The sequence below is a fragment of the Aquarana catesbeiana genome, linkage group LG10, assembly GCF_042186555.1.
Source record: "Aquarana catesbeiana isolate 2022-GZ linkage group LG10, ASM4218655v1, whole genome shotgun sequence".
In the NCBI taxonomy this organism is placed as follows: Eukaryota; Metazoa; Chordata; class Amphibia; order Anura; family Ranidae; genus Aquarana; species Aquarana catesbeiana.
In genome coordinates, this window is record NC_133333.1 from 53,520,441 (window position 1) to 53,644,037 (window position 123,597).

The 123,597-nt window shown below is 44.9% G+C and overlaps 1 protein-coding gene across 1 annotated transcript; it reads left to right on the forward strand.

The window, feature by feature from the left end:
* Positions 1 to 53,232: 53,232 nt before the first annotated feature.
* Positions 53,233 to 121,597, forward strand: BCL2L12 (BCL2 like 12). Its single transcript, XM_073602189.1, has 7 exons — positions 53,233 to 53,388; positions 72,220 to 72,403; positions 74,479 to 75,110; positions 82,718 to 82,867; positions 94,604 to 94,713; positions 115,489 to 115,758; positions 121,115 to 121,597. Exons 2-7 carry the CDS (start codon positions 72,231 to 72,233, stop codon positions 121,160 to 121,162), a joined length of 1,383 nt encoding a protein of 460 aa, XP_073458290.1. The 5' UTR covers positions 53,233 to 53,388; positions 72,220 to 72,230; the 3' UTR covers positions 121,163 to 121,597.
* The last annotated feature ends 2,000 nt before the right edge of the window (positions 121,598 to 123,597 follow it).

Here is a 123,597-nt window from a genome sequence, read left to right on the forward strand (position 1 = left end):
CTCAAAATTTTTGGGGGGGCACAAAACAAACTGAAAAATTCTGAAAAAGAAACCCCACCAATTGCAGCCTTACTGTGCCATCAATCGCAGCCACTGTGCCATCAATCGCAGCCACTGTGCCATTAATTGCCGCCACTGTGCCATCAAACGCAGCCACGGTGCCCCATAAAATGCAGCCACTGTGCCCATCAATTGCCGCCACTGTGTCCATCGATTGCTGCCACTGTGCCACTGCCATCAAACGCATCCACTGTGCCATCAAATGCAACCGCTGTGCCCATCAATTGCCGCCACTGTGCCCATCAATTGCTCTCACTGTGCCCATCAATTGCCTCCACTGTGCCCATCAATTGCCGCCACTGCGCCCATCAATTGCTCCCACTGTGCCTGATCAAACGCAGCCACTGTGCCATATCAAATGCTGCCAGTGTGCCCCCCGCCGGCCTGCCGTATGCACTTACCTGTCTCGGTGGGACAGCTCCTCAATGTCTTCTCCCGTCCTCTCTTCCCGTTCTCTGCTATGATTGGACGCCTGGTGTCCAATCACTGCGCCTGTCGTTTCAGCCAATCGAGTGACGGGTAATAGATCCGAGCATCTGATTGGCGGAGAGGCGGTTTAGTGTTAGGAAAGTGAATATTCATTTGCTGTTCAACACAGCTGACTGACCTGCGAGCGCCCAGCATGGCGCTTGCAGGTCACCTTTTTTGATGCCTATTAGAGCCTATGGTTCTAATCAGGTGCTTCAAAACCACCCCCCACTGCTGTAATTCAGGCGCCCTGCACCTGAAAAGGGTCTTGGCGCCTGAATAGGGGGTGGCAGCGGTGGCCATAGATAAATAGATTCATGCAATGCATGAATCCATCTATTGGTGCTAGAGGGACGTGGCAGGAGTGAGGGACCAGTGCCTGTGCGCCCTTAATGCACGGGTTGCCACTGAGTTAGTATGTGTTGCTTTTGGCAAATGATCAAAAGGGCAAGAATCTTTTTTTTACTGTACCGGTATCATAAAGAGCTAACCATAGGCCTATAAGGGTACATATATTCTGTCTGGAGCTGTGTATACCAGATAGATTCCATGTAAATATCCTGGCTCACCTTAATAGGGTAAGGAGGAGTAGGAAGTGCAATAAGGCAAATTCTGGCACTTTCTTACTTCAGGGGAAAGCAGGGGCTGATCCAGGGTCTAGTTTCGGGAGGGGCACTGCCAAAAAATAAGGTGTTGCTTACAGAACTGTATTTAACATGTCATACAGTGTACAGAGGTCAGTAGTATGTAGGGCAGTGTAGAGAGGTCAGTAATATGTAGGACAGTGTACAGAGGAAAGTAGTATGTAGGGCAGTGAAAGAGGTAGGTAGTATGTAGGATAGTGTACAGAGGTAAGTAGTATGTAGGGCAGTGTACAGAGGTCAGTAGTGTGTAGGGCAGTGTACAGAGGTCAGTAGTATGTAGAGCAGTGTACAGAGGTCAGTAGTGTGTAGGGCAGTGTACAGAGGTCAGTAGTATGTAGAGCAGTGTACAGAGGTCAGTAGTATGTAGAGCAGTGTACAGAGGTCAGTAGTATGTAGAGCAGTGTACAGAGGTCAGTAGTATGTAGGGCAGTGTGCAGAGGTCAGTAGTATGTAGGGCAGTGTACAGAGGTCAGTAATATGTAGGACAGTGTACAGAGGTAAGTAGTATGTAGGGCAGTGAAAGAGGTAGGTAGTATGTAGGATAGTGTACAGAGGTAAGTAGTATGTAGGGCAGTGTACAGAGGTCAGTAGTATGTAGGGCAGTGTACAGAGGTCAGTAGTATGTAGAGCAGTGTACAGAGGTCAGTAGTATGTAGGGCAGTGTGCAGAGGTCAGTAGTATGTAGGGCAGTGTGCAGAGGTCAGTAGTATGTAGGGCAGTGTGCAGAGGTCAGTAGTATGTAGGGCAGTGTGCAGAGGTCAGTAGTATGTAGGGCAGTGTACAGAGGTCAGTAGTGTGTAGGGCAGTGTACAGAGGTCAGTAGTGTGCAGGGCAGTGTACAGAGGTCAGTAGTATGTAGAGCAGTGTACAGAGGTCAGTAGTATGTAGGGCAGTGTAGAGAGGTCAGTAATATGTTGGACAGTGTACAGAGGTAAGTAGTATGTAGGACAGTGAAAGAGGTAGGTAGTATGTAGGATAGTGTACAGAGGTAAGTAGTATGTAGGGCAGTGTACAGAGGTCAGTAGTATGTAGGGCAGTGTACAGAGGTCAGTAGTATGTAGAGCAGTGTACAGAGGTCAGTAGTATGTAGGGCAGTGTTCAGAGGTCCGTAGTATGTAGAGCAGTGTACAGAGGTCCGTAGTATGTAGAGCAGTATACAGAGGTCCGTAGTATGTAGGGCAGTGTGCAGAGGTCAGTAGTATGTAGGGCAGTGTGCAGAGGTCAGTAGTATGTAGGGCAGTGTGCAGAGGTCAGTAGCATGTAGGGCAGTGTACAGAGGTCAGTAGTATGTAGGGCAGTGTACAGAGGTCAGTAGTGTGCAGGGCAGTGTACAGAGGTCAGTAGTATGTAGAGCAGTGTACAGAGGTCAGTAGTATGTAGGGCAGTGTAGAGAGGTCAGTAATATGTTGGACAGTGTACAGAGGTAAGTAGTATGTAGGGCAGTGAAAGAGGTAGGTAGTATGTAGGATAGTGTACAGAGGTAAGTAGTATGTAGGGCAGTGTACAGAGGTCAGTAGTATGTAGGGCAGTGTACAGAGGTCAGTAGTATGTAGAGCAGTGTACAGAGGTAAGTAGTATGTAGGGCAGTGAAAGAGGTAGGTAGTATGTAGGATAGTGTACAGAGGTAAGTAGTATGTAAGGCAGTGTACAGAGGTCAGTAGTATGTAGGGCAGTGTACAGAGGTCAGTAGTGTGCAGGGCAGTGTACAGAGGTCAGTAGTATGTAGAGCAGTGTACAGAGGTCAGTAGTATGTAGGGCAGTGTGCAGAGGTCAGTAGTATGTAGGGCAGTGTGCAGAGGTCAGTAGCATGTAGGGCAGTGTACAGAGGTCAGTAGTATGTAGGGCAGTGTACAGAGGTCAGTAGTATGTAGGGCAGTGTACAGAGTTCAGTAGTATGTAGGGCAGTGTACAGAGTTCAGTAGTATGTAGAGCAGTGTACAGAGGTCAGTAGTATGTAGAGCAGTGTACAGAGGTCAGTAATATGTAGAGCAGTGTACAGAGGTCAGTAGTATGTACAGCAGTGTACAGAGGTCAGTAATGTGTAGGGCAGTGTACAGAGGTCAGTAGGATATATTGTAATGTACAGAGGTCAGTAGTATGTAGAGCAGTGTACAGAGGTCAGTAATGTGTAGGGCAGTGTACAGAGGTCAGTAGGCTGTACTGCAACGTACAGAGGTCAGTAGGAGACTAATAGTAAGTAGGGCAGTGTACAGATGTCAGTAAGATGTAGGGTAGCGTACAGAGGTCAGCAGGATGTAGGACAGTGTACAGGGTTTAGTAGTAAGTATGGCAGTGTACAGAGGTCAGTAGTATGTAGGGTGGGGTACAGTGGTCCGTAGTATTTAGGGCAGTGTACAAAGGTCAGTAGTATTTAGGGCAGTGTACAGAGGTCAGCAGTATGTAGGGTAGTGTACAGTGGTCAGTAGTTTGTAGGGTGATGTAGAGAGGTCAATAGTATGTAGGCCAGTGTACAGAGGTCAGTAGTATGTAGGACAGTGTACAGAAGTCAGTAATATGTAGGGCAGTGTACAGTGGGTCAGTAGTTTGTAGGGCGGTGTAGAGAGGTCAGTAGGATGTAGGGAGGTGTGAAGGGAACAGTAGGGCAGAAAACATGGGGGTCAGACTCAGCAGGGCAGAGGACAGGACAGAGGATAGGGGGTAAGTAGGGCGGAGGACAGAGGGCAACAGGACATTGTACAGGGGTCAGTGGGATGAAGAGCAGTGTACAGAGGTCATTAGAATGTAGGACAGTGTACAGAGATCAGTAGAGCAAAGGACTAGGAGTCATCGGGGGGGTCAGAAGGGCGCACACCAGGGGGCCGGGAGGGCACACACCAGGGGAGGGTCAGAAGGGCACACACCAGGGGGGTCAAGAGGGCACACACCAGGGAGGTCAGGAGAGCACAGTACGGGGTTGGTTGGAAGGGCACACACTGGGGGAGGTTGGAAGGGCACACACCGGGGTGTCGGAAGGGCACACACAAGGGAGGGGTTGGGAGGGCACACACTGGGGGGGGTCAGGGGGACACACACACTGGTGAGGGTCAGGGGGGCACACACAGGGGGAGTCAGCAAGGCACACACTGGGGGGTCGGGAGGGCACACCCCAGGGGAGTCAGGAGGGCACACCAGGGTGGTCAGGAGGGCACACACCAAGGAGGTCAGAAGGGCACAGTACAGGGTTGGGAGGGCACACACTGGGGGGGTTGGAAGGGCACACACCGGGGTGTCGGAAGGGCACACACAAGGGAGGGGTTGGGAGGGCACACACTGGGGGGGTGGTCCGGAGGACACACACACGAGGGGGTCGGGGGGGCACACACAGGTGGAGTCAGGAAGGCAGACACTGGGGGGTCGTGAGGGCACACCCCGGGCGGGTCGAGAGGGCACACATGGGGGGGTCGGGAGGGCATACACTGGGGGGGTTGGGAGGGCATACACTGGGGGGGTTGGGAGGGCACACACCAGGGGGCAGTCACAATGCTTTAATGAGCCCAATTTATTACTGAGCTACATGAAAAGGAGATGCAATCCCATTTGTCAGCTAGCAGCACCTCTATGCTATGCTGCAATAACTCAGCAGACTTAGCATAGAGGTGCCTGTAAACTAATCCACAATGTACTGCTACCTGAGCTTACCTCCAGGAACATTCACTCAGCTCCCTCTGCTGAGTTGCTCACACCTCCCTCTTCCAGGTGGGCCTGATCTCAGAGGTCAGGCACATTCCCATCCCGCCCACTCAAGCATCAGAAGCCAGGAGGCTCCCGCCCACTCAAGCAGCAGCCTGCAGGAGAGTGGCTGGAAAACTACTGGGGGAGGTACAGGGGCAGAGAGTCCAGTCCGATGTGTCTGGCCCGTAATTCCTCTTGCTGAGGATGGTTGTGAGTTGTCCCGACAGTGGCTCTAATTTCCCGGGGCGTGCTCGGAGTCGGTAATATTTTCTCTGATCCGTCCTTGGGGGAAAGAACACTCAGAGAAGATTTTCAGGGGCAATTGCCCCCCCCCCCCCCCAGATCCGCCCCTGGGGGAAAAAACTGACTGATCTCTCTGCCTGAAATTACTGGGGCAGCGGATGTCTGGTTTTGCATAAATGTCACTGTCATCACATTGGGTTGAACATGGCCAGATCAGGTCATCATGTTAGGTAAAGTACAAACAAATGGCCACTGCTCCCACCTATAACTAGCCTTTGCAGCAAGGAGCACATGGAAGGGCGACGCATGTCAAACAAAACCAAAGAAAATACCCAGCTCTACTTACCGACCAGTCTGCAACCAACTGAACTATTCTGTCTAACAATATACATGAAAAACAGGGGTTTAGTTTGCACATACATGCGTAAGCTGCAGATACTCTTGACGGCACCCCGGTATTATCTGCAGTCCTAACTCTAAATTTTGAGAGCCTCCACAGTGGAAGCACATGCATTATAATGGATGGGCAGAGGACAGGTGAGCCTGGAGGGAGCCCACCCCTCCTTAAAGGCACAGGGGCGCACTGGACACCCAGCATATAGCCCAATGGCAGCAAAGGTATCCAGTGTGTCCCCTCACCAGTTTTCCAACAGTACAAACAAATGGCCACTGCCCCACCTATAACTGGCTCTCTCCAAGCCAGAGTAGAATAAAACTCCTACAAGCTTTAACCAGACACTGATGGAAGTTATAAGAGTGCTGTATACTTTGATGAGAAAAGGTGTTTAGCAGTTTATGATTACTAAAATAATTGCATTTCTATGTTCTGTGTACTCTGGGATACCAAATGTAGTGAATGCAGGGCCCTGGGTTTAGTAACACTTTATCTAAATGGCAGACCTGGTGTAAACTGCCTTTGCCTGAAGTGGGGAGGGTTGGTCTGGCTAGAATGATCTGGAACACACCAATATTGATACTGCAGAGAATTTTTGGACTAATTAACTCCCTCACCAGAGACTTCATATGGAAAAAAGTTAGACCAATGCTTCAGTTGCCCAAATCAGAGGGAGGGTTAGTGGCTCCTAATGAAAAACAGTGGAACTTATGTCAGGACGGGGAACTTTGCATCAGAGACTGATGTAAGGGGCTTTATGTAATACAGTGAATCCGGAAAGTATTCACAGCGCTTCACTTTTTCCACATTTTGTTATCTTACAGCCTTATTCCAAAATAGATTAAATTCATTATTTTCCTCAAAATTCTACAAACAATACCCCACAATGACAACGTGAAAGAAGTTTGTTTGAAATCTTTGCAAATGTATTCAAAATAAAAAAACAAAAAATTACATGTACATAAGTATTCACAGCCTTTTCTCAATACTTTATCGAAGCACCTTTGGCACCAATTACAGCCTCAAGTCTTTTTGAGTATGATGCTACAAGCTTGGCACAACTATTTTTGGGCAGTTTCTCTCATTCTTCTTTGCAGGACCTCTCAAGCTCCATCAGGTTGGATGGGGAGCGTCGGTACACAGCCATTTTCAGATTTCTCCAGAGATGTTCAGTCGGGTTCAAGTCTGGGCTCTGGCTGGCAACTCAAGGACATTCAGAGCCCATTCACACAGGGGCAACATGACTTCCAGCGCGACTTTGGGAGGCAACTTGGACACGACTTGAGTATGAATCACAGCACGACTTGGGGCAACTTACAACACAACTTGAAGTCGCCTCCAGGACAGGGAACTTTACAAGTGGCCAATCAGAGCTTATCAGCTGTGTGTGAGAAGGAGGGGGCTGGCTGTTTAGTGGAGGAAATTACTTTCTGCTTCCTGTAAAGTTGCCTCAGTATGAACAGTGATCAGACTTGGAGGCAACTTCCATTGAAATCAATGGGTACAAGTTGCCTTCAAGTCGGATTGAAGTAGTACAGGAACCTTTTCTGAAGTTGGAGCGACTGCAGTAGTGTGCATTAAGACGGATCCATTCACTTACATTGATTTTTTCATGTAGCGCGACTTGAGGCGACTGGGGGGAATTGGAGCGACTTGAAGTCGGATCCAAAGTTGCCCCTGTGTGAATGGGCTCTCAGAGTTGTCCTGTAGCCACTCCTTTGTTATCTTGGCTGTGTGCCTAGGGTCGTTGTCCTGTTGGAAGACGAACCTTTGCCCCAGTCCAAGGTCCAAAGTGCTCTGGAGCAGGTTTTCATCAAGGATGTCTCTGTACATTGCTGCATTCATCTTTCCCTCGATCCTGATTAGTCTCCCAGTTCCTGCCAGTGAAAAACATTCCACAACATGATGCTGCCACCACCATGCCTCACTATAGGGATGGTATTGGCCAGGTAAAAAGCAGTGCCTGGTTTCCTCCAGCCATGACGCTTGCCATTCAGGCCAAAGAGTTACATTTTTGTTTCATCAGACCAGAGAATTTTGTTTTTCGTGGTCTGAGAGTCCCTCAGGTACCTTTTGACAAACTTCAGGCAGAGCTATCATGTGCCTTTTACTGAGGAGTGGCTTCCGTCTGGCCACTCTACCATACAGGCCTGATTGGTGGAGTGCTGCAGAGATGCTTGTTCTTCTGGAAGGTTCTCCTCTCTCCACAGAGAAATGCTGGAGCTCTATCAGAGTGACCGTCTGGTTCTTGGTCACCTCCCTGACTAAATTTTTCTATACCCTCCCCCAGATCTGTGCCTTGAGACAATTCCTTGGACTTCTTGGCTTGGTTTGTGCTCTAACATGCACTGTTAACTGTGGGACCTTATATAGATAGGTGTGTGCCTTTCCAAATCATGTCCAATCAACTGAATTTACCACAGGTGGTCTCCAATCAAGTTGTAGAAACATCTCAAGGATGATCAGTGGAAACAGGATGCACCTGAGCTCAATTTTAAGTGTCATGGCAAAGGCTGTGAATACTTATATACATGTGATTTTTTTCGTTTTTTATTTTTAATAAATTTGCAAATATTTTAAACCAAAAAAACTATACTTATCTTTTAACCACTTCAATACAGGGCACTTCCTCCCCCCTTCTTCCCAAGCCAATTTTCAGCTTTTAGTTCTGTCGCTTTTTAAATAACAATTGCGCGGTTATGCTACACTGTACCCAAACAAAATTTTTTATCATTTTGTTCCCAGAAAGAGAGTTTTCTTTTGGTGGCATTTGATCTCCTCTGGGGTTTTTATTTTTTGCTGAACAAATAAAAAAAAAAAAAAAATTGTGCGCATGCGCGGGACTTTCGGGAAGACACACTGAACGAGAGCTCCGTCCCAGCCGAGCCTTCCGCGGTCCCCAGACGCAGATACCGTTAGCGGAACCCCTCCTGCTTGATACCCCCTGGTAGAGGAGAGTCGTGGGTACACTTTTATATGCAGAGCCACACTCAAAAGCCAGCGGTCAGTCGGCAACTTACCTTCGGCCTGCCCGCCCCCACTGCTTCCAAGATGGCGGCCGCGGCCTCCTCTCACGGAGACACAGGAGAAGAAGACTCCATCGCAGACATCCCTGCAGATGATCAGCTTGTCACCCCTACATCGGAGTCCTCTGTGAGTACTAAATCAACTAAGACTGCATACCCCGCCAGCACAGATTCCCTCTTCCACAGATCCCTGTCTGAAATGCTTCATATCCCCACAATGCATGCTTCCACCCATTCCCCAGCCACACAGCGGGCTTAACTCTCCCCACCAGACAGACATGGCCCAGCTCCTGAACTGTTTCTCAGATATGCTAGCTGCAGGCCTGGCCCAGAATGCCACGCAAATTACCACGTCTATAAAGGCCGATTTGCAGAGCTTGGGGGCACGCATAGATGTGATCGAGCAAGCAGTAGACCACACAGTAGCGCGCACCAACCAGAACACTGATTGCATTCAATTGCTGCAGGATGAACTTGATATCGCGCTAGGGAAGATCGACGATTTAGAAAATCGTAACCGGAGATGTAACTTCCGCATAAGAGGCATCCCCGAGGCTGTAACTAATGTTCACGACACAGTGAAGCTTTTCATGAAAGAACTTATTCCAGACATCTCTAACCATAAATTAGAGATTGACAGGGCCCACAGAGCGCTGCAACCACCCAGACAGGATGGTCTCCCGAGGCATATAGTGGTTAAACCCCACTATTACGAGACCAAAGAGGAAATTATGAAAAGATCTCGGAATCTGGATAATTTATCCTTCCAAGGAAACAAGATTCAAGTTTTTGCAGACATTTCCAAGACCACAATTCTAAAGAGGAGAGCATTAAAACCTCTTCTTGAAATCCTCTCACAGAGATCAATTAAGTATCGCTGGTCCTTCCCTTTTCGTCTTCTGTTTCAACACAAAGATAGATCATATGGCTTCTCTTCATTCCAAGAGGGTGAACATTTATTCCTAAGACTAGGATTTATCTCCCAAGAAGTTTCCCCACAGGAACCCCCGTCCAAGCCAAGTTCCTCTAAGAGGCCTCCGCCATGCAGCCCCATCACTCCTATTTGGAACAAACAGCAAACGAAGCGACACCGTGACTCCATTCCGCCCAGATGACTTTCTCTCTGCTCGGCCCTACAAGGGTTGTGTTGATATCTTTTCCCCTCCAGGATCTTCCCCTTAATTGAGGGGTAACTGTGTACATTGTGTACACCCTATTTGAATCTTCATATCCACCCATGAGAACAGCAGTATTTCTCCGAACTCTCTTCACTTAGCTCCTCTCTGCGAAGATAACAGGAAATAGCTCTGAGTTGTCTGACATTTCTTTATTTTGGGAATAGACTACCCTGTCTTCATGATGGACCGCCCCAGTTGTTCTACTGGGTCCTGGTGGCCCCAGGGCATAGACTCATGCCCCAGCCCACTATCCCCTCCTTCCACTCCATTTCCCTCTCCCTGCCTTTCCTTTCCCTCCCCGATTACTTGTAGGATAATACCTATTGTATGTCTTGTTTAAGTATTTTTATGCAATGTAGTGATTTGCTCTTGTTTTTCTTAGAGGGAATCTTCAAGTTTTTATTTAAGTTTCCTTTTATTTGGGTATATATATAGGATAATTCAATCTCCACATTTCTGAGGTTCCACATCACCCCTATGGTTGGGGACCCGGCGGCCCGGCTGAGCTAGCATTGCCACTCCTTCTGTTGTGTTCAAGGGGGACTTTCCCTCTGGTCACATCAGACATACAACCTCGGCTGAGGTTGTTCTTGTTTTCCTGAGACCCCCTTTTTCCTCGGGTCTTGGATTTGAACTGAACTTTTTAGTCCAGTTCCTCTTTTTACTAGGCACTTACGCCTGGTCTTTTTTGAATTTAGTAGTTGCATTCATTAATTATTCTCCTTCTCTCTCCTTATATTCTTCTCATTCCCCTCTTCCCTTTTTCTTTTTCTTTCCCCCTTCATTTATTTCAGGGACGTGCACAGGGGACCATCATTTTCCAGAATCTTCCGCTGCGGCTGCGAGCTCCCCCTCCCAGACTCTGAATCGCATCAATTAGGACCCGGGTAGGTTTGCACCATATGCACCAGTTATACTCCTCTTGTGACTATGGCTGATTCTCCTCCTATACAGAGGGCTCTCAAGATTGCCTCTCATAACACCCAAGGGCTCAACTCCCCCGTCAAAAGGCGCAAAGCCTTTTAAAGCTATAACTCTAGAGGAATAGATATTGTTCTTCTCCAAGAAACCCATTTTCCCTCAAATTACTCTCCTTCTTTTCTACACAATATATACCCCACTTTTTTCCTTGCAAACGCTGGCGAGAAAAAACGGGGGGTAGCCATCCTAATTTCTAAACAGACCCCATTTTCACACACCTTGACTATTAAGGATAATGATGGGAGATATATATTAGTCAAAGGTTCAATTGAAGTTAACCTCTACACCATCATCTCCTATTATGCACCTAACAAGGGCCAAGATAAGTTTTTCTCCTCCTTACTTGCCACACTCTCACCCCACTTTGAGGGTAGGGTGATTATGGGTGGGGACTCCAACATCACGTTTGACCAGATTCTCGATAAATCGGACCAGGGGATCCCTCACCTTAAAAAAAACCCCAAACAGAGTCTCCAGATTGCCAGACTTTTCCACTCAGTAGGCCTTATTGATACATGGAGGGAACTCAATCCCTCAAGAAGAGACTATACACACTGCTCAGCTCCCCACAAGACTTATGCTAGAATTGACCATGTTTTCATGTCAAACTCTGATATACACACTGCTAATCATGCCTCTATCCAAGATGTTCCGTGGTCTGATCATTACCTAGTAACCTTAAAATTATCTAACTCGTTGTCTCCCCCTGGCTCTCGTCTTTGGCGACTAAATGAAAAAATCTTATCTAACCCTGTCCACCGTACCATATTGGAGAAGGATATTAAAGAGTATTTCTTGATTAATGACACTGAGGACATCTCTCCTAGTACTCTCTGGAACGCTCACAAAGCGGTAATTAGAGGGAAACTGATCCAATTTTCTACCAAATTAAAGCGAGAACGGCAAGCAGATATCCTGAAGCTAGAGAAAGAGTTCAAAGATCTCAGTATATCTCATAAAAATAATCCCAATCCCACCACTCTCTCTAAACTTGACACTATTAGACTGGCCCTTAACTCAGCCTTGACCTCCAATGCAGATAAGCATCTGCATTGGATTAGTGGCAGTTTCTATTTGCGCGCGAACAAATTAGGCCCCAAGTTAGCGGCCAAACTTACCCCGAAACATAGGTCTTTTGCCCTACCCAAAATAAAATCTCAGTCAGGTTCACTCACCCAAAATCCCGGTAAAATTCTAACAACATTTCAATCATTTTATGCCAACCTGTATTCTGACAATTGTCCAATTTCTCAACAGAAATTAGACGCATTTCTCGAGAAAATCCTACTACCCAAAATCTCTTAATCTTATCGCTCCATCTTAGAATCCCCATTTCAAGAAACCGAGATCCGAGCAGTCATAAAAGATCTCAGAAAAGATTCTGCCCCAGGCCCAGATGGATTTTCAAATTATTACTACAAAACCTTTACAGATACTCTTTCTCCGTATCTGGTTCGTCTCTTCAACTCCTTAAGCAAATCCTCCCCTCTAGACCCTGATGCCAATTTAGCCTTCATCTCTGTTATTCCCAAACCGGTAAAGACCCCAGTGAAGTGAGCAACTACAGTCCTATTTCTTTAATTAATAATGACTTAAAAATTATGACGAAAATATTATCGAACAGACTCGCTTCTTTTATAGGTTCTTATATACATAAGGACCAAGTGGGGTTCATACCGGGGAGACAGGGTCCGGACCAGATACGGAGAGCAATAAATGCAGTTTCCCTAATGAAGTCTGGGTGGGATGGGGGCCCCCCTCTGGAGGGCTTCCTCCTCTCCATTGATCTCCAAAAAGCGTTTGGCACGGTGGCTTGGCCCTACCTTTTCACGATTCTACGTAAATGGGGTTTTGGCCCAAACTTCATTAATATTTTGGAAACCCTATATCACCAACCTAAAGCACAAGTTAGAATACAAGGACACCTCTCCGACAAATTTCCTATACAGAAGGGAACGAGGCAGGGATGTCCCCTTTCCCCCCTTCTTTTCGCGATGGCTATCGAATCTTTAGCCATCGCGATAAGACAACATCCGGACATTTATGGAGTCCGTTGCGGACAATCTATTCACAAATGCGCTTTATTTGCGGATGATGTCCTCCTGTTCATCACATCCCCCTTAATTTCTACCCCCAACATAATTCAACTTTTACACAACTTTGAACTCGCTTCCGGACTTAAGGTTAACGTCTCCAAATCAGTCGCTCTCAATGTATCCACCCCCCAAGACATTGTTAATAACCTAAGAAATAAATTTCCATTTTCATGGAATTCAACCTCCATCCCTTATCTCGGCATCAACCTCACGTCTAGTATTGACCTAATGTTTAAACATAACTTTCTTCCTATGTTCAAAAAGTTCACTGACGATCTGACTCAGTGGTCGCTTTATAATCTCTCTTGGTTAGGCAAAGTGAACGCGGTCAAAATGACGCTACTACCTAGGATTTTATATCTTTTCCGTTCCCTACCCATTCCGGTCCCCAAATCGCACGTTCAACGCTTACAATCAGCCATTACTCGCTTTATTTGGGACAAAAAGGGTCACAGGTTTTCTAAAGAGGTGCTTTTTAGACCCAGAAAGAAGGGAGGCCTTGGGGTACCTAACTTGTGGTGGTACTATCAGGCAGCGCAGTTGAGCCAATTTTCCACAATTTACATGAAGGGATTTAAACCAGACTGGGTGAACATGGAACGAGAGGCAGCCCCTAATTTTACTTTAGATTTTTTACTTTGGAATATCCCCAAAAAACGCCCCCCCTATACTAGCTCCCACTTTGTCTCATTCAATGAAGTTATGTGACTCCCTCCATAAACTAAAACCCCTAATATCTACTTGGCACCCTCTTGCACATATTTTCAGGAACCCCAACTTCCCCCCCTGGCTTAGACATCCGAGCCTTCAAATGGTGGCTAGACAAAGGCCTCTACAGAATTGGACAATTCTTTAACTCTAATGGTCCCCTCACTTTAGCATACTGTACTTCTAAACTTGAAAAATTTAGGTTTTTTCAACTATCACATTTTTTGAACCGGTTATGGAAGAGTGGTGAGAACCATCTTTCAGTAACGCCCTATGAACAATGGTGCGCTTCGACCTTAGACACAAGAGGAGGCATCTCTCTCATTTATTCATCGCTAGCGGAGCCCACAGAGAAAGCGGCGTACATGATGAGCTGGGAGCGGGACCTTGACTTCAGCTGGGAACTAGACGAACTAGACGCTTCAAAGGTATTGTGAACACTTCTCTAATTGAAGCTGGTCTGAAAATTCTTACACGCTGGTATCTGGTACCGTCACGACTGGCCAAATTGCAAACGTCACCTCTTTGTTTTAGAGGTTGCAATCATACAGGCACGCTTTTACACATACTATGGGAATGCCCTAAAATCAGAATGTTTTGGAACAGGATATTCTCCCTCATCCGCAGAACATGTGGTTGTGCACTGAAACAAGATCCAACTATTGCTTTACTTAATGGCCCCATCCCCAAAATGCCCAAGCATACCCAGAAGTTGATTCGGTTTATTCTTTTGGGAGCCAAAATGACTATCACCCGGTCCTGGAAGTCTCCGAAAGTGTCCATTCGGTTAGCTAAACAAAAAATTTCTTGGATTATGTCGCAAGAAAAGATATCCAATACTATTCTGGATACCCTAGACAAATTCAAGATTATTTGGGAACCTTGGGCCACCCTCATTGGACATCCCCTATATGTGTGATCGATAGTTCATGAGTGCGGTTCCTCCTTGGACGGCCTCCAGTCTCCCTCTCATGGTGGTCTCCTGTGCACTTCCTTCCCCTTATCCTTTATGGTTAGCTACTCTCTTCGTCCTCCCCCACTTCTTCTTTCCCTCTCTCCTTCTTTCTTTCCTCCTTTCACCCTCCAGCATTTTCTCTTTTCAATATTGTCTCCTCTGGCTCTCGGTATTCTCTATTAATTATGTTTTAAGCCTAAGGGTTGTTCTCAGGGTAGATCCCCGGACACTGTTTTCCCCTGGTCCTTAGGCATAATATGTTCCAGTCCTGGTCAACTGGCTACGGTTCAATCTGCCTTAAGAGTTCAATCCACCAGGTCGCTTCTTTGACTAATTGTTGCTTGTTTAAGTAGGATATTACTGTAGTATTCAACTATCACATAGACACTAACCCCCTTTTCTACGTTTCTTTTTTTTTTGCCTCTTTTTTCTAAGCATTTTATCACATTGGGTAGTGATGCGGGCCTGGAGATTCCCAGTTCACCAGAACAGTTAGGTCCCAGACGGGGCTCTGGTGACGAGAATTCCTGAGTCCATAGCGACTGGTTACTTTATTTTTTTTTTTAAGAAAAGGGCCTATGACGAATTGCTGTAGTCATTCTTTGTAATTGCTGTACAAATACTACACCATGTACACGTTGAGCGTTTTGCTCCTTTTTTTCTTACTGTTTGATGTATTTTCTTGATATTTCAATAAACATTATTTTAAAAGAAAAAAAAAAAACTAAAATTTTGAAAAAAAAAAAAAAAAAAAGTCTTAGGTCCTGTTATAAAATGTTGTAAATAAGTACGTTTTCGCCTTCACTAATGGGCAATGATGAGGCTGCACTGACAGGCACTGATAAGGCAGCACTTATGGGCACTGATGAGGTGGCAATGATGATGGGCACTGATATGCGGCACTGATGGGCACTGATAGGCGGCACTGATGGGCACTCATAGATGGCACTGATATGCAGCACTGATGGGCACCCATAGGTGGCACTGATGGGCACCCATAGGTGGCACTGATGGGCACTCATAGGCGGCTCATATGGGCACTCATAGGTGGCACTGATAGGTGGCACTGATGGGCATGGATGGGCACTGATAGGTGGCACTGATGGACACTGATAGATGGCATTGATGGGCATCACTGATATGGAGGCTCTGGCAGGCATTGCTGGTGGGCACTGATTGTCATCCCTGGTGGCCATGGGTGGTATACCTGGTGGTCATCAGTGGTGGGCATCCTCGGTGGTCCTGGTGACATCCCTGGTGGTCCTGGGTGGGCATCCTCGGGGGGGCTGCGCTGATTGGTTATAACCAATCAGCGCAGACCCCTCCTGTCAGGAGAGCCGCCGATCGGCTCTCCTCTACTCACGTCTGCAAGACGTGTGTGAGGAAAACCCGATACATAGTTGGGTTGAAAAAAGACATAAGTCCATCTAGTTCAACCATAAAAATTTTTTAAAAAATAAAATAAAAAATATACAATCCCATATACACAATCCTATACCCACAATTGATCTAGAGGAAGGCGAAAACACGACTTTTCCTGTTTACATCGTGATCAGCTGTGATTGGACACGCGGTAAAGAGCCGCCGCCAGAGGCTCTTTACCGAGATCAGTGTTGCGGTGTGTCCGACTGACACATGGCACCACCCGAGGGCGTGTGCCAGCTTGTTATCCTGATCACGTCATATGACGTCCGTTCAGGATAACACAACCACTTTGCGCACGTCATATTGCTATATGGCGGGCGGGAAGTGGTTAAATGATGCAGAAAATTTTCTGTACCCTTCCCCAGATCTGTGCCTCGATACAATTCTGTCTCTGAGGTCTACAGACAATTTCTTGGACTTCATGGCTTGGTTTGTGCTCTGACATGCACTGTTAACTGTGGGACCTTATATAGACAGGTGTGTGCCTTTCCAAATCATGTCCAATCAACAAAATTTACCACAGGAGGACTCCAATCAAGTTGTAGAAACATCACAAGGGTGATTGGTGGAAACGGGATGCACCTGAGCTCAATATTGAGTGTCATGGCAAAGGCTGTGAATACTTATGTACATGTAATTTTTTTTTTTAATAAATTTGCAAAGATTTCAAACAAACTTCTTTCACCTTGTCGTTATGGGGTATTGTTTGTAGAATTTTGAGGAAAAAATAAAAAAATACATTTAATCCATTTTGTAATAAGGCTGTAACATAACAAAATGTGGAAAAAGGGAAACGCTGTGAATACTTTCCGGATGCCCTGTATATTGGTAATCTTTAAAAACTGAAACCTGGTGGTTGAGTTCTGCAAACACTTCAGTGAGATAAAAACCAATGATGAGAGGTGGTTGATATTGGCTTTGTATTTTACTCCAAAAGGTCTAAGATCTGGTTTCACTAAGGTTCACAAGCATGTGATTGTAAGCTTCGAGGGCTAGTCCACATAGCATAATTTGGGGGGGCCCTGATGGAGACACGTGTGTGGGGGCCCTAATGGGGACACGTGTGGAGGGACCCTGATATGGACACATGTGGGGGATCCCTGATATGGACTCATGTGTGGAGGGCCCTGATGGGAACATGTGTGGGGGCCCCTGATGGGGACATATGTGTGGGGGCCCCTGATGGGGACACATGTGTGGGAGGGCCCTGATGGGACACATGTGTGGGGGTGCCATGATATGGATGTGTGTGGGGGAACACATGTGCAGGGGGGGGGGTTCAGATGGCAACACAAATGTGGGGGGGCTCTGATGCAGAAACCAATTTGTGGGAGACTCTGATGGGTGATGGAAACACAAAATGTGCTGGGAGACTGATAGGGACAATGATTTATGGGAAAACTCTGATTAGGACTAACTCTCCTGCCTCTTAAATTGTATTCAATTCTGCTGCTGTGTATTCATGTATAAATAACAGATGTTTTTTGACCCACGAATGTGTGTAAAATATACGATGTGGCCCTTGAAGTGAATAGTTTGAAGACCTCTATTCTGCAAGATCACATAGAACCTCCAGGGCTGCCCTGTCAATGGCATCCTCTGTTGTAGAAACCTGAAAACTCTCATGCATATCTACTGTATCTGTGGGTGGGACCAATTGGTTGGTACACAAGGTGGAGAAAAATGCACACCGAGACCAAGTAGAGTGGCACAGTTATTATTTGGTTAAGTGGAAGTAACAAATAACAGGTGAAGAACAGCAGCAATGTATTGGCCTAATAGTCTCAAGCAAGTTGATAACAGCGACTCACTGACACAGGCGTCACAGGTACATAAACTCTCAGCAATGTGATTGGCACAACGGAATAGTCCCATCTGGTATGAACTTATTTTTGTATGGGAAATGTCAGCTGGTAAGGATTTTCCTAAGATTATCTTTTTTGACTGCTCCTTTGTTGTTCTTTTTTGAAATTTTAGTGAACATACAGTATTATAATAGCCATATGTCATTGTTCTTGTTATATGAACATTTACTTTAGATGGTATGTTAAAATAAAATCTTTGTGAGCCAAACACCTGTTTTCAGGGGAATGTCATTACAGTTCCTCAAGAATTACATCCTTTCTAATACAAGTGCAGTGATATCCCCGAAGGAGACACTGGATTTATTTGGGTCCTCCTCCCTGCCTATTAATGACTCTGCAGAGAAAAGATCACCCTGGAAAGGCTTCCCAAACATTTATCACCTCCCCAGCCACCTTCTGGATGTCTCCTTCCAGGGATTGACCAAGGCTTGTTAAATATTTATTCAGGACATTTGACTCTCCCCACACTATATTCTGAAAACGACTTCCAGAAGCAGATAGAAGAGATCAAATACCCGGCTTTGGAAGCCCTGACCAGACAAAAAATAATAGATCACTGCTACAGTGAAGCCAAAAACTAAATTTAGCCCAACAACCTAACTAGAGGAGGGTGCTACAGATGTTTGGGTTTGAAAAAAAGGAACAAAGACTGTACCCTGTGTAGCACCCTCTACTTTAGGTAGGTGCTAGATTTAGTTTTTTTGTAGAGCAGGTACATTTAAGCAGGCCTAGCTGGAAGCTAGGCCTGTTTGTTTTGATCTGTGGGCTGGGAGTGGCCTAAAGTAGGCTGGTGACTCACAGGCAGCAATCACTTCTTGGTTACCTCCCTCTGTCCTCCAGAAGATTCTGGAAGCAGAGGAGGGGGAAGAGAGGTGGAGTTGTCTGAGGTGTTTCAGGGAGCCCTGACCAATCCCCAACTAGGACTGGCAGGGGGCAGGCCTCTTTTAAATACCCAGGGTCAGCCCAGCTGGGGAGGAGTTGTTCGGGTGGAAGAACTGGAGATGGAGTGTTAGGCTGTCGGGGCCTTGGAGGGAGCCCCCCAGTCTGGCGGGCGGTGATCTTGGGCCAGGGGCTCGGAGCTGTGAAGGAACCAGCGGGGAATACTACCGGCAAGTCTCCAGGAGGGATCCATTCTGCTAATGCTGGACATCTTGAACTTTTGCTCCAAACACCTGCTAAAGACAGTAAAGTAAGCCTGAGAATGTCTACTGTTGCCCAGGGTGCTCGGAAGCAGCCTGTGGGTGCATACGGGCGGGACTATGTTATATCAGTTCTCTACAGGGAGGCATTGGCTACCATCTTTATTGTTGCTATCGGCAACCACTGGACAATTCAGCTATCATCTATCTTCAGTTGCTTGGGCACGGTCAGTGCCAGGCCACATGCCTTGAGAAGTCCTGCTAGCATCAGCATGCCTGCAAACTTCACTTTGTCTAACAAGGGGTTACAGCAGCATGCCCAGGGAGGAATGTTCTTATCAGTTCTATTAGCGCCAGCTCGTCTGGAAGCAAGGGGGCAGTGCCACGCCCTGGAGGAGACCAAAAGTTTCCTGCTAGTAGCAGACACCAAGAGGCAGAGGAAGATGGTGGAGGGTGGTCGGCTGTTACCCACATTACAGTGGTTGCTTGAAATGCAGGAGCAGGCGCTCGTGGACACTGGATGCCGAATTCCGATGGCGGAGGTCACTGCTTGGGCCCGGTGCGGTCATTGTGGGGAGCCACTCACCCGACTGGGACCCGTTCAGCAGGAGCCGCAGTATTACAGTGTGTACCTGCTATCAGGACTCTGTACACTAAAGCCGCAGAAGACTTGACAGGCTGGAGAGGGCCAAAGATCACCCCCTAAAGGCGGGGCATTGTAGCCTAGCGATTCCTCCGTGAACACTGAGGACATCAGCGGGAGAGAGACTTCCATGGCCTGGCCAGGGACCTGGCACCTGTGAATATTACAGCGCAGGAGCCAGAGGCAACCCCTGAAAAGCCGGCCAGCTCTAAGCCCCAAGCCCTTTTAGTCCGGAGGGAGCCGTTAGCAATTACAGGTGAGTTGGATGAGGAGGGTGAGGGCCGGGTCGTTGATTGGGGTTCCCCCAGAGTGCAGGCCTAGTCTGGGTTCCTTGAGAGGTTGGTGGAGTGGTTGTCCCCTGAGGAAGATACTGACGAGGAGTGGGAGACCAGGGAAACTCACGTCCCTGAAAGTGGGGATTGATCAGAGCCAGCAGTGGAACCTGAACATTCAGCAGGAACTCTGATCAGCAGTATGCAGTTGTTTGAATCCAGGCCTTCCACCACCCAGAACAGGGCGCTCAATTATCGGCAGTGGGTCATTCGGACCATGAATACCTGCATCCTGCCAGGGAAGGGGAATCCTAGGGAGCTGCCTAAATTCTCCAGATTCCAGCAGGAGATACAAAGGAGAGTGGCCTGTATTTCCCCTGTGTTCCTCCCCAGACTATGGAAGTCTTCGAGAACTCCCAGGGTGGATGGGAGTATGACCTAGTCTGGGACTATCTTCATGTCCCCAAGCGGGTGCCAGTTGGTGTGGCTTGGACCGGTTTCCTGGAGACCTGAGAGAAATGGAAGCTTGGTCGGCTATCTATAAGGATTGAGTGCTTGTGTTCAAGGCGGGTGTTTGTTTTGATCTGTGGGCTGGGAATGGCCTAGAGTAGGCTGGTGACTCATAGGCAGCAATCACTTCTTAGTTACCTCCCTCTGGCCTCCAGAAGATTCTGGAAGCAGAGGAGGTGAAGAGAGGTGGAGTTGTCTGAGGTGTTTCAGGGAGCCCTAGGCACTAGGATTGGCAGGGGGGCAGGCCTCTTTGAAATACCCAGGGTCAGCCCAGCTGGGGAGGATTTGTTCGGGTGGAAGAAGTGGAGATAGAGTGTTAGGCTGTCAGGGCCATGGAGGGAGCTCCCCAGTCTGGGGGGGTGACCTTAGGCCAGAGGCTCAGATCCGTGAAAGAACCCCGCACAACCCAAGGGGTGCCCTGATCAGGAGCAGGAGAGGACAGCGGGGAACCCTTTCGGGCAAGTCTCCAGGAGGGATCCATCAGGTGTCGGTGAGTGACAGGCACAGTCAGGAGAGCTGGGAGAGACATGCCGGAGAGGACTGGGAAGCAGTCAGGGATGGATGCAGAGCCAGCGGGAGAGACTGTGATGTTACTGGCAGAGAAGTCGGGCAGCTGCAGCCAGGAGGGTTATCAGAGCCTGCACAGGACTGACTGGGATCAGTAGTCAACCTTACTACAGCTAGCAGTAAAGACTTTCCTTTCACCATTGGTTGCCACACCAAAGGGGCCCACAATCCCTGTCAGCAAATGGCAGTTTCTAATGTCTGAATGTGTTGGAGTTGGGCCTACCATGTGCTAGCTGTGCCAGGAACCAAGTATTGTACAGGAGAGAGAGAAACAGTCTGCAAATAAACATTGTGCTGGAGGAGGCTGGAGCTCTAGAAGATGTAAATAGAGGTTCCGATTGATTATTCTATTGATTTCTGCTATTGATTCTGGGCATCCCATGATTCCCTTTTACCCCATCCAAGTTTAATCCCTCAATAAATAACAAAAACAAAGCTGATGGACTGTTCATTGTCTGGAAAATGACTGGAAGTAAATGTCAGGCTGTGCAGGGTGACAGGTGGTACTACTACATTCTGCAGCCCCTACGGGGGTACCCCTACAGCTTATTTCTCTACCCTACTGGGTTCAGGCAATAAAAGCTTAAAAAGGACACCCCTAGATGTAGCCAGTGTTTCTATCTATCTATCTATCTATCTATCTATCTATCTATCTATCTATCTATCTATCTATCTATCTATCTATCTATCTAGCTATCTAATCGTATCTTACTTTACTTTATTATTATTTTTTTCTTTTATCTTATCTTTTATTTTATCTAATCTAGCCTAGTTTAATATTATAAATCCCATCCTCAGATTTATATCATTTGAATTGGTTATAATATTTTGTGATCTTTTTATTTTGTGTTTTCATAACTTGTATGAACATCAGAACACAAGGAAGGAAAAATTGTAAAAAAAAAAAAAAATTGTGCCCAGCAAATATGATACAGATTCAAACAAATTTGAGTATATCACAATCACATTTACATACTATCTGAGAAATCTTTTCCCAGTGTATTACTCATCACTTCTTTCCTCTCACGCTTATGCACAAAGTGTTATTCCCATTCTATCAGTGTTACGTTATTATCCAGGGTTTGACAGGGCCATAAATGAATAATAAGTCTAACTCAACTGATAACTGTTACTGACAAATGTTGCAATCATCTTGTACCTGACTGACAAAAATTGAATATTTATACCAGAAAGCAATTTGATCCCACTTTTTGTATGTTCATGTCTACAGTATACCTATATGGTTTATCCACAGAACAGGATTGGGGTATATGTAGAATTCACTGAGCCCTTTTTATTTGTCACACACACAACACTTTTGTGAATCCAAGTATCCCTTGAATATGTGTCCTTAAAGCAGAACGTCAGCCAAAAATTTTAAGTTAAAATTATTAGCCCTTGAGAAGATCAAATAACAAAAAGAGCTGTTGCTGCAATATTCACATGCAAGCCAGAGATTTCCTCTCCAGTACCTTTTTCCACCATTAGATATCCTCAGTCTGATGGCCAGAATTATTTAAATCACTTTTTCTGGGACCAGGTCAACCCGGATCTGTCCCAGCCTGTGACTGGACAGTGAAAAGAGAAGCAGCACAGTGACCAGTTCATCTCTCTGTCACTCTACTTTAGCTTCCTATCAGCATGCTTCTTGTCAGCACATGGACCGATTGGTTCCTTCTCACTCTCACATTCCAGCTTTGTTGTAAAAAAAACTACAAGAGGCTGAAACCAGCTCAAATTCAGGTACTTATACTTCTTGCATTTAAAAAATACATAGATGTATTAGGGCCAGTTCACATACAGTGCTGTGACCGGTGTTTTCCACACTGAAAGAACGCCAGTCACTGCTAGGACACATAGAAAACAATTTTTCCATGAGCCCTTTCACACTGCAACTTAGCCTGGAGCTGCGCTGCAGTGAGGTGCGATGAAAGACAGACATGCTGCATTTTATCGCAGTACAGAGGATGGGATTGCATCCCACTGTACAGCAGTGCAGCACATCATGCTGCTCTACAGTGACATGGATTCAAAGAAGACCCGGTCAGCCTGACCCTGCAACTGACAACAAGAAATTTCTTGTCAGCACACATTTTATACATAGGCCCCAAATGGTTTCGTATTTTGTAACCTACCAACAGGGGGAAACGGCCCATACACATTTAGGGGGCCCGGACCGCAACCAACAAGATGTTGTTGCTGCTGACCAAGCACTTGCCCTGGGCGGAACATTATTATATGGGGGGGCGCACTTGAGCTCCCGCACCGTACAGGCTTAGGAGCTTCCCTGCCTTATCTGTGTAGCACCCTGATGTTTAGGCAGGGCTGCTAACAAATTTAGTTGCCAGGCGATAGCTGCCTTGGCCAATTGTTAGGAGATTAATTGATTTCCCCCTATTTCTGTAATTGCTGCACTTCTCTCTTTTGTCACTAGGTGGCATTATAGCAGGTGACATTGGATAGGAGAAGGGCATAGCAAGGACAGATTATGAATGAATGGGGTGTCTCAGCCAATGGGCAGGGATTTTCTTTGGTCCCTTGGCCTGCTGGGAGCGCCTGTTTATTTGGGTGGAGTCAGGTGATCAGGGTTCTGTGCCACCTGGACGGCTGTCTGGGTGGACGTGTATTATTGCCCTGGGCTGCTAGGCCAGAAGCCTGAAGCCTATCCCGGGGACATCTGGCTGCTAGGCTGTCTGAGGCCTATCCAGAAGCAGGAGAGCAGCGTAGGGTTGGGACTGTGGACTTGTAGTCTAACCAGAAGTAGCGGTTCTGCCGGCCGGGGAACCGGCTGTGGTCGGAGGTAGAGGGGAAGCTGTCGCCACTAAGGGACCATTCACCTTGCTACCGGTGACCACTGTGAGTGAGCTGAGGACAGTACCAAAGCAGACTTCTCACCAGCCAGGGACGGTGAAGAAGTGGGAAAACCTCAGCAAGTGCCAAGTCAGGGACCCAGTGGGACAGCAGAGGTGAGGCTTGAGGAGCATCAGTGAGTGCCAAGCCAGGGACCTAGTGATGCTTGAAGAGTAGCTGTGAGTGCCAAGCCAGCGACCAAGCAGGGAAGCAGGGGTGATGCTTGAGGAAGATACTGATTACTAAAAGTGGAGGAACTCAAGGGATTCAGTGGCTAGTGGATCCGAAGTCTAGTGAAAGACTGGGAGTTTGTTGAGTAAAGATCCATAGTGAGTGACTGTGGAGTAAAGAGAACTGTTTGTGTTGCCAATAGTTGAGTACAACTATCATTAGTATCTGCTACAAGATTGTTGCCATAGGAGACAGCGGCCCTACCTATACAGAAGTGGTGTCCGGCTGAAGGCCTTCACCTGTATAGCTGGTATAGAAGTCTCAGAGTCTGCCAACTATCATTGCATCTACCTAAGGGTGTACCTAAGGGTATCCTGGCCCTAACCCTCTCTCCCACAGTTCTGTTCAAGAGACAATAAATCTCTTTGCATTCAAAAGGTGTCCAGCGGCCACCATTTCATCTTGCATTACACCCACCATGCCTGTTAACCCACTCTACACAGAAGGATGTCAGCTGTCCCTAACTCTGGAGGTCACCATTAGGCCTCAGGGGACCTGGGACTTTGCTACATCTGGATCAGCATAAGGCAGCTGACTGCAATCCTTCTAGCTCGGGTCTCTCTTTACTGGAGGGGGGTGGGTAGGGAGGTCTGTGTTTGGGTCCCCCCGGATCACCCCCTTGCAGTCCTACTAGTGGGGGTCTCCTTCTCCTGTAGGGGGGTGGGCAGGGGGACTTTGTATTGGGTCTCCTTTTACTGGAGTAGGGTGGGCAAGGGGGTATGTGTGGTGGTCCTCTCTGATCACCCCCTGCAGTCCTAGCTGAGGGTCTCCTTTTACTGGTAAAGGGTGGGCGGGGGGGTATGTGTGGGGGTCCCCTCTGATCACCCCCCCGGCAATCCTCCTAGCTGGGCGATCTCCTTTTTACTGGGGAAGGGTGAGCGAGGGGATATGTATGGGGGTCTAGCTGGGGGGTCTCCTTTTTCTGGACAGGGGTGGGCAGAGGGGTCTGGGTTGGGGTCCCCTCTGTTCACTCCCCTGCAGTCCATTTAGCTGGGAGTCTCCTTTAACTGCGGGGGGGGGGGTTCCTGTATTCCAGAATGGGGGTCTCTCTATATTTGTCTGTATTCCTGGATGGATGGGAGGAGGTCTTTCCTAATCATCCCCATGCACTTCTCCTGTTCAGGGGTCTTCTTCACCTGAGGGGGTCATCCCCCCATCACCTCGCTTCACTCCTTGGTGATGGGGGATGTATAAATATAGAGAGGGGGGTCAGGGGGTCTTATGTAGAGGTAAGTAGGTTTCCGGGGGTCTTATATAGAGGTTGGTAGTTTTCAGGGGGTCTTATATAGAGGTAGGTAGGTCCCAGAGGGTCTTACAGTGCATCCGGAAAGTATTCACAGCGCTTCATTTTTTCCACATTTTGTTATGGTACAGCCTTATTCCAAAATGAATTAAATGCATTATTTTCCTTAAAATTCTACAAACAATACCCCATAGTGACAACGTGAAAGAAGTTTGTTTGAAATCTTTGCAAACTCTATTAAAAATAAAAAATGAAAAAAATCCCATGTACATAAATATTCACAGCCTTTGCTCAATACTTTGTTGAAACGCCTTTGGCACCAATTACAGCCTCAAGTCTTTTTGAGTATGATGCTACAAGCTTGGCACACATATTTTTGGGCAGATTCTCCCATTCTTCTTTGCAGGACCTCACAAGCTCTGTCAGGTTGGATGGGGAGTGTCGGTGCACAGCCATTTTCGGATCTCTTCAGAGATGTTATCTTGGCTTTGTTATCTTGGCTGTGTGCTTGGGGTCATTGTTCTGTTGGAACATGAATTTTCACCCCAGTCTGAGGTCCAGAGCGCTCTGGAGCAGATTTTCATAAAGGATGTCTCTGTACATTGCTGCATTCATCTTTCCCTCGATCCTGACTAGTCTCTAAGTTCCTGCCACTGAAAAACATCCCCACAGCATGATGCTTCACTATAGGGATAGTATTGGCCAGGTGATGAGCAGTGCCTGGTTTCCTCCAGATCTGACGCTTGTCATTCAGGCCAAAGAGTTCAATCTTTGTTTCATCAGACCAGAGAATTTTGCTTCTCATGGTCTGAGAGTCCTTCAGATGCCTTTTGGCAAACTCCAGGCAGGCCAGTGTTGCCAACCGCCCGTTAATTTACGGGCAGCCCGTAAATTTCACCCCATTTTCGGGGCGCCCATGAACGTCTGTTACGGGCAGCCGGTGCCCGTAAAAAAGATGGCTGCGGGCCGGCCATGCAACTGCGCATGCGCCGTCCTGAAGCCCGCAGGACTCAGGAAAGATCGTACAAGCTCGGCTGGCCGGCGCATGGGCAGTAATGTAATGACGCCGCCTGGCGCCATATTTAAACAGAAGCCGACGCTTCTCGGCGGTTCAGCAGGGGGGAGCAGAATGGTGCAGAGGAGCCATGTTACCGGGCCCAGCCACAGGAGGACATTACGGGGGGGGGGTGAAGCCGGCCCAGTAGAGGACTGGTGACTGGAGAGATGAAAGGGTCGCAGTGAGTGACAGAAGGCGGACACTGTCACTGACTGATGTGGAGAGTGAGACAGGTATTAGTATCTGAAGGGGGACAGTGGAAGAAACTACCATGCCCGGCCCCGCAGCCTCTGACCATCCCCTGCCCACAGCCTCTGACCATCCCCTGCCCACAGCCTCTGACCATTCCCTGCCCACAGCCTCTGACCATCCCCTGCCCACAGCCTTTGACCATCCCCTGACCACAGCCTCTGACCATCCCCTGACCACAGCCTCTGACCATCCCCTGCCCACAGCCTCCGACCATCCCCTGCCCACAGCCTCTGACCATCCCCTGCCCAGTGCCCACAGCCTCTGACCATCCCCTGCCCACAGCCTCTGACCATCTCCTGCCCACAGGCTCTGACCATTTCCTGCCCACAGGCTCTGACCATCTCCTGCCCGCAGCCTCTGACCATCTCCTGCCCGCAGCCTCTGACCATCTCCTGTCTGCAGCCTCTGACCATCTCCTGTCTGCAGCCTCTGACCATCTCCTGTCCGCAGCCTCTGACCATCTCCTGTCTGCAGCCTCTGACCATCTCCTGTCCGCAGCCTCTGACCATCTCCTGTCCGCAGCCTCTTACCATCTCCTGTCCGCAGCCTATGACCATTTCCTACATCATGTCTGCAGTCTCTGAGGGGGAGTTGGGAAAGGAGTCAAGAGTGGGAGCGCCGCTGGGATCATGGGGTCACGGGAAAAGTCAGACGTGTGTGGACTGTGGAGAGGAGACCATAGGAAAACCAGAGCCGCCAAGCTGGAGCCATCTGACTGAGCCCTGGAAGATGCACCTGAGAGGAGGTCAGTGACAGCACCGCCAGGCCAGTCTGGGGGGGTTGCTGATGCAAGGGGGAGTGAATACAATAATGTAAGGGGCACTGATATAAAGGTTTCCCCCTAAATTAGTAACTCCCCTTACCTTAGTGTATTCACTCTGCGGAAGGTGGTCTCTGGTCACCAGAGTGCCCCCCATATCAGAGTTCCTGGCATTCCCCCTTTACATCAAAGTCTGCAGGATTGCCCCTTACAGTGCAAAGGGGAACTCAATCTGCGGACCCTGATGTAATTGGGAACTCTGATGTAAAGGGAACACAGTGGACTATGATATAAGGTGGTCTCTGGTCACCAGAGCCTCCCCTTACATCAGAGTTCCCCCTTAGATCATGATCTGCAGCGTTTCCCTTTACATAAGAGTTCCCTTTCACTGCAAGGGGGACCCCTGCAGACTCTGATGTAAGGAGGGAACCCAGTGCTAGCTTGGTTATAGTAACCTGACCTTCATGTCAATGGAGAAATATGTTTTTTGACTTTTGTTTAACTTAAACACATTGCTAATAGCACTAGCTATATGTTTATAGTTCGAAAATGTATCCTTGCACTGTTTAGCACTGAAAAAAATAATTTTAGGTACTTTTTTGCAGCGCCAGTAAAAAATGTGGATCTGCCAGTAATTTTCATGATTTTTGCCAGTAAAAAAGTGGTGCCGTTTGTAAATTTTGGCACCCTGCCAGTAAATTTCACTTCAGAGGGTTGGCAACATTGAGGCAGGCTATCATGTGCCTTTTACTGAGGAGTGGCTTCCGTCTGGCCACTCTACCATATAGGCATGATTGGTGGAATGCTGCAGAGATGGTTGTTCTTCTGGAAGGTTCTCCTCTCTTCACAGAGAAATGCTGAAGCTCTGTCAGAGTGACCATCAGGTTCTTGATCACCTCCCTGATTAAGAACCTTCTCCCCCGATCGCTCAGTTTAGCTGGGTGGCCTGCTCTAGGAAGAGTCCTGGTGGTTCCAAACTTCTTCCATTTAAGGATGATGTTGGTCACTGCTCATTGGGACGTTCAATGTTGCAGAAATTTTTCTGAACCCTTCCCCAAATCTGTACCTTGACACAATCCTGTCTCAAAGGTCTACAGACAATTCCTTGGACATCTTGGTTTGTGCTCTGACATGCACTGTTAACTGTGGGACCTTATATAGACAGGTGTGTGCCTTTCCAAATCATGTCCAATCAACTGAATTTACCACAGGTGGTCTCCAATCAAGTTGTAGAAACATCTCAAGGATGATCAGTGGAAACAGGATGCACCTGAGCTCAATTTTGAGTGTCATGGCAAAGGCTGTGAATACTTATGTACATGTGATTTTTTTCGTTTTTTAATTTTAATACATTTGCAAAGATTTTACACAATTTTTTTTTCACTTTGTCATTATGGGGTATTGTTTATAGAATTTTGAGGAAAATAATGAATTTAATCAATTTTGGAATAAGGCTGTAACACAACAAAATGTGGAAAAAGTGAAGCGCTGTAAATACTTTATGGATGCACTATATATAGAGATAGGTGTCCAGGGGTCTTACATAGAGGTAAGTGGGTGTCAAGGGGTCTTATATAGAGATAGGTAGGTGCCAGGGGTCTAAAATAGAGGTAGGTAGGTGTCAGAGGGTCTTATATAGAGGTAGGTAGGTGTCCAGAGGTCTTATCTTATATAATCACACACATAGGTTGGACTTGATGGACTTGTGTCTTTTTTTCGACCTCAACTACTATGTAACTATGTTATACAGAGGTAAGTGGGTGTGAGGGGGTCTTATATAGAGGTAGATGGCAGGTTTTTTTTTTATTACAGAGGTAGGTGTCTGGGGGTCTTACATCCTATACTTCCCTTTTTTCCCCTTTTTCTTTTGTCCTCAGTGCTGAGAGATCTAGGCAGTAACTTATCCATCTTGCCATACCATCAGGGAGGCGTGTGATTGGCCCCAAATTTATTCTGCAACAGAACAATGACCCCAAACATACAGTCAAAGCCAAAGTAAAGTCTTCCTCTTTATTCGTACCTATAGTAAGGCTTACCTGTAGGTACTGTAAATATCTCCAAAACTTGCACCGTTTAGGAGATATTTACTATATACCAGGGATGGTCTCGATGCTCGAGTCGAGCGTAAGTTCATCTTGAACATTGGGTGTTCGACCGTTCAGCGAATACCGAACGTTACGGGGCGTTTGCGGCAAATTCGAGCGCCGCGGAACGCCTCATAATACACTGCTAAACAAATGAAAAAAGAACGAAAATTTTGAAAAAAAATTTAAGTTTTTCTTCATTTCTTTTAAAAAAATTTGGCAAATAAGTAATTTTGCTTCTTCACTGATGTGCACTGATGAGACTACACAGATAGGCACTGATGAGGCTGCAATGATGGGCAACGATGAGACTTCACTGATGAGGCAGCACTGATAAGCTACACTGATGGGCCATGATGGGCACTGATAAGGCGGCACTGATGGGCACTGATAGGTGGGCACTGATTAGCAGTGTAAGCAAAGTACTGACAGCCTTGCTGGGTATCGTCTCTCCTTTCCTCACACAGACACAGCATGTGAGGAAAGGGCTGCCGGTAACTGACACAGCTGATCACATGGTAAAGGGCCGCTGTGATTGGCCTTTTACTGCGATCAGTTGTGTCCAAAGAACATATTGGTTATGGAGTGTGTTGCAGTAGTAACTATACTGTCAAGCGAATTACTCTCTTCTGACCAACTTGTTCAGGAACCGGAGATCGGGTGTACTGGAGGTCCAACGCCTGCCCAAGGCAACCACCCCTCATTGGTGATTGAGACCCGGAGGACATCATCCGGCTGGATATCCTGGATAACCACCCCCTTATGCCTCATAGATGCACTGCTATACGGCAGATGCGTCCTACAGATCTGGTAAGGGTACCCATCTTTTCTTCTTGAAGATTTGTGTGTTTTGATATCTGTGGCCGCCTTCCTATTCGAGTGTCCATAGTCTCCCCAGGATGTATGGTACCTCCCTCGTTTTGGAGAAGACTTCCACTTACCTCACCATTTATGGACTTTTGCTTTTGTCACATCTCTTATAGACATTACTTTGTCCATTTATAGCACGCCACTGCTTATATACACTTTTGATGCATGTCACTTATTTTTAGGTTTATACTATTTTATATTCTTGCATGTAGGTTTAGCGCTGCACTTATTTTTTTTTCATTTTGGGAACTTGGTTTGTTGTGTGCTAGCAGCTGTAGTTTTTTTAGTTTTTTTCAGTTTGTCTCACTGGATAGCGCAGCATTGTTTGTTCATTATTTCCCCTTGTTTGTGTCAGTGGGAGGAAAAGTGCCAGATAAAAGCAAAGGGCTGTGTCTAGCCCACAGGCTGCAGTTTAGACCACTGGATTAGGTAATCAGTTTAGGGGAGGTTTCAAACTGTTTAACATTATGCTCATGGTACACTATGTACAAAAACTTCAGGAAGGAAACAAAAACAAATGTGGAGTTGTTGGCCACACTAAGGTTTCATTTTTACTCTGAAAATGAAACAAAACTTGAATGTCTGCAATCGGCAACAACATCAACCAATATTAATTCCCCTTTTCTTGAATTTTTTTCCATAGGCCTCTTACAGATAGCTGCCTGAATTGACTCTCATTGGTCAAAACATGCAACTGCCCAATATCCTTTGCATTTCAAAAATTTGTAGCTGATATAATTGTATTTTAGGGCTAATTCATTAAAGCAGAAACCTTCTAGTATTTTCCTTCCCATGTATTATTTGCTATTTTTAAGTCTGAAAATTAGGTATAAAAAAAATCTAAAAAGTCTAATGCCCCGTACACACGGTCGGATTTTCCGACTGAAAATGTGTGATAGGACCTTGTCGGAAATTCCGACCGTGTGTAGGCTCCATCACACATTTTCCATCGAATTTTCCGACACACAAAGTTTGAGAGCAGGATATAAAATTTTCCGACAACAAAATCCGTTGTCGGAAATTCCAATCGTGTGTACACAAATCCGACGGACAAAGTGCCACACATGCTCAGAATAAATAAAGAGATGAAAGCTATTGGCCATTGCCCCGTTTATAGTCCCGACGTACATGTTTTACGTCACCGCGCTCAGAACAATCGGATTTTCCGACAACTTTGTGTGACCGTGTGTATGCAAGACAAGTTTGAGACAACATCCGTCGGAAAAAATCCTAGGATTTTGTTGTCGGAATGTCCGAACAAAGACCGTGTGTACGGGGCATTAAATGTAAAGGTCTTTTCACATGGGTGCCTTGCTTTCTGATCAGCAGTGGATCTGTTTGCTGATTGGAGCAGAACGGGGCAAATGACAGGTCCGTGTCCGCTCAGTTTATGCAGAGTGGACATAGACAGACCCTGCTCTGCTCTATGGGGGGCCGGGTGTAAACAGATTCCACTGTCTCTGATCTGGCCTGCCCACACTGATAGGTTTGCAGTTCCTCCGTTTTTTTTAAACCGGCCTGATTGGTCCCAGAGGTAGGTGGGTGAAAACAGCTGGTTCATAGGAATGCATGGACCATCCGATCAGGTCCGCTGAAAAACTGACAGGCAGACTTGATCGGATCGCCCGAGTGAAAGGGCCCCAATGCATTAGTTAAGTTAAAAAAGTTTTTTTTTTTTTAATTTTGTTGAACAAAACATACAAAAATTTAAAAAAGTAGAAAAGTCCGGGTTTAAAAAAAAATGAGGTAAAGAAGTTAAAAGGGGGTAAAACAGAGACAGCTTTTATTTATAATAATAAAAAAAAATACTGTGAGCACTACTGTAAATAAAGAAATAATGTGGAAATTCTAATACTGCAACAATGTATTTATGAATGAAGTTTGTTTGCGGGAGGAGCCACCGTGGGTGCTTTGGAAACACGGCGATGGAATCAGCTGCCAAATTAAAAGCTGGTTCTATAATTATGCAGAACATAAAGGCATGGGACAGCCTTGTTTGCTATTCAAAGTACTGTCTAACTGGTTTCGAACAGCCTAAAGCCTAGTACACACTATCAGTTTTTACACACTACCAGCCCCAGGTGGATGAATGGAAAAAAACTGAAGGGCTTAGGAGGAGATCCGGTACTAACAATCTGATGTTAGTACAGTTAACTCCCCGCTGAGCTATTGTGTTCTAACAGGGGGTGCCCCCCTCCAGAACACACACCGATCAGCAGACATATTTTGGTCATGCCCCTTCAACAGAAGCCGGACTGGCTGCCGTACATATGGGCCAAATGTCTTCCAGTTTCTATTGAACCGGTCGGGGCTTTACTTTCAATAAAGCAGGCAATGAGGGGGGCTAATATACAAAAAGCACAGTTAAATCTACTGGTGTTATTTTATACTAACAACGTACAAAAGAGAACAGGGAGGTGGGACTTTAAATGAAGTACGTGGAGGGTCAAGTGTTGTGTGGCATTATAATTAACATATCTATAATATATGTAAAGGAGTAGGACATTTGTCTCATAATTCATATTCAATATAAAATTGATATACTACACATATAATTGACATATCTATAATATATGTCAAGGAGTAGGACATTTGTCTCATAATTCATATTCGATATGTCAATTATATGTGTAGTATATCAATTTTATATCTATAATATATGTCAAGGAGTAGGACATTTGTCTCATAATGCATATTCGATAGAAAATGAATTAAATACCTGCATGGAGTAAGATCATGAAAAACTTTATTTCATACAGCAATACATAAATAATCCAAAAAATGAATGGCACATGATACATATAGAAAAGCCCAAAATTGGATAGCACATGATTAGAATATAGTCAGATACATAATGCATGAACAGAATCCAGACTCTGGCTTTTCTCTTCACACATGCACTTCATTTTTCAGAGCGTGTCTCTGTACGATATCACCAGCCCCAAATTGTTTTTTGTGATCACACATGCTTACTCACACATCACAGCCTGATGCATGACCGTCCCTTGGAGGGTTGCCTGTTGGGCAGGCTGTCGCTTAACATATCATCCCAGCTCCCGGAGGAGATGTGCCCCGTGTGGGGATATTCATGACCCTCAATGCCGTACCAATTGCACATGGATGCCCTAGATACCTTGCACGTGTACACGCTTTCTCCTGATGAGTGACATTAAGTCACGAAACGCGTTGAGCTAACAGATGTCATGTTCAAATTGCATACTTTATCCTACCATGTCATTGTGGTTTCTTTTCATCTGTTTCTGGGAAACTGGGGGAAAGAAGTCCCTGACCCTTGCGGCTTGGCACACATGTTTTTCAATGCATGGGGGTGTCATTAGGAATCAATGGCACCCCTACTCGTATGCTAAAGAGCTACATGTTTCTTTTTGTGTTGGGAAAGGGCATGATTTTAGGCATGTTCCCAACACACATAGAGGTGAACCAAGTGTAGCAGGGAACTGGCTATCTTACCTGCAGTATCAAAAGACACTCTGCAATATTGTTGCAATGAGACTGTTTCCCTCTAGTGCCAGCTAAGACTCTGTGTCATCACATCCTCAACACCCATGGTTGAGACAAAGGATCTTCCATTCTATTACTAGTGTAGGGAAAAAAAAAAAAAAAAAGGGAGGAGCGGCGTGCTGACGTCACCACATACCACGCTGATCCCGGAAGTGATGGGCAGCATACTGAAGCCGGCCGGCTTATGTTTTTAACCAAGTCCTTGATTTACAACATAACTGTAAGTGCAATTCTTTTTACCTATTAAACTTTTTAAAAACGTATTACGCTATGGAAGCCTCTTTTATATATCCTTTCATGAGTGCCCATCCACTTCTTAGAAGATTCCCGGTGGGGAGAACCATTAGGAGCCGTCCATATTAAAGACCCGAGGCTGGGGTAGAAAGCCACATGCCTGCATGATCTCCTGTAATAAGAGATCTTAGGAGCTGGTAAGGGGCAGCATTTTTATCGGTGGAGGAACCCTTCTGTCACCACGTTCTTCTGGGTGTTATGGTTGTATAATTTACACCGCATGGATGCTTGTCATACCAACATTTGAAGGACTGTTCTGCCAGTGAACTTTCTTCCTTTATATCTTTGAACGGACTGAACATATTCATTTATCCATGTTTTTCATTTTTTTGACGTTTTTTATATTTATCACTGTATGTCACGTTAGGGTCGGTTCACACTGGGGCGACTTGGGATCCGACTTGTACGCCCTCAAGTCGCCCCAAGTCGCCCCAAGTCGCTTTGCATTTAGATTATCATGGTAGGCAATGGGAGCATCTTAATTGACACTACTGAAGTCGCTCCGACTTCAGAAAAGGTTCCTGTACTACTTCTATCCGACTTGTAGGCGACTTGTACCCATTCAACTCAATGTAAGTCGCCTGCAAGTCGGATCTCTCAAGCGACTTTGCAGAGAAAACCCCTCCCTCCCCCCTCCCTCCCAGAGAGGTGATTGGCCACAGGCGAAGTCGCCTGTCATGGAGGCGACTTCAAGTCGCCTCGTAATTTGCCGAAGTCGCGCTGAAGTCGCGCTGAAGTCGCGCTGAAGCCGCGGTACAAAGTCGCGCTAAAGTCGTGTTGCCCATGTGTGAACCGACCCTAATAGTGGGTGCATAATTATTTTATTTAGATGTAATTGAATTATTTTTCTGCACATTTATCATCTAATTTTCAAAGCACAGCTATTTTTTTGTCTTTTGTATTATCTAGTGTGTGTGTCTCACATTTTTAGTTGCGGCTTTTTGTAATTGATTGTCTATACACTGTATATTCCCGTATACTTGTTCTATGGGGATAGCGCAGTAATTACACGTATTTCAAGTTCCTTTACAACCTCCTTCCCCATCTGCATTGCTGTTTCGCTCGAGCGCCAGCTACAGTGCAGAATACAGACTATACCTGCCTACACGCCCAATGGAAGCAGAAATCTGGCAGCTGCACATAGAGGACTATTCCCAGTGCTGGAATGTGTAACAGGTGAATGTGATCCAAAATCCATACACTAATATAAAGACCAATGCTAGGTTCACGCCAGTACAGTGCGATTTAGCGCATGCATTTTTTGCCCATTCTTGCTCGTTGCGTGTATGGCAGCCCATTCATTTCAGTGGGCTGCCCTACCTATAGGAAACTGGGGGAAAGAAGTCCATGACCCTTGCGGTTTGGCACACATGTTTTTCAATGCATGGGGGTGTCATTAGGAATCAATGGCACCCCTACTCGTATGCTAAAGAGCTACATGTTTCTTTTTGTGTTGGAAAAGGGCATGATTTTCGGCATGTTCCCAACACACATAGAGGTGAACCAAGTGTAGCAGGGAACTGGCTATCTTACCTGCAGTATCAAAAGACACTCTGCAACATTGTTGCAATGAGACTGTTTCCGTCTACTGCCAGCTAAGCCTCTGTGTCATCACATCCTGTCGGCAGAGTGTTTACCATCGGGAAGCAAAGCATAAGGGGAATTGTAGTTCCAGGACTCAGGTTTGACATTCATATTTAACTGTATGGAACTACAAAAGACCAGCATGCTCTGAGGGCTGGAAAGAAAAGACTCCATTTTGATTTCCTGAGGAGAATTCAGACAGCACGAGGCGGAGGAAGAGATCAGAAGTAAGGGAGAGGTACTACCGCCTAGGTGATTTCATTGCATGATTTAGGCCCTGGCCACCAGTTGGGACATCCAGCCTGAGAGAGGGGGATCCCAGGTGTATATCCAGGCGCACCTGCACTAACGGTGAATCGTTCCAGTGTGAGGTGACCAGTCGGGTCACCAGGAAAGCCTGTTTGTTCCAGGATGTTCGTTTGGGGCTTGACCACAAGATTGGGTGAAGGGGCTTTTGCCCATTTGCAGGAAACAGGGACACTACACCACAGAAGAAGTTAAATGAATATACAGACATCATTGCTGTTAGCCATCTTGCTGACACTTGTAGTGCCACAAGGCTAAAAGGAAAAAGTCATCCATTTCCAGGGACACTGTATACAGACACCATTGTTCTTTCACCTTGCTGAGAAAGATCCTGTCTTCTTCACTTGATAATCAGGGCAAGTTGTGTTGTTTGGTCCTGCTATTCAGGAGTTTAAGTGCACCAACGAAAGTGGCTAGCCGAAGACACAAAGTTTTATCTTTTCTTCAAAAGCACGGAAGCTACTAGTGCCACACGGACCCGCACACACATATTCAGAGCTCTGTATATGCAGTGGGTGTGTGGGGCAGTTTATCTAGGAAGTTGGGCCATTACATGCTGATTTGAATAAATTGTTTAACCACTTGAGCCCCGGACCATTATGCTGCCTAAGGACCAGAGGTCTTTTTCCAATTTGGCACTGCGTCGCTTTAACTGCTAATTGCGCGGTCATGCAATGCTGTACCCAAACGAAATTTGCGTCCTTTTCTTCCCACAAATAGAGCTTTCTTTTGATGGTATTTGATCACCTCTGCCGTTTTTATTTTTTGCGCTATAAACGGAAAAAGACCGAAAATTTTGAAAAAAAATGATATTTTCTACTTTTTGTTATAAAAAAAATCCAATAAACTCAATTTTAGTCATACATTTAGGCCAAAATTTATTCGGCCACATGTCTTTGGTAAAAAAAAAGTTAATAAGCGTATATTTATTGGTTTGAGCAAAAGTTATAGCGTCTACAAACTAGGGTACATTTTCTGGAATTTACACAGCTTTTAGTTTATGACTGCCTATGTCATTTCATGAGGTGCTAAAATGGCAGGGCAGTACAAAACCCCCCCAAATGACCCCATTTTGGAAAGTAGACACCCCAAGGAAATTGCTGAGAGGCATGTAGAACCCATTGAATATTTATTTTTTTTGTCCCAAGTGATTGAATAATGACAAAAAAAAAAAAAAAAAAAAATATTTACAAAAAGTTGTCACTAAATGATATATTGCTCACACAGGCCATGGGCCTATGTGGAATTGCACCCCAAAATACATTCAGCTGCTTCTCCTGAGTATGGGGATACCACATGTGTGGGACTTTTTGGGAGCCTAGCCACGTACGGGGCCCCGAAAACCAATCACCGCCTTCAGGATTTCTAAGGGCATAAATTTTTGATTTCATTCCTCACTACCTATCACAGTTTTGAAGGCCATAAAATGCCCAGATGGCACAAAACCCCCCCAAATGACCCCATTTTGGAAAGTAGACACTCCAAGCTATTTGCTGAGAGGCATGTTGAGTCCATGGAATACTTTCTTTTTTGACACAAGTTGCGGGAAAGTGACGATTTTTTTTTTTTTTGCACAAAGTTGTCACTAAATGATATATTTCTCACACAGGCCATGGGCATATGTGGAATTGCACCCCAAAATACATTTAGCTGCTTCTCCTGAGTATGGGGATACCACATGTGTGGGACTTTTTGGGAGCCTAGCCGCATACGGGGCCCCGAAAACCAAGCACCGCCTTCAGGATTTCTAAGGGCATAATGTTGTGATTTGACTCCTCACTACCTATCACAGTTTTGAAGGGCATAAAATGCCAAGATGGCACAAAACCCCCCCAAATGACCCCATTTTGGAAAGTAGACACCCCAAACTATTTGCTGAGAGGCATGTTGAGTCCATGGAATATTTTATATTTTGACACAAGTTGCGGGAAAGTAACACTTTTTTTTTTTTTTTTTTTTTTTTTGCACAAAGTTGTCACTAAATGATATATTGCTCAAACATGCCATGGGCATATGTGGAATTACACCCCAAAATACATTCTGCTGCTTCTCCTGAGTATGGGGATACCACATGTTTAGGACTTTTTGGGAGCCTAGCCGCGTACGGGGCCCCGAAAACCAATCACCGCCTTCAGGATTTCTAAGGGCATAAATTTTTGATTTCATTCCTCACTACCTATCACAGTTTTGAAGGCCATAAAATGCCCAGATGGCACAAAACCCCCCCAAATGACCCCATTTTGGAAAGTAGACACTCCAAGCTATTTGCTGAGAGGCATGTTGAGTCCATGGAATACTTTCTTTTTTGACACAAGTTGCGGGAAAGTGACAATTTTTTTTTTTTTTGCACAAAGTTGTCACTAAATGATATATTTCTCACACAGGCCATGGGCATATGTGGAATTGCACCCCAAAATACATTTAGCTGCTTCTCCTGAGTATGGGGATACCACATGTGTGGGACTTTTTGGGAGCCTAGCCGCATACGGGGCCCCGAAAACCAAGCACCACCTTCAGGATTTCCAAGGGCATAATGTTGTGATTTGACTCCTCACTACCTATCACAGTTTTGAAGGCCATAAAATGCCAAGATGGCACAAAACCCCCCCAAATGACCCCATTTTGGAAAGTAGACACCCCAAACTATTTGCTGAGAGGCATGTTGAGTCCATGGAATATTTTATTTTTTGACACAAGTTGCGGGAAAGTGACAATTTTTTTTTTTTTTTTTTTTTTTTTTGCACAAAGTTGTCACTAAATGATATATTGCTCAAACATGCCATGGGCATATGTGGAATTACACCCCAAAATATATTCTGCTGCTTCTCCTGAGTATGGGGATACCACATGTGTGGGACTTTTTGGGAGCCTAGCCGCATACGGGGCCCCGAAAACCAAGCACCGGCTTCAGGATTTCTAAGGGCGTTAAGTTGTGATTCCACTCCTCACTGCCTATCACAGTTTTGAAGGCCATAAAATGCCAAGATGGCAAAAACCCCCCCCAAATGACCCCATTTTGGAAAGTAGACACCCCAAGCTATTTGCTGAGAGGCATGGTGAGTATCTTGCAGCTCTCATTTGTTTTTGAAAATGAAGAAAGACAAGAAAAATGTATTTTTTTTTTCTTTTTTCAATTTTCGAAAGTTTGTGACAAAAAGTGAGGTCTGCAAAATACTCACTATACCTCTCAGCAAATAGCTTGGGGTGTCTATTTTCCAAAATGGGGTCATTTGGGGGGGGGTTGTGCCATCTGGGCATTCCGTGGCCTCCGAAACTGTGCTAGGCAGTGAAGAGTGAAATCAAAAATTTACGCCCTTAGAAAGCCTGAAGGCGGGGCTTGTTTTTCGGGGTCCCGTGCGCGGCTAGGCTCCCAAAAAGTCTCACACATGTGGTATCCCCATACTCAGGAGAAGCAACAGAATGTATTTTGGGGTATAATTTCACATATTCCCATGGCATGTTTGAGCAATATATCATTTAGTGACATCTTTGTGCAAAAAAAAAAAAAAAAAAAAAAAAAAAGATTTGTCTCTTTCCCGCAACTTGTGTCACAATATAAAATATTCCATGGACTCGACATGCCTCTCAGCAAATAGCTTGGGGTGTCTACTTTCCAAAATGGGGTCATTTGGGGGGGTTTTGAACTGTCCTGGCATTTTATGCACAACATCTAGAAGCTTATGTCACACATCACCCACTCTTCTAACCACTTGAAGACAAAGCCCTTTCTGACACTTATTGTTTACATAAAAAAATAATTTTTTTTTGCAAGAAAATTACTTTGAACCCCCAAACATTATATATTTTTTTAAAGCAAATGACCTACAGATTAAAATGGTGGGTGTTTCATATTTTTTTTTCACACGGTATTTGCGCAGCGATTTTTCAAACGCATTTTTGGGGGAAAAAACACACTTTTTAAAATTTTAATGCACTAAAACACACTATATTGCCCAAATGTTTGATGAAATAAAAAAGATGATCTTAGGCCGAGTACATGGATACCAAACATGACATGCTTTAAAATTGCGCACAAACGCGCAGCGGCGACAAAATAAATACATTTTTAAAAGCCTTTAAAAGCCTTTACAGGTTACCACTTTAGATTTACAGAGGAGGTCTACTGCTAAAATTACTGCCCTCGTTCTGTCCTTCGCGGTGATACCTCACATGCATGGTGCAATTGCTGTTTACATTTGACGCCAGACCGACGCTTGCGTTCGCCTTTGCGCGAGAGCAGGGGGGGACAGGGGTGCTTTTTTTTTTTTTTTTTTTTTTCTTTATTATTTTTTTGCTTTTTTATCTTATTTTTAAACTGTTCCTTTCATTTTTATTTTTTTTTAATTAATTTTATTGTTATCTCAGGGAATGTAAATATCCCCTATGATAGCAATAGGTAGTGACAGGTACTCTTTTTTTAAAAAATTGGGCTCTATTAGACCCTAGATCTCTCCTCTGCCCTCAAAGCATCTGACCACACCAAGATCGGTGTGATAAAATGCTTTCCCAATTTCCCAATGGCGCTGTTTACATTCGGCGAAATCTAAGTCATGAAATGCTCGTAGCTTCCGGTTTCTTAGGCCATAGAGATGTTTGGAGCCATTCTGGTCTCCGATCAGCTCTGTGGCCAGCTGGCTGAATCACCGGCTGCATTCTCAGGTTCCCTGTTGGGACAGGAAAGCCAGAGAAAAACACGGAAGACGGTGGGGGAGGGGGGGCATTCCCTCCCACTGCTTGCAAAAGCAGTCTAGAGGCTAATTAGCCGCTAGGATTGCTTTTACATGAAAGCCGACCGCTGGCTGAAAAGAATGATACCAAGATGATACCTAAACCTGCAGGCATCATTCTGGTATAACCACTCAAAGTCCAGCAACATACCAGTACGTTGCTGGTCCTTGTTAGGCATATATTGTAAACTTTTTTTTCATGCAGCCTGTGGGCTGAACGAAAAAAAGATATTGATCGGTGGGTATGCCCACCATTAGAATACCTCCCTTCATCCACCCACTTCTAATGATGGGCATACATGCACCATTTATATATGCCGAAGCATGGGGGCATCCTCCCGCAAAAGGCAGGAGCAAATCGCTCCTCCACCCACTACTGCCCCCACGCTTCGGCATATATGCTGAAGTATGTAACTGTGGTGGTGAAATCACCTCCGACAGCGTTGGAGTCACGGCTTTATATATCGTGGGAGCAAACGCTGTTGCTGTCAAGATAAATAAATCCGCGCTGCAACTGAATGGCGTACCTGCTAAGCAAATGATGGTTAACAATAAAACAAAGCAACATTACAGTATAACAGTAAGACTTACCATACCTGCAAAGCAAATACAAAAAAAAAAATAGTAAAAAATAAAACATTTAACGCAACCTGTGCCTAAAATATATATATGCCGAAGCATGGGGGCATCCTCCCGCAAAAGGCAGGAGCAAATCGCTCCTCCACCCACTTCTGCCCCCACGCTTCGGCATATATGCTGAAGTATGTAACTGTGGTGGTGAAATCACCTCCGACAGCGTTGGAGTCACGGCTTTATATATCGTGGGAGCAAACGCTGTTGCTGTCAAGATAAATAAATCCGCGCTGCAACTGAATGGCGTACCTGCTAAGCAAATGATGGTTAACAATAAAACAAAGCAACATTACAGTATAACAGTAAGACTTACCATACCTGCAAAGCAAATACAAAAAAAAAAAATAGTAAAAAATAAAACATTTAACGCAACCTGTGCCTAAAATATATATATGCCGAAGCATGGGGGCATCCTCCCGCAAAAGGCAGGAGCAAATCGCTCCTCCACCCACTTCTGCCCCCATGCTTCGGCATATATGCTGAAGTATGTAACTGTGGTGGTGAAATCACCTCCGACAGCGTTGGAGTCACGGCTTTATATATCGTGGGAGCAAACGCTGCTGCTGTCAAGATAAATAAATCCGCGCTGCAACTGAATGGCGTACCTGAAAACAATAAAATGGTTACCAACAAAACACAGTAAACGGTAAAGTATGAAAAATCTGAAAAGGAAACATGGTAAAACATAATAACAATAAAACATTGCAGAATAGAATAGAGTAAAAAAGAGAAGAACAATAGAGAGAGAATAGAGAGAGAGAGAACAATAAAACAACAACTATTTTTGGTTTTTTTATTTTATATTTTTTTTTGTGTTTTTATTTTTTTTAATTTTTTTTAATTTTATTTTTTTACACTTTTTTTTAGTAACTTTTAACTTTTGTAACTTTTGTTCCAGGTTTGGGTCTCTCAAAATGCAATGGCATCTTGGGAGACCCTGTGTTAGTGTGCCTAGTCTGTGCAGTGCTGAACCCTACGCTAATACTCAACTAATGTATGGTAGCGTTCAAAGCATTCACCCATGCAAAGACCAGGATTGCCAGGACAGGAGGGACAATAAGTCCGGGTGTCACGCCTAAATCCGCGCTTGCTGCAGACACGACATCTTTTTTGGGGGGCTCGTTGGGTAGGGGTACTCGGGATGGCATAAATAAAATGCCGCTCATGCAGCTGGCTTACTGCATTTGGTTGGGGAAGGTGAGGTAGAGCACCGTCTGGAAACAGAAGGGCTCTGACGATCTCTTCCTGGAATTTAAGGAAGGATCCAGTCCGTCCTGAAGCTCTGTATAGCACATGAGCATTCAGCAAAGTCAATTGAAATAAGTATACAGACACTTTTTTGTACCAGCGTCTGGCCTTACGGGCAACTAAGTACGGCGCCAACAACTGGTCGTTGAGGTCCACCCCTCCCATATTAAGGTTGTATTCGTGGACACAGAGGGGTTTCTCCACAACACCAGTCGCCGTAGAAATTTGGGTCGTCGTGTCTGCATGAAGGGAGGTGAGAACGAAAACATTCTTCTTATCCCTCCACTTCATAGCGAGCAAATTATTATACTTCAAGCAGGCTCTCTCCCCCAGCCTAAGACGGGAATCTACAAGCCGCTGGGGAAAGCCCCGGCGATTAGGTCGCACGGTGCCACATGCTCCAATCTGCTGATCAAACAAGTGACTAAAAAGTGGCACGCTCGTATAATAATTGTCCACGTACAAGTGGTACCCCTTTCCGAATAAGGGTGACACCAAGTCCCACACTATCTTGCCAGCGCTTCCTATGTAGTCAGGGCAGTTTGTCGGCTCTACGTGACTATCTCTTCCCTCGTAAACCATAAATCTATATGTATAGCCTGTGGCCCTGTCACAGAGCTTATACATCTTGACCCCGTATCTGGCACGCTTGCTGGGAAGGTACTGTTTGAATGACAAGCGGCCAGAAAACTTAATCAGGGACTCATCAACGCAGACAACTTGATGGGGGGTAAACAAGTCTGCAAAACGTTGGTTGAAGTGGTTTACGAGGGGCCGAATTTTGTAGAGCCGATCGTATGCAGGGTCTCCACGAGGACGACAGAGTTCATTGTCGTTGAAGTGCATGAACCGCAAAATCTGCTCGTATCGTGCCCTGGCCATGGAAGCAGAGAACAAGGATGAATGGTAAATTGGGTCAGTGGACCAATATGACCGCAACTTACTCTTTTTATTCAACCCCATGAGGAGGGAAAGGCCCAGAAAGGTCTTAAATTCGGAGACCGTAATTGGTCTCCAATCTCTGGCAAGGGTGGACTGGGGCATAGTGGCGATGTGTTGACCAGCGTACAAATTGCTTTGGTCCACAATAGATCTATAGAGATCTTCGGTGAAAAACAGTGAATAAAAATCCAGTGGCATAAAGTCAACTGTTTCCACCTGAATTCCGGGTTGGCCAGTGAAAGGGGGAAGTACGGGTGCTGCAGAAGTGGAAGGTTCCCAATTCGGATTGGCCAATGCAGCAGGAAGGGCACTATGGGCACGACGGGCCTGTCTTTGTCTTCTTGGTGGCAGCGGGACACTACTACTGCTTGCCACCTCGCCAGCTTGAACTGCACTTATGGGACTCGCCACGTCACCACGTGATACTGCAGTGCTGGATGTACGACCAGGGTGTACTAGGCCGCTGGTGCTTGCCAGTTCACCAGAAGGAGTAGCGGCGCTAGTACTGCTCTGCTCCATACGAGAGCCCTGCGGTTCTTGCACTTCAAGGACAGCATAAGTTCGGGGTCTGGTACGCCTGACCCTAGCAGGGACCACAACTCCGTCGTCAGAGCTATCTGTCATGGAGCCGCTGTCCTCTACAGGTTCGTATTCTGAGCCTGAACTTGACAGATGAGTGACTTCCTCTTCACTATCTGTCATGCTCAGAATCCTGTAGGCCTCTTCACTAGTGTACCTTGGATTTGCCATTTTGGCCTCTAAATTTAGGGGTACACTAGTGAGACTCACAGGCAAAAAAGCTCCTGACTGTTGGCGACTGTATCAAAACGCTACCAAAAAACTGTTAGCGATCGCAGGGATCAGGCCTGACTCTGCGACCGCTGCAGTTATGTGTGCTTAGTGTTTTGTAAGTGTCAGTAATCGATCGATACTGCACTTGGGTGGGCTGGGCAGGGCTGGGCCGAGGAGCAAAACGCAGGTGCTAGCAGGTATCTGGGCTGATCCCGCTAACACTGCGTTTCAGGGAACCCTAAACTGCTGGGGAGTATAGATCTGATCAGATCAGATATCGATCCGTTCAGATACTATAGCACTAAGGGAGGTGTATGCTGCGTGCGTGGGTTTTAGCTGTACTGGCGCTAACCTGACGCTGCCTGGGGCGACGCAGACCTTATCAGATCCTAAAAACTATAAATCTATCACCGCCGGGCAATTAGGGGGTTAAACCTTTATAGGGTAATAAACGGCGGGTGCCCTAAAACTATAATAAACTGTAATAAACTGTAATAAACTACAAAAAACAAACTATCTAACCAGCGTCACCCGTAACACTTATACGGTGATCGCTGGTGAAAGGGTTAACTAGGGGGCAATCAGGGGGTTAAAACCTTTAGCAGGTAGTATATGGGGGTCCCTGTCGCTATAAAACACTGACAGCGAACCTATATACTTACCTCCCTAAACTAGCGTCACCTGTGTCACTAATACAGCGATCAGAAAAACGATCGCTTAGCGACACTGGTGACGGGGGGTAATCAAGGGGTTAACTTTTATTAGGGGGGGTTAGGGGGGTACCCTGGACCTAAGGGGGGTACCCTAGACCTAAAGGGGGCTAACCTAACTGCCCTAAAACTTTTAACTGACACAAACTGACACCAATGCAAAAAAAAAAAAAAATGCTATTGGTGTCAGAGTGACAGGGGGTACAGGGGGGTGATCAGGGGGTGATCGGGGGGTGATGGGGGGTGACAAGTGTGCCTGGCGTGTTCTACTGTTAGTGTAGTGTTGTGCAGACTTACTTGATGTCTTCTCTCCTCGGCGCGGCGACGAAAAGACCGGCTCAAGGAGAGATGACATCACTTCCTTTCCCTCTGTTTACATTACAGAGGGAAGGAAGCATTTTCATTCGCCGGGAGCGATCGGGAGGGGGTGGCCAACAATGGATGGCCTCCCCCTGACCTTTGATCGCCCGGGAAGAAATGGCGACCGCCTCGGGCACCGGGGGGGGGACCGATCGGTCCCCCCACCCGCGGAAGGCAAATCACGTACCCTGTACGTGATTTTGCCTGTCCGTGCCACCTTGCCGACGTACATCGGCGTGAGGCGGTCGTCAAGTGGTTAAAGTTGGGCCTGTGGTGTCAGGGGACAGAAGAGAGAGGCTTGACACAAAGGGGGTCATTCCTCTGCTTTCCTCCTGCCTGGACTCATAGAGCCAACCTGAGTAAAGGTAACCAATCTGGTACAGATTGCCATATTGCGATTTATTCTTATTGAAGTGTTTGCCTCTGCTCTTGGGGTTATTCTCAGGTTTTGAATCCGCTGAAAGCAGCCTGAATATAGCATTGAGCTATATTGCTCATAACCTCAGTTATTGCACTCCCATTGCATTCCTTGAACATATGTATTGTTACTGTTTGTTACTTTTCAGCAGAAATATTGCAGTAAAAACAATTTCTGTGTTTTATCATAACGTGTGTTTCTCATTGGTTATTGCACTTACACTATTGGCAGGTGTGCCAGAGGGGGCTGAGACTGTTACTGGGGTTGAGAGACAGAGTAATGGTTACAGACTGAACAAACTTTAACGGCTCCTCCGGGGGTAGCCCTACACACGCCTAATACTTTTGCCAGTTAATGTATATCTTAAAGAGCCAATTTTTTGCCATCTGTATCCCATTAGGAAATTTCCCTTCCTTTAGGCTAGGTTCACACTGGTGTGTGGGAAAACACTGCATGTGATTCGCACAGGAATCGCACTGCATTCCTTTGCATATCACATGCAATGTCTGTGCAGTGCGATTTCAGCCATACATTTTGTATGGCTGAAATCGTATCCGCACCAAAATGGGACTGAATCGCATCACATGGATGTTCACATGCCATCTGTTTCAGGTTGTCATTAAGATAACATTGACACCTGCAGCAGATGGCATGAACACTGTGTGATTGCTTAGAATGCGATGCAGGGAAACGCAGCGAGTCTTGTGGGTTTCCCGCATTGCATTAGTGTGAACCGAGATTTACTGTCATACAGAACAGAAAGTGAGAGTTAAAAGTAAAGTTTCTCTAATGAGGACAAAGACAGCAATAAGGACTGACCCTTCTCCATTCTTTCCAAAAAATAATTAGAAAAAGTGTTTGGCTTTAGATACACTGTAACTAGTAAACCTATTTATTTTGTTTAGTATATCATACCTTAACATGGGACACAGAGGAGGAAAGAGGGACAAGAGTATTTAAAGGGACACTAAAGGTTTGGGCTTTTTTTTTATTTTAAATAACAAACATATCATACTTACCTCCACTGTGCAGCTCGTTTTGCACAGTGGCCCCGAACCTGCTCTTCTGGGGTCCCTCGGCGTCTCTCTCGGCTCCTCCTCGCATCAGATAACCCCCTGGGAGAAGCGGGGGGGGGTTACCTTGTGGGCGCGCTCCCGAGTCCAGCGTTCGGCCCTGCCCCTCTGCGGCCGCGTCATTGGATTTGATTGACAGCAGCGAGAGCGCTGCTATCAATCTATCCAATCAAGAGCTGAGAACCCCCTGCAGAGAGAGAGTGCGTCCCTGTGAGACAAGTTTGAGGGGTCAGGTAAGTAAAACGGGGGGGCTGGGATAGGATAGGATGCATTAAGGTGAAAAAACACAAACCTCTAGTGCCCCTTTAACAGTCAATGAATGACAGTCCCTTCACATGAGGGATCAGTAGGAAGCTATGTTAAGGTTTTGTAAACAAGAAATACCATAGTTTACTTTTAAACTGAACCTGTAATTTGCTCATCATGGAAAAAGAAGCATGTTCATTACCGCAGGTACTCTAGCTTGCATTTATCTTGTCTACCCTGTCCAGGCTCATAGCTCCCAACTGTCTCTGATTTCGCGGGACTGTCCCTGACTTGTAACAAAGTCCCTCTTTCCTCCTCATTTGTCCCTCATTATGGTCTGATCTATATAGTTGTATATAAAATGCTCTGTTTATCTTTCAAATGTGTTGCCCAGTGCTAAACCTTTCATGCAATTTCTTTATTGCTGCATTTGTAAATTCCAAAAGCCAGTATAAAGGAGTAATAGTGGTAAAAACATGTGGGTTTAACTAATCTTTTTTTTAGTATAATTCTCCTTTAAGGGGGCGTGGCAGGGGGGGTGTCCTATGCCTGCGTACTTTTGCTAATGGGTGTCCCTCGTTCCCATCTCAAAAAGTTTGGAGGTATGGATCTGCCATCAGGCCACCTGAGATATCTTTGCAGGTTTTGGCTTGTTGAAGAAAGAGAAGCTAACGCAAAGCTCTGTGTGCTGCCCTCCTACTCCCAAGGACAGCAGTTGGATCTGGACTAGAGACTGGTCTTAGACCCCATACACACTATCAGATTTTCTGCATATTTTTGTCTTCAGATTTACCAAAACCATATAATATGAGGTCAGACCTTAATGCCACGTACACACGACCGGTTTTGCCATCGGAATAAACTCCAAAGGTTTCTCCGACTGAACTCCTAGAATGCGGTAATGTACAACACTTACGACAGAACTAGAAAAAGGAAGTTCAATAGCCAGTAGCCAATAGCTTCCGTCTCGTACTTGCTTCAGAGCATGCGTCGTTTTTGGTCCGTCAGAACAGCATACAGACGATCGGTTTTCCCGATGGGAATCGGTTCCGTCGGAAATATTTAGAGCATGTTTCATTTCTAGGTCCGTCAGAATTTTCAAAAAAATAAGTCAGATGAGGAGTACACACGATTGGAATAGATGATGAAAAGCTTCTGTCTGACTTTTTCTGACGGATATTCCGCTCGTGTGTACGCGGCTTAAGAGTTTCAATTTGTATGCAATCAGGCAGGCCCTCACACTACATGTTTTTGGTAAATCTGAAGGCAAAAATCTGCAGAAAATCTAATAGTGTGTATGGGGCTTTAAGCCCCATATAAAGTACTGTGAAGTGTCATGTGTTTCTGCATTCCAGAAAGTGCTAAATGTTTCTTTGGTGATCTGGGGACAGGTTATGGGAGTACAGGGAAGATACAGCGGGGACGGGAAGTATTGATTTATAGCAACATTCTGGAATGACGTCCCATGGACGTGCACCCAGAATAAGCCGACCGCGCTGTAGCCGTCTTTTGGCTATGGCCCGGTCGGCAAGTAGTTAATGAGGAAAAAAATATGAACCTGAAATGATTTTAGAAAATGGCTGCAATATAAAAAAGAGTGAAAAATTTAAGGGGGTCTGAATACTTTCCGTCCCCACTGTAAGTAAATGCTAAAGGTAAAGGTACAATAATAGATTTTCGAATGAACATTCATACAAACTTTTGTACAAAAAATCTCATTGGTACATTCAATGACTTGACAATTTTGTTTGCTTTTACCATTCAATTTTGGAGAAAATATAATTTCCCATGCAAAAACTACATTCACTGTTAAAGATTTGTTCAATTTCGAAAAATGTTGTGCCCCCATTGGGCTTTCACACTGGAGACACAGCAGCGGCAGTTTTAGGTCGGTTTGCAGGCGCCATTTTTAGCGCAATAAAGCCTGCGAACCGCCCCAGTGTGAAAGGGGCCTAATACATTTCTTGAAAAGGATTTTACCTTTTCAAGAAAACAGACTGTGCAGTCTAAGGCCCCAGTGTAATAAAAACCACTTTGCAGTATTGCAATACTGTCTTTAGTATAAAAGCCTTAGGCTGGGTTCACAATAGGGGTCCGGTGTGTCTCCATTCACCGTTTCAGGTCCGATTTCAGCCCAAATTTTGGGCTGAATTTGGGCCTGAAATGGACCAGAAAACGCATAGGACTCCTGTGCAATTCGCCCCGGAGATGTGTGAACCGGCTCCATAGAGAGCCAGTCACAATCTCCTGCCACTTAAATTGGATGTGGGGAAACCCACATGCAATTTGCACAGGTGTGAACCCAGCCTAAGGAGTAGGCCATGAGGGACATCAGGCCCAAAGCCTGTCTGAAACACTGAGGTGATAAGTCTTTCCTGCCCATATTGCGAGACACACCAAATACTATTAACTCACTCCCAGGATCGCAAGAGCACATAGTTTGGGTGCCATTCACAATGTGAAGCTAGAGCTGGGCGATTTTCTCAAAAAAAAAAAAAAAATCTGCGTTTTAAAAAAAAAAAAAACTCGATTCAAGAGTTTTTTTTTTTTGGACACCGCGTCAGTCCAGCACTAGGCCGAAGCCACGGCCTCGCCTAAAATCTCCTGCCCACGGCTCCTCAGGACCGGCGCTGTGTCAGCGCCGGTCCTGGCGAAAAAAAAAAAAATCTAAAAGAATCGATTTGCTGAAATTTTGAATCGATTTAACCTCTCAACTCGATTCAAATCTATTTTTTCCCCAGCCTTATGTGAAGCACTGCCCTGTGGTACACAGGTTAACCGGTTCCCGACCGGCGCGCGACGATGTACGTCGGCAGAATGGCACGGCTGGGCAAATGGGCATACCTGTACGTCCATTTGAATTCCCCGCCGTGCCATTGCGTGCGCGTCGGCTGGGAGCTCCGTGAGTCGGGTCGCGGGTCCCGCTGACTCAATCGCCGCGGGGATACCTGCGATCGCCTCATGGAGAGGACGAACGGGGAGATGCTGATGTAAACAGCATCTCTCCGTTCTGCCTAGTGACAAGTGTCACTGATCACTGCTCCCTGTCATGGGGAGCAGTGATCAGTCTAGTGACACACACAGCCCATCCCCCCTACAGTTAGAAAACACTCCCCTAGTACTGATGAACCCCTCCCCGCCCCCTAGTGTTAACCCCTTCACTGCCAGTGTCATTTACACAGTAATCAGTGCATTTTTAATCGCACTGATCGCTGTATAAATGACAATGGTCCCAAAAATGTGTAAAAAATGTCCAACATGTCCGCCATAACGTCGCAGTCACAATAAAAATCGCTGATCGCTGCCATTACTAGTAAAAAAAAAAATTATTAATAAAAATGCCATAAAACTATCCCCTATTTAGTAAACACTACAACTTTTGCCCAAACCAATCAATAAACGCTTATTGTGATTTTTTTTTACCAAAAATATGTAGAAGAATACGTATCGGCCTAAACTGAGGGAAAAAAAAGTTTTTTTATATATTTTTGGGGGATATTTATTATAGCAAAATGTAAAAAAATAATGCGTTTTTTTCAAAATTGACGCTCTTATTTTGTTTATAGCGCAAAAAATAAAAACCGCAGAGGTGATTAAATACCACTAAAAGAAAGCTCTATTTGTGGGAAAAAAAGGACGTCAATTTTGTTTGGGAGTCACGTCGCATGACCGCGCAATTGTCAGTTAAAGCGACGCAGTACCAAATCGCAAAAAACGCTCTGGTCAGGAAGGGGGTAAATTCTTTCGGGGCTGAAGCCGTTAATGTGCATTGTGTGCTTACACCCGTAGTCTGTGAATGGGCCTTGACTTTACGTGGCTGGACCGCCAGGTGCTGTGTGAAGGCAGCCCAGTCATGTCTATGGGTGTCAGGGCTCAGCCCTTCCTTTTCTGAGCTGGCCGCTCAGCTGTCGGCTAATTGCCAGCTCCATTTGTATACAATGGTAAATTGCCAACTAATTGGAAAAGAGCTAGTTCAGATCCTTATCCCTAGTACAATATGTCAAAACCAAGTTCCTCAAAGAGTGGGACTTTAATGGACTAAAAATGCTCAGGATGTGAGGGATTTTATAAAATTACAAATTTATTACAAACAATAAATGACATATCAAAAAAAAATGATAAAATTGAAACACATGATAGAAAGGAAAGAACACACATGGAAGACAAACAGTTGAAAAAAGCCCAGATCAACTGTCGGGAGGACAGAAGAAGTCCGTGTTTCAACAAATGAGGTAAAAAGTCTTCTTCAGGGAAAATGGGCTGAGGCTTTCCAAGTATATACATACGATCTACAATATCAATAAAGACATAACTACAAAGTTCAAAATTCATGGTGGGACATGATTTATGCATTAATACCGTAAGGATTGTTAACAGAAAAAGATAGAAACAAGAAGAATGTAGATGTAGGTATCTCTACTCGCCTCATGTGTTCTATATCGGAGAAGATCATAGCTCAACAGGTAGAAGGAAACGAGGACACCAAAATAGCGCCATGTGGCCAGAGCAGAAGGAAACAAAACCGCGTCCACATCAGAAACCCCCACATCTGAGTGTGCCTCCCAGTGTTAAGACCCCTTTCACACTGGGACATTTTTCAGGCGCTTTAGCGTTAAAAAAAGCGCCTGAAAGAAGCCTCAACTGCAATACCAATGTGAAAGCCCGAGCTCTTTCACACGGAGACCCCTTTCACACTGGGGCACTTTTCAGGCGCTTTAGGCTACTTTCATACTGAGGCGTGTGGGCGCTGGCGGTACAGGGGCGCTAAATACCGGCGTTTTAGCAGTGCTAGTGGGGCGGTTTTAACCCCCTGCTAGCGGCCAAAAAAGGGTTAAAACCACCCACAAAACGCCGCTGTGGCACCGCCCCATTGTTTTCAATGGGAAGGGGCGCTTTAGGAGCGCTAAATACACCGCTCCTGCAGCGCTCCAAAGATGCGGCTTGCAGGACTTTTTAGACCGCCCTGCAAGCGCACCGATCCAGTGTGAAAGCCCTCGGAGCTTTCACATTGGAGTGCATTGAGCAGCTCTTTTGGGGCGCTTTGCAGGTGCTATTTTTAGCACTTTAGCGCCTGCAAAGCGCCTCAGTGTGAAAGGAGCCTTAGCGTTAAAAAAAGCGCCTGTAAAGCGCCTGAAAGAAGCCTCATCTGCAATCCCAATGTGAAAGCCCGAGTGCTTTCACACTGGGGCGCTGCGCTGGCAGGGCGTCAAAAAAAAAAATCCTGCAAGCAGCTTCTTTGCAGCGCTTTCGTGTTTTTGCCACCGAGCTGGGTGCGCCGATGGCCCGAGCCCTTTCACACTGCCAGCGCCCGAAAAACGCCTGAAAAACGCCCCAGTGCGAAAGGGGTCTTAAGCGGCGTTTTACCAGCTTTTTTCGGGCGCTGGCAGTGTGAAAGGGCTCGGGCTTTCACACTGGGATTGCAGATGAGGCTTCTTTTAGGCGCTTTACAGGCGCTTTTTTTTAACGCTAAAGCGTCTGAAAAACGCCCCAGTGTGAAAGGGGTCTAAAGGACAACCCAACAAATATCTAAATGCATAAAAAAAGCAGAGGGAAAGGAATAAACAGATAGTAGATGAATTATGATATAAAACATAGGTTTAATGCACCAAAAATGGACGCTCACTATAGTCATCCAAAATTGTGATGGTAGACATACCTATCACCTGAGGGTAATTGGAATCGATCTATCAATGCAGAAATGAATGTATGGAGATGGTTTTCACAATAGGTGTTGGCTATTGTAGCTATTGTGACTTTTTGGGGGGAAAGGCAATTTTGGGGGAATTTATGGGGTTAAGCATGCAGATTAGTGCTCACATTTTTTTTGGGGGGGAGGGGGGGTTTGCTGGCACATAATGCGCGGGTGCTAGGTTCTAGGTGACGTTGTCCCGGCACTGATTGTCTGTGAAAAGCGATCTGAACACAGATCGCTTTTCAGAGGAGTGGAGGTTTTAGACGCACATCTAAACCTAATCAGGTATTGAAAAGTCTGGCTTTTAGTATGACAGCCAGATATCATTTTCAAGAAACAAGTCCAGCCACACACACACTTCCTGGTGATTATGTAGTACATGATACTGATCAGGGAAACAATCACTGACACAAGTATTTTCTGTCACAGGAGAGACACTGGAAGGACTTCATACAGAAAACTTTTCACCTCCCCGTGACGTCACCGGCCGGGCCCTCCCTGTAACCTGACCGGGGCTGTCTCTCCCGGGAAGGACTGCGCATGCGCACGGATGCTCAGCTTAGAGTCCTGGAGAAGTTTTCCTGGCACTTTGATGGTTTCGGTCCGGGAGTGCGGCGGAGGAGGCAGCCCGGGATCGGTGAGGAGAAGGTATGTACGGGACACGATCCCTCCGGTATACTGCAATCTAACGCCTGGGATGATCGCTGACTTCATGTTATCAGTCGGTGTTTGCTGTGATCGGTAGTTTATCTGGGCTCATCATAGACAGGCAGATGTGAGATCACCAGTGACTGAGCTTGGAGCAGCTGTGCATGGCAACCAATCAGCTTCCAGCTTTCATTTTAAAATCTAACCAAACCAATAGAAGCTGGAAGCTGATTGGTTGCCACAGACAGCTGCTCCAGTTTTATTATTATTATTATACAGGATTTTTATAGCGCCAACAGTTTACGCAGCGCTTTACAATATAAAAGATTTACAGCTCATTCACACATCAGTGTTCTGTGAACGTGTAAAAATCGCAGAATTGTTTGCAAAACGCACAAAAAACACCTGTTGTGCGTGCGTCACCATTCGTTGTTAGAGATGCTCAGAGCGCAACAAAAAAGACGCATGATAAGACGCACAGCTAAAAAGCACACAAAGCTTGGCAAGGTGTGTGAGCTACTTGGCTTTGTATGTCACATGTATGGCAGCCTATTGAAATCAAAGGGCCACCCTGTGCGTGGCGTGCAAACGCACTGCGTTCACTAAATGCTGAATGGGAATGCAGCCGGAGGGCACTTGCGGCAGACCTTACCATCCCTCTAAAAGTGATCTGGGATGGATTGCTTTTCAGAGAGTGGTTGACAGGTGATATGTCGCCTCCTTGTAGAGTTGCCACCTCATCCCTTTACACCCGAACACATATGAATTACACGGGTTCTGAGGCTAATTAAATGCAGACAAGGCACCAGATGAGTTTATTACCACCGTAATCAGCCACAGAACCTGTGTAATTGGTGTGTGTTCTGGTTTAAAGGGATGAGGTGGCAACCCTACCTCCTCACCAGCTGCTTTATCCCTGAAAAGGGCACACAACCACGCCACAATTTCCTGCATTGCATTCATTTGAATGGGTTGCGTTTGGCGGTGGTGCTGCCCACTGAACGAGATGGGGTTTTAAAATAATTTTTTGCTTTGGTGTGTATACCCTGAGCGGCTGCTTGTTGTTCTTTAGGCGGGCAGTTAGGGGGCGGTAAAATCCTGGCACAACCCACTGCCATAGGCCCCTTGCACATGGGACTGTCTAGAAGCAGTGGCCACCCCCCCCCCCCGCTTTCACACTAGCGCAACTTGTCATGCGACTTTGGACATGTCAAGTTGCACCCCATTCTTTTCAATGGCACCCGTTCAGATCGATGAGACTTAAAGTCCCAGCGATTTTGAGAAGATGCCTTCACTGCTTTGGTGCGAGTTTTGACACGACTTCAGTACGGAGAATGTAAAGTCAGATCAAAGTCGCACTGGATATTGTGGGACTTTGGAGTCGGGCTAGTGTGAATGGAGCCTTAGGTCCTATTTAGACTTGCGGTTGGGGGGTATCAAAAATGCTCGGTTGAGCTGCGTTTATGCAAACCAACCACCCTTAGACGGCAGATGGGGCTGTTTACATGCTGCAGCCACAATGCTTGTGCCTGTGGCAAAGTTTACGTGACTTGTAGCGATCAAACGCTATGCGTTCAGGTAAGTAGAGAAGTGCTGCAACCGCGTGCAAAGCAACCCACTGCGGCACGTTTTTTCAGCACAAATGCTGAACAGCCCAGGTTCACATTGAGGGCGGGTTTGAAATCGCCAATGCAGTCCGACTTTGGGGGCGATTTGACAGATATCTGTGCTGGTTCAAATCGCTCCGAAGTCGCCAAATGCAGAAACTACTTTTGGGAATTTGGTGCGGCACCGCTAAGTTGGCATTGCACCGATTAGGACGTTGCCAGCAATAGCCGGCGATTTGACATGTCAAAACGGTCCGATGTGAACGTAGGCTAAAACAGGCGGTAAGGAGGTGTTGCAACTCTTCCTCACCACCTATGAGTAGCTTCTGGAGAGCAATCGGAACGCACATTAGGCTTTGGAGGCAAGGGCAATTTAGATGCATGTCTAAATCTATCCTAAGCCCCAGTTCACACAGGGGCGACTTGTCAAGGGACTTAGCCGCCTGACAAGTTGCGTCCCGTTCTGTACCACGGAACCGTTCTAATAGGAGCGACGCAAGTCGCTCCGACTTAGAAAAAGGTTCCTGTAGTATTTTTGGGGCGACTTGCATTGACTTCTATACAGAAGTCGTTTTGCAAGTCGCCGCTGAAGTCGTGTGCAGGTCGCCTCGGTGAGTCGACCTGCAAGTCGTGTTGCCCCTGTGTGAACTGTACATAACTGTTACTGTTTTTTTTTTTTTTTTTTCAAATTCCTTCTATATGTAGGTTCACATCTATGCGTTGCTGCAGGATGCGTTCTGCATTTACATGGCAGCCTTTTCATTTGAATGGGCTGCTGTGCCTCCTGAAAACCCAGGGAAAGGGTCCCTGGACTTTTTTTTTTTTTGGAAATTGTGGCCCACATGGAATCTGTGCGGTTCCCAGTGCAGGTGCGATTTCCAGTGTGTCGGGTGCCATTAGGATTAATGCCAACCCCAGGTATCTCCTAAATTGCAGTGCCTTTTTGTCTGCGGGTGCTGTCCCGCAACAGCAACCACCTGCACCAACGTCTAGGTTCACATCTGTGCATTGCTGTGGGGCACAAAAGAGAAGGGGGATTGTCGCGGTGCTTACAGATAATAATGGAAACCGTATATTTATAAAAAAATATATATAATTTTAATGAGAATAAAGTTAAAAGAAAACGGGGCCAATTCATTCAGGAATATTCAACATTTCAAAAATGAAGGGGGTCAAATGGCAATATTCAGCTTAAATAAAGGTTTCACATTCGTATATTAGCCCGACATGTTTCGCCTACTAGCTTCATCAGGGGATATACGAATCAGTCAAGAAGTGCGTAAGACACGCCAAACTTCACAAAAATGACCACTGCCAAGGGGACCAACCGACCCGAGGAGAAGTCGTCCACAGAAGACGCACAGTGACCAAGTTAAAATCAGTAAGTTCAGAGCAAGGGGTGGAGGGAGACTGGGATAAGAGAGAAATTTAAATCCAATAGGGATATAGAACGCTCTTCAACAAGGAGCTGTAGTGTGACAGTCGCCCTCCATCTCTGCCGTGTTGCACGTTTGCATGGGCACAGCAGCCCATTCATTTAAATTGGTTGCTGTACCTACTAGGAACAGGGTAAGAGGTTCCCTGGTCCTTTTCTTAAACCGCAGATGCATGGAAGCCCCATTGTGCCAAAGGCACCATGGGTTTCTGCGCACAGGAAAACACGCCACATTTTCCGATACGTGGGATTCCATTAAGAATTAATAGTTTGCTAAACCGCATCGAATTCAGACTGCGGGTGCAGGAGCACGTATGGTTTGCATGCATTCTGCAGTAGTGTGAACCCGGCCTTGGCTCGCATTCACACTAGTGTATCAAGTAACCACACAATTTGTGCCATTCGTTGGTATTGCCCCCCAAAAGTAGTGGACAAGAAGTGTGGTTTTGTGTGCACATGATAACGCACAGAGCTTTGAAAGGAGCATGAGCTGCCACGTGTTGAAATGAATGGGCTTCTCATCCCAGGAAAAACGCATGCCTGCTGGATGTCGCACTACAGTAGTGTGAAAGGGGGCTTAGGTTGATGGCACATGGGCGATTTTGCCGCTATTGACAAACTTCTCTTGACAGGATAGTTAAAAGGCTGTTTGTCCCTATAGAATCGCTCTTTCTATAGACAGGTACAGCGAGATGTCGCTGGTCAGATCGCTGCTCAATCTCGATCGCTGGCGATGGGAGAGACATCTTGTTGCCTTAGCAAAAGAGGGAGTGATTTCATAGAGATAAACAGGCAGCCTCTTATGGTGGCCATACACGCTCTGATAAATGATCAGTTATATGGAATCAATAATATAAAATCAATCCAGTAGTTGGCAAACCATTCGATTGATATACCATACACAGGGAAGTGGATTTTGATAGGGTAGGATTGGAACTCGTGATCCTCAATCATTGATCGGATCTCTGTTTCCACCACATAACCTTATATTCCGATCAACCAAAATACAGTTGTTTTCATGAACAAAGGATCTCGCTGCTGCCAATAAATGCAAAACGATCAATAATTTTGCTCCCAGGCCGATCGAGTGTGTTCAAACCTCATCGGAAATGAGTCTAAAGCTATCGGAAGGGACATTATTAGGAATGCACCAATACCATTTTTTTTTTTATGACAGAGTATGGGTGCCTATACTTTTTCTTAAAGAAGAACTGCAGTCTACTCACATAATTTGTAATAAAAACATCTTTGCCATTCTGAAGCTTCTCTCCAACCACTTTGCATATTATTCTATATATATATATATATATATATATATATATATATATATATATATATATATATACATACTGTGATTCTGTAGTTGCCAAATATGCTGCAGAAATCTCCCTCCACTGAGTCTGGCTGCAACCATTTTAAACTGTGGGCAGCTGAAGCTGCTGCCTGTTCACTTCCTGGATTTACACAGGCACACACCTCCAGCTCTGCAGCTCTCATTGGCCTTCTTATGACTCATCCCCTCTCCCTTCCTGGTAAACTCTCAGGAGAGTGAGAGAGAGAGAGCTGTGCATGATGTCATACGCCTAGGCTTTTTACCAGACAAGAAACAGGAAGTGGGCTGTATAAGGTATTTACTGGGGAAAAAAATGTTTTACTCTCCAAAGTTAAAACAATAAGGGCAGAAGATTTAATAGATGGTAAGATGAAAAAAATGACTGAAGGTCCGCTTTAAGTACTCGCCGTTACCAATACCTATTTTCCCCTTGAATGCATTTATTTTTTACACACCAGTGCAGCTTTGAAATTGCACTACTTCAACACAATTTCAAAGCCGCAGATCACTGCGATTTTGGACCTCCCATTTCATTGCGGCTTGAGACTTAATTGATCAGAAGTCGCAATGAAATCGCAATGAAATCGCAAAAAAAGTAGTGCAGGAACCTTTTTCAAAGTCTCTGCGACTTGAGTTACAATGATTTGAACTGCTCCATTGCCGACAATGGGGTGCGAATTGGGTACAAGTACTTGTGCAAATGCTTAGTATCGGTGCAACGCTAGAAATTATGGTATGTGTTTACAGATCGTTTTGATCAAATCGCATATCAATCAAAAAAAAAAAAAAAATCAAAGCGCGTATGGCCGCCATTACCATTTGTCAGTAGCAGGATGACAAACAGCACAATCACTGTACTGTATTTTGTACTGCAAAATTGTATGACAAGTCATTCTCCATTTATATTGGCACGACTCTAAGTCGTGCCGACTTCAAAGTAGTCCCTGCGCTACTTTGGTCCAATTTCCATGCCAGTTGATATCCATAGACCTCGATGTTAAACCCTCAAGTAGCATGCAAATCGTACCTGAATAATATAGACAACGATTTCAGCACTACTTTGTAAGCACAAGCTGAGAATGGCCGTACAAAGTGGTACTGCTCCCAAACCGCGGCAAAATAGTGGCCGTGAAATCGCGCGACTTTGAAGTTGTATAAGTGTGAAAGGGGCCTTAGGCTATTAACACACCAGGTGCTTAGCCGATGTGCGTCCAATCCTGGTGGATTAGTGTACCCGGACAGCACAGGTGCAGCGTCCAGCTTTGTAGCCTTTCAAAGTCTATGATAGGCTGAAATACAGAGCGGCTGGACGGGGGTGGACGCTGTATCTTTGAACGCTGTGGTACTTGCGTTTAGCACCATATGCGTTCGGGACGCAGGGCTAAGCAGCTGGTCTCCAGGTAGCCTTCCATGGCCAAGGATGGGATTGTTGTCAGTCTCTGTGTGGGGCGGTAGCATTCAGCGGACGTTTATTATTACTGTCTGTCTGTTTAGCTGAGCTGCCATTAGACTTTGTATCCTGTGGAATGCGGTTGGTCACATTCCTGTCATAGCTTGGGGACTCTAGTGATTGTAGAACGCTGGTCGCACGCTAGCAAGAACTTGGTTCAAACACTTTCATTTTTAAGACATTCGTTTGATTTTCTAATAGATAGTGGGGTCAAGTTAACAATCATTTTCCACCATATTGAGGCCTCGTGCACACTAGGCTCCTCTGACAGGAAAAAAACAGTGTTAAAAACATGCCTAAGTCCCCCTTATACGACTTGTGCCACGATTTTGTACTGCAAAGTCATTCTCTATGATTTTCAATGACTACCATTCATATTGGCATGACTTTAAGTCGTGCCAACTTCAGAGTAGTCCCTTCACTAGTTTGGTCCAACTTCCATGCGAGTTGATATCCACAGACCTCAATGTTAAACCCTCAAGTAGCATGCAAATCGTACCTGAATAATATAGACACGACTTCAGTACGACTTTGTAAGCACAAGTCTCACACATGTATGTTTTCATTTGTTAATGCCAAAGTCGTACTGATCCCAAATCGAGATAAAATCGTGCCCGCGAAATCGCACGACTTTGAAGTCGCACAAGTGTGAAAGGGGCCTAAAGCGTTGTTTATATGCATTCAGGTGCATCAAGCGTTTGGACATTCATTCATTTCATTGGACAGAATTGTAACCTATTCTAGCCATTCAAATGAATGAATGCTTAAACGCTAAACGCGCCCAGCATTTAGATGCATTAAGACGCGTTGGACGTTTTTTCTGCCCAAAAGCTCTTTTGAACATGATATTGCCCCTGCCTCTAAATGCCTGTAAACACCTATGTATCCATGAACACATAGGCTGACATAGAGGGGTGTTTAAAGCAGAGTTCCTATAAAATAAAAAAAATAAATAAAAACCAGCAGTTACAAATACCGCAGCTGCTGACTTTTAATAATCAGACACTTACCTGTTTCAGGGTCCAGCGATGTGGGGGAAAGAAGCCCCGCTCATCTCCACCTCCTCTCTGCAGCGCCTGTATTGTCACCGTGGGCGCCCGGTAGAGCTGCACAATTAATCGTTAAAAAATCGTGATCTCGATTCACCCCCTCTGACAATCTGTCCTGCTGAGTTTTGATTCTATCATATAAACAAGTGGAGAGATTATCTGCTCACTCAGCTGTCAAAAGAAAACATCCGGGCAGTCTGCCAAGTTTAGAACTTGAAACATTGTAACTTCCTTCTTAGATCAAAGGGATAAACTTCTCTGTGTAAACAAATAACTGGGCAATCTGCCAAGTTTTAGACAACGTGTAAATGCAGGAAGTTTAACCACTTAAAGTCTAAATCTATTTCTGAAACTTCTTAAGTTAAAATCAATATTTTTTGCTAAAAAAATTACTTGGAACCCCAAACATTTATATATATATAGATATATATATCTATATATCTATCTATATATAGATATATAGATATATATATCTATATATATCTATATCTATATCTATATATATATATATATATATATATATATATATATATATATATATATATATATATATATATATATATATATATATATATATATCCATCTCAGAGACCCTAGGGAATAAAATGGCAATTACTGCAATATTTTATGTCGCACTGTATTTGCCCAGCCGTCTTTCGAATGCAATACACTTCAATAAATAAAAAAAAAAAAAAAAAACGAAACAGTAAAGTTAGCACAATTTTTTTGGTTTTAATGTGAAAGAGTGGTTACTCCGTGAGAATCGTGAGAGAATCGTGATCTATCCTCTAAGCAAAAAAATCGTGATTCTCATTTTAGCCAGAATCGGGCAGCTCTAGCGCCTGGGTGTGGCTTCACAGCCGGGCATGCGCATGCGTGAGCCGTGCTGTGAATGGCCGGGCAATCATCTGGGACCTGTGACGTGTCCCAGGAGATTGCTGAGAGGGAGGGGGAAGAGGTGATTTTCCTTGCAGGGCCCTGGGAGGAAGTGGGAGCTGGAACCCTCTAAATAGAGGGTTTCCGTTCCCTCCCAAAAAAATGACATGTCAGGGGGACACCTTCACTTAAAGCGGAAGTTCCATTTTTGGATGGAACACCGTTTTAAGGGCAGAAAAAAACCCAGTCAAATGCCTGTAAAACAGACAGTCATTTGATAGCGCAATGTGCATGAGGCCTGAAAAGAGAATTTGAATAAAAAGGATTAGAGGTGCGCAGAACGAACTTTTTGGTGTTAAAACCAAAAATGCAAGTTTTAAAAAAACATATTTTTATATATAATTGTATTCGAATTTTGAATTAATATCATGAATATGAATTTATTGTCAGCCATTATCGGCACCTTTAGCACAAGAAAAGCTCAGGAAAAATTGCATCCCTTTAAATTCTATGTATGTCTTCACATTGGTCTGTTGTTTCCATTGTGGTGTTAAAAATCTTGCTTGCTGCATTTTTGGTCAGTTAAAAAAAAAAAAAAAAACCCAAAAAAAGCACCACCCCCTTTAAATGCATTGAAAACGCAGCAAGAATGCATCAATAACACACCTGTGTTCCTTTTTAATGTGGTTTTTGAGTCACATGACTTATGAAAAACACACCATAAGCACAGTAAAATTGTGTGCGTTTTGGGTGCCATTGTCTGCACCTTTTTTTCTTTATCGCCAAAATGTCGCAAAACACCATTTTCGCTCGCCAAAGTTTCGGTGCGTCTGTAAAAAGTATCGGAACATTTTCTTGTTTCTTTTCTGCATAAATGAAATTCTAACCGTCAATCTTATTTCCGTTCAGGAAAAGTCATACATATCACACACACAAAGTGCATCCAGCAGTAATCACCATAGGTAATCACTGGCTGTGTGGACAGACACAGATAGCTGCCGGCAACCCGTCATTGAAGTGTACAGGGCTTGGCGGTTGCAGCTTGCCACTCACAGGTGGGAAAAAACAGCAGCCAGAATCAGCAGACTTTTGCCGCTGTTATAATACTTTCAGACTGAGGCGTGCGAGCGATGTCGGTACAGCTGTGCTAAATATAGCGCCGTTTTAGCCGGGCTTTGCGTTGGGTATGTAGCGCTGCCCCGTTGTTTTCAATGGGAAGGGGCGCTTTAGGAGCGGTAAATACAGCGCTCCAAAGATGCGGCTTGCAGGACTTTTTTGACCGCCCTGCATGTGCACCGCTCCAGTGTGAAATCCCTCGGGGCTTCCACATTGGAGTGCATTGAGCGGCTCTTTCGGGGTGCTTTGCAGGCGCTATTTTTAGCACTTTAGCGCCTGCAAAGCACCTCAGTGTGAAAGGAGCCTTAATCGCACCGGGACTAGTCACTCTTGTGATTGTAGCCTAATGCTGATGTTGTAGGCCGAAAACAAACTGGTTTAATAAGTCTGGGATTCCATTCAAATAGCAGGTTCTTCACCCTAGTAACAAACAATTTAAAAGTCAGCGGATACAAATACTGTAATAATAATAGGACACTTGCCTGTCCAGGGATCCATCGATTGTCCTCACCTGGGCCAGTTCTTCACCGGTATCCAGGTCCCCAGCGCCAGCATCTTTAGTGTGCGAAGCCAGCTGTGACTCCTTTGGCTTTACAGCCGGATTCCCACTGTGCATGCGCTAGCAGCACTGCGATTTGTGAATGGTTCCTCAGCGTTCTGGGACCTGTGCGGGGGGGGGGGGATGTGGATCTTCCCCTTTTGGGTGAAGTTCTGCTTTAAGGTCTTTTGACCGAAATGAGTTGACTCGATGGCAAAGTGGAATTTTCTGATGATTGTTTCCTTTAGTATCTTCTTATAAAAATTCAAACTAAATTTTCCTGGTGTATGTCCAGCTTTACAGATCTGAGATGGATCTGTGCTTTGTGCCAGATAAAATTCTCCTTTTATTTATGTGGCCTGATTTACTAAACCATGTACGCCATCACACCCATTGTTTCTATGCAACAGGCCAAACAACCTGATTGTATTTGCTGCACGCCCCAGATGTTCATAGATCTATGTAGGTTATGGAGTACATACAGCAAGTTCACTAACTAATATGGTGTACTAGCTTAGGCCCCATAGGCTTGCTTTAATTTTGTTGCCTTTAGGTTGTGTTTTACATGAATTACCATAGAAAACTACCATTGATGAAAGAGCCTCCAACATGCAGCAAGCAGGATCTGCCCCTTAGGCCCCTTTCAGGCACTGGTGCGATGCGCAACCCCAGCAATTCCAGTACAGGTTCCCGCATCGCACCTGAATCGCACAGTGGTTCACACTGAGATCTGCGAACCGCTGGGGGTGTCATTGTAAAGTTAACGACACCCCCAGATAGGTTTGCAGACTGCACTGCGAAATAGTGCAGGAATCTGATTCCAGTGTGGACCAAAAAAGCGTCCTGCACCATTTTGGTGTGACTGTGATGCGATTTCAGCAATACAGTTTGTGATGTGATCTGCACAGCAATGCGGTGCGAATCCCATGCGATGTCTGGCATCGCACTAGTGTGAAGCGGGCCTTACACAGGGCAGACTTGCTGAGAAGAGCGGGTGGATGACAGGTCTGTGTCTGCTAAGTTTAAGCCCACTCTGCCCTATAAGCAGCCAGGAGTAAACAGATTCCGCTGTCCGTTTACACCCGACTGCCCTCCGATCTGCCTAGATCGAAGAGGATGACAGATGCCCTTCATATCTATTTTTTTTTTTCCTAGCAGATCGGATCGGCGGTAGAGGGGTGTAAATGGATACAAGTCCATTTACACCTGCTGGTCTATAGAGGTGAATGAACCGCTCGATCAGGTCCACCTGAAAGACTGACAGGCCTACCTGATTGGACCCTTCGTGGGAAAGGAGCCTAAAGCACATGTAAGGCCCCTTTCAGATAGACGTTCTGATCAGATCAGCCTGTTGGTTTTTCAGGCAGACCTAATCGGAAGGTCCATGCATTCCTATGGACAGGCTGTGCAAACAGACTTGTGTTCCCATTTACACCTGCCTACCTCTAGTTTTAGCTGCGCTTTACTGCTGTTTTAGCGGTGCTTTTCCGCCGCTGGTGGGGCATTTTTAGTGGCCGAAAAAAGGGTTAAAAGCACCTGCAAAGCGCAGCTGCCGAAGCACTTTGCAGGCGCTTCAACGGCGCTGCCCATTGATTTCAATAGACAGGGGCGCTTTAGAAGCGGTGTATACACCAATCCTAAAGCACCCTAAAGATGCTGCATGATTGATGATGCTGATTGATGATGCTGGACTTTTTTTAAGGTCCCGCAAGTGCACCGCTCCAGTGTGAAAGCACTCGGGCTTTCACACTGGAGTGCCAGCAGAGGCGCTTTACAGGCGCTATTTTTAGCGCTAAAACATCTGTAAAGCGCCTCAGTGTGAAAGTAGCCTAAAGAAGACAATGGGGTTGATTTACTAAAACTGGAGAGGGCTAAATTTTGATGCAGCTGTGCATAGAAACCAATCATTTTCCAGTTTTTTTTTTTTTTTTCAAAGCTTAATTGAACAAGCTGAAGTTAGAAGTTGATTTGCTACCAGATTTTGCACTCTCCGGTTTTAGTAAATCCACCCCCCCCCCCCTTTTTTTTTTTTTTTTTAATATATAATCTGGATCTAAAGACAGTTGTATTGTTCTCAATGGGTCCTGTGCACATGGATGTGTAAAGATCAGTAAACTTGTGCTGCATTCAGAAAAAAAAAAAAAATCCCTCCTTCTGTGGTCCAGTGGTTAGTATATATTTAACATTGTACGATATAAATGTTTGTGATAACTTTTACATGTGTACACTGTGGAGTGCAAATACTACTTTAGTACTTTATTGGAGTACAACAAGCGCCTGCATCCTGGCAACAGCAATTTCCTTGAGAAACCACCTGTCCTAGCAACAACATTTTATTTTTTTTTGTAAGTTTACTGCCCATTACACATCTGTGGGCATGAGTGTATGTGTGTGTGTGTGTGTGTGTGTATATATATATATATATATATATATATATATATATATATATATATATATATATATATATTATATTTTTTATTTTGTACCCTGTTGACACCTACCCCCAGCATTGTAATACCATTTTAGCAGCTGACCTTTTGTAGTGTTAGGTCTTGGCCTTGAAGTTGTCTCTACACCCGGTGTAGTATCTCTGTGTGGAAAGTTTGCTTTGTACCTTTCGTCTTTTTCTCAGAATCCAGCTCTAAGGATAGTAGAAACAGGTTTACTGACATTCTTCTACGGTGCAAACGGCTAAAAAACAAAAATATTATTGAGTAACCTGGCTCTACTTTTAGAAGAAGAAAAATGACTTGCACTGTATATTTTACTGTTTTATTTCATGTTTACATAAAAGTATGATGTATGCATCTTAACCGACTGTGTGACCTGATCCCGATGACATTTCTGGAAATGACTGATCTTTCTGTATAAAAATGGTTTATGGGTTGTCCGTAGATCTAATGGTCACAAACGTGAGAGAATTAAAAGAAAATAAGACCTGTGTAAGGCAACTCTAAGCCCTCGTTCACATTGGAGCGATTTTTCATGCGATTTGACCTGTCAAATCGTATGACAAGTCGCAGCCTTTTGCCAGCAATGGCATCGTTCCAATCGGTAAGGGCCGACTTTGCTGCGCTGCACCGATTTGCAAAAGTAGTTTCTGCACTACTTTTGCAGATTTCAGGTGCGACTTCAATAGACATCTGTGCATGAAGCCGCACAGATGTCTATCTAATAGCACCTGAAATCCTGCTGACCACTTTGAAAGTGCGCTACTTCAAGTGAACTAGCATGCTTTCAAAGTAACCTCAATGTGAACATGGGCTGTCTGATCAAGTCCGCCTGTCAGTTTTTCAGATGGACCTCATCGGGCCCTGCAGTCTCTTCTATGGAGTAGCGGATGTCAGTGGACACATGTCCACTGCCATCCGATCCGATCCTGTCTGCCAAAAACAGATGGATGTGGTCCTTTTTTTCCATCCGTCTGGCGGATCGGATAGTAATAGACAGGCGGTCCGTTTCCATCCGATTGCCCCATAGAGGAGGGTGGGACTGTGTCTGTGTTGGTTCTGCACAGCGGAGTGGACAGGACCTATCAACCGCCTGCTCAGTGGGGATCAGCACATGCTTGTACAACGTTTTTTCATAAATGAAACGCTTTCATTTTCTTACATTGGGCGTATTTTCTGCCTAATCCGTACATACTTGGCCTAAAGCTAGCCATACGCACCTTGAATTTCAGCATATTCCTATAGGTTAGCCGAAATGTGAGCCATGGGTGGCCCTGCTGACATGTAAGGGCAGCCTATAGCGGTTTTAAAATCTTCTTTTTTTTTAAACGCAGACAGGCAGGGTTATTATAACAGAAAAGACCCTAGTGGTTCTGGACATAAGGCATTTGCATATAATATCGCTCCATGAACGATTACATGCGAACAGCCAGCATTAGCTGTGGGAGCCCCCCCCACCCCCCCCCCCCAATGTAATCACTAATGGGCACATTCACAGGTGTGGATAGGGTCTTGGCTGACTACAATATCTGACTATGCAGCTACAAACTGTGCTACGATCAGCAGCAGCTGAATGGGGTAAGCTGGCGATTTAGTGCCTAGCTTCACATGCTGCAGAAAATAGCTTGGTAAGGACTCATTAAAGCTTGCGGATGGGGGCGTTAAAAATAGGCAGTTGGAATCCATTATTAATACGTTCATTCGGGGCCCCTTCCGTCACAAATGATCATGGCGAGATCGGAAGTGTCCTGTCAATCTGGGTGGCACGGCCCTACCTGACCTAGCCCTATACTACATTGCTTCTCAGCTTTCTCATTTTTTTCACTTTAACCAGGAGGACAGAAACAGGTACTCCACTCTTGTATGTTCTCCCACCACCCGCCTGGTGGTGCACCCATTTCAAATTTTACTTCATAGTATTCGTGTGTTGTCTCACATGGGTATGCTACTCCATCACTGTAAAATTTGGCAGCTGGCTATGACCATCACTAAAGCTCCTATAGTCCACTCCCATACACCCCTGGGGGACAACCCACATCTGCCCGAGCTATTGACTGTTTCAGATCACGACATATGGATTGCTCAAGGGGGTTATATTTTTCTTGCATGTCATAGCCAAAACATTCCAAGCATTGAAAGATAGTTTTGTTGTACCTAACTACGTGTTCTTTCGTTATCTCCAACTCCGTCATGCTCTCCATTCCCAATTCCATCCCCAGCCTTGAACTGGTATATTTGGTCCACGTGATTACAGGCCGTGATCCCAAGAAACTTATCTCCCTGTTTTACAACCACCTTTTTGCTACCTGCGGCCACTGAAGAGGCTTATCAATTGAACTCTCGGAGTCAGATTTGGGTGATGTGACGGATGAGGACTGGGAGGAGGCGTTGACCTCTTGCAAATCAGTGTCTATCTGAACCTGACTGCCAATAATGTTTTTCCTAGCAACAAAAGCACTAAGGAGACCTTTATAATAATTTCTGAAAAATGGCTTCTGTGACAATATGGTCAGGTTAAATTCCCTTGTGAGCAAAAGCGATGTCACAGGAAAACTCTTTTTATTGGTTTCGCAATCTAAGTTCATATCTCGGTTTAACCTTTATAGCAGTTTCGCCTGCACTGGTGCCATAGACCATATGGTCTTGCTGTTGTAATATAGCGGAGGTGTGATTAGGAGTTTGTCACTGGCTCCAAAGTTAAATTACCTTGTGTAATATAATGACATCATCACTTTGTCTTGTGATGCTGCTTTTTCTTACGTGAAGCAGAGCCTTATGCACTGTATTTCTGTCCATGGGTAAAATTCTGATGACCTCTGCATATACATCTACAGTAACTGTCCAGTGCAGAGGAGCCCAGTTCTCAATGGTTTTTAGGGTGCTATTCCTTATCCAGCATTATGGGTCGTTGAGCAGCTTTAGGCCTCATGCACACTGGGCCCCCGATACATGGAGTCCTGGTGTTCAGGTGCAGTTGGAAGGTACAGGCACTCCGTCCAGCCACTGTTGCCGGCAGCCTGTAAAAATCTACGAGAGGCTGACTGCATTTGTGGCTGGACGATGCACCCGGTAGTTACGTTTTAGGAAGGTATGCACCCAGGGAAAAATTCCCAGAATGCAGACTACTTATGTTCCTTGCTTATTTGGCGGCACAGTGGTGTAGTGGGTAGCACTCTCACCTAGCAGTAAAAAGGGTCGCTGGTTTGATCCCAACCACGACACTACCTGCCTGGAGTTTGCATGTTCTCCCTGTGCCTACGTGGGTTTCCTCCGGGTACTCCGGTTTCCTCCCACACTCCAAAGACATGCTGGTAGGTTAATTGGCTTCTGTCCAAAATTGGCCCTAGTATATGAATGTTAGTTGGGGACCTTGGATTGTGGGCTCCTTGTGAGTGTGCGATGTATGTGTGGAGTTCTGCGTAAATTGATGGCACTATATGGGTACCTTAAATAAAAATGGGGATAATTGTAGACACACACCCACACTCACTCAGGTTGAACTGGATGGACTGGTGTCTTTATTCAACCTTACTAACTATGTAACTATGTCGCATAGTGCATACTGTCTTAAAAGAGAAGTTCTGCTTTTTTTTTTTTTTTTAAATCGTACTTACCTAGGTGGATGCAGCTTCGGTCCCCCGCCAGCTCTAAGCCTGAGAATTGAGCGATCAAACACCCCTGATCACTCAGAGCTCTGTGAGCAGAGAGCCAGTGACTGCTCACTAAAGCGCTGGGCGGTGTAGGGGGCGGGAGGAGGAAATGCGCGTCGAGACCCTTCGGGGTAAGACCGCGCTATATTAAGATTCAACTCCACTCAACTCGCCTACTGTTCAGGTATTCTAATGTGGCCATCAGAATAGCCACTGCTTGAAATTCCTGCATCCGTGTTGTATAGCATGGATAACAGAATCTGTTAGGCCCCTTTCACACTGGCGATCTGATCAGGTCCCCCTGTCAATTTTTTTAACGAACCTACCTAATCAGATGGACCATGTATCCCTATGGACCGGTGTTTACACCCGGGTTGCAGGAAAGAAATTTTGCTCAATTTTTCCCCATCAACACAAACCTAGTTGATGCAAGAATCGCTCCTCCATTGTCTTCTCCTGGAAGGAGAAGACAGTGGTTATTGCTAGCGACTATAGCAACCGCTAGCGATAATCGCAGGAAAAACCTGGCATGCTGGTTGATCGATCAACTTGGAAAATTCAGCCTGCCCATGGTTCGAATCTCGGCCGGTTGGAACCGTGTATGGCCTGCGTTGGTTTATGTTCGCTCAGCCCGATAATTTAATGTGCGAATACCCAGCTTAGCTTTAGCTAGCTTTGTAAATGCTTACATATTATTTGGCCATAAATGTCACTCTGCATCTGTTACTTTAAACTACAAAGGTGTTACGTTAATATTATGCAAACTTTTATGTCCAACGGTTTCGCCACAACAAGGAAGTATTTTCAAGGGCAAATATGCAAAATGTATTTGCTGTCATCATGAAGTTACACCCAGTGCCGTGAATATAATCATCCCAAGTGCCAAGATTTATTTGCATGAGTCATACTGTACCAGGGATATCCTAGATGATTATTGATCTGTGTGTCTCCTCCACCTGTGTAATAAGGGAATTTTGTAGGCTCAGACAGTCTCTGGTGTCACTGATAGGCATTATGCCATAATGGAAACATGGATTGTGCAAATAGATACTTCCTAAAAGAATGAGAATTAATCACTGTTTATAAATGTCACTAATGATCCAGTTTTGCCTGTTGAAGCTGAACTCCGGGATCAAAACAAGAAATACCCTTGCAGTAGGCCTCCCCCCGCACCGCATAGGGTTAAATGCTAGTTAAGTCTAGAGGTAAAAAAATAAGCTGTAATGCTGGGTTGTGGACATGCCCCTGCTGTCCTTACTGTCCTCTCATACGCTACAGGACTATTGGTCCTCCAGTGTATTTGATGATGTCACAGTGCAACCGCCAGCCACAGCGCCTTAGAAAATAAGTTTTAGCGGGCCAGTCGCACAGCATAGAAGAAGCCTGCAAGAGCGAGGAATAAGGGAAGTATAAATTACATCCCATTCATCTACCTCTAGACTTAACAAGCAGTGCGGGGGGAACCCGATTCAGAAAAACAGGAGGTGCTGCTCCAGGCTCCTTCATAGATCTCACCTAGTGTCTCTGGCTGGAAAAAGCCCATCCCTGCTTGGTACACTAAATCCAGTAAGAAAAATGTCCCAAATGCCGCACACCAGCATGCCTGTCAGTCAATAAGTAAAAGCAGCCTCAGCTCAGCTCCGTCCAGGCCACACCATGTATGTTTCGCCCCGACCATGATTAAGCCCCCTGCATTGGGAGGCGTGGCCTGAATGGAGAGGGGCTGAGGCTGCCTTACTGTCGGGCATGCTGGTGTGTGGTGTTTGGGACATTCCTCCTCCCCCTTTTTTTTTTTTTTTTTTTTTAACAGAAACGTTTTTATTTATCTCAAAGGGAAATAAACAAATCGTCCAAAAAAGGAAAATTAATGAACAAAAAAAATAAACATTTAGGCCCCTTTCACACGGGCGGACCATTCAGATCCGCCTGTCAGTTTCTTTTAGGCAGACCTGAACAGACGCTCCATACAGTTCTATGGAGCGACGGATGTCAGTGGTGACATATCCGATCCGCTGAATCCAGACGGATGGAAACCCTATTTTCTATCCGTCTGGCGGATCAGATAAAAATGGACAGGTGGTCTGTTTTTATCCGATCCCCCATAGAGGAGAGCAGAGCTCTGACAGGTTCGTCCCTGCACAGTGAGCAGAGATGAACCTGTCATCCACTGGCTCAGCGGGGATCACCGTATCGATCCACGCTGAGCAAGCGGAGTCCTTACACGGACAGCCCCATGTGAAAGGGGCTTAAAAGAGAATTATGGGATTTTTTTTTTATCCCATATTCATACTTGCATACTGACCTCTGCCACCTCTTCACTGAGAACTGAGCCACTGAACACCGTCAATGGCTCGGTTCTCTCCCTGAGCAGAGAGCTGCTGCCTGTTAGTCAGCATCTCTCCTTCTCCACACTCATTGGAGTGCTGAGCTGTGGAGGAGCGGCTCGCTGAGAGGCTGAGACTGCCATCAGTCCAGGCAGCTGGCGGATCCAGACTTCTGACGTCGGGATGATCCGGTGCCTGGACAGATCCTGGTGACGTCACCAGGGTCACAGGAGTGCAAAACGAATGGCATTCCTGTGACCTATAGGAGAACCAGAATCGAATGATTCCAGGCTGGACTTCTTCTTTTTAAGGCACAATTTTCAGTTCAGTGCAATGTAGGAGATATATCTCGAGCCAAGCATACTGTAATAGATCGTATAATACATCAAGAAAAACAAATATGTATATGTTGAGCCTAGTCCCCTATCTGGCTTGGCAAGGAACTGACAATATAAATTGTTCTGAGGGGGGGGGGGCATGCTAGTGTCGGCCAACATCGATTTAGCTTAGGAAGAGAACCTCAAGATTGTCAGGAACTTCGATTTTTACCCAGGCTCCCCATATCTTTTCGAACTTTAGGGCATTTTTGGCTTATATACGTATGGGAAATTCCTCTTAGGCTTAGTGGAAGCAGTGCGGGGGGGCTTAATATTTTCATAATTGTACTTTTGCAGAATCTCTCCTAGATAGCCTTCCATGCATATAAATGGCTGTGCACTGTTGTCCTTGGGTATATGGTGGTGCAGCCTAAAGACGTATGTAAAAATACAAAGGTTATGATAGCACCGCCATTTACCCAAGTACAGCAGCACACCTCCATTAAATTCTTTGGGATGATGCTCGCTGCACCTGGATGGGGGAAAGACGCCAACATTTATATTGAACAGGCTCAGCCGCCCATGTACAAGGACAATAACATAGGAACAATTTGACAGTCCATTTGTAAGTGAGACCTTACTATTATTGTGTCAGTCATGTAAATCTGTTTGTTTCTATATTTTAGTGCATTAATGTATGATGGATACAAGTGGCAAATCTGCAGATGATGATGGCAGCCTGATTAAGGTGAAGGAGGAAACAAAGTGTGTTTTGGAAGCCTTTTTAAAACGATCTCTAAGTCAAGATGAGGCGAAACACCTAGGACATGTGGGGGGCGTATACCATGATCCTAAGAAGTACGCACACAGGTAAGCCTATTACTAGATCCTGTTCAAACAGCAACTACACAGGCTATGATCCCAAATGTGCAAACATTTTACACCCTTTAGCAGGGCAATGAGGCTAGAGGATTTTCAGTTTCTTACACCTTTGAAGTCCCTGGAGCACCAGGACAATGGAAACGCCCCAAAAATGACCCCATTTTGGAAAGAAAACAACCCAATGTATAATCTATGAGGCATAATGAGTCTTTTGAACGTGTCATTTTTTTTTCTACAAGTTTTTGAAAAATGTGTAAAGATGATTTTTTTTTTTTTTTTTTTTTTTTTTTTTACACAGTTATCCATTTATACAATATTTCTAACACATAGCATGTACATACCAAAAATTACACCCCAAAATAGATTCTCCTACTCCTCCTGAATATGGCGATCCACATGTGTGAGACTTTTACATAGCCTGGCCACATAGAGAGGCCCAACATGCAGGGAGCACCGTCAGTTATTCTAGGGGCATAAGTTTCACATCTAATTTGACTACCTATTACACTTTTGTGAGACACTGTAGTGCCATGAATGTGGCATGGATGAGAACTGATGTGGCATGGATGAGCATGAATGGGTATGGATGAGCCGTGGATGGGGATGGGTGAGTATGGATGGGATGACTGAGCATGAATGAGTATGGCTGAGTACAGCGGGGTACGACTGAGAATGGATGGGTATGGATGGGATGGATAGGTACGGCTGGGTACGGCTGAATGAGTATTGCTGGGTATGGATGGATGAGTATTGCTGAGTATGGATGGATGGATGAGTATGTATGGCTGAGTATGGATGGATGGGTGAATGGCTGAGCATGGATGGCTGGTATGAATGGCTGGGTATGGATGAATGAGTGCTGGAGTGGGCACATATCAGTGCTGTGGTCACTACACATCCAGCCCACAGCGCTGCAGCACTCGATCTCTCCCCTTCTCCCCTCGCACTGTACAGATCTGTACAGAGAGGAGAGGGAGGAACCGAATGTGACGCCGGTTTGTTTACATGTGATCGCTCCGTCATTGATGGAGCGATCACGTGGTAAACGGCCGCTATCAGCGGCCATTTACCGTGATGCCAACCCGGTGGTCACAGATGTTCCCGGGTGCACGCCCCAGGGGGCGTGCGAGAAAAAGATTCTGGGAGGACGTCCATGGACGCCCTTCTCCCAGAATAAGCCGACCACGCTGTAGCCGTTTTTCGGCTATGGCCCGGTCGGCGAGTGGTTAAAGTGGTTGTAAACCTCAGACATGAAATATGAACAAAGCAGATCCTTCTATAGTGTGTACTTGTCTCAATTAAAAGCATTAAGTGTCATTTCTATCTGCTGCTTTGTTCCTCTGCTATCAGCACTAGTCACTTCTGACAAGTTTTCCTGACACCAAGAGAGAAAAATATTGACGGGAGGCATCTCCAGCTGATTGACAGCCTCAGCTCTCTTCCTGTGTGCTGCATGGAGGGGGTGTGTGTTCTCAGATCTCTCCTCACTGAGCTCTGCAGAGTGTAACTTCAGCTTTCTGCCCCCTTTTTCCTGAACTCTCAGAGAAGCTTTATCAATTCTGGACAGATGTACAGAAGGTAAGACTGCAGATAAACAGGTACAACGTATGTAGGAGGATTTATTTCATCTCTGTGTATCACATGAGGCCAGTCGCTTAACTGGACAGAAAATCGCTCCATTCCCCTCTCATCACAGTCAGTGTTGATAGAGGAAATCCCTCCCCCGGTGCCATTGTGTTCTGCCAGCGGAAAAGCTGTCCCTACTGGGAGAACACCGGGATTATTGCTGGCAGCTATGATAGCCACTAGCAATAATTGCATGAAAAACCTTACAGGCTGGTTGTACCCAAGTTGATCGATCAATCAATTTGGGTACATTCGGCCTGCCCCTACATGGTTTGAATCTCGCCCGGTGTCCTGCTGAACCGACTGATATTTGAACCATCTATAGGGCAGCTAAAGTTGAGGCCTTAGGAAAAATAAATATGTGACACTTGGTCATTTTATGTTCCTTATCATTTTACTGAACCACTAAAAAGAAGTGTTTTTGCTTTCCTGATTAGAACAAGTCAGGAGGAAATAAAAGATGGCGTTACAAAAAAAGGCAAAAAAGCTGAACCCAGAAGAACAAAAGTGTCTGGAAAGGATAAAGGTGAAAGGAGTCACAGCCCGACATTTAATGAGGAGCACTCTCACAACAGTGGTGGGAAGCGGAATGACCTTGAGGAGATAAGTCGGGTGGAAGAGACCAAGCATGGCTTCACAACCAACTTCAAGAAGCTCTTGGGAAAGCACAGTCAAAGTAAGGAGAAAGCAACTACTCCAAAGGAGAAGAATGGAAGCGTGCATAGCAAATCCAGAGGATCTATTGAATCTGTACTAGAAGACCATGGGAAAAATGTAGCTAAGGGGGATTCATTGAAACGCCCGAAATCGCCTAATCCTCTGCTTGCCTGTACGGTGGTGGCATCCACAATCTCTCTTCATGATGAAGACCAAAAACAAAATGTCATTGAATCTCATGAGAAGCAAGGGACTCAAAAAAAAATTAGTCGATCTTTCTCTTTTAAGAAATTGAAGTTTAAGAAGAAGATAAAAGATGAAAGCTCAGCGGCAGATACAACACCAGTGCGTCCTAACTTCTTACCGGTGACGCCTTACTCTGAGTCAGAAAGCTCTTCTCATTACAAAACTGGTAAGATTATATATTTTTATATATATATATATATATATATTTTTTTTTTTTTTATATTATTTTTAGTTGGCACATGACTGTTATTTCCATTATTATATGGCTTCCCTATTCTACTATATTGCAGTAGTCAAAAAAGAGGAAAATACAAAAAAATGGAAGACCAGAAATAATGCAGCGACCTCATCTTGTAACTGGTCAGTTGCTATTAATAAAACCTTTTGTTCTGGAGTTTCACTCCAGGACACTCTTTCAGACAATGCCTGTGCAATGCAGAGGATGTCACATTTAGGGCACTTTCACACCGGGGCGGGTGTCAGTGCTAAAGCGCCACTATTTTTAGCGGCGCTTTTAACCCCCGCTAGATGCCGATGAAGGGGTTAATAGTGGCAGCAAATCGCCACTGCCGAAGCGCTTTGCAGGTGCTTCGGTGGCACTGCCCATTAATTTCAATGGTCAGGGGTGCTTTAGGAGCGCTCCTAAAGCGCCCCAAAGATGCTGCTTGCAGGACTTTTTTTTTTTTTTTTTTTTACGTCCCGCAAGCGCACCGCTCCAGTGTGAACGCGCTTGGATTTTCACACTGGAGTGACAGGAGAGACGCTATTTCTAGCGCTAAAACTCCTGTAAAGCCCCTCAGTGTGAAAGCAGCCTTAAAGGACAAGTTCACATTTCAGAGCATGTTGTGTCATGCCCCCCTTTCAGAGCACCCCCCCCCCCCACCACCAAAAATGTAAACGTCAGCAGCTACAAATATTGTTGCTGCTGAGTGACTTTTAATATTAGGACACTTACCTGACTAGGGATCCCGCGATGTCGGCACCCCAGCCGCTGCCCTTTGTGAATGGCCTGGGGCGGAGGAAGGAGGAGGGGGGCCGGACTTCTGGGGGACCTCGCTGCAACAAGGTCTTCCAAAAGTGGGGGCGGGTTCCTGTCATAAACAGGTATGGAATGGAAGCCCCATAGTAAGTCTATGGGTGACGTCACTTCCCTGGCATTTCACGACCGTTGTCGGCTGTGTCCTGCTGTCTTCCGCCGCTGGAGACCGGACTGGAGTGGCTTAAAAAAAGGTATGTATAGCGATTTCTTCTTTATAGGGCTGGAGAAATTAGTCTTAAGCCCCATACACACGATAGGACTTTGTACAAACTTTCCCTTGGATTTTTGTACAAAGGGCGTTGCCCAAAAGTTTGTCTTTCATACAGACGACAGGACTTTTCCAGCCAACTTTCACCAAATCACATGGTTTTTCAGCTCTTTACCACCACCCTTTGGTCAACTTCTTTATTGTTGTCTGATATTGTGTCAATCTCGCCACTTTTATTTACGAGATTGACACCTTGCGAGCCGGGTTCACACTGGTGCGGGGATCCGACTTGGATCCCTGCCAATACCAGGCACTGTGTTTGGTATGGATCTTGAGGGGGAACTCCCCGCCAAATTTTAAATAAAAAACCGGCATGGGTTCCCCTCCAGGGGCATACCAGGCCCTTAGATCTGGTATGGATTTTAAGCGGAACCCCCTACGCCGAAAAAACGGCGTGGGGGTCCCCCCAAAATCCATACTAGACCCTTATCCGAGCACGCAGCCTGGCCGGTCAGGAAAGGGGGTGGGGACGAGCGAGCGCCCCCCCCCCCTCCTCCTGAGCCGTACCAGGCCGCATGCCCTCCAACATGGGGGGTGGGTGCTTTGGGGAAGGGGGGCGCCCTGCGGGCCCCCCACCCCAAAGCTCCTTGTCCCCATGTTGATGAGGACAAAGACCTCTTCCCGACAACCCTGGCCGTTGGTTGTCGGGGTCTGCGGGCGGGGGGCTTATCGGAATCCGGGAGCCCCCTTTAATAAGGGGGCCCCCAGATCCCCGCCCCCCACCCTATGTGAATGAGTATGGGGTACATCGTACCCCTACCCATTCACCTAGGGAAAAAAGTGTCAATAAAAAACACAGTACACAGGTTTTTAAAGTTATTTATTAGGCAGCTCCGGGGTCTTCCGACTTCGGGGGTCCTCTTCCGACTTCGGGGGTCTCTCCGGCCTCTTCTCCCGGTGTCCGCATCTTCTGCCGGCTCCACCGCTATCTTCTGCCGCTCTTTTGCCAGCGGTGGCCCGGATTTCTGGATAGTCTTCTTCCCTCTTCTCTTCCAGAGATGTTGACCCGATGCTCTCTTCAGCTGGAATGCTCTCTGAGCGCTCCGCAACGGACTTATATAGGCGGTGACTCCCGCCCCCCCTATGACATCACAGTCCCGGGGCATGCTGGGACTGTGAGGTCATAAGGGGTCGTGGTGATGTCATCCTATGACCACGCCCCCTTATGACCTCACAGTCCCAGCATGCCCCGGGACTGTGATGTTATAGGGGGCGGGGTCACCGCCTATATAAGTCCGTTGTTGATACGACGCTCTCTCCAGCTGGAATACTCTCTGAGCGCTCCGCAACGGACTTATATAGGCGGTGACTCCCGCCCCCCTATGACATCACAGTCCCGGGGCATGCTGGGACTGTGAGGTCATAAGGGGTCGTGGTGATGTCATCCTATGACCACGCCCCCTTATGACCTCACAGTCCCAGCATGCCCCGGGACTGTGATGTTATAGGGGGCGGGGTCACCGCCTATATAAGTCCGTTGCGGAGCGCTCAGAGAGTATTCCAGCTGGAGAGAGCGTCGTATCAACATCTCTGGAAGAGAAGAGGGAAGAAGACGATCCAGAAGTCCGGGCCACCGCTGGCAAAAGAGCGGCAGAAGATAGCGGTGGAGCCGGCAGAAGATGCAGACACCGGGAGAAGAAGCCGGGAAGACCCCGGAGCTGCCTAATAAATTACTTTAAAAACCTGTGTACTGTGTTTTTTATTGACACTTTTTTCCCTAGGTGAATGGGTAGGTGTATGATGTACCCCATACTCATTCACATAGGGTGGGGGGCCAGGATCTGGGGGCCCCCTTATTAAAGGGGGCTCCCGGATTCCGATAAGCCCCACGCAGACCCCGGCAAACAACGGCCAGGGTTGTCGGGAAGAGGCTCTTGTCCTCATCAACATGGGGACAAGGTGCTTTGGGGGGGGGGGGGGCCCGCAGGGCCCCCCTCCCCCAAAGCACCCACCCCCCCCCCCCCATGTTGAGGGCATGCGGCCTGGTACGGCGCAGGAGGAGGGGGGGGGGAGGGGCGCTCGCTCGTCCCCATCCCCTCTCCTGACCGGCCAGGCTGCGTGCTCGGATAAGGGTCTGGTATGGATTTTGGGGGGACACCCACGCCATTTTTTCGGCGTAGGGGGTTCCCCTTAAAATCCATACCAGACCGAAGGGCTTGGTATTCCCCAGAGGGGAATTCCCTCTCGTGCCCGCCGCAGTAGGAAAATGTGTTTTTCCTATTGCAGCTTGCGCGAGATGTACAGTACCCTGCCGCCGAGAACCAGCGCGATCTGATCGCGCTGGAAACATTCTCGCGGCTGCGTACTGTAGTTTGTACAAAAATCCGATGGCTTTGTGTACACACGATCAGACTTTGCTCCATCGGACTTTTGTTGCCGGAAAGTTTGTCCGTTCGCACAGCCAACAAAAGTCAGATGGAAACTGAAAAAGTTTGTCCGATGGAGCGTGCACACGGTCGGATGTTGCTCCAAAACAGCTAACTTGCATGTTGTCAAAAAGTCCGATCGTGTGTACGGCCCTTTAGATTGTGGATGCCTGTAGATTTACAGATTTTAGTTTTAGGGTGAACTTCTACCACCCATCCCTAAACACTTACCTGACTCTTCTCTGTTCCAGCTGTAGCACCGCAGCTCTCACTTCCTGGTCTCACAGGAAACGCTGAAGGCAGTGGAAGCCACAGGCTCCTGCTGTTGTCAGACAATTTCCTGTGAGGAGGTTACGGAGGGCGTGGCTAACTGGCACTGTATTGGTCTATGGACACACACAGCCTGGGTCAGCAGCGTGTACACTCATGGGTGCCCCTATAGCACCCGGCTTACTAAGGAGGCATCCGGAGGAAGGAGTAGCGGACAGTGCCAGTGGGGTACTGTCAGAGGAGGTAAGGGAGCGCCCTGTGCAATATCATTGCACAGAGCAAATAAGTATAACCGCTTTATTCCTTTTAGAAAAATAGTTAACTTTAATATCACTTTAACCTGTAGGCCTGCCATGTAAAAGGATTTACCCATAGGTCCTTTCTTTTAAAAAGTAAAATGTTATCATTCTACACTTTGGGCAATTAACACTCCAAAATTCACTTAAAGCCGTAGTAAACATTTAGAAACAAATAAATATCCCCCTACAAGATATTGCGATAATGTTCTAGAATGCACAGCTTTATTATAATCTTACCTGTAGGTAAAATCACAAAGTGGAGTTTACTGCCGCTTTAAATCTTCATTACTTGGGGGAAAAAAAACTTCCTATTTCTTCCTCTTTCACAGCATTCTATCTACTAGTATACTGATGTAAAATATGTCTTTTGCAGAGCCAGTACACTGAGCTGCTGCTGTAAAATTAAAGGAGAAGTAGGGCTAAAGCTCCCTTGGCCCTACTTCTCCTGGGCATAACATGAGTGCACTTTGTGGCTAAAGTCCCTTAGCTGGTCAAGGCTCTGGATTGATCCCAACTGTAATGTTGGGATCCAACTGGATGCTTGGAACAACACCTGGATCTGCCTACTAGTGAGCCGCTGGGAGACTAAGCCAGCTGCCCCCCCCCCTTCCATAGTCTGGTGCTCCAGGGGCAGGCCAGAGAGTCGGTGACTGACAGCCACCAGCTCTCTGCTCACTGAAACAGAGAGAAGATAAGGGAGCTCTGGTGGAGGTGGGTAGCTGGTCAGAGGGATGATAGTGATGAGGTGACACTTCTGGCAGCACTTGAGTTAGAGGAGAAGCAACTCTGAAGATATAAAAAGGAAAAGAAAGGCGCCTGTAAGTGCAGTATGCAAAATTTAAAAAAATGCACAAAGGGTGAAAAGCACTTACAAGATGGTTGAGTGTTAAAAGACATGATAAAATCAGGAGTTGTCATCTGTGGCATGTGTCCCTCCTCAGCACGGTGGTAGAGAGCCGTGTAGAGCCGTCCAGCACCTGTAAAGCCTTCTCATGCGTGTTGGAAAGAGGAGGCAGCAGGGAAGCCGGTATTCACTGCAGGACACACGAGGCTGATGGTGTCAGTGTAGAGAAGGGGGTGGTAACACGTTTCAGAGCATGTGCGGCTCCTTCGTCAGACCTACGCCTATACTCCTCAAGCTGGCTTCTGAATGGTGAGGGGGAGGAGCAAGGGGAGGAGTATGGGCAGATGCTGAATACACAATAATAAGGGAAGTGACAGATGTATTATGAGGACAGCCAAGACGACCGTGCACCCGCAAAATGGATCATTAACGTCAGTGCTCTATACAATAAAGTCCTGAAGGAATTTGACACAGGGGTACAGGGCACAGATGGCAGTGGTTAAATTAACCATAATAAATAAATATACAAATGTAAGGTTGACATTGAACCAATATACAGGTGTGTTACATGGTCGGCCAGGTGTCTATATGCATGTGTTACAAAGGCGGCCGGGCGTTTGCACACATGCAAATAGGGTCGTAAGTCTAATGTTAAAGCGGGGGTCCACCTACATCATCTAAAAAAAAAAATATTAAAAGCCAGCAGCTACAAATACTGCAGCTGCTGACTTTTAATAAATGGCCATTTACCTGTCCCAGGGTCCAGCGATGTCGGCAGGCGACGCTGAGAACCCGCTCGGTTCTCGGCAGCTGCCGCCGCCATCCTAGGTGAGGGAATCAGGAAGTGAAGTGTTGCGGCTTCACTTCCCGGTTCCCTACTGCGCATGCGCGAGTCGCGCTGCACGTCCCAAGTGGTCTCCGCTCTCTCCTGGGAGCTGAGGAGGGATAAGTGATAAATGAACAACTAAATGTATCCTCCTTATTATCATATCCATACGTCACGGTGTTTGCCTGTTATACATGTACATATCTGTCACAATCAAATACTATTTGTAGAGTATCCATTACATCTTATTACCTATTCCTACAAGTTAATTCCTTATAGTAGATTTGTGACCTTATTTGCGGGTGTGTAAATGCCCGGCCGCCCCTGTAACACACTTGCATACTTATTTACAGTCTATTATTAACTATTATCGTCAGAGTATTGCTACAGGCATAATCTGCACTATTTGCATAAGTATCCACCACCTCCTATTACCCTTCTGTAGTTTATAGACGCCCAGCCGCCCCTGTAACACTTCTATAAACTAGTACACAGTTGAGTAATACCTCTCACCGTGAGATTATTGCTACAGGCATAATCTGCACAATTCGTACAACTTGTATAAGCATCCACTATTTTCCTCTGTCTTTAGTGTATAGACGCCTGGCCGCCCTTGTAACACACCTATTCATAGTAAAGTAATATTCAGCATTGTTTTATCATTGTTACAGACATAATCAGTACAATTCACACAACATGCACTACATACTGTAACACGTGTATAAACGCCTGGCCGCCCTTGTAACACGGCAGTAGATTTATTCATTGTCAACTCAACATTAGAATTACGACCCTATTTGCATGTGTGCAAATGCCCAGCCTCCTTTGTAACACATGCATATAGACACCCGGCCGACCATGTAACACACATGTATATTGATTCAATGTCAACCTTACGTTTGCATATTTATTTATTATTGTTAATTTAACCACTGCCATCTGTGCCCTGTACCCCTGTGTCAAATTCCTTCAGGACTTCATTGTATATAGCATTGACGTTAATGATCCATTTTGCGGGTGCACGGTCGTCTTGGCCGTCCTCGTAATACATCTGTCACTTCCCTTATCATTGTGTATTCAACATCTGCCCACACTCCTCCCCCTCACCATTCATAATCCAGCTTAAGGAGTATGGGCGTAGGTCTGACGAAGGAGCCGCACATGCTCTGAAACGCGTTACCACCCCCTTCTCTACACTGACACCATCAGCCTCGTGTGTCCCGCAGTGAATACCGGCTTCCCTGCTGCCTCCTCTTTCCAACACACATGAGAAGGCTTTACAGCTGCTGGACGGCTCTACACGGCTCTCTACCACCGTGCTGAGGAGGGACACATGCCACAGATGACGACTCCTGATTTTATCATGTCTTTTAACACTCAACAATCTTGTAAGTGCTTTTAACCCTTTGTGCACTTTATTTAATTTTGCATAATGCACTTACAGGCGCCTTTCTTTTCCTTTTTTCTCTGCTCACTGAAGACTAAGAATTGATCGATTGGCAATTTTTGATCACGTAGCTCTCAGTGTACAGGTGGCAGGGGACAGATGTAGCATTGATCGGATCCACCTAGGTGAGTATAAATGTGTTTTTTTTTTTTTTTTTCATACCCCGCACTTCTCTTTTTTGTAAAACTTTTTTGTTAAACCCCCGTATTTTTTGAGTATGATCAGGTGTTTTTAACTAGCCCTGCAGGAAATGTCATTCTTGTATGTGTGCGCTGTAAAACATTTTGTATTTCTTGTAAAACTGACTTCCATTGCCTCGGTAGAGTGCTTGAACAGTAAAGGAGGCAGATGAATTTCCTGCTTATGTCAAAAGTTTATTAGAAGGTTTAGTGAATCTTTGCGCATCTTTCACAGGTAAACTTGAAGACTCTGAGATTTATTCTTTGGCTGCAAAGAAGCTGGAGACATTGTTAAAACATAAGAAAGTGAAGAGCCCTTTGGAACCTCAACAACCTGTCGGGTATTCAGAAAAGGTTCCAAGGGCCCCTCCTGCAGCTGGTGCTGGTAAGATGATTTAATTACCCTGACCTGTTCTAATGTGCACAGTTAGCTTCACCATACTGTATCAGCATATCCTTTTCTTCCTACTGGTATGTTACCTACAGGTCCATACGGGTGGCAAAAAAGGCCGTTGACCGTATTTTATTGTCCACCCGACTCCATATCTTTTTTTTTTTCTATTATTTATTTTATACAAACATATTACACAATATAAAAACTATACAACGAACTGCTCTTCACAGTTCCTCAAGCCAATACATTATATTCCATCCCCCCTTCCCCATCCCATCCCCCCCACCTCTAATCTCTGTGAATTCTATTTTCTATACCTTTATTGCTGCTTATTCACTTTAGTCTCCATTGGTCATAACCTCGACATACCTCCACTTCTTCTTAAAATCCTGCCAACATTTCCACTTTTCCGACCTCCCCTCCCTTTCCTCCTCCCCACTGAATCTTAAGCTCTCCATATTATGCGTCACATCAACTGCAATAACCCAGTCCCGAATTTTTGGGCTTCCTTCCTCCTGCCATTTCTTTGGTATAAGACTTTTCGCTGCATTCAATAAATGGGGTAGTAGTGATTCCTTATATTGCTTCTCTTAACCCTCTACTCCATGGAATATACATGTCCACGGATCTTCTAATACTTCTTTTCCCGTAATTTCTTTAATCAGTTGTAGAATTTCTTTCCAATGGTTTTTAATTTTGGGACAGGTCCATCACAGGTGGGCCATAGTTCCCGTGACCTTACAGCCTCTCCATCATTGCTGGGATTTCTCCGGTTGATATTTGCTCAATTTATCTGGTGTTACATACCACCTTGTCAGGCCCTTATAGTTAATTTCAGCCGTTTTGATATCTATGGCAGAGCTATGTGTTAAATTCAAAATCTTCCCAATCCTGTTTTTATAATCAAGTGACCCCAGCTCATTTCCCCATTTTTTTTTTTTTTTTTTTTTTAAGAATGGCGGTATCTCCGGTTCCCCATCTGCCAGTAATATTTTGTATAACTTAGAAATATCCCTTTTTGCGGATCCAACTATGCATAACCTTTCTAATAATGTTAATTTCTCCCCTGTTCTTATTGGTTGGGGCAAATTCTCGACAAAATGCTTCAACTGGAGGTATCGCCATTCGTTTATCGCCATTATATCTGTGTTTTGTTGTAACTCAAAAAGTGTCTTTATTTTCCCTTTCTTAATTATATCTCTTAATTGTGCATTATCTCTTTTTATCCAATTCCCCCCTATATTCCTTTTCCCTGGTGTAAAATAATCGTTATCTTTCAAAAAAATTAAAGGTGAGTTATATCGCCACTTGCCTTGTTTGTGTACCAAATCCCATATTATAAGTGCATTCCATGTTATTTCATGTGTGTTATCTCCTATTACCCTGTACTGTGAGGGTTTCCATATTATACTGTTCAAACGTGCTCCACACATATTATTTTCTATTCTAACCCATTGTTTTTCACTTTTCTCCCTCGCCCATTCCACCACTCGTGACAGCACCACAGCATAGTAATATTTTTTAAAATCAGGTACCGCTAATCCCCCTTGTTTTTTCCCTTGTCTAAGAACGGCAAATTAAATTCTGGGTTTTTTATTTTGCCAAATGAATCTCATTATCATAGTTTTTAAAACTTGAAAATAATGAGGCGGTAACGTAATGGGCAACATTTGAAATTTGTAAAAGATCTTTGGCAGCAAAACCATCTTCACTATGTTGATTCGCCCAATCCAGGAGAGGGGTCTTGATGTTATTTTTTTATTTCATTTTTTATTTCGTCTAATAATGGAATATAATTTATTTTATATATTTTATTCAGAGAAGACGCCAACTTTATTCCTAAATATTTTAATCCCTCCTTCCTCCATGGAAACTTTTTGCAGGCACTGCTCTTCATATTTCTTTACATTTATGCTTAAGATCTCAGATTTATTAAGATTGATTTTAAAGTTTGATATTTCCCCATATTGTTTTAATATTTTAAGTAGGTTTGGCATTGTTATCCTCGGATTGGATATGTAGAACAATAAATCATCGGCGAAAGCCTCCACTTTGTGCTCCTCATTCCCAATCTGGATACCTCCAATGTCTGGATTGGATCGAATCCTTGCAAGGAGGGGTTCAAGGGACAATACAAAAAGTAACGGAGACAGGGGGCATCCCTGTCTCGTTCCATTTTTCATTTTGAAAGAGGGGGATAGCTCCCCATTGATTTTTATAGCTGCGGTCGTTTTTTTATATAATATTTTGATCCTCTGAATCATTTTTGGGCCCTATCCCATGGATTCCAGTGTTTTAATCATTACTCCCCAGTCTACCCTGTCGAATGCTTTTTCAGCATCTATCGACAAGAATAGACCTGGGGACCCACCGTTTTTAATTTTTTGGAGGAGGAGCAATGTTCTCACTCCATTGTCCCTCCCTCCCGGGGACAAAACGGACCTGGTCAGGATGGACCAGATCTTTCATCACATCCTTCATCACATCCTTCATTCTTGTTGCCAAGATAATTTGAACACATTGATCCGTCTTTCCCCTCCTTCAAAATGACTGTTATTGATGCCGACATGGCCTCTCTGCTCATTTCATACTCAACCCCCAGACCATTCATGTATTGGCAGAGCCTTGGGACCAGAATATCCCCAAACTTTTTTAAATAGAGTGTAGGAAACCCGTCTGGGCCAGGGCTTTTACCCGGGGCAGAATCTTGTGCTTTCTTGATTTCCTCTTCAGTTATGGGTTTATCTAACATATCCCTGTCACTCTCGGATATTTGGGGGAGCCCTGTTCTTTGTAAGAACTCATCTGTTTTCCCTGTTCTATTCTTTTCCTGCCGTCCCTTGTTTACTGAATACAATGTCTCATAGTATATTTTAAATACCTCCGCTATCTCCTTTGTCTTATAAACCAATTCCCCCTGTTTATTTTGAATCTTTTCTATATAATTTATTGATTTTTTTTTTTTTTTTTTTTTTTAACATTTTAGCTAGATGTTTACTTGGCTTATTTCCCCATTGATACCTGTCTTTTAATACTCTGCTAAATATCCTATTTGTTTCCTGTTTCATAAGATCTTTTAGCTCATCCCTCCTCATTATCAATAGGTGAAATGTCTCCTGATGTTGTCCTTTGAGATTTTTATGTATTTGTTCTAATCTGTATATTTCATCTATTAATGTTTTTCATATTTTTGGATCTCTCTTTTTTTTTTTTTTTTTTTTTTTTACCGCCCCTATAGAGATAAGTATGCCCCTAATGTAGGCCTTATGGGCCTCCCAAAGAGTGGTATATGATATCTCTTTTGTATCATTAATCTGGAAATAATTTTCTATCTCCTTTCGGACTGTTTCTGCATCTTTCTTATCTTGTAATAATGCCTCATTTAATCTCCAATTATAGGGGGGTCTTTGTATTCCTGTTATTGTCATTTTCGTAGTTACGGGAGAGTGATCAGACAGCGTTGACATTTCTATGTTTGAATCAGTTACCCACTCTAATGCTTTATGGTCTACCATTATATAATCTATTCTGGTGTACGTCCCGTGTACAATGGAGTAAAAAGTATAATCTCGCGTTTTAGGATGCATGATCCTCCACACATCTAGTATCTGGTGTTGATACATTTTCTGTTTTATCATTTTTAATGATGTATTTCTAATCCTCTGTACACGGGCCGTACTATCAATTTCAGGATCCAAGCAAAAATTCAGGTCTCCAGCCATTATTATGTAACCTTTGTTAAAATCCATCAACCACTCCATTACCTCTTTTATATATTTTATTGGGGACATATATGTCTGCCAATGTACATTCCATTTCTTCTAGGCATCCCCTCAAAAAGAGGTATCTGCCTTCAGGGTCAGTCATACTTTCCTCCAATTTAAACCTAACCCCTGCGGCTAATCCAATTGCCACTCCCTTGGCTCTCTTTGTTGATGAATCCGCATAGTACCATGTCGGGAAGTCTCTAGAAAATAATTTAACATTTGAGTCCTGCAGGAATACAACTTCTGCCCCGTATCGTTTTAATTCACTCAAAATTTTTTGACGCTTAGTGGGTGTGTTCAGTCTGCGAACATTGTATGTCAAAAATTTAATTTTGTTTTCCTACTAGTGGTTGCTGTATCTATTTTTGAGAGGTATCTCTTCCCCCCAACTCCATCCCCCCCTTACCCCCTCTCTCCCCTCCCGATCCTCCCCCTCCCTCCTCCACCCTTCCCAGGCCCCCTCTGGCCTCTAAACCATTGATGGATTTGAACTTCATTTCCACCAATGGTTTTTTCTTTCCTTTCTTTTTTTCCCTTTCCTTCCTCAGAGGTGGAACTCTGACCTTGTCCCCTACTCCCTCACCCCCCTCCGTCCACTCCAGGCACGGTGGGGCGTAAGGACTGGACGCACACTAGTGACCCCGAGGCTGCCATTCTCAGACTCTCCCCCCCCCCCCCCCCCCCCACCCGCTTTATTTCCTTTTTGTTATATATTTTCTATTTCCCCTAAGGCATTTACGGAAAGTTACTCAGTGCCCATCTTTATATGACATTTTCTTCCTCTGCCCATCCTGGTATCACTGGAACTTGTAGATCCAGTCTAATGCAGAACTCCTGTAAATCTTCATGGAATCTTAATCTTGCGGATCTGCTGTCTTTATGCCCTATCAGGCATGCCGGGAATCCCCAGTTATACTTGATGTTCACTAATCACATTTGCTCTAATAGTGGTTTAAGGAGTCGTCGCCTAGCAAGTGTTTCAGGTGCAAGATCTGTAAAAATTTGAAGCTCCGTCCCTTCATATTTTATAGGGGGTCTTTCCCTCATTTTACCCCAAATTTCTTCTTTTTCTTTCTGAAATCTCACAAGAATGTCTCTGGGACGATCCGCTGCTGAATTTTTGGGATTTCTGACCCGATGGATTCTATCAATCTTAATACTCTTTTCTGGTCCTTTGTCCAGCAGCGGGTTAAATATTGAGTTCATAATTCTCCTCAGATGTTCGCCATTTTCCTCTGGAAGGGCACGGATTCTAAGATTTCGTCTTCTATTTTGATTTTCCTGGTCCTCCAGTTTGTACAGGATTCTCCTCTGGTTTATCTGTGTTAATCTCACTTGCTCTTTTAATTTGCTGAGTTCTTGGGCCTGATTATCTGTCCTGTCCTCTATCTCTTCCACTCGAGCCAACAGCTGCCCCAGGTCTGTTCGTAATGCGGTAATTTCCCCTTTAATTGAATTTTCTAGTCTCAATAACATCTCCGACATTTCTAGTTTTGTTGTCATCTGGGCACCTACATTCAGTTCTTCTATTTTACTTATTTCCACCTCACTCTCTATACAAGTATCTTCTCTCGAGAGGTCCAGAGTATCTCCTTTCTTTTTAGCAAGATCTTTTCTCTTATCTTGTTTCGCCTGTTGTTGTTCTTCCAGTCTTGTACTCTGGGGACTTGGCCCTTAGGTCATATATTGTTTGATCGTACTAGTGTTTGCTTTTTCCTTAGGGGTTTTGGGCTCACTTTCCTTCCTGGTCCTACCTTTCATACTGATTTTTTTTGTTTGTAGTTTCGAGAGTTTAGTATCTATTTTCTCTTCTTCTGGGAGATCGTTGAAAACCTGGAAACCTCACACCTAGATAGGTATCCCTGGATTTACAAGAAAGCCACCAATTTGCATGGAGGCTCCAAGAGCCCTCAAAAAAAAAAAAAAAAAAAAAGTCCAAGTTATATTTTCACCATAGGGGGTCAAGTCCGTGTGTCTAACTGTGACCTTAAGTAGGCCGCCACAGGTTAAACCCACCAACCAATTAATAATTGTATAGAGGGGTATTTATTTTGGTCCGCTAATTTCTGAGGGGTACCAAGGCTTTTTAATCATAATGGTTGATCCTCTAATGCTCCTACTTGCCAACCTTTACTGTCCTAACCGAGACATACAAAAAGAGGAGAGGAAGAAGAAAAAAAAAAAAAAGAAAAAAAAGAAGGATTTGTTAGTCTGTGCAGATATTTCCTGCTATATCCAGTTTTTTGCACAGGTGAATACTGGCCTCTACCAGTCTGTACTGGATTTATACACGTGTTGTAGATGGGTTTTTGATAAATGGCAGATTTATGCAGGATTATTCAGAAGTATTCCGCTATTTCAGCTTTTGGCCCCGTTCAAAATTGCAAATGCCTGTGTGGCATATTCCGAAGCTGTTCCAAAGATAACAGAAGCAGTTACATATCTGTAGGAATATACATATGTTCAGGTTTTGCTGTTTATAGATGTCTGCTTGCTTCTACTGGAATATACCAAACTTTACTGCTGCATATAGACAGTGTAGGCAACTACAGGATTAGCATCAAGTCCTTGTAGGTATATACCGAAATATGCAGTTGAACATCACATCCATTTAAACACAGTTCATCTCTGAGCAATTAAGTCTCTGTTGATATATGTAGGTTTGCAAGCATATGCAGATTTCTACTAGTGTATGCCCAGCTTAGCTACTGTGAATTAGGGGCAGAGTGTACAACCTCAGTCCAGTCCTAGTAGGTATATACTGCAATATATACACACATGCTATAGTTACTTTAAAGCACAGTTCAACTTTTGCTCAATTGTAAAATACCTTACTGCTTCTCTACTTTGTCCAGCTTTTCCACCTGCTGCTGATTCGAGATCAAGCTCTCATCCGTCAGGCCACTGTGGCTCTCATATGTCCTATGCCTTCGGGGAATCCTTAATACTGCTATTCCACCCCGTCTCAGGCTTCCACTTGCCACTTGTCCGGCCGGATATCTGTATACCCTGACACCGGTCCGTGATCTTTAACCGCTCTGTTGTAGCCCGCAGACATAGGGGGAGCAGGTAGGGGTGGGGGAGGGGGGCCAGCTCCCAGCTTCTCAGTTCCCCCGCATGCTGACGAATTCCGGTGGCTGTCTGTCTCACGGGCTGGTTGCAGGATCGCCGGTGGAGTTCCTAGGGGGAGCTAGGTCGTCATTAGTGAGAACACCGCTGCCTCTCACTCAGAGGGTTTACCTAGGCTTCCCCCGGGTCTCCCTCGTGCATCCTATGGGCGATTTGGTCAGGCCCCTCCCTCCGCACGTTGCGTTCTCACGTCCTCATCCCTATGCCAAGGCCATCTGATTATCCACCCGACTTCATATCTATCTGCTAAAATTGCAGCTGAATGGTGTAGTACACATGCCTTGCTTCCATGCATCACAATCGCTGCAAATTTTAACTTGACTTTCAGAGTTTGACAGGGGACACTGCCTGTCAAACTCGCCCATTGAGGTCACTTCTGGACGGTGGGTGATCCTTAGATTTTTAGGCTGCCCACAGCCACCAACCCCCCTCCTCAGCCCCTACTTCATCATTAGTAGAGAAAAATATCACAAGATCACCAATGAAAGCCGCTGGATAGCAGCCCCACTGTCAGCGTGCGCTCATAGCGGCTTCTGTGACGATCTTGTGAGATTTGTAGACTGTAAGTGTATCTTGTACAGACTGCATGCAGGTGTTCAGTTCTCTCTTTAAGGGCTTCTGGAAACAAGACAAATAAGACCATTTTATTGTTTTCTGAAGTTAACTAGGGGGAAGTCTGTTACTTGGTGTAATGAGCAAGTAGTAACAAAGGCTATGCCAATAAACTAGTTGTGAACTCCAGGAAAGAAGCCAAATGCATATGGGAATTATTTTACATATTTTTACATGTCAAGGGATTTAAAGTCATTCTTGTGATTCAGACACTACTGTAAGACTGTGCATACGGGTCTTTGACCTCCTCTGTGACAGCAACCTGCTTGCTGATTAGACAGTGATGGAACAGCAGTACACTGATTGACCACCCTCTCCTTTTGTCAGCACATGTGCACTGAAGCAAAGCTTGATTTGTTCCGAGTGCTGAATCTAGCTCATCCCAATATGAGTGCTGCTTTACAGGGGACTGATGTCAAACCAAACTTGGGTACTTACCTTAGCTGCATGGAAAAAATAAATTTTTCATGGCTGCACAGTTTGAATAATTGCCATCTCCCTGGAATTCCATTTTAACAGTGACTAAGTGGTTAGCACTTCCTTGGTTTGTCCTGGGGGGGGGGGTCTGTACTAATGGAGGGGGATTGGTCTGTCCGGGGGGGTCTGTACTAATGGAGGGGGATTGGTCTGTCCTGGGGGGTCTGTACTAATGGAGGGGGATTGGTTTGTCCTGGGGGGTCTGTACTAATGGAGGGGGCGGGAATTTGTCTTAGGGGGGCTGAACTAATGGAGGGGGATTGGTCTGTCCTGGGGGGGTCTGTACTAATGGAGGGGGGTTGGTTTGTCCTGGGGGGGTCTGTACTAATGGAGGGGGGTTGGTTTGTCCTGGGGGGGTCTGTACTAATGGAGGGGGATTGGTTTGTCCTGGGGGGGTCTGTACTAATTGGGGGGGGGGGTTTGCTTTGTCCTGGAGGGTCTGTACTAATGGAGGGGTGATGGTTTGTCCTGGGGGGTCTGTACTAATGGAGGGGGGTGGTTTGTCCTGAGGGGGGTCTTTACTAATGGAAGGGGGGTGGTTTGTCCTGGGGGGGTCTGTACTAATGGAGGGGGGTCTGTACTAATGGAGGGGGTTGGTTTGTCCTGGGGGGTTTCGCTGGATCAGGTGAGAGGGCCGATCGTCCATTATCTGCTAACGTCCATAGGAACTGCAGTCTTTGACCATCTCCTTTACCATGTCTGCAGTCTTTGACCATCTCCTGTACCATGTCGGCAGTCTCTGACCATCTGCTGTACCATGTCGGCAGTCTCTGCCATCTCCTGTACCATGTCGGCAGTCTCTGCCATCTCCTGTACCATGTCGGCAGTCTCTGGCCATCTCCTGTACCATGTCGGCAGTCTCTGGCCATCTCCTGTACCATGTCGGCAGTCTCTGGCCATCTCCTGTACCATGTCGGCAGTCTCTGGCCATCTCCTGTACCATGTCGGCAGTCTCTGGCCATCTCCTGTACCATGTCGGCAGTCTCTGGCCATCTCCTGTACCATGTCGGCAGTCTCTGGCCATCTCCTGTACCATGTCGGCAGTCTCTGGCCATCTCCTGTACCATGTCGGCAGTCTCTGGCCATCTCCTGTACCATGTCGGCAGTCTCTGGCCATCTCCTGTACCATGTCGGCAGTCTCTGGCCATCTCCTGTACCATGTCGGCAGTCTCTGGCCATCTCCTGTACCATGTCGGCAGTCTCTGGCCATCTCCTGTACCATGTCGGCAGTCTCTGGCCATCTCCTGTACCATGTCGGCAGTCTCTGGCCATCTCCTGTACCATGTCGGCAGTCTCTGGCCATCTCCTGTACCATGTCGGCAGTCTCTGGCCATCTCCTGTACCATGTCGGCAGTCTCTGGCCATCTCCTGTACCATGTCGGCAGTCTCTGGCCATCTCCTGTACCATGTCGGCAGTCTCTGGCCATCTCCTGTACCATGTCGGCAGTCTCTGGCCATCTCCTGTACCATCTCCTGTACCATGTCCCCAGTCTCTCACCATCTTCTGTACCATGTCCCCAGTCTCTGACCATCTCCTGTACCATGTCCCCAGTCTCTGACCATCTCCTGTACCATGTCCCCAGTCTCTGACCATCTCCTGTACCATGTCCCCAGTCTCTGACCATCTCCTGTATAAAAAATATTTCTTAAGTCATTTTCGGTCAGTTTTCGGTGTATATATATATATATATATTTTGACGGCACTACTATAGAAGTACCTGTAATAAATATATTTTTTTCTTTCTTTCCCAAGCTTATCTAGCAGTAAAAGGGGTGTGTGTGTGTGTATGTATGTGTGTGTATGTATATATATATATATATATATATATATATATATATATATATATATATATATATATATATATATATAATATAAAATAAAATATTTTGCAATAAAAAGTATGTGAACCCTTTTGGAATGATCTGTATTTCTGCACAAATTGGTCATAAAATGTGCATCTAAGTCACAACAATAGACAATCACAGTCAGCTTAAACTAATAACACACAAAGAATTAAATGTTATCGTGTTTTAATTGAACACACCATGTAAACATTCACAGTGCAGGTGGAAAAAGTATGTGAACCCTTGGATTTAATAACTGGTTGAACCTCCTTTGGCAGCAATAACTTCAACCAAACGTTTCCTGTAGTTGCAGATCAGACGTGCACAACGGTCAGGAGTAATTCTTGACCATTCCTCTTTACAGAACTGTTTCAGTTCCGCAATATTCTTGGGATGTCTGGTGTGAATCGCTTTCTTGAGGTCATGCCACAGCATTTCAATCGGTTTGAGGTCAGGACTCTGACTGGGCCACTCCAGAAGGCGTATTTTCTTCTGTTTAAGCCATTCTGTTGTTGATTTACTTCTATGCTTTGGGTCGTTTGTCCTGTTGCAACACCCATCTTCTGTTGAGCTTCAGCTGGTGGACAGATGGCCTTAAGTTCTCCTGCAAAAAGTCTTGATAAACTTGGGAATTCATTTTTCCTTCGATGATAGCAATCTGTCCAGGCCCTCACGCAGAAAAGCAGCCCCAAACCATGATGCCCCCACCACCATTCTTCACAGTTGGGATGAGGTTTTGATGTTGGTGTGCTGTGCCTCTTTTTCTCTACACATAGTGTTGTGTGTTTCTTCCAAACAACTCAACTTTGGTTTCATCTGTCCACAGAATATTTTGCTAGTACTGCTGTGGAACATCCAGGTGCTCTTGTGCAAACTGTAAACGTGCAGCAATGTTTTTTTTGGACAGCAGTGGCTTCCTCTGTGGTATCCTCCCATGAAATCCATTCTTGTTTAATGTTTTACATATCGTAGATTCGCTAACAGGGATGTTAGCATATGCCAGAGACTTTTGTAAGTCTTTAGCTGACACTCTAGGTTTCTTCTTCACCTCGTTGAGCAGTCTGCGCTGTGCTCTTGCAGTCATCTTTACAGGACGCCCACTCCTAGGGAGAGTAGCAGCAGTGCTGAACCTTCTCCATTTATAGACCATTTGTCTTACCTTGGACTGATGAACAGCAAGGCTTTTGGAGATACTTTTATAACCCTTTCCAGCTTTATGCAAGTCAACAATTCTTAATCGTAGGTCTTCTGAGAGCTCTTTTGTGCAAGGCATCATTCACATCAGGCAATGCTTCTTGTGAAAAGGCAAACCCAGAATCGGTGTGTGTTTTTTATAGGGCAGGGCAGCTGTAACCAACACCTCCAATCTCATCTCATTGATTGGACTCCAGTTGGCTGACACCTCACTCCAATTAGCTCTTAGTATTGGTTCACATACTTTTTCCATCTGCACTGTGAATGTTTACATGGTGTGTTCAATAAAAACATGGTAACATTTAATTATTTGTGTGTTATTAGTTTAAGCTGACTATGATTGTCTATTGTTGTGACTTAGATGAAGATCAGATCACATTTTATGACCAATTTGTGCAGAAATCCATATCATTCCAAAAGGGTTCACATACTTTTTATTGCAACTGTATATATACACACACACACACCCTTCACATGATATTAGCTTCCTACAAAACCAAAATAAAGCCAAAGGATCAGCATAATGGTAAAATAAAAAAATAGTATCTTGTAAATGAGATCATAAATATTGGCATAAGTATTGCCTGCCTCAAAAAATCAACTTTAAAGAGATGTCATTTTGTTTTTGAAATAGCGTTATTGGTTGGTTTTCCTATAATTGTTTGCTTTACCTATATGTCATTTGTTCATCTATACAATTCAGAGAACAATAACGTGACAGTCACCGACAAAGCAGATGCAGAAGACAAAGAGGATGTAATCCATAAATTGGTGGCCTTGCTACAGGAACAGGCTGTTGAAATCAATGAAAAGGTAAGAGCAAATACAGGGATCACACCTTTTAATACAGATTTGTTTAAAGCTGGCCATACATGAGTCACTTTTTTTTTTTTTTTTTTGTTTTGTTCAGCCAGCAGGTTGAATGAAAGAAAATGACTTGATTCCCCCATCCACACACTCAATGTGGATGGGGAGATCTCTCCCGCTGAGCTATTGTATTCTAACAGCAGGGATTCAGTTCTGTATGGGGAATAATTTTTCAATCTATTCTATGTAAATTTAGAGATGCAAAATTCACTGAAAGGACTGAGGTGCACAACTTACTTTTACTGGAAAAGCGAGCCTTTTCATCCTAAACCCTTATTTCTACTTTTGGATGAAGTGAGTGAGGCTTAGAATGACTTCTAGTGCTGTCTTCCATTTAGGAGATCCCCCCCCCCCACTTAAAGCGGAGTTCCACCCAAAAATGAAACCTCTGGCGTTGCATTTGGCACCTTTCAGGGGGGGAGCAGATACCTGTCTAATACAGGTATTTGCTCTCACTTCTGGCGAAAGATCGCTGCAGTATCCGTGGCGATCTTCGCCATGTCTGGCCCCTCCTCCACCCCCCCCCCCCCCCCCCCCGCTGTCTTCTGGGAGACACGGAGGTCCCAGGAGACAGCAGGGACCACTAAACGCGCAGCTCGACTCGCGCATGCAATGCGCAGTGGGAAACCAGGCTGTGAAGCCCCAAGGCTTCACTTCCTGATTCCCTTAAGATGCCGGCGCCTCTACCCAGAGCCGAGGGACGGGTCGGCTTTGGGTGAGGACATCGCGGGCACCCTGGACAGGTAAGTGTCCTTATTTTAAAAGTCAGCAGCTGCAGTATTTGTAGCTGCTTGCTTTTATTTATTTATTTTTTTCAGGCGGTATTAAACCCAGAAATAAATTATATATTGCAGCTTTCTAGTTCTTCGATGTGATGGCTGCAATAGTTTTCTTCTTCTAAAGGGTTGAGACAAAGCATTTACCATGGAGGGGTGCTTACAATGACCAGCTTTTATTCTTTTATGCAAAACCTTCATTCTGAAACAGTTGTAACTTCTTAAAGCCCAAGTCCAGGCAAAAATTCAATTTAAATAGTGCATTGGGCATGAGCTACCATCTTAGTCTTGATTGCAAACACCTCTTCCTAAGCCACCCTGCAGTGTAATGGATCAAACTCCGTTTCATCTATGAGCTAAGCTAACTTCTTGGCCTGGGGGCCAGAAATTTTTCCCGCTTATCTTCTTGGGCACTGGTCTCCTCACTGACCCTGTGAGTTCTCCTGCCTCTGGAGCCCATGAGAGAGGACCCAGCAATAGGTGTCCACATCATGCAGACAGTGATGTGAAACCTGAAGAAGGACCCCAGGAAGTAAACAGAAGGGAGGATTGTCATGTGACCTTGAGTTCAGGTATGTAAAGTGGGCGTTTTGAATAGTGTTTTTTTTTTTTTTTTTTTTTTTTTCATACCAACAGTTGGTTGATTGTAGGGAGGCTGCTACTAAATGTCTTCCCATTTCACTTAACCTCCCTGGCGGTATGATTATTTCGGATTTTAGGTGCTGAAAGCGGTACAATTATTTTGCATGGAAATTTGGCGTTTTATATTGTAGGTCTGTAATCCTTAACAATAACACACTTAAATCTGTCCAAACAAGAGTCTAGTAGATATCCCGGGTATGATGAAGTTTGAAACACAAAAACATAAATTATAATATAATAAATATAAATAATTACAAAAAAAAATAATATAATAATAATAAAATACATTTCCCCACTATTCACCATCGCTCAATTCTGCAAATGTTCTAATTTACTATCGCTGTTTTCTAGCTGGTCTAAAGCCACTTTTGATGTAAAGGGACACTTTTTGGTTGCTATGGACAATCTCAAGTTTCCAGGCAGAAAGAACAGTATATATAACATAAAACTGCATGCAGGGCATGGGCCAAAGCACTGGGGACAAAAGGGATGTGAAATAATTTCATACAGTACTGTAATCTGTAAGATTACAGTACGGTATGTGTTATGGTTTGTACATTTTTTTTAATTTGCCGCCAGGCTCCGCCCCCCGTGCGTCGCGACGCTCGCAGGGAACGGAGCCTGGCACGGAGAGGCTTCGGAGGAGACAGAGCCCGCAGACACAGCGGGGGACATCGCAGGATCCTGGGGACAAGGTAAGTAAAGCCGCACCAGGATCCTGCAATGTAATCCTGAGTGTGGCTCGGGGTTACCGATAATGGTGCTGAAATTTAACCCCGAGCCACACTCGGGAATACCGTCGGGGAGGCTACAGGAGTGTCTATTGCAAAAATATTTTGTTCAGACGATTATATGTAGTTAAAGTGGAAGAAAAGCCTTACCTGCAAGTATGGTAAAAATGTTCTCTCCGATTACCTATTCTGCCTAGCCCATAAAAAAATATCTGTACTTGCCTATTTCTAATCCGGTCCAGTCACATGATTCCGCAGCTTCGGCTCCCCTGTGTAGTGGAAGCCTACAGGTGACATCAGGGCTCTAGGAATTCATGGCCGTTGAGTGCTACCTTAAACAGAGCTGCAGGATCACATGACTGGAGTGAATTCAAAATAGGTAAGTATATAGATCTTCTTTTTTTTTTTTTTTAATACAGGTTATGCAGGATAGGTAGGAGGATGGTGGAAGGAACGATTTAAGAATAGAAATATTTATGGTTATCTTCCACATTAAACACTTACCCTCCGGAAGGTTTACCCTCTTTAATGACCAGGCCGTTTTTTGCCATATTGCACTGCGTTGCTTTAACTGACAATTGCGTGGTTGTGCGACAATGTACCCAAATAAAATGCATGTCCTTATTTTTCCCACAAATAGAGCTTTCTTTTGGTGGTATTTGATCACCTCTGCATTTTTTTTATTTTTTTTTTAGCTATAAACAAAAAAAAGCAACAAATTTGAAAAAAAAAAAGATAGCTTTCCGGCCTTGTTCCCCAAAAATAGTTTTTTTGGCTTCCAATGTGCGTCTGACACCGAACTGTTTGCTGTTCTCCTCGTGGGGCTGTGAAAGCCCTGTTGCTTCAGAGTGTGATTGTCCCGGTTCCTATGTCCGGAACAGTTTCAGGGGTTTTATTCAAACCTGTTAACAGTCCAAAAGATGGAGGGCATTGTACGTCCAATTCCATGTCTGGATCATGGACGGATCGACTTCAGAGGATCCTGGTACAGATCCAGTCGGACATTGCAATGGCGGTGGCTCATGTCAATCACCAAGGCCTGCCAAATAGGGTGTTGGCAGCCCTGGCAGTTGCCAGTATCCTCCGGTGGGCAGAATGTTTCGTTTCGGCCCTCTCCAACGTACGCATTCCAGGAGTGGAATACTGACAGGCGGATGCCTCAGTCGGCTAGGGTTTGACCATGGGATGGGCCGTGTTTCATCGGATATGTCTCTGATGGGGCACTCCTGAGGTAGATCTGTTCATGTCACGGGATCCTCTGGTGGGCACCTCAATCGCTCTGGTGGCCCATGGGGCCGGTAACGTTTGCTCTACGCCTTTCCTCCTCTCCAGCTTCTGCTGTGGCTTTTGCGCAGGATCACAGCCGCGGGAATTCTAGTGGCTCCGATTGGGTCCCATCGGTCTGGGTACGCCGACCAGGTTTGCCTGGTCGCCGACAATACTTGGCGACTGCCTCTCAGGGAGGATCTACTGTCCCAAGGGCCGTTCTTCCATCCTGCTTTAGAGTCGCTGGTTTTAACAGGCTGTTATGAGCCAGGTGCTGCAGTTCCGACGCTGCTGATGGTTAGGGAGTCTACCTCTAGGAGGTTCTAACTTCAGATGTGGAAAGAGCATATATCTTGGTGTTAGTCACCTGGCATTCATCCTCGTTTCTCGGTGGCTCCGATTCCAACCTTGCTTCACCGGGGGTTGAGCAGTAATGGGCTTCAAGTACCATCAAGGGCCAGGTGTCAGCCTGGGTGGTCTTTTCAGCGTCCCCTGGTCTCGCACTCTCTGGTGCGTACCTCCTTATTCAAGGGATCCGCCGTCTGGTTCCACCGGTGCGGTCTCTTCTACAGCCATGGGATCTGAACATGTTGATTTTGGTTATACAGAAGCCTCTCTTTCAATATATTCGGGAGATTCCACTGCTTACTCTATCTCGGAAGGTGGCCTCTTGGTGGCTATCACCTCTGCTCGCAGGGTGTCGGAAATGGTGGTGTTATCTTGTCGATACACCTTACCCAGTGTTACAGAAGGTTAAGGTGGTTCTTCACCCTCCTTCATCATTCCTTCCTCGAATTTCCATTTAAATAAGGACATTGTGTTGCTTTCCTTGTGTCCCTGGTCAACGCATCCTAAGGAATTTGCCTTATCTGCCCTGGATGTGGTTTGGGGGATTTGGGTGTATTTGGCAGCCACTGAGTCCTTTTTGGAGGTTAGACTCACTGTGATCACGGATGGTCCAAGAAAGGGGCTGTCTGCTTCTTCTGCAACCATTTCTGGATGGATCAGACAGATGATGACTCTGGCCTATTCTGTCAGGGATCGGGTTCCTCCTTTACCTGTTACAGCACATTCTTCTTGGGCGCTTAGTGCTTCTTGGGCCTTCTGTCATCAGGCGTCTGTTGTGCAAGTTTGCAAGGCGGCCACTTGGTTGTCGGTGTACACTTTCACAACGTTCTACGAAGTGGATGTGTTGGCTTCTGCAGTTACCTCTTTTGGCGGCATGGTTTTTCAGGCTGCTGTTTAGTAGGTCTATTCCCTCTTTAAGGGGTATTGTTCAGGTTGGGCTCCAGTTTGTTCTGTGTTGAGCTCCTGTTACCTGGTTGGCTCTTGTGTTAGCCTTGGGATTTTTCGTTGTCAGACCCCTCAGGTTTGGCACTGCTTTGGGACGTCCCTATGATGCTGAATAATGGAGCACTGTGTCTGCCAATGAACGAAAGACAAAATGGGATTTTTGACTTACCGTAAAATCCATTTCTCTGAGTTCATTGACAGACACAGCACCCACCCCTCTAAGGATTTTCAATACTTCTGACACTGCTTGTTACTAAACTCAAGGCCTATAGCAGAGAGGGGGGTGTATACCACCTAGGATCACCCATAGGCATAGCCAACACTTTCTTCTGCCTAGTGTCCTACTCCTGTAGGGGGCGGTATAACCCTATGGTTCTGAATAATAGAGCTCTCTGTCTGTCAGTGAACTCAGAGAAATGGTTTTTACGGTAAGTCAAAAATCCCATTGTTCCAAAGCTTAGTAAGTGCAGGAAATCTCTGACTTCCGTCATCCAATTGTGCAAGCAAAAATGCTGCTTTTAAAAAATTTTCCTTGCCTGTGATTGGATATTCTTTACAAAGTGAAGCTTTGCCTCATTTTTGAATCAGAAAAAAGTTTGTGTCATTTATGGTAAATTACATGTTGCATAAAAAAGGCAAAAAATAAATAAGAAACAATAAGCAATTCACATATCCAACGCTTATGCAAAATGTAAATCAATAAAGTGAAACCATGACATAACGTAATGTACAATCACATATCTTTTAGAGAAAGGAAACTGACTCTATGCCAAATGGGTAAGGTTACCCCCCCTTCAACACAGCAAAACTTAGGGCCAACGGGCCAACCAAAAACATGAGCGCTCATAATCTCCCTGCAACAGCAGCAGACTCCATGCATATGCTCTTCCAAGGGTTTGAATCAGCTGTACGCCTGACCATTATTTTTCACACCTGTAGCAGCTAATGCAAAACCAGTTACGGAGGTGCTAGCTCTGGAGTTTCCAACCAGGCTTGCCAAATGGCGTGAAATTTTTGAGTCGCATTCCTATGCTGATATGTTAGGTGCTCCCTGACGAGGTTGTAATTGACCTGTTCTACCCATTGTTTGTTTTTTGTGGGAGCGTGTGGGGAGAGCCAGAATCTGGCCACTAGCTTTCTAGCAAGATATAATAATCTGATCACTGCTACATTGGATGGTGAGGGATATATTTCTTCATCAATAGCTCCTAATACACAGACCATGGAGTCCAAAGGGATCATAACCTGGTAGACTGTAGAGATAGCATCGGTTATTTCAGTCCAGTAGCAGTGTAGTTTGGGGCAGCGCCAGATTAAATGGATTAGAGATCCCTCCTCTCTATTGCATTTGGGGCACAGAGGAGAATCCCTCCTTCCCCATCGATGCAATTGAATGGACGTACGGTGGGTAGGACCTATGTAACAAGAATAACTGAGATAGCCTATGCGATTGTGGGACTGATGTGATTGGCATGGATTGCAATCATAATTCCCATGTTTCGTCACTTATCTCCCCCGGGTCCTCTGTCCAGCCCCTTCTGCATGATAGGGCTGCAGGGTGCTGTATGAACGCCAATAAGCTTGAATAGATGTGAGATATGAGGACCTTTTTCTCTTGTCCATAGAAAATGTCCCTCATCAGAGAGTGACCAGATAGTTTTTGTATAGATACACGGCCCTGGGCTTGGAGAGCATGTCTTAATTGGAGGTATTTATAGAATTGATGTCTGGGTAGATTAAATTCTGTTTGGAGGTCCATGAAGGATTTCAACACATTTTGGTTATATAGTTGGGAGATATTACAAATACCAGCCAATCTCCATATTTGGATACTTTCTAGTATGCATATCTCCGCAAAATTAGGGTTGCACCACAGCGGGGTTTCTACAAGAAATCCTGTCACACCCAAGCTATGTTTAACAGTAGTCCAGAGCTTTTTTAGGAGAATATCAGTAGGCGCCATTTGTGGCAAATGAGATAGTACCGCCTCCAAACCGGCCAAAACGGAGGTGATGCACGTTCCAGTCCGCAGTAGGCCATCAGTCGGGTTGGATTCACCCGGTGAACCAAGACCGCCCAGATGTTGTAGTTGAGAGGCATATAAATAAAGCCTAGGATTAGGTACTGCTGCTCCTCCCTGATCTTTGCCATACTGCAGTGTGGAAAGGCTGATCCTAGCTACCTGCTTTTTCCATATCAGAGATCTAAACAGGGTGTCTATACTCATGAACCATCTAAGAGGTATTCACTGAGGGGAATTGTGCATAATGTATAACAGGGCCGGAGACCATTTTGATTAAATTTATCCTTCCTATTACCGTCAGTGGTAATTTACACAAGGTGTTACAGGTCATTTGGAATCTTTTGAATAGGGGTAGTAGGTTTTCTTCTAAATAGGGTCAGCGGTTTCGCAGAGACCTGCACTCCTAAGTATTTAAAAGAAGAGACAACTTTGAGGAACTCTGCACCATTCAACAAGGTAACCAGTGGATCATCTAAAGGCAGAAAAACCAATTAGCTCCAATTGATGGATAATCCCGACAAAGAGCTGAAGTGTTGAATCACTGGCATTGCATTGGTGAGGGACGTGTCCGCATCCCCCAAATAAAGAAGAGTGCCATCCGCGTAAAGGGAGATCTTTTCGACACCCGAATATTAATCCTGCAATAGTCGAGGACAACCGCATGGTAGCCGCCAGCAGCTCCAGGGCCAACGCAAATAACAGGGGTGACAATGGGCACCCTCTGTCTCATACCCCTAAAGAGGGGAAAAGGGTCCGAGAGATCTCCATTTACGTGTATCCTGGCCGTAGGAGCTGCGTATAACAGCCTCACCCAGGCAATAAATGTATCCCCCAGTCCAAAGCGTTTCAGCACTTCCCACAGGTGAGGCCACCCGACACTGTCGAAGGCCTTAGCTGCATCTAATGATAGAATTACTCTCTGGCCTGGATTAACGACAGGTAACTGGAGGTTGAGAAACAATCTTCTAATGTTAAGAGCTGTGGACCTAGTGGAATAAACCCTGATTGATCTTTATGAACAATTTTGTGGATAACTTTGGCCAGTCTAGTAGCTAGCACCCTGGCTAGCAATTTCACATCTGTTGTTAGTAACAAAATGGGCCTATAGGAATCTAGGGATTGGGCCTCCTTACCAGGTTTGAGCAGTAGTATAATCATTGCTTCATTCATAGATTGGGGTAAGCGTCCTTTTCTTTATCGTACATCATGAGACACCGAGCTTAAGTAAGTAATTAATGGGTTATAGGCCACCTTCAGGTGTTGACATTGGTTATACCCAATCAAGGAAGTTCACTCCCTATATAACCCCTCCTCCTTCCAGGAGCACATCAGTTTTTTCGCCAGTGTCTAAGGTGTTGGTCACAAGTGAAGATGTGCTCTGAGGAGCTCCACTGGAGGGATCCATGCTGGATTTAAATAGCCTCCATAAAGACCAGATCCATCCTAAGTGCCACTAAGGGCTTAAAGGATGGTACCTGGGGCCTTGTATCCGAAGCACGAGGTTTTGCCTGTAACGCCTCTCTTTGGAGGGCTGGACCCCAGGAACCCAGGGCTTTGGTCTTGCTACATTACCTAGCTTCCTGGTGGGGTGCTTTTACAGGTCCAAGGGAGTTGGAACCCCGATATTAGGGACCCGGTCCCTGAAGGTTTGCTAAACGCAGCGCGCCGTGATGGGTGAAGGCTGGATTGTCTGTTCAGCAAATCAGAAATTAATTCAGAAAAAATGTTGTCATGCCTTAAATCTCCACTAGAGGAAGTCTATGCACATACCTTACTCTGTTGTCTTCACTGTTAAGCTCAGTCTGTGTCTGGTTGCAGCAGCGTGTGGACGGATTTTTTCAAGGTAAAAGAAATCTGCACAAGTATTCCCCCCCGCCCCCCCCCCCGATGGGACCAGAGGGTTAGGGGGACAGCAGCTCTGTACCCCTCTTACATTGCACACACCCCACCACCACCACCACCACGGGGGGGCGGGGGGGGGGGGTGTGTGGAGGTCCCGCTAGTACCACTAATTTACTGTGGCTGATTTCACTGTTGTTTGTGCCTGCTGCTGGATGGGTTCCTGCTCCCCCCCCCCCCCCCCCTCGTGTTGGGTCGGTGGACCAGAAAAAGCCACGCACAATCGTGGGGACATAATAAATGTAAAAAGGGGCAGAATTTTTTCTCGGAGGGGTCGGGGCCTAAGCGCGATGCCGTGAATGTCCACGAGGACACACGGCAAGCTAAAAACAAATAACACACAGCTGTGACAGTCTCTCCTCGGCTGACGAGGAGAAAACAATCAGCCTGCAACACAAGGACACGAGCTGTGGGATATGTGAGGGTTGCAAACTGGCATTCCTGATAAAGGAACGACACCTTTTTTCCAGCACTAGGCTGAATTTTATAGCGGCTTTAAATGTCATGACTACTTTCAGCGATTAAGTGCAATTTGTATAGTGCCTCTGTTTTTGCACTTATTACTATGCCTACCAAAAAAGACACCACAAAAAAGTAAAGGTTTCACCCCCAGGCGCTAGGATCCCGTCACATTTCCACGCTGTCATCCTCGCCTGAATTACCAGTTATGGCAAACCAGGGTGAGCCATTGGAACAAATTGATGGTGCAGCTGCTTCTCACATCTCAGCTCTTGTATACGTGACTGAAGATGTCCTTTCCTCCTTCTTGCAGGGTCTGGAAGGAAGATTAGTGGCTTTAATCACATCCTCCATTCAAATGGATAGGAAGCATGCTAGACCCCCCTCCCCCATTTCAGAACCTTTCCAAGGGGAACAGTGGGCACAGGATGAGGTGTTGCGCTCAGTCTATCAGGAGGAAAAAACAAACCAATGATGATTCCTCTGCGGAGGAAACAACAGTAGATGAGCCTTTTTCAGCCTCTCAATCTGAGAAATTGCTGATACAATCTCTTACGGAGATGGTTCGTTCTACTTTCATGCTACCCCTAACGGAGTCTCCTGAAAGTTCGGTTCTTCCTTGGGTTCCTTAAAAACCCTCTCAACCTTTGCATGTGTTTCCTGCACATGCGTTACTAGAACAGCTTATTTTTGCTGAATGGGATCACCCGGATAAGCATTTTTTCCCTCCTAAGAGGTTTGCAATTCTCTATACCCTGGAGGAGAAATTATCCAAAAAGATTGAAAATCCCAGGCCTAACTTGTCCAGTAGACAATGCACAGATGCTTATGTATCCAACAGATAAAGAGTTGGAATCCCTGTTAAAACCTACTTTTTCCATGGCAGGTGCCGTTACTCAGTCTGCAGTCGCTGCATTAGGCGTCTGTCAATCTCTAATGGACCAATTTAAACAGGCCCTTAGAGAGCTTCCTGCACAACAAGCTCTGGGTTTTGGCTGAACTACCAAAAGCATTATGCTTTGTTTGCCATAGATGCCATGAAAGATTCTATTCACCAGGCGTCCCGCCTTACGCTTATGCTTGTGCATATGCATAGAATCCTGTGGCTAAAAAATTGGTCAGCTGAAGCACCATGTAAAAACCTCCTAACTGGGTTCCTTTTTCATGGGGAGCGGCTATTTGGAGAAGACTTGGACAAATATATCCAAACAATTTCTAGTGGGAAAAAAGTACTCTCTTGCCAGTCAAAAGAAAGTATAAATGCCTTTCATTTAAACGGGCTCTTTCCCTTGCGCCAGGGGCTTCCGCCTCTAGGCAGTGGCGATGGCCTCCGCCGTCAGACTCTAGAGGAGAACCTCAGGGTCAAACCCAGGCTCAAAAGAAGTCCTGGGGTCGGAAACCTGCAAAGCAGAATCCTAAAGCCTCATGAAGAGGCAACCCCCCTCACAAAGGTGGGGGGGAGACTTGTGCAGTTTTCAGAAGTCTGGAAAGAGGAAATTCAGGACAGATCGGTCATCTCCACGGTAACGCTGGGGTACAAGCTGGAATTTCGGGACTTTCCACGTCTCGCTTCCTGAGGTGAAGCGTTCTCAGAGATCCAGAGAAAAGACCATCTCTGTTTCAGGCACTAGACCGATTAATATCTCAAGGGGTGATCATACAGATCCCCACAAAAGAGCAAGGTCTGGGGTTTTATTCAAATCTTTTCATGGTGCCAAAACCAAATGGAGACATCAGACCCATTCTAGATTTAAGAAATCTAAATCAGTTCCTGAAGATCTGATCCTTTTGCATGGAGACGATCAGGTCAGTAGTTTCTATCCTTCTAGGAGGAAAACTTCTGGTATCAATTGACATCAGGGATGCATATCTGCATGTCCCTATATTTCCCGCTCATCAAAAGTTTCTGCGGTTCGAGTTAGAACAGCAGCATTTCCAGTTTGTAGCCCTTCCCTTCGGGCTAGCCACAGCATCCCAGGTGTTCACTAAAGTGCTGGCCCCACCTCTAGCCAGGTTAAGGGCACAGGGCATAACAGTCGTAGCCTACCTAGATGATCTATTGCTAATAGATCAGTCGGTGGCTCGTTTGGAGAAAAGCGTACACACTACAACCAATTATCTGAAAAGTTTGGGTTGGATTCTCAACTTAGAGAAATCTTCCTTAATACCGCTAAAGAGGCTGGAGTACTTTGGTCTGATCATAGACACAGCCCAGGAAAGGGTGTTCTTGCCTCAGGCAAAGATCAACTCCATAAGCTGGTGCGGATGGTCAGGTCAAATGGTGATCCTTCCATTCGCCTTTGCATGAGGTTGCTAGAATCCATGGTGGCTTCATTCGAAGCAGTTCCCTGTGCCCAGTTTCTTTCAAGACTGTTGCAAAATAGTATCCTGTCTGCTTGGAACAAAAGCATTGGCAAGTCTAAAGCTTGAATTGGTCTGTCCCCAAGAGTGTCCCAAAACCTCTCTTGGTGGTTACTAACCCAGAATCTGCTGAAAGGAGAATCCTTCAGACCAGTCATCTGGAAAATGGTAACGACGGATGCTAGCCTTTCAGGCTGGGGAGCAGTACTAGAAAAGACAACTGTCCAGGGACAGTGGTAAAGAACCTTGCCCATCAATATCCTAGAGATTCGGGCAGTACGTCTGGCTCTTAAGGCCTGGACTTTCAGGTTACTGGATTGAATCCTGACAGGACAATCTGACAATGCTTATATCAATCACCAAGGGGGCACCGAAAGTCTCTCAGCGGGGGGGAGAGAGGTGAACCATATTTTAACTTGGGCAGAAAGGAATGTTCCATGCCTATCGGCAGTCTTCATTCCGGGGGTAGAGGATTGGCAGGCGGACTACTTGAGTCGCCAGCAGTTATTCCCAGCGGAATGGTCTCTTCACCCAGACATATTTCGGGCTGTTTGCCAAAGATGGGGGACTCTGGACATAGGTCTTCTAGCATCCAGGTTCAACATGAAGTTACTCAACTTTGTGGCCAGAACAAGGGATCCATTCGCATGCGGAACGGATGCGCTGGTGACCCCATGGGATCAGTTCTCACCGATCTATGCGTTCTCCCCTATTCAGTTACTGCCACGACTTTTTTGCAGGATCAAGCTGGAAAGAAATCCGGTAATTCTGGTAGCACCAGCATGGCCCAGAAGGTCATGGTATGCAGAAATCGTAAAGATGGCAGTGGAGGGCCCATGGTCCCTCCCACTATGGGCAGATCTGCTCTGACAGGGACCGATATTTCATCTTTCCTTACGGTCTCTAAATTTAATGGCCTGGCTATTGAAACCCACATTCTGAAAAACGTGGGCTTTCTGGGTCAGTTATCTTTACCCTGATTAGTGCAAGGAAGCCAGCTTCCAGAACTATAGAATCTGGAGGTCTTATGTTTCCTGGTGTGAATCTAAGGGTTGGCACCCTTGGAGATATATCATAGGCAGAATTCTTGTCTTTCTACAAAATAAGGGGTAGAAATTAAGTTGGCCTTGAGTACTATTAAAGGCCAAGTCTCAGCTTTATCGGTCTTATTTCAAAGACCACTTGCTGCTCACTCTTTAGTCGGGGATTTTTTACAAGGGGTAACGTGGCTTAATCCGCCCGTCAAACCTCCCTTGAACCCTTGGGACTTGAACTTAGTTTTGTCTGTTACAAAAACAGCCATTTGAACCAATACAACATATTCCCCTAGTCCTTCTGACAAGGAAGTTGGTATTTTTGGTTGCTATATCCTCAGCAAGGAGGGTTTCAGATTTGGCTGCTCTTTTTTGTAAAGAGCCACATTTGATTATTCATGAGGACAGAGTGGTGTTACGCCCACGTCCAGTCTTTTTGCCAAAAGTGGTCTCAGGTTTCCACTTGAACCAAGATATTGTCCTGCCATCGAAAAGTCACTACATTGTCTTGATATGGTGATAGCAGTGAAAATCTATTTAAAGGCAACTGCTCAGATTCGTAAGACTGATGTTTTATTTATTCTGCCAGAGGGTCCTAAGAAAGGACAGGCAGCGTCGAAATCCATTGTCGCTAAGTGGATTCGGCAAGTGATAATTCAAACTTATGATTTGAGGGGTAAGATTCCCCCTTTTCAAGTTAAGGCGCACTCTATCAGGGCGTTTAGTGCTTCTTGGGCAGTGAGTCATCAGTCCTCCATGGCTCAGAAGGCCGCAACTTGGTCTTCAGTGCATACATTCACAAAATTTTATCAGGTGGATGTAAGGAGGTATGAGGATATCACCTTGGGGCACAGTGTGCTGCAGGCAGCAGTATAAGTCCTCAAGTCTGTGGTTACCCTGCGTTGTCTCTCCCTCCCCTTAAGTAGCATTGCTATGGGACGTCCCATTAAGTAATTACTTAAGGTTCTGTGTCCCATGATGTATGATAAAGAAAATAGGATTTTTATTACAGCTTACCTGTAAAATCCTTTTCTTGGAGGACATCATGGGACACAGAGGTCCCGTCCCTCTTTTGGGATTAAGTATATTGCTTTACTATAAAAACTGATGTGTTCCTGGAAGGAGGAGGGGTTATATAGGGAGTGAACTTCCTTGGGTATAACCAGTGTCAACACCTGAATGTATCCCATGATGTACTCCAAGAAAAGGATTTTACAGGTAAGCTGTAAAAAAAATCCTATTTTTCTAAAGCAGCTAAGAATACCTCTCTCAATTGGGGCATCAACGTCTCAGAATATCGTTTGTATACCTCTGCCAGCAAGCCCTCCACTCCTAGAGACTTGCCAGGAGAGTGCCTCAAGCATCTCATCAATCGTTAGAGGAGCATTCAATTGCTCCGCATCCGACACCGAGACTTGTAGGACATGGCTCTTGTCAAGAAACGACCTTATTTCATCCAGGGTTGGTGAGACTTTAGAGGAGTACACAATAACATAGAAATCTCGAAACAAGGACAGGACGTCTGCATGAGAGGAGACCAAGTGACCTAATGGACTAGTAATAGCCTCTATATATGAGGATCCCTTTTGAGATCTTATGATAGCCAACATATGACCTGTACTTTCCCTGCCAGACACGAATAGCACTTAACCTGTGGGTGTCTAAGCCTCAACATTCCGCAAGCCCAGCTCCAAAAGAAGCCGATCAAAGGGAGTCTGGCTCCTTCCCGGAGTGTGTGTTTGAGCTCCTTTAGAGTATTTGTCAAGTTCCGCATCAAGGTAATTATTAAAATCACCGACAATGAGTGCCGGTATATTTGGGTGATGAAGCTTTGCCTCATTTACTAAGCTCTGGAGCAAATGCCCTTGCAAAGTGTACAGTCTATTTGCCTTTAGTGAATCAACCCCTAAGAGCTGCCATGCCCTGGATATTATGCTCACAGGAATACATCTAAAAGATTTTTGTTTTTATCTACACTCTCAGCTGTTACCGTTGCCTGGTACATTTTTACTGCTATAACAGTAAAGAACCCCTTATTCAATCTCAAGTTGTGGCCCTTTGGGATCTTCTTCGGGGACCTTACTATAAACCGTTTATTACAGTTACTGTGGTCACATTTTGATATCAGTTTATATATGCATAAAGAGAGCATTCCCTAAGATATAAAGCTAAATAGGACTTTTACTTTACCACACCAAGAAAAAAATCTTCAAGAAAAAGCAAACAACTTTTATTGCATATGTTTAGTAAATAAGCCCTGTATAAGGGAAGTTAAACACGCTACTAGCTATAGCTGCTAGCGATAATCACAGTATTTTCCCAGCGGGGGCATCCACCAGGAGCAGACAATTGCTCGGCAGAAAGGATTCCCCTGTCAGCATTGTCTGTGTTGATGGGACAATCGTTCAAATTTCTTGCAGGAAAGAAATTTGCACTGTGTATGGCCTGCCTTAGTCCCTTATACATGGATTTTTTTACTGAACACATGCAATAAAATTTGTTTTTACTTGGAGATTTTTTTCTTGGTGTGGTACATTTAAAGTCCTATTTAGCTTTGTGTCTTAGGGAATGCTCTCTTTTTTTAGGCATATGTAAACAATCTGGTACCAGTAGATCCAACCATAAATACAGGAGTGGGATTTGTTGTCCCTCTCCCACCATTCTTCATGATTTGCGAGATTGTTATGATTATACGTGATTTTATCCCATCTTAAGCACTGCTTCTCCAGAGTAAATTGTTGTAATCTATGTAATCAGTCCTCATAGCTGAGGTCCTCCACCCCCCTTATTCATTATGTTGCCCTTTGCTGCACTTTTTCCAGTGCAAGGACATCCTCCCTGTGGATTGGTGACCAAAACTAAACTGCATAATCAAGATAAGGCTGAACCAGTGTTTGTCTAGGGGTAGAATTGTTGATTTATCTCTTGAATTATAGGTCCTTTTTTAATGCATTAAAGAACTGTGATAGCTTTGTTAGCTGTGATTTGGCATTGCATGCTACTGCTAAGTCTGTGAGCTACAAGCACCCCCAGATGCTTTTCCATCAAAAACTTCAGTTGCTTTTTTCCAAAGCAGTTTGGAATGAGGTCTATGTAGCAAAATTGCCAGTTATTAGTGTTCAGGCCTTGATAGACGAGGCACTGTTAATTAAAAATAAGGAACAAAAACAAAACAATTGCACAAAACAAGTATAGGTGTTGCCAGAAGCAACCAGTCTTCTCCCAGCTGCCATGTTTCTAAATCGGGCCAAAAAATGTCATTGACCATCTGACACGATTGATGCATCAGTAATGTTTCAAGCTCGTGCTTCTTCTGTTTAGCAGCTGACTCCTCAGCCCTGATGGCATTGTTCAGGTACTCTTCCCCATTGTAATGACTTGGCCTATTCTTTTTATAGAGATGCGGGGCCCAGGGGCTGCAGCTGCATTCTGATTGTCACCAGGGTGGAAGGATGAGCATCATTTACATCTAAAAAAAATGCAAATTCCTGCCATTATGAGTCATATAATTACCTTATCTGGGGGGACAGAGGATTGGCTTTTTGATGAAAGCAGAAAAAAAAGTTATGCAGAGAGGCAGCATATCCATAAGTGTGGCTCAGCAAGGGGTGCAAGACGAATTGCGATCTACGGGAAATTGATTATACAAGTGTGGTGTTATGCAAACAAAAAACTACAAGCTTGCCAAACATCAAAGTGGGACTCCAGGGAAACTGTATAGAGTGACTTTTTTTAGAATAGAACGGAGAAGACCTTATAGAGTGGATTTTTTTTTTAATAGAATAGAGAAGACCTTCTAGAGTGGATTTTGCTTTTAATAGAAAGGAGAAGACCTTTTATAGAGTGGATTTTTTAATAGAATGGAGAAGCCCTTATAAAGTGGTTTTTGTTTGTTTTTTTTTCTAGAAAGGAGAAGACATTATAGAGTGTAATTTTTATTTATTTTTTTTTAGAATTGAGTGGAGAAGGCCTATCTCTGATTATCCCGCCTGTGTCCCGTTGAGATTTCTCCTAATTTCCTGTTATAGCGATCAACTGTCACAAATGTAGGAAAGGAACACATACCTCCCATTTTGGTTATACTTGCCAAAATAAAATCTTCAAGTTCCACCATTTTTCCCCTCTCCCTGAAGCTACAAAAAAAAAGTTGGCTGGATTTCTTCTTTAAAGGAGAAGTAGGGCTAAAGCTCTTTTGGCCCTACTTGTCCTGGGGATCACAGGAGTGTGCTTCATTCTGCACTCCTGTGACCCATATTCAACCGCTTCAGACTCTAGAGAGATCCTGACTTTGACATCAGGATACACCTAGATGCCTGGACCAGAAGCTGGCTCAGCCTCTCAAAGTAGGTATGTACAAGATACAAGATTCACTGGCTGCTGCCTCCCTTCCACTTTTTTTTACCTCTTCAGTTTGCCGGTTTTTGAAACATAATCTTACAGAATCTTACAGCTCAGAAACAGGAGCAGTTGGACAGGGTTTCGAATCTGATTACTAGCCAAGACTCTCTAAAGGTGCCCACAGATATGAGATTACACTCTTCCCAATCCTGTTTTTGGCCTCCCTCTAATGCCGCGTACACACGAGCGGACTTTATGGCAGACTTTGTCCTGCGGACTTTTCAACTGACTTTTCGACGGACTTTCCAAATGAACGGACTTGCCTACACACGATCAACCAAAGTACATGATGACGCACGACCGGACTAAAACAAGGAAGTTCGTAGCCAATAGCTGCCCTAGCGTCGGTTTTTGTCCGTCGGACTAGCATACAGACGAGCGGACTTTTCGACCGGACTCGAGTCCGTCGAAAAGATTTGAAACATGTTTCATTTCTAGGTCCGTCGAACTTTTGGGGAAAAAAAAGTCAGCTGGAGCCCACACTCGATCGAATTGTCCGACGAACTCCGGTCCGCCGAACCAAGTATGCTGTAAAGTCCGGTTGCGTGTACGCGGCATAACATCCCTCGTTCTAAGGGAATCTCTGCCACAAAACAATATATGTTCTCCGACCCACTCATGCCCCGACTGCAAGCAATCTTTCTTCTAAAAGCCATCAATCCTGTTTTTGGATGATCTTAGGTCTTTGGAGTACCAGCAGACACCACTGAACACGTTTTGTCAAGAGAAAGGAAGTGTTCAGACCAGCAAACACAATAGAAAATCCTTATTAGTTCTTGTTTTCTTCACAATCGGCCCATGCTGAAGTTGTCTGCAGCCCTCTACCCCTTTCCATAGTCTGAACACAAACAATGCATTACTATTTTATGTTTAGAGATCTAGCAGTTGGACTGTGCCCTCTGACTGCCTGCAGGGCTTGGACTTGAGGCTGACATATTGGCGTTAAATACAATTCTAGACTTTTAACTCGATAGTGTTATTTGTATTGTTATATAAATCTTATGGGGCGTGGTTTTGCTATTGAGCATTCTTTTAAGATAAAAAAATAGAGTGGCAGTCATTACAACTGTTTAAAATATACTATATTTATTGGCGTATAACACACACTTTTTCACCCTGAAAATGGGGTGCAAATAGTATGTGCGTGTTATACGCCGATACTGCAATTTGGGCTGCCTAGGAGGGAACGGGGAGGGGGTAGGACGAGCGCTGTCAGATTACATACAGCGAGAATCTCCTGTTTACTCGGCGGCCTCTATAATAGGAAGTCCCGTCTCCTGGGCCGGCTTTGGACCAGTGTTCTCTCTATCATAGAATCCGGTCCAGGAGGCGGGACTTTGTATTAAAGAGGCCGCCGAGTAAACAGGAGATTCTCGCTGTATGTAATCTGACGGCACTCATCCTGCCCCCCTCCCTGTCCCCTCCAAGGCAGCAGTAATCTGAGGTGAGGCTGCAGATGGGCACTGATCAGGCTGCATTAATGGCAATGGTGACGCTGCATATGGGCATTGATCAAGCTGCAATGATGGGCAATTGTGAGGCTGCAGATGGGCATTGATGGGCCATTGTGAGGCTGCAGATGGGCATCGATCAAGCTGCATTGATGAGCAATTGTGAGACTGCAGATGGCATTAATCAGGCTGTAGATGGGCAATGGTGAGGCTGCATTGATGGGCACTGACCCTTATTTTGCTTCAAAGTTCTTTATTTAAAATGTAAAAATTTTTCCTGAAACTTCCCTCCTAAAATGAAGGTGCGTGTTATACTCCTGTGCGTGTTATATGCCGATAAATACGGTAATTGTTATTAGATTTAACACTTTAGCAGATTCATTAAGGCGTTACCACCTTGCATTATTTTTTTACTTGCCACCTAGGAGGCCTAACTCACAAGGCCACTGGCTACCAGTCATTACATCAAAGAGTTGACAAAAGGCTACTTCTGTGTGAGAATTAAAAACTATACATAGAAACAAGGTTTTTAGCACATACTAATTAAAAAATGCATTTAAAAATACTCAATGTCCTCCTTTAAAGAATAAAGTTTCCCATGTACATCAGATGGTGTTTGGATGCACATGTAGCATCCAGCCTACCTTAAAGTATTACTAAACCCATATCATAAAAACTATTGATAAATGCTTTATTACATGCTGTTCACAGTCACTATGAGATTCATTTTCTGTATTCTGCAAAAAACCTTGGTGATCCTGCTGCTCTCTTTCTCTAACCTCCTGTCCCTGTCCCCAATTCAGCTAGGGATTTTGTAGCTGTGGTGGCAACTCTGCACATGCTCAGTTTTCAGTGAGTTTCTATGCTGAGCATTTCCTCCCTATCACATCTGAGCAGCCCATGTGACTATAGATTCACACATGTGGATGTATACACAGTGGTAAATGACAGCCCACTCCCTTCCACCTCCATACCCACTAACTAGCTAAACACAATGGGGCGAGATATTACATATAGTTTGATAGAGGCTTCACCACCCTTTTATTCTAAAACAAAGGCTGGAGTGGCGTGACACCGCCTGCGTCTGGCAGAAATCTGCCCACACCCATGTTATTTCCACAAAATAATAAAGATTTAATTTCAAATATATGTTTGACAATTTAAAACGGTTGATTTGATATTTATTTTCATTCTGTATTGCAAAGGCTTTTTTTTTTTTTTTTTTGAACATGTGACCAGCAGCAAAGGTCTAGAAGCTCCTCCTGCTTATGTCTCCCTGCAGACAGGCTGGGAATAAGCTGGGTCATGTGACCGCTGTACATCAATTAGGTACTTTTGATACCTAATTACAGTGCCATCATCCACATACAGAAATAGAAAAGACAATGTAAATTAAACAGTGTGTGTTTAGTATCACTTTAAGCTGGCCATACATTATTAGATTTTCAAACAACTGTTTGTGAAAGATCAATCAGCAGAGCATTTAATGGTCCCATTATTGACTCAAAGAATTTTCATTTGATTACAATAACAATGTTTAGAATTGTAATATTCAGTTTCCATTCCTTTACAATAGCATACAAATATGATGCAAAGATTTTTTTCATGACTAAGGACAGCATAAGCAGAATTTCATTCATTCAGATAACAAAAAATGTTTGCAACACTTTCAAATTTTCGTATCCATACAATTGAAAAAAGTCGAAAAAAAAAAATGTAATGCAATTTCTACAGTGTATGGCCAGCTTTAGAGTACAGAATTGACTACAGACCTTACTGGGACTGCTTATCATGTGGGGAACAAGCGTTCCTTAATCAAATTTTCTTGTTCAATGTCTTTTTATCAATAAATATTTCCTTGAAAGAAAGGGGTGAAACTCCTACATCCCGAGATCATTACACATTTCAATTGCTTGATCAAATTCCCAACTTCCAATCTTTTATTCTCAGAGTTGGCTCCTACACCATCCTGTAAGGATGAATTATTGTGTTGCATAAGTAGATGGCCATTACTTTTTATAGGGTGTAGCAAGGCACGTAATTATTCATCTTTGCTGCACCTCAAGGTAAATCCTGATCTCTGTTTAGCAATGGTCAGAAATCTGATATTGTGAAAAAAGTAGTTCAGTGTGTGTTCCATGGTTGCCCTCATTCTGAACCCACTGCACCAGAGCATGAGAGGGATGTTGCACAGGACAGTGTCACGTGACTTGCATAAGTCTAGTAGTGTGTCTTTATAAAAAAAAAACTCAGAGGGAGATAAGTTGAGCAGGCTTTCCAGTTTTGGCAGCATGCCCTTCTCTATTCTTGAAGTTATTGACCTTTTCTTCAATTTTTTAAAAGGTATGATGTGTAATAAGATTTATTCTCTTGTATTTTCTTGTCTAGATCAACAAAGATCCCTTTCTCAGGAACACACTCGCTAGAATGTCATATGGCAGCTTCTTTCAACTTGCAGAGGTTTTCACAAGCCAGGCCGAGGTTGAGACCAGTCAAGTTGGTGCGAGCGTGAGCCCTGAACTGACTAAAATCGCCCTGACGATGGAACTGACGAGGAAAGTAGCAGGAATCAACAGTCACACCGTTCACCAACTTATGGGCTACAGCCTTCAGTACATGGACATGTTTGTACCATGGCTGCAGAAACAAGGAGGCTGGGTAGGTATTTCTATACTACATTGTCTGTAGAGAATTGGATGCAGCTTTGTGCTTGTAAAATCACTCATGTTCTTGCTTAAAGTGGTTCTAAAGGCTGAAGGTTTTTGCCCCCCCCCCCCCCCCCCCCCGATACTCACAAGATCCCGATCCAGCGACCTGCACGAAAGCAGAATCTCTCCCGGGTCTCATTTTTCATTGGCTGAGACACAGCAGCTAGAAACAATGGTTCATACTGCTGTCAATCACAGCCAGTGAGGGGGGAGCGGGGGGGGGGGGGGCTCAAACACACAGAGGCGGCTTGGGGAGTGAGCATGCATGCGTGCCCCAGAGCAAGCAGCTTGCTTTGGGGACACTCAGCGGTGGGGAGATGGGGCCAAAAGCATGGGTGGAGGACTAAAGAAGAGGAGGATTGGAGCTGCTCTCTGCAAAACCATTACACAGAGCAGGTAAGTATGATGTGTTTGTTATTTAAAAAAAAAAATGTGAACCCTTACAAACACTTTAAATGTCTATGGGTTCGGTGCAATATAAACAACCACAGTTTTGTTTGGGTACTAGGTAAGCATTTCTTTGCGTTAGAGTTTCTCTAAAAGGTTGGGAGAGAAGAAAAGGGGGAGTACCATGGAAGAAATGCATGTAACGCCATACATAAGTCTTTTTTTTTTTTTTTTTCCCCCTTCAACCAGCAAGTTAACTGAAAGAAAATGACTTGATTTCCCCATCCCCACATTGGAGGTGGATGGGGGAATCCCTCCTGCTGGGCTATTTTATTCTGATAAATTGACTATCAATTAAAATCAAAATGTCAATTAGCATGCTCATGCGTAGATCGAAATTCGTCCGATCCTTGCTGAACCTGCTGATTTTCAATGTATGGCTGGCTTAAGTGTAGTAGTTTGTATTATAAGGTATGGAATTTGGAAAAAAATTAGTGTATTTCTATTGCATATACTCACATCTGTGAGGTTGCCAAAAGCCCATCTATGGATCAAGCAGACTTTTTTTTTTGAGCTTGCCTAAGTACACCTGTCCCCATGCAGAGAGGGTGGGTGATCAGACTCAATGCTTGCAATGATATTTTAGCAGATCATGGACTGGATGGTTGTTGGATCACAACACTAAATAAAATAAAAGGTTATTTCAAAAAGAAAACTAGAAGATAGGTCAGCAAAGGTGATTTCTTCAACACCATCAATGCATTTTATGGCACTTTGATGGCCATTTTATCAGAATAGGTGTACAGAACACCAGGGAGAAGATAAAAAAAATAGAAGTAATATCCAATTGATAAAAAAAAAAAAAAAAAGAAGTAAAGAAAATCATTGTAATTTATATATACATTAATAAATAATATATAAACAACATATGGCATAACAACAATTCATTATAATAATCACTGATATTTGACATTTTATATTGTATACGGTTAGGGCTCATTTACACTTCGACTTGAACGCATATTAAAGCGCCTACTGCTCGCTTTTTTGAAGGTTTAATGAAGCTTGGCAAATGGTGTGTGTTTTTAGTTTTGATTTGTTTTAAATGGGGCCCAGTAGAACCCAAGCTCATTGGTACTCTTGTTCGTCAGTTCCCAAGCTCATTGGTACTCTTGTTCATCAGTTCCCAAGCTCATTGGTACTCTTGTTCATCAGTTCCCAAGCTCATTGGTACTTTCGTTCAGCAGAATCCCAGCTTGTTAGTACCCTCGTTCAGCAGAATCCCAGATTATTAGTACCCTCGTTCAGCAGAATCCCAGCTTATTAGTACCCTCGTTCAGCAGATCCCCTGCTCAGTAATAACCCCCAGCTCTGCTGATCCAATGCTCATTAGTAACCCCCTAGCTCTGCTGATCCTTTGGTTTGCTGATCCTCCTCACTTTCTGGTCCTGCTCACCTCTCGCTATATTACTTTAATGCTGTGAACCATTTGTGACATCTGCTAGTTTCTCCTGCTCCAGTTCCTCAGTTCTGCTGATCCTCTGACCCTCACTCCTCTCTCTCTGGTCCCTGCTCACCTTCTACTATAGTGTTACCATGTTGCACACCACGTTTGCCGTCTGTTAGTTGCTCCAGTCCGGACCCCGCTTACCTTCCTGCTGCTCCACGAGCCCTTATGTGAAAAAAAGATTTTGTGGAAAAAAATAGACCCATAATGATTGTAAGTTTACTGACATGATTGTTGTTTTTATCCAATTGACATGATTACTAAGAGTGCTTTTAGAACATCACAGCACTTGATTTGATCTGGCTTTGCATAATAGGTAGACGAATTGATGCTAAAGTACATAATATACGGAATATATTATAAAAAAATAAGTACTTCTTATGAGCCCCTTGTAGACCGTACATTATTGTTTCTTTTCTCTGTGATTTTGGAAAATCTAACAAACAGATTTGAAATATAAAATCATTATGAAAATCCTATTAGTACAGTGATTGGTTAGAATTCTTTATCAATTTTTTCTGAGCATAAATAAATTTTCTTTAGGTATGCTTAGATTAACCACTTCAGCCCCAAACCATTTGGCTGGCAAAAGACCAGAGCACTTCTTGCGATTCGGCACTGCGTTGCTTTAACTGACAATTGTGCAGTGGCTCCCAAACAAAATGGACGTCCTTTTTTCCCCACAGATAGAGCTTTCTTTTGGTGGTATTTGATCACCTCTGTGATTTTTATTTTTTGCGCTATAAACAAAAAAATAGTGGCAATTTTGGAAAAACGCATTATTTTTTACTTTTTGCTGTAATAAATATCCCCAAAAAATATATAAAAATTTTTTTTTTCCCTCAGTTTAGGCCAATACGTCTTCTTCTACATATTTTTGGTAAAAAAATTGCAATAAGCGTTTACTGATTGGTTTGCGCAAAAGTTTTAGCTTCTACAAAATAGGGGATAGTTTTATGGCATTTTTATTAATAATTTTTTTAGTAATGGCGGTAATCAGCGATTTTTATCGTGACTGCGACATTATGGCGGACAAAGCGGACACTTTTGGCGCTATTTTGGGACCATTCACATTTATACAGCGATCAGTGCCATTAAAAAATGCATTGATTACTGTGTAAATGTGACTGGCAGTGAAGGGGTTAACCACTAGGTGGCGCTGTAGGGCTTAAGTGTGTCCTAGGGAGTGATTCTAACTGGGGGGGGGGCTGGGCTATGTGTGACACGACACTGATCACCGCTCCAGATTACAGGGAGCTGTGATCAGTGTCCTGTCATTAGGCTGAACAGGGAAATGCTTGTTTACATCAGCATTTCCCCATTCTTCCTTTCCGTGAGATGATCGTGGGTATCCCCGCGGACATAGAGTCCGCGGGACCCGCGATCACACTCACAGAGCTCGCGGCGCGCGCAAGCAGCTTCTTAAAGGGCAATGTACAGGTACGTTAATATGCCTTTACGTGCCCTTCTGCCGATGTATATCGGCGTGAGCCGGTCAGCAATCGGTTAAAATGCTGTAGCATGAATTAGTGACTGGTAAGATAAAGTGATTGTAAAGTCTCGTGCTTGTTTGTTATTTAAAAAAAAAAAAAAAAATGTTGGTTATTTAAGTTGGATTGCATAGAGCAGCCAGGATCTTCCTCTTCTCGGGTCCCTCTTCGCTGCTGCTAGCCCCTCCCTCCTGTCGAGTGCCCCCACAGCAAGCAGCTTGCTATGGACCGGGATCGGCCCCTTACACGGATCTGTGATCACCCGAGTCTAAGCGACTTGGTGATCACAGCGCGTGCAGGGAGCGTGCAAAGGGGAGGCCGTCATATGACGGCCTCCCGGAAATTCAGGTCCGCGATGTGGCCGGCATTCGGCTATAGCGCGGACGCCAAGTGGTTAAGGCAGACCTTACACCCTTTGCAAGGCTTGCTTTATTTAGTAAGAGTCCCACCCTATCCTTAACTGCTGCAAAAGAAGAAAGAAAAAGAGCTGTGGTGGGGCTTAAAAGGTAATATAATTACTAAAGCTGCACGATTAATCGTTAAAGAATCGAAATCATGATTCAACCCCCCCTCACGATCTTAAGACATCATTTCCTCGATTCAGTGCAGAGCCGTTCTTTGCTCACAGCTGACAGCTGTCAAAAAAACAACACAAACGGGCATCCTGACAAGTTTATCACAACATGCTTAGAGCAGAGATGAAGAGAAACATTGTAACATTTGGTTCTTTTAGATCAAAGGTATAAAATGAGGGAAGTTTAACCACTTCAAGACTAAACCTTTTTCTGACACTTGTTGCTTACAAGTTAACCATATGCCGACCAGCTCATGATGATGTACGTCAGCACAATGGCATGGCTAGGCAAATGGACGTACAGGTATGTCCCCTTTAAATCGCATAGTTGTCGGCGCGCGCACACCACTTACTCCGTGCCCGCGGGTCCTGCGGACTCTATGTCCGTCGGGGGCACCGCGATCATGTCACGGAGCGGCAGAACGGGGAGATGCCTATGTAAACAAGTCATTTCCCTGTTCTGACTAGCAACATGACAGAGATCTACTGCTCCCTGTCATCAGGAGCAGTGATCTCTGTCATGTTGTAGTGAGTTCACACCCCCCCCCCCCACAGTTAGAACCACTCCCTAGGACACACTTAACCCCTTGATCGCCCCCTAGTGTTTAACGCTGCTAGTGTCATTTACACAGTAATCAGTGTATATCGATGTATAAATGACAGTGGTCCCAAAATAGTGTCAAAAGTGTCCGCCATAATGACGCAGTCACGATAAAAATCGCAGATCACCGCAATTACTAAAAAGAAAAAAAAAAATTAATAAAAAAAATGCCATAAATCTATCACCTATTTTGTAGATGCTATAACTTTTGCGCAAACCAGTCAATATACGCTTATTGCGTGTTTTTTTTTTTTTTTTTGTTTGTTTTTTTTACAAAAAATATGTAGAAGAATACATATCGGCCTAAACTGAGAAAGAAATTTGTTTCTTTTAGATATTTTTTGGGGATATTTATTATAGCAAAAAGTAAAAAATATAACTTTTTTTTTCAAAGTTGTCACTCTTTTTTTGTAGCGCAAAAAATAAAAACCGCAGAGGTGATCAAATACCACCAAAAGAAAGTTCTATTTGTGGGAAAAAAAGACGTCGATTTTGTTTGGGTACAGCGTCGCACGGCCGCGCATATATATATAGCGCGCATCTGAATAGCAAAAAATGGCCTGGTCTCGAAGGGAGTTAAACCTTCCGGAGCTCAAGTGGTAAATAACCTCTTTAAGTTGATCCATTTTCTCTGCACAGCTTCCCTGTGAGTCTTTGTTTGCACAAACCCTATAAGCATGTCATTAATTTTGTGTCTGTGGTTGACCCAACTAAATATTAAATGCTTGCTTTCTTCTCCTTTTCCAGGAAAATATCGTTTCTAATGGAGATATTGCTGACTTGCAGATTGATTAGTGAATATCTACCTCAGTTGGAGACCCTTTCTAATGGGAAATGAAAGAAATCCCATGCATCTTGTTTAGACTTCTTTGGACTGTACCGAAGAAAAGACTTGCACTGTTTTTTTTTTTCTACATTTGGCAAGCTGCTGACGATACAAGCAATTCCTTTAAGGTGGTTTAAGGGAATGGATTCTGTTAAGCATTTTATGTCCTATGAATGAGACCTCTATCTGAAATCTCAGGAAACAAATCTGCCAAACTATGAAACTTTTAAAGATTTGATAACAAAGACTTTTATTAAATGTTGGCATCTGCTGGCATATGCCATTTCTTATTTTTTAACAGTAATCCATATCCTCCAAGTGAGGCGGGCGGAATGTTTATTTTTTTATACCGCTGTTGACTTGGTTTGGTGGGTATTAAAATTGTACATTTATACCTCTTTAAAGGTTTGGGTTATCCAACACTGATGTTTTTTGGGTTCTGCCTGAGCTGGTGAGTTCAGTCACCTACAACTTTCTTCTATCTGGAGGGGACATTAGTGGTGAGGTGTCTGCTCCAGATTTCCTGGCTCTATCCACTTTAAGTAGTTTTTACTCTTCCAGTTGGAGGTTTTTATTCATTTTAAGGCTTTTTCACGCTCGCGGTGGAGTGTGGTGCCCTCTGAAGAGCGATCCATGCTGAGATAGCTTTTCAGAAGCCATTTGAAGCGTGTCATCACCACCCGATTTAACCCTGTAATGGCACACTACTGCACCGCAATCGCATGCATTGCACGTGGTTGCAATATGGCCCCATTAAACTCAACAGGAAAGTATGACAAGCAGAGCCGCTTAACTGTAAAGCTTGGTGCGCCACTCTAAGCTGAGGAGATTCTTCACTTTGATCCTAGGAGGTGTGTGCCAGCGACTTACTGTCTTCATCCAAAACGTAACATACATTAAAGAGGAAAAAACACTGCTCTCCTAACAAACGCGTGTGACCTCTATCTAACGCATCAGTGGTGTAGGGAGAAGCGTAGGTTGAGGCTGTTCCTTCTCTCCAGCTCACATGCGCTGGTTGGGAAAGCAGCGTCTTTTCCACATTAAAGTGATGCTTCTTGTGAAACTGTGTACGCAGAGTTAAAAATGCCATGGCGGCGAAGCAAACCAGCATGGCTGCGACACGTGTACAGCCCTGTCTGGCTGTATTATGACAGTTTCGGGGGGGGGGGTCTGGAAGGGTGGTAAAACTTCAGCTCGGCCGCATGTTTTTACCACCCCCTGTCTGTCTGAAAGAATCTATCGGTATAACAGTAGGTGTACTGGACCTCTTTCAGCTGTAATAGGAAGAGTAAGCTTCATAACTTAATGGGGTAGAACCAGAACTGCATGCAGGGAGATGTCACCGTACAGGAACTGCACTCACCAGCATCCACCTGTGAATCCAATATCTGTTTTGAATGACTAGAACCTCTCTCCAAATGATGCACATACAAACCCGAGTAAGAGGTGTAGGAAACACTGTACAGATGGTATTTTGCACTCCAGTCCTTGATTTCTTTTTTCTCTGTTTACTCTTTGTGTTTAAATGCATTCCTACCAAATTCCCAGAATATAATAATGGTTCAGGTTCACTAAAATACGTTACAGTATATAGTAAAAAACAACTTTGTGTCAGAAGTAACTATAATACTATGCCTTAAAAGTAACCTGTATTGCAGGAAACATGTAGGGTGTCATTGCTTCCTTCCTTCTGAAAATGCTGGTTGCCTGGCTTTCTCAGACTTCAGTACTTTCTACCACAGACCTGGAGCAAGCAGGCAGTTAGTAAAGTCAGAGTCCTGATCTGTATTTTTTTGCCAATTAATCAAAACTTATTAAACCCATTGGACCAGCATGGCAGCCAGGCTACTTGCATTTTCAGGAGGAGACTATAGCAGTGGCAGCCTGGGTATTCAGTACAGTTTCCCCTTTTTATAACTGTATACATTTAAATGTAAGGCCAGTAAAGTGTTTAGTAAGGAAAGCTACGCCATTTGCATATTATACAAGTCTACCCTGCTATGTAAAATTCTGATTTTTGCATGCACACTAAGGCTGGGTTCGCACTGGTGCGATGTGGGAACCACAGCGATTTCTGTGCAGGCTCCCGCATCGCATCTGAATCGCAGGCCGTTCACACGGCTCTCTGCGAACCAATACGGGTGTGAATATAAAGTTAGTGACACCCCCAAATCGTTTCTTAGAACGCAGTGAAGACTGTGGAATTAGATGGAATAGGATTGCGTGGGTCTGAACACCCATGCGATCCAATTCCAGTGCGGACCAAAAAAGGGTCCTGCACCATTTTGGTGCGAATGCGATGCGATTTAAGCCATACAAACTGTATGGCTGAATTTGCATTGCACAAATATTGCATGTGATGTGCACAGGAATGCGGTGCGACATATCACATACTGTAATGCCT

Coding starts and splice junctions, on each gene's coding strand:
- BCL2L12 (XM_073602189.1), top strand. CDS start 72,231: ATGATGGATACAAGTGGCAAATCTGCAGATGATGATGGCAGCCTGATT. Junction 75,111..82,717: donor CTCTTCTCATTACAAAACTG/GTAAGATTATAT, acceptor CATCTTTCACAG/GTAAACTTGAAGACTCTGAG. Junction 82,868..94,603: donor CCCTCCTGCAGCTGGTGCTG/GTAAGATGATTT, acceptor TATACAATTCAG/AGAACAATAACGTGACAGTC.